Source organism: Vulpes vulpes, chromosome 1, assembly GCF_048418805.1.
Source record: "Vulpes vulpes isolate BD-2025 chromosome 1, VulVul3, whole genome shotgun sequence".
Lineage (NCBI taxonomy): Eukaryota > Metazoa > Chordata > Mammalia > Carnivora > Canidae > Vulpes > Vulpes vulpes.
The window spans coordinates 72,821,460-72,965,638 of NC_132780.1; the positions used below are offsets into that span (position 1 = coordinate 72,821,460).

The 144,179-nt window shown below is 41.4% G+C and overlaps 1 long non-coding RNA gene across 1 annotated transcript; it reads left to right on the forward strand.

Moving 5' to 3' along the window:
* Positions 1-8,235: 8,235 nt before the first annotated feature.
* On the forward strand, positions 8,236-83,307 carry LOC140599988 (uncharacterized). The gene is made up of 3 exons (XR_012003124.1): positions 8,236-20,837; positions 79,059-81,128; positions 81,658-83,307. It is a non-coding gene; the product is annotated as an uncharacterized lncRNA (long non-coding RNA).
* Positions 83,308-144,179: the final 60,872 nt, after the last annotated feature.

The window sequence follows — 144,179 nt, forward strand, 5'->3', positions numbered from 1 at the left end:
GAGTGCTCTCCTTTTCAAGTTTGTTCTTTCACTGGACATTCTCCTTCATCTCCTGGGTATTCATTAGAGTTCTCTTTATTCCTTGATAGTCAACCGCCTGTTATGGTTAATAATTCTTTATATTAAAGTCTCCCTGTTAAAATTATTGTGTGGTTTCTGTCTCCTAACTAGACCATGACTGATACAAGGTGATAGTAGCATAATCAATAGAAATACTGAGTTTGTTCCCTTATATATTTTACTCCCTTCTTATTTGAAGCCTAGAGTTGGAGGAGTCTATGTCTTGGTCCTGACAGGTGACAGGCCTCAGAAGCTGCAAGTTGCGTCCAGTGGCATTGGGTCCCAAGTTGCCGACATCCAGGCCCATTGAAGATTTCCATACTCAACAAAACGACTGGGCAGAATGGATGATGTAAGACTAGCCTCACATGTGGGTGAGGGGAATTTAGAGAAAACCAGATTGAGTTTCTGGCTTGTCCAGAAGGATGGAAACTCAGAATTGGAATGAAGTTGAAAGAAAGTAAAGAAAGATAAGACTCCCAGTGAACCTGCTATATGATAGTTATTTTTTTTTAAGATTTTATTTATTTATTCATCACACACACACACACACATGCAGAGTGGCAGAGACACAGGCAGAGGGAGAAGCAGGCTCTGTGCAGGGTGCCTGAGGTGGGACTTGATCCCGGGTCTCCAGGATCACACCCTGGGCTGAAGGCGGCGCTAAACCGCTGAACCACCCGGGGTGCCCGATAGTTATATTTTTATGTGAAATCATTGACAAATATATAAATATAAAAGGTGACCTGAATTTAGTAATGCTTTCATAAATTTGTATTTTATCCTTTATAAAGGCATTTACAAACACTTGAAAAAGTGGTACGCATATCAATCTATTTATTTATTATTTAATCTGTAGACACAAAGATTTCCTGTCTGGAGGTAATAACTCCACAGGCCTACTGGGATCAGAGGCTCAAAGGCTTGGAGCTAGTGTTAGATTATAAGAATGGAAATAAAACTGATAGCCAAGTGCTCATTAATGTATAACCAAGTGCTCTTTAATGTGTAACATTGAGATCATATCATCTTTTAAAAAGTCTTAGCCAAAGATGCAGAAATTTGGCTTTCATTTGCAAAGTCTCCATCTCCACTCTGTAGTTTTCTTTGTCCTTGCTTTGAAAGGATAAGCAATCATGGCTTAATTATTTGCACTTCCTGAGAGAAGATGTTACTCAGGATAAAATGCACTGGCCTTGCCTGGGCAGATCCGAGGATCCCAGGGAGGGATCAGTGGCTGCTTGCCAGCAGCTGGGTGATGCACGGAGAACAACATGCCCTGGAGCTTGTCCTTGTACCCAGCTGTCCACATCCTCATCCTCATCCTTATTTCCCTGATTTTTCTTCTGGAACTAGGGGAAGCCTCTGATATGTTTTTCTCTTTCTCTACCTTTCATATTTTAAAAATTAGGATGCTAATATTTATGAAGACATGAACTAATGTTTAACCTTTTCTGGCATCCAGTACACATGCTTATTTGGCTCCACAGCGCTGGTCTAGCACCACTACATTAATCTAGAGAATACCAATAAGAAAAAGAAAATGAAGAAAGCAAATGCAGCATTAGCTACAGAAACACTTCATTTAACAAAATCAGTAAGGAGAGCATATTTCCCTAAGTTTGATGTGATAAAATACGGTGATAATACTTTGGTTTCTTTAATTTCATTTCCTCTGCTCTGTTTTCCCTTTGACCATTAACAACACTCAGCTGTGTCCCTTTGTGACTCACTGGGTCTGTGCCTGAGAGCCTGGGGCCATTGAGAAGGGGACTCCTTGGTCTCTACCAATTTTCAACTTCTTTTCTTCAGTCACCACCAGCCCCTGAGACTCAGCCCTTCATCTTGTGAGTCTAATGTTTGGCTAAACTGGAGAAGGAACTTAATGATAGTATTGGAAAGACTTTCTTGACAAAAATCATTTTCTGGATATGGGAAATAAGGATTCAGGGCTTCATAAATGTGACTTATGGGGCAATTAGACAACTTGGCAGCTCTTTTGGATCTAGCACTGATGTCTGGAAATTATATGTCAACTCCCACCCTCGTGCTAGAGTCTGAAGTTTTCTGGCCTCCCCAAGGGGGGACATGGTGATTAAATAAATGATCACTAAGTGAAAGACAAGAATAAAGAAAACAAGTCATTTCATAAAATGGGAGAATAAAGGAAAAATGGAATATTTACATTTTGATACTTTTTCTCCCTTGGACTTTCACCAAAATCATAGTTTCTTTAGTGCCAAAGTCTTGATAATTCTATGTAATGACTTAAGAAAGTCACGCTACATGACTATGGTCTAGTTAAATGCAGACATCTACCCCACAGTCCCAGTAGTGGGCGTTAAGATGCTTGTGTCCACTCCTAGATGGAGAAATTGATCATTGAGGGTGCATTTAACAGGCATCAAGGATGTAATCTTTCCTCACTCATCTTTTATGATAATGAAAGCACAAATAACCTTAAACATAAGTTGAAATTGGTGATTGGTGGAAGGAGTTTCCTTTGCTCATGACCTTTGCATCTATCCACTGTCACCTTGGCATGGTCACCCTCCGGTTTTCAGTTTATTCTGTGCTCTTATGAATTAGCTCCTCCTCTCAACCCACCTCAAGTGCAGATTATTGCTTCATGTTGGTGCATGGAGAATGCCTGCTAAAGTTGATCTGAAAATATTTACAGGATTAAGTGGGGTTGGGTCAGATTGTAAATGTTCGAATGAAACCTATATGTTTGGCAAAAAAGAAAATGAAATGAGAAATATTGTTTTTGTTTCTAAAGGAAAACCACATAGAGTTTTGGAAGTTGTGAAATAGTTTTAGAAACTGACTCCAAACTCAAGTTCCTGCCTGTGTTCCTGAGCAACTCAGGGTACTCTTCCAACTTAGCCAACACCTGTCCAGTAACCTCTTGGGCTTTGGTTTCACCACCTGTGAGAAATAGCTGTGAAGCTCAAGGCTCACAATGAACAAATGGTGAAGCAGGCCAACTGTGTGCCTGCCCAGCTCCTGGGCCCCTCCTACCAGCTTTCTCTTCTGGCTTCCACACTTCCCATAGGAACTCAGGGCTTTTGACAAATGTATAATCAAAACATTGCAAGTGATTTTAGAGATTCAGTGTAAATGTTCCCCAAAGCATAGTTGAATTTGATCATGAGTTCTAGTTAAATATGGATATAGGCTTACAGTGGGTCCCATTGCCCTGAGATTCCCATTACCCAGGACACGAGCTCAGGTTTTTGCTGAGCCACGTTACCTATGGCGCTAGTGGTCAAGAATGGCTTATTGGGAGGATTCATATTTATAACAGGTAAGCCAATTTCTCAACTCAGATGTAACCAAGTGTTTCTGTGTTTTTAACTGTGGGCCACAGATATGATCAGAAATCCAAATGTGAACTTTTGTTAATATATTCTTAGAATGATAATTTGAGGGGATTTGAGCATTAGACGTGACTTGAACATGAGTGTGTTGTGTAGAGTCTGGTCACATCCTTTCTCTGATGTCAGTAACTCCTTCCTAAGCTTCATAGGTTGAGGTTTAGTGATTAAAATATGAAAAGCTCAAAATTATACCATTAAATGAAGATTCACCACGAACTTGCCAATACAAGCTTCATTGTAGTCACTCAATAGAAGAAGCTCGTGTGTCTATCTAGATTTCTTTTTTTTTAATTAATTTTTATTGGTGTTCAATTTACCAACATACAGAAAAACACCCAGTGCTCATCCCGTCAAGTGTCCACCTCAGTGCCCGTCACCCATTCCCCTCCAACACCCGCCCTCCTCCCCTTCCACCACCCCTAGTTCGTTTCTATTACTAAGTTCAGGAAGCAAATAACTCTGGATAGTGAGGGATAGTTATATTATATCATGTGTGCTACTTATTAAAAAACAAAACAAAACTCTGTGTAAATACTAATACTCTTTTTTGTAACACTCTTTTTTTGAGGGTAATATTTAGGTTGCCTGAATGTTATCTGTCCTTATGCAATGGTTTTCAAACTTTTTACTCATTAGATTTTTCTTTAAGTGAAATATTACTCTAAATAAGCTAATACTAAGACAGATGAAATAGAAGTACCTTAGTTGAAAACTGGGTTGGCAGTTGAGCCTTCACTCTTGGTTTTTCATCCTTGAGGCAGCATATAAGCACTTCTGCAGAACTGCCAGCCTCTTAAAGAATGGTTGGGAGGCTGTTCATTGAAAAGAGTGACTTTTTGGAATCTATCCAGTCATGTGAATTTGACTTCTAGTGTACTAACCAAGTATCCCTGAAACCTAGTGGACCCCCAGAACTCTCCTGCCTATAATATGGTAAAAATAATATGACATTTGGCCATAAAAAATACTGTGCCGATTTTGACACATGAAAGACTCACTCAACGTAGGTAGATGTTCAGTGCAAACCACTTTTTTAAGCCAACATATGGAGAAAACAAAATTTTACCCTAATTGTCTTTTCTGTTTCGAATGGAAGACAGTGGGAAGGTAGGCTGGTGCCTCTGAGATGCATTGTTCAGGACGAATGAAACTTTGGAATCTTGTGTCCTGATTTACTCACTGGTGTATGAGCTTGAGTGGTGGATAATACATATTTTCCTCTTTTCGTAAAAGGTTGGGCCAGATGACACTTGGAAGCTGACCTCAGAAGGCTCTGTTTGGAAGGCTTATGCATATCACATGATGAAAGTTGTGGGGATGGTCACCAGGCCAGTTGTTCACTGTGCCAAGCTGGGTCTCCATAGCTTCAAAGTCATTCCAGTGTAATTGAAAACATGTGCTAAAATATGCATTTTCTTAAGGTTCAAAATTTCCTTGTGATGTACTTTCCATACCATTTTGATTTAAAAGCAGAGAATGACAATACTGTGGCCAAAAACTTGTATGTCAGTATATAAGTGTTTTAAAACAAATCTTTTAAGAGTAAAAATCCTGACGAATGAACAGAAGACTGAATCACAGTTCTGAGAATGGAGGCAGGTGAGGAGCCTAAAGGAAAAGGCTTAGAGGAGTGTTTCTCAATGCAAAGTCATTATAGTTCATAATTTGGCACAAATGTTTTATGCTCTTGCTTTTTTGAAAATGACTCTTCTATCTGGACATTATGTTTGTGACTTCCACAAAGAGGAGAAAAAGCATCTGTCCATGTTTATCTTGCAGCAGTTCCCATCTGTGGCAATATCAAATACCTATGTGGACCAAGCAGTAATTCACATTATGGGAGTGAAGCCAGAAGGTGGAGGCTGTGTCCACCTGGACACAAGTGCTCATTTGAACAGAGCTGTCATTGAGAAAGGCCAATGCAGTGTCGCTACAGCTTCTGATTTTTCAAGATAGGCTGGGAATTAATATTTTTAATGTAAAAATCTCCAGATTTTTAAAGTTGGAAATGAAAGATGTAAATATAGTGTGTGGTCCAATAAATATCTCTGAAGGCGAGGCTGGGCCCAGGGCAACATCTGGTCCGCAGAGTGATGCTGGTCTGAAAAGTTAGCAGGCAGTAGAATCTTACAGAAACAGTAGTCTCCTGTTGGGGTAGATTGGGGTGGGAGAATAGGGTTTATTCCATCTCTATTTACCCTAATTGAAATGGGGAAAGGAGTGTGGGACCCCACTTCAAGATGGAGTCAAAGACTGCAGGGCACAGGGAAAAATTCAGTTTTGCCCTCTATGTGTTGCTTTCCTGCATGGCTCCTTTACCACCCACGCAGCACACCTCACTTCAGACATTTTTGGTTATCAAGTGTGTCAAGGCTTTTCCCCACACCAACCAATTATCTGTGACACTGGCTGGATATCCTATAGTTTTTTTTTTTTTAATTTTTTTTTTTTATTTTATTTATGATAGTCACAGAGAGAGAGAGAGAGAGGGGCAGAGACACAGGCAGAGGGAGAAGCAGGCTCCATGCACCGGGAGCCCGATGTGGGATTCGATCCCGGGTCTCCAGGATCGCGCCCTGGGCCAAAGGCAGGCGCCAAACCGCTGCGCCACCCAGGGATCCCCTGGATATCCTATAGTTTAACTCAGTTCTGACACTATTAGCCTGGAGAAAACATCAGATTCTATAAGTGAAGGCTCAGCTGCACAAGGTGGTCCCTTACTTCAGGTGCCAAATGCAAGTACTAGGCCCTCAGGTTATCCAAAACTTCTGTCCAGTTTGGCTACAAATTGGGGGTTCAGTTTCTATTGGTTTGCTAGAGCAGTTCACACGACTCAGAAAAACACTTATTTCCCTTTACCAGTTTATTAAAGGATGTGATAAAGGACGCAGATGAGTAGCTAGATGAAGAGCTACATAGGGCAAGGTCTGGGAGAGTCCTGAGTACAGAAGCTTCTATTCCCATGGAGTTGGGGGGGCATCAGCCTTCTGTTATGGATGTGTTCAAAACCTGGAAGCTCCCTGAATCCTTTACTATTGGGATTTTAGGGAGGCTTCCTCAAGTAGGCATGATCAATTATTAACTACATTTTTAGCCTTTCTTTCCTCTTTGAAGGATGAAAAGTAGGACTGGAGATTCCATTGGCTTGGTCTTTGTGGTGAACAGTCCCCATCCAGAAGCCCACTTGAGTCACTTCACTGGAACAAAAAATGCTGTTTGTGCTCTTATCACTTAAGAATTTAAAAGGATTTTAGGAGATCTATGTCAGGGAGGGTGTCAAAGACAAATATTAGAACAAGAGGTACTCTAGTGTTCTCATCACTTAAGAAATACCAAAAGTTTTGGGAATTCTGTGCCAGGAATTGGTGGAAGAGATCAATATATATATTTTCTATGACATAGTAGCAATCCAGATATTGGTAGAAGTAGGTGAGGTGGAAAGTGAGCTTCAGTGAGAGAAAGAAGGTCTGGAGTCATGGTCTCAAGAGTGCTGTATTCCAACTGCTGATGAACGGTTGGTGAGAGGTCCAGGTCAAGGGCTGCCTAATGGCAGCATCCATAGAGTATTTACTTCTGGAGGGTACTTTAAGCTTCCTCAGTATTGAAAGATAAATGTTTGTGGTTATTAACTCATTGTCTTCAGGGGCACTTTGGTCCCTATCTCTTCCTCACTAGCCTCCCTACCTCACTAAACTCTGCTTCCTTTCTCATGTTGTTCTGAACCAGTTACTCATTTACACTTGGCTCTGCTCACAGCTGAACTTCTCTTCTGATTTTCAGCCAGCTTCAAACAAGAGGGACCCCACCCTATTCCCACCCTTGGGTCCTGCCCAATTAGGCACTCCACCATCATTGTTTGGAAGAATAGGACCAAACAGTGAAGTGAGAGGGATTTGTTCAGATGAGGACCCAGAAGTGAACAGGATAGAGGTTGGGTGGGGTTCATAGGTCAGATGTTCTAATTATGGCAGGGGAATCTCTCTACTTATGGAGTGATACAAGGCCCACAAGCCAACAGATGCAAAGGTTTACGAGGCTGGGAAGAGCCTGAGGGGTCTTCTTGCCTTTATAGTATCCCACATATCCTACATATTCTAGGGATGGGCAATGCCAATTTGTCTCTTAGGATCAGAGTCTAAGAAAGGAAAAAAAGGAAAGGAATCTGGAGGAGAAGATTTCTAATTCTGGCCAACTTGGAGTAACAAGGACCAGATTTATTCTTGAGCTTGAAATGAACAAACAAACAAACACCAGGGGTGCCTGAGTGGCTCAGTTGGTTAAGTGGCTTTTGGTTTTGGCTCAGGTCATGATCTCATGGATCATGAAATAGAGCTTTATATTGGACTCCACATCCAGTGGGGAGTGTGCTTGAAGATTCTCTCCCTCTTCCTCTTTCTCTCTCTCAAATAAATAAATAAATAAATAAATAAATAAATAAATAAATATTTATAATTATTTATTTATTTATTTTAAAGATTTTATTTATTCATTCATGAGAGACACAGAGAGAGGCAGAGACATAGGCAGAGGGGGAAGCAGGCTCCTTGTAGGGAGCCCGAAGCAGGACTCAATCCTGGGACCCCAGGATCATACCCTGAGCCAAAGGCAGATGCTTAACCACTGAGCCACTGAGGTGTCCCAATAGATAAATCTTTAAAAAAAGAAAATCAGACAAAATATGTGAAACAATGGTTTTCCAAACACTAAGCATTGGATAGTGAAGTAATTCATGAGATATGGAAAACAAAGATGGAGTCTTGTGATTACCCTGGTTTACTGCTTTAACAGTTTCTAGGCTGCAGCAAAGAGAGAGGAACCCATGTGGAGCCCAGGTTGAGGGGAGAGAACCAAACTGCCTAGAGTTCATAGGACTGAGTTCTGGAGAGGAGAGAACTACACAGAGAGAGAACTCTGGAGATTTGCGGAGGGCACCTCTTGAGTATTCATCAGAGTGCTGTTCAGCACAAGCATGAGAAGAGTACTTGAGACCAGGAAGGCACTCTCTGAAAGGATTAGAGGGAATAGCACCCAGTGTCCATACAAGGCCAGCAATAATGCCTGTTCTCATCAGTCAGACCGAAAAGTCCCATAACTCATGCAAAATCAGGTAGAGTACACTGAAGGGTCTGGTCACTGTATTGGGATATAATTAGTTCTAGACAAAACAGTTTTAGTTTTGCCTAACAAGACTTAAAAGCAAGACCTAAAAGGATCAAATTGGTTCTAAAAAACTTTACATCTCCAAGACAAAGTTCGAGAATATTAATGGGTATACAGAAATACCTAATACCTAATAAATGAAAATTCAAAATATCTGAAACATGATAAAAAATTGCCAGGCATGCAAAGAAACAAGAAAACGTGGTTCATAATGAGGAGAAAAGCCAAAATTTAAGCCAACCCAGAGCTGACAAATATTAAAATTAGCAGGCAAAGACATTAAAAGATTAAAACTATGTCCTATATGCTTGAAAGTCAAGTAGAGAAATGGAAGTTATAAAAGACCCCAATATAGCTTCTATGGATGAAAACTACAGTGTCTCAGATAAACATACAATGGATGGAATTGAAAGCAGATAAGACATTACACAAGAAAAAAAAATTAATGAAAAAATTGAAGACAGAGAAATAGAAATCAAGCAAAATTAAACCAATATAGAAACAAGAATAAAAAAATAGCAATAAAAAAAATAGCAATAGTAAAACTATAATGACAAAACAGAGTCCTAGTGATCTGTGGGACAACTATAAAGCAGTATGATATATATGGAATTGGAGTGCCCTGAGAAAGGGTCAGAAAAAATTATTTGATGAAATAATGACTGATAGTTACTCAATATGATGCCAACTACACACTCATAGATCCAAGGAGCAAAATGAACCCCAAAGAGAAGAAACACATACAAAAAGCTATAAAAAGCACATCTCAAGTTACTCAAAATCAGTGATAAGGAGAAAATGCCAAAAGCAGCCAGTGGGGAAAATATACGTTTGTAACAGAGGAACAATGTTAAGGATGATGGCAGATGTCTACAGAAACAATGTGGGCAAGAGCATTGTGGAGCAGCATCTTTAAAGCACTACTGACTGAAAAAAAAAATCCCAACAACAACAAAACCTTTGCAAACCTAGAATTATATACTTAGGAAAAATATCTTTCAAAAATGAAGATGAAATAAAGACTTTATAGACCCACAGAAGCTGAAAGAATTCACCAGACCTACATTATAAGAAAAATTTTAAAAGATTTTATTTATTCATTCATGAGCGACACAGAGAGAGAGATAAAGAGGCAGAGACACAGGCAAGGGGAGAAGCAGGCTCCACGCAGGGAGCCCAATGCAGGACTCGATCCCGGGACTCCAGGATCACACCCCAAGTGGAAGGCAGGCGCTAAACCACTGAGCCACCCAGGGATCCCCATTATAAGAAATTTTAAAGAAAGTCTTCCAGACAGAAGAAGAATGATATCAGAGGAAAATATGGCTCTAAACCAAAGAATGAGGAGCACTAGAAATGGTAACTATGTGGATAGCGTAAAAGCATTTTTTTCTTACTATTTAGATTCCCTCAAAATATAATTAAACAAATAAACAAAAACAATGTGGCATGGGGTTTGAATCGTTTGTAAAAGTACAGCATAATGTATAAGCTTGTCAAATCACTAAATTGTACACCTGAAACTAATATAACATTGTGTGTCAACTATACTAAAAAAAAGTAAAATGTGTGACAAAAACTGCAAAAGCAGTGGTGGAGAAATGAGTAATCTTGTAAAGTTCTCACTTAATATGTGGAGTGCAATAATATTGCCTGAAGTTAAATTGTGATAAATTAAAGGTTTATACTATAAGCTCTAAGATACCATGAAAATAACAAAATGCTATAACTAGTAAGTCAACAAGTGATGACAATGGAACCATGAAAAAATATTGGATTACTCCAAAGCAATAGGAGAAAAAGAACAAAGAACATGTGGGACACATAGAAAATAAGATAATGGTCTTAAATCTAATTGTATCAATAACCACATTAAGTGTAAATGGTCTAAACACCTTGTTATAGGTTGAATCGTGTCTTCCTGGAAGAGATATGTTAGAGTCCTAACCCCCAGTTCCTTAGAATATGACCTTTCTGGGGATAGGGTCTTTATAGAGGCAGTCAATTTAAAATACGTTCGTTAGAGTAGACTCTAATCAAATATGATTGGTGTCTTTATAGAAAGGGCAAATTTGGGTGCAGAGAGAGATATGCATAGAGACAAGACACTGTGAAGTCATAAGAAGATAGCCATCTACCAGTGGAAGAGAGAAGCCTGGAACAGATCTTAATCTCATAGTCTTTAGAAAGAACCAACCTCACCTGACACCTTGATTTTGGGACTTCTAGCTTCTAGAATTGTGAGATGGTGGATTTCTGTTACATAAGCCTAGTTTGTGGTACTTTGTTACAGCAGCCCTAGAAAATCAATATATCAATTAAGTGGAAGAGGTTGGATTGGATAAAAAGTGAGGCCCAACTTTATGCTGTCTGCAAGAAACATATTTTAAGTGTAAAGATACAAGTAAAGTATAGGAAAAGTATAAAGATAAAGTAAAACTATAGAAAAAGATATACCATGCTAACACTAATCAAAAGAAAGCTGGGGTAGCTTCATTAATATTGGGCAAAGTAGATGTCAGAACAAAATAAGTTAATAGAAATAAAGAATGTCAATTTATAATGATAAAGGGGTCAGCTCATCAGGAGGTCATAACAATCAAAAATTTTTATTCACCTAGTAACAGAGCTTAAAAATACATAATGCAAAAACTGGTAGAACTACAAGGAGAAATAGCCAAGCCATAATCATGTCAGATTTTTCAGTATCTCTCTTTCAATAATGAATAAAATAAGTAGACAGAAAAATTGACAAAGATATAGAAATCCTGAACAACACCACTAACCAACTTGACCTAATTGACATTTACAGAACACTACAATTAATAATAGCAGTACACACCTTCTTTTCAAGTGCACATAGAACATTTACTAAGATAGACCATCTATTGGGCCATAAAAGAAGTCTTAATACATTGAAGAGAATTCTAGTCATACAATACATGCTATCTGATCATAATGGAATTAAATGAGATCTCAATAACCTAAAGATTTCTGGAAACTTCCCATATCTTTTTTTTTTTTTTTTACTTCCCATATCTTTGACAATTAAACAACAAACTTCTAAAAAATTCATGGATCAAAGAAGAATCCAAAAGATAAAACGTGTATTGAACTGAATTAAAATGAAAATACAATATGTAAAAGTTTGTGACAGGACACCATATTGGTATTTAGTGGGAAATTTAGGGTACTAAATGCCTATATTAGAAAAGAAGAAAGGTCTCAATCAATGATTTCAGCTTACTAATTAGGAAACCAACAATAAGAAAAGAGCAAACTAAATTCAAAATAAACAGAAAAAAGAAATAATAACAAACTTAATGGACTATAAATGAAAAACAATAGAGAACATTAACAAGCCAAAAACTGCTTTTTTAAAAAAGAAAGTCAATAAAACTGATAAGCCTTAGCCATACTGATCAGGAAGAAAGAGACACAACATAAAAATGAGAGACATGATGTCATTACAGATCCTACAGATATTAAGGGATAATAAGGGACTATTCTGAACAAATTTTATTCTAATAAATTTGACAACTTCGATGAAATGGACACATTCCTTGAAAGACAGAAGCTACTAAAACTCATTCAAAAAGAGGTAGAAGACCTAAGTAGTCCTATTAAAGACCCTGAATTTATAGTTTTAAATCTTCCCACAAAGAACATTTCTGGCACAAATGCCTTTATTGATGAATCATACCAAACATGTAAGGAAAAACTTATATCAATTTATCTAAATTCTTGTGGACAATTGAAGAAAAGGGGATACTTTGTAAGTCATTTTTTGAGGCTAACATTACCTCTTAATAAATGGTAAATGGACAAAACAAACAAACAAACAAAGACATTATAAGGAAAGAAAATTCCAGACTAATGTCACCATGGGAATAGTTGTAAAAATTCTTAACAAACTTATATAGCAAATTGTATACAACAATATATAGGCAGAATAATATATCGTGGCCAGTAATAGAATATATTTATCCCAGGAATGCAAAATTGCTTTAAAATTTGAAAATTAGCATATGTAATTGCCCATGTTAACAAACTAAAACACATAGCACACATGCACACCAAAAACTAAACCATATTGTCAAGAGCATTTGCCAAATTCAATATCCCTTTATGATAAGCTCTCTCAGTTAAGTAGGAACAGGAGGAAACTTCCTCAATTTGATAAAGAAGTTTATACAAAATTCTCTGTTCCCATTTGCCTTGGAGTCAAGTACACTCAGAGTGACGGATATTACAGAAATAGCACAAGCTGCTGGGTCAGAACATTTGAATTGGAACCACAGCCTTCCCACTGCTGTGATTATGTACACGTTAAAGAGCCCATCTGAGCCTGCATGCTCTCATTCGTAACACAGAGATAATGCACAAAGCTACACTTTGTTACTGCACAACATTGCTTGCGCACGTTAAAATTAGTACCTTCTCCATTTTCTTCACCTGGTTCTTAGAAGGGTGAGATTGGTCCAGGGTGGCAGGTTTCAGCACACTTATTAGCCACAAATATTTACTCCAGGTCTGCTCTGGGTAAGGCATCATCAGTAGGCTTGATCTGGTCATTTACTCCTTTTGGGAAGGACCTGGTGGAGTAGAGTGGAATGGAGAAGAGGCTAGGAGGTGATCAGAAAAGATGAGGGGCACCTGGGTGGCTCAGTTGGTTGAGTCTGATTCTTGGTTTTAGCTCAGGTCATGATCCTACGTCCTGGGATTGAGCCCTGCATTGGGCTCTGTGCTCAGTGTGGAGTCTGCTTGTCCCTCTTCCTCTCCCTCTGCTACTCACCCTGCACCCGCTCTTGCACACGCTTTCTCTCAAATAAATGAATCTTTTTTTTTTTTTTGAAAGAAGATGAGCCATCCCCAAATTTTCAAATGGGCTCTCTCTGGAAAACTCGACCGATGTTTTGGCAATAGAGTCTCATTCTGGGCTTGCGGAGTGATGGATATTCAAGCTCAGGTTTCTAGCTATGGTTACATTTTAGGGTGGAACACATGGGACCTTAATCTGCTGAGATAAGTGTTTTTAGAACTCAACAGTGAGGACAACTTCCATGCTCTAAAGTGTTCAAGATAGAAGGCACCACCTGTACTTCAGGGCTCAGCTGCACAAAGACACAGTTACACCAAGACCTGTTAGTCATTTATATGCCTTCACATTCATCCCTTGCCGGTATTATACTGGCTGTTATACTGCACTTAGTGACAGGGGACGATTTGGAGTTAGTTTTGCCAGGACTGGTATTTAACCTATTGTTTGTCTTCATTTGTGGCCTTTCATGATTCTGGAGGTGATATAAGAAAGACTTCCAAAGAGGTTTGTTAGCCAGATTAAAGAAGAGAGAACTGGATGAACAAGCCCAGTAGTGCCCCTGCCAAGTGTGAGATTTCATGATGTGCATCAAACACTAAAAACTCTGAAAACACACACACATACACTCACACTCATATACAGAAACACACACTCATACACACACATGCCTGAGATGCCACTAGGGAGAAAGTGAGGAGAAAAGGGGTTGAGGAAGGATTTGTAAAGAGATGATTATAATGTGAAACAGACTAAGTTTTTTTTTTTCAGACTAAGATTTATACCAGGAAAGATAGAGCTACTTTATTTGTTAAATTCGAGTGTACAATATCAAGGGTGAGTGGGATTCAAAGCCAGGTGAGATCTGCTATAAGAAAGAAAAGAAATAACATTTCAAACATCCGTGTAAATTTGAACCCTATTACTACAGCAAAGAACCTAAAAATCATGTTGGACGTATTTATCATTAGAGCCCATTCAGCCACCAGTGGTGGGGGTTTCTCACTGCTATGCTCCATGCTGGCTTGCCTCAACCCCTTCACCAGCTCCTGTCTTCCTCCCTTCTTCATTGTTTCTCCTTTCTTGGATAGGAGCAAAGCACTGCTGATCCCTCCCATGTTGAAGCAACATACCAGGGTACTTTCCTCCCTAAGAAGAATTCTGGCTCCATTTCTTCAACAAATAAAAATTTTTCTTTTATGACACTAAAATTCTCTCTTCTTAGATGTGTGGGTTAGACAGACAACATCTGACCAATGCCATCAGCCTCTGTGGTGTACTGTTTTACAGGTGTAGGAACTCGGATGACTAGAATATAGGCATACACACACACTTGACAAATCTTTGGAGCTATACGAAACAGTTATATTCACTATTGTCTTAGTATTCCCATCCTCGAAATGGGGATGGTAATGGTTATAGATGGTAATGGTTAAAGAATTACGTTACTGGAGTGCCTCAGTGGCTCAGTCGGTTAAGCCTCTGCCTTTGGCTCAGGTCATGATCCCAGGGTCCTAGGATCGAGCCCTGCATCAGGGACCCCACTTAGCAGGGAGTCTACTTCTCCCTCTTCTTCCTCTGCTTGTGCTTTCTCTCTCTCAAATAAATAAATAAAATAAAATAAAAAGAATTACATTACTCTATATATTGACATGACTTGAAGACTCTGCAAAAGCTAAGGTCATCACTCATTTGCATGTCTATATGGGATTGTTCATCAGTTTTTGTTCTTGTTCTTGGGATGACCAATGTTTTCCTAGAAAAAATTGTTAGCCCAAATATTGGGACACTCAGTTATACTACCTGTTTTCTTTTCTTAAATAGAAATTCGCTGATACCCATCAGAGGGTACTTTTGGGTATGGGTCTCAGGACTTGGGGAAGGACATATGGAGGGGCAGTGAAGATGTGGGCCAAGGTGAAGAATCTGGAACCACAGTGGAAAACAATACAACAACCGGGCAATATCCAAAGCAAATGGGAGTAGCTACTATTGTTTGTTATTGAATGTTCTGATGCTATCATTCAAATGCAAGTTGTCAACTCGTTTTTCTGACTGATGCATGTGAAAGTGGTGTGTGTGTGTGTCTTTTAGGGTGCCAATCATGCTGGAAGGGGAACTTATCAGAGGTGGTTTGCTAACCGTGGGCTCCTCTTAAGCCAGAGAGACATCTCTCACCCTTCCAGCCTCTCAGGGACTGAGCACCCTTTGTAAATTTGATTCTTTCATACCATTATGTAAATAGCATGAGGGAAATATTAATCCTATAGGTATACTTTGCAACTGGAAGTGAAAGTGTTATTTCTCTCTTAGCCAGGCATGGTCCCAGGCCTGTCATTCTATTCTAGGTAGATGATGACCTTCACAACAAGAAGGGATAAAAGGGCTTAAAAACTGGAGGGGGGAGAGACTTCTCTATTTGCAAAGACGAGGGGAAAAGCTAATGCCATAGCAATATATCCACGGCTAGGGAGGAAAGCATGGCTCTCGTACAAGATGTATGATATTCTGCATAAAGGAGAGAAACCCATAATGTCAAGGAGGCAAACTTAAATCTATTTCCTGGTATGATTGCATTCCGCTTAGGTGTGAATTAATGGTAACTTCTACAGTCGTTACACTTAGTCAATGGAACCTTGCTCAGTTAATCTTCAGCAATAGGTGGGTCACCTTTGCCTTGGTTTTCCTGTGGTCCCAGAGGTGGGGGTGTGGGTGGCTTGAGGGCAGAGGAGAGCTCTAGGAGCAGAGCATTTGCCAGAATGTTTTCTGCAAACGATTTCAGAGCTAGAAACAGATGTTCCAGGTGGCTTGTTAGTCAATGGCATAATGTAAAAAACACTGAAATACATATTCTCCCAAGTCTGCTTAGCTTTACTGCTCAGTTCTCAGCAGCTGCCTGCACCCCTTACAGGGGGAGAGGAAAGCAGCGCTTTCCTGGTGCACATCTCGGGGGCTGTCTTGGGCTTCAGCGACTTCTGGGCCTGGCCTCACAGCCTGTCTTGTCCTGTTCGGTCCCCTTTCTGTGGGGAGCAGCCATGCGAACCTGTGGGAACGGGGCACAGTGCCTTTGGCAGCCCACGTGGAGAAACCCTGAGCAACGTCCTGGGGACTGGAAGGATCAAGTCACTGCCCAGCTGCCTCCCGACTGCTGTTTTCCAAAGGGGGGTGGGTCCCCCTGGATGCCAGCCCTGGAAGTAACAGTGGCTGCTGCCTCCCACTCCAGGATTTACTGGGGGATCTTGTAGGGTGGAAGACTTGGAATCTCACTGGGATGGGTTCACAGGTTTAAAGAACAAAAATCATGCTGGTGGGGAATTGAGTGGCCACGTGCCCTCCCTGCCCCCTTTCTAATTACAGACGGAGAGCCCGCAGTCTGGGACTTAGAGACAGAATTCACACCAGGGTGATTTCAGACCCCGGCCACCATCCACCTAACCTCGCTGGTTCTTGGAGGACAACCCGAGGAGGTGAGATGTTAGACGAGTCTCCCACGATCAGCGAAAGCCAACGGCTGCGCCCGCCCCCCGCCCACCTGCGGTGTCCCCCGGAGCTGCACCTGCCCCCACCCCTGCACCTGCGCAGAGGAGATGCACGCACCAGGCCTTCCCAGGGGCTCAGGAGCTTCCTCCCGCCCAAGGACAAAGCAGGGTGTGGGGGCGGGACAGTCTGGGTTTGTGACCTCGAGGACCCGAACAGCGCGAGGTCAGGAGCAGCCGCTCTGCACACCGGGTCGCGTGGGCTTCCCGGGGGAGCGGAGCGTGTGGCCTTGGACCTTCCACCGGCAGCGCCTCACGCCCTTCCTCCGTCCCCTCTCCTCCCCTGCTGGCCCTTGGGCCCCTGCACAGGAAGCGAGTTTCTAGAATTTACTAACATCTCTCTTTCCAGTGTAGCCTCCGAGTGGTAAGAGTGGTAGTGGAAGACAATTGCCCGAGGAGTGGTGCCAGCTCCAGGCCTGCCTCCGGCCAGGCTTTTCCCGCTCTGCTCTGTGTGAGACGCGCCCGCCACTTTGGGAGGGTGGTGGGTGCCTTTGTCCAGGATCAGCTCTGTATGGGGCACTGTTCCTCAGCCCTCCAAACTGCTTTTCCTCTTTTTGATTGAGGTGCCAAGCCTTTCTTTTATGCTAGAAACAGGACTTTATGATTGATTCCTGGGTTTTGTTTTAACCATTTTGAAGAAGAGGGATCCTCCCCCTGCCCCCAAATTTGACTTGGATGTGGAGAGGGCTGATGCCACACTCACACCAAGAGGGTATATGAGAAGTGGATCACACAGATATGGAGAGAAGAAAGGAGGGCCTGGCTTGGGGGCTCAGGACGGTTAAGGGGACCGCTGGGGTGAGGGTTCCCAAGCCCAGGGAGAGGCTGGGGTGTTGGACTCTCCCATGCGGGTGGAGGAGGGAGCCCTGGGGCTTTCTCAGCTTGCTCAGGTGTGGATGGAGGCGGAGCGGAAGGCTGAGGCTTAAAGGCTGTCGGGGACCATCAAAAAGGGGAGCCATACTTTTTATTATAAGTTTATTTTGGCTTTAAGCACAATTGTTCAAAATACAGAAACATTTTGTCACCTCAGACAAGATTTACCTGTCCTTAACTGATAATGAGTCCAGCGTTTGGAAGTCCACGGGCAACAAAGCCAGCAGCACAGCCCGCCTCACTTCCTCAGAGGCCCCACGTGAACTAAGGCGCCAGCAGATGACATCCCGGCACTCCTGTCATCGTGAAGCCTCAAGTTGTGACTCTCTGGAAATGTAAGAAATAATCAAACAGTCTTTATCAATTATTTCAAAATGATTTCCTGTTCAAAGTCTCAATGGCCCTATTAGGAAATTCAATTTCATATGAGGATCCATACGGTGCTTATTCCCGGATTTACATGTCCAGTGGTGACCTGGGTGACCTGAGGCCTGGCACATCTGGCCCCATTATCTCTGACCTCATCCCTTACCTCTTCCTCTGCTGTTATTTTCAGCTCCAGCAGCCTGTTTGCTTCTGGAATCTCACTTGCTAACGTGGGGTCTCTTTACTTGCTGGTCCTGTGACCCCAAAGGAATCAGCTGGAGTCACTAACCCCACCCTGCATATTACCCTGTTTCATTTTGTTCAGGGCACCTGTCCCCATGTGACCGTTCTGTGCTAGTTCATTGTTGGTCCTCGCCCCTCTAGGGGGAGCTCGTGAGATGTCAGCCTTGTCTGTGCAGGGCTCTGTCTCCAGCGTCCAGAACAGCGCCCTGCACTCCCAGAGCAGGCGTTTCCTGCGTGTTTGGTGAATGGATGTATGATCCGAGACAATGTTTAGAGAAGGGTTTTGCTTTTATAATGGACACCAGTAAATGAAACAAAACTTTATATTTACCGAATTTATTGACATTTTCTTAAGTATGCATACATAAGTGCAATTCATGCTTTTCTTCAACCAATCTCCCTTGTTTCTTAATTCAGAAAAAGCAGTCAAACCTCACTGGGGGGAGGCCCAGAGACATCTCACCACACCTGGTGTCTAGGCAAATACCTGCTCTGACACGAAACAAGAGTGTCTTGGTCTAAGAGAGGCTCATTTCACCCTTTCCAAGGGCCATGCCATGCTGGCAACAAAGGTAAATACTGCTCGGTCAAAAAAATGTGACCAAGTGTTAACAGTCAGTACTTGTAGGTGAAGGGTATAAAGGTTCTCAGTGCATCATTCTGTCATTTGACTCTAAGCTTGAACATTTTCAAAATAAAGAGTTGGAAAAAATTAGCCAAAAAATATACTGTATGATTTAAAATTGCCTTTAGAAAAAAATTCTGTTTTAAGACTACAGGCAGGTTTGGAGTAGAGAATTGACTGTGGACTATTTGGTTAATTCATGAATATGATGCATTTCTGGGCCCATGTGTATATTTTATATATTTTTAAGGTGAGTCAGAGGTCTTTGCAACAAACCAGGGCAAAATTTGCATGTCACAGTTGTCTTTTTCCTGCTGCGGAAAACTCAAAGTATAGTTAAAATCCATGAGTGAATGGTACTTGTCTCCAAAGGGACCTCAGCCCTCAGAGTCTCTCAAGGAGGACCTAGCTCTGGGGAGCTTTAGGTGTATATCTAGGTACTCCTCCTGGAGCTGAGTCAGGTGATCCCAGACTCAAGAATCAGGACTCTGTCTCACTTTTAGGAAGCTACAGGGTCTCCTGTTCTCCTGTCTGGACAGCTGAAACATAAATTCTAGAATTCTCTCAGGTATGATGAAAAGAAATTAACATTTTTTTGGAGATATTAAATTGCATAAAAATTAAGGAATCCACCAATAGTCGGATGAGATGAAAGAAATTGCTCAGAAAGATGTATCCTCATTTTCTCAAGGACTCTGTTCCAAATATGATAGTTGGCTTTTTGTCTTGGTAGGATACACAAAAGGAGAGGCACAAAAATGGGAAAATTCTCAAAGTTACTTCAACAGTGACAGATCGAGTTGAGATTTAATATTATCATATGGGCTTTACACATTAAATTGCTTGATGATATATGAAGAGAACTTAATTTTACCCATCATCTCTTAACTGGTAGATGTTTATTTCTTACAAAGCACAGGATATGGCCAGCTGGGTAGAAAGAGTCACTGTTCTGGTTGTCCCTGGAGTGACCAGAACCCATTTATGTTGTGTATTGAAAGGACAGCTTGACCCTCCACTATTTTTGCCTGACTGTCCTGTAGTGTCCTGTAATTTCTCGAAGAGAGAAATTAAACTTGGGTTATGATGTCTCTCTGTGTCACATAGCATCAACATTTCTGTCCTTGGAGGAATGGGACTAGGAATTCTGCTATAATATGGTGGAGTATAAAAGTTTATTTTAAAAATTGATCCTTCTGGGGCTCTGGGTGGCTCAGTCAGTTAAGCATCTGCTTTTTGGCTCAGGTCATGATCCCAGGGTCCTGGGAGTGGGCCTGCTTTGGGCTGGCTGCTCAGGGGGGAGTCTGCTCCTCCCTCTCCCTCTGCCCCTTCCGCCCCTGCTGGTGCTCTCTCTTTTCTTCTCTCTCTCTCTTAAATAAATAAAATAAAATAATCATAAAAAAAATGATCCTTCTTTCCAAAATGTAATAATGCCTTGAGATCTCATAAATTGTTGTCCTTCTGTGTTAGAAAATGTTTGCCTCCAGAAAGCCAGTGTTAAAGGGCAGGTGGGTTTGCTAGAACTCCAGAAACCCCTGGACACTTGAACCAAAAAAGTGAGAGTGAGGTCATCATTTCACCAACTGTATTTCTCTGACCCTGGAAGCTACCAGTGAACTTGTCAAAACTCCAGCTCCTTTCAGAGTATCACCCAGCTGCTTGGAATCTTCAAGGGTGACTTATGTTTGCGCAGGAATAACCGTCTGCATCTTCACTGGTCAATGTGGATGCTGTAGGCAAATCCATTGCCTGAGGATCTCTCTTTACAGGACTGGGTGAGTTAATGCTGGACCACCAGCTCCTCCGGAAACCTTCCTATCTAGCAGGTTCCTCATTCTCTCTGGGAAAGAGTCTGGGCTGACTTGCTTCTGGTTTTGCAGACACACTTGATCAGGTCTGACTCATGGTGAATGTAGCTTAACATAGGTAGGACCTCTGCTCATAAAGGATTAGCAGGAGTTTTACAGACTAGTTTAGAATGTGACTGTAATATAACTTTGGGTGGTGAGTGTAGAGAAAGTTCTGCAAGATGGGGAGATGTCTAGAGATGTCTAGGGAGGGCAGATCCTTGTGGGATGCCAATAGGGCTGGCTTCATCGACCAGAGACTTGTGTTGTCACATGGGGCCCGGCCCTTAGAGATCCTTGTCCTGTGGTTGCCATCTTGAAATTCTTTTTTTTTTTTTTGAAGATTTTATTTATTTATTTATGAGAGACACACAGAGACAGGCAGAGACACAACCAGAGGGAGAGACACAACCAGAGGGATTGAGTCCCGCATTGGACTCCCCAATGCAGGACTCGATCCCGGGACCCCAGGATCACAACCTGAGCCAACGGCAGAAGCTCAACCACTGAGGCACTCAGGTGTCCCTCCATCTTGAAATTCTTAATGGTTTTATCTGAGTTTATGTTTTGTAAGTGAAGTCCAGGAGGATGATGCAGCATGGTCAGGAGCCTCCCACTGCCTCCCTGGGACACGTTTGCAGTAGCCTGTACTCTGACTCTTGGAACCTGGATCCTGCCCAGGGCTCTCTCCCCATCCTTGCTTCAAACCCATGTTACTCTCTATCCTGGGGCATTGGTTGGGGAGGTCCAGGTTCTGCTGCTGCCCTCCACAGCTTCAGCCTCTCAGATTGGGCAAGGCAGTGGCTGTCCTTCCCTGGGCTGGCCATGCTCAACTTGAGTGGGGTCCTTGCTACTTGGTCCAGGGACCCAGTGCATTCTTGCATAAAGGTTGCAATCCTTTGGAGTCACCCATTCCCTGGGATTGGGGCCAGGAGCCCAAGGGAAGGGGGAGGCCCGCTTACCCTCTCCACTGGTATTCTGATTTTCATCTGGCATTGGGTTCTGCAAATTCTGTAGCTGGCCTTGCATGCTGGGAACCTAGGGCAGTTAAGCAGAGAGGAGAGGAAGTAGGGCAGCAGATCAATTCTTCTTATGTATTAATTCCATCACTAGTTGGCCCTGATCTCAGGTAATGAAACTTACCTTTAAGAAACTTTATTGACACTGTTCAGATTTCTTGACTTTATTCACATCATTTTGTCTGTCTTGGAATGTCTTCTACTGGACTTTCTGATTTTCCAACTTCTCTCTTTTTTTAGGGCTCATATCAAGACTCATCTGTCTCATAAGACTTTTGACCCCTCTAGGCAAAATTGCTGACATTCTGCTCTGAACTCAAGCCTGTATCTTTCCCAGCTCTATTTGCAAATTAAACAGATTTCTTAATGCACCTCCAGTATTCAATGTTTGGCATTGTTGCTAACATTTTCATGTGCTTATGTTTTGTTTACATTACTCCATTCTTGGCTCAGTCGCCTAAGTAAAGTAGATGCATGCAAAAATGTTTGTTGATTGAATGACACGTTGGGTGTGTTGTAGCATTTTTGGAAAATAAGGGCATTAAGGCCATTATTCCTTTGGAAATAACTGATTGGTTGCAATCAAACTTTCAACTTGCATGATTTTGGGAAGAAGTAATGATAAACTAAAAATTGACAACTGAGTATTTCAGCCAGAAGATATGGTTTCTACAAAAGTGGGTTCATTTGATTTGAACCCTGTTTTTAGTAATCATGAGGTCATTATAGCTCTGAATGATTAAACATAATTCTCACTGTGATATGAGCATATGTATCCTTCCAGACTCACAAATTGTTTTGTGCCCCCAATCACGAGGGTGAGTGAGATTCTGGGAACTCTGGCAATCCTTCTTCAGTCATTGCTTGGCGCCTGAAAGCCCACCCAGCCTGGTGCCAATTTATTTGGGCAGTACTTCACCTTCCTTTCTCCTGGACTTTCCTCCTGACTTTGGTGACTGAATCTCTGGAGTCATGGCAGCTCCCACTGCAGAATCCACCACATGAGGGCCCCCCAGTGTGTGAAGCCACTAGAACCCAAAGGGTTGAATTTCATCAAAAGATGCTCCTTTTTGGTCTTCCAATGACAAAGGTAAACACATAGGCCATTAGCTTCATTTTCTGAGGATTTTTGAGATCATGCTTTAAAAATCATGAATGAACTTAACATCTCTATTTTATGTGGGGGTGTGTGTCTCACATGTGGAAATCTTGTTTTTCTTGTTTGAGTGGAAGAGAGCTGAGGAGATGCTTTCCTCCTGGGAGCTCCTGAGGAGCTTAAAAACAGGCTCTGGGTTTTATGAAAAGGTCTCTATTCTTTCTTAAAATATTCACAGGATCTCAAGCCAGAAAACAAAACAAGATTGCTCCATTAGTCACCCAACAATGAAAGGAGAAAGACACCCACTTCTCCAATGCTTCCTTTCAAAGTAACCTCAAAGACCCTGATGGTTTCATGGAATTAATTAGAAACAATAGTAATGACACAGTGGGATGGGTAATTTTGTCTCTAGATGACATTTTAGATGCCCTGAGGATCCTTTACTCCCGCAGCCCCACCTCACTACCCTGCTTGATGCAGACCCTTGAAGGTGGCTCAGTGGTCCCTTCCCCCATGTTGCTACTGTCAACCTGGGCCTTCCCAGATGTAATTTTCAGGCTCCAAGCACTCCAGGGACATTTAAAAATAGCTAGTCACTTGGTGCCTGAGTGGCACAGTTGGTTAAGCCTCTGGCTTTTGGTTTCGGCTCAGGTAATGATCTCAGGGTCCTGGGATTGAGCCCCGAGTTGGTCTCCACGCTTGGCAGGGAGCCTGCTTAAAGTTTCTCTCTCTCCCTCTGCCTGCCTCTCTAAAATAAATAATACTTAAAAAAAAAAAAAGCTGGATGCCTGGGTGGCTCAGTGGTTGAACATCTGCCTTAGGCTCAGGGCATGATCCTGTAGTCCTGGGATTGAGTCTGGCATTGGGCTCCCCACAGGGAACCTACTTCTCCCTCTGCCTCTGCCTCTGTCTCTCATGAATAAATAAATAAAATCTTTAAAGAACACAAAAAGCTACTTACATATTTGACCATAAGGGAAATCTCAACAAAACCAAAGTTTTGGCATCATCAATAATAAAAAAACTGACCAAAATATAACAAAGTTTGAGAGTAACAACTCAAAAGATATCCAAAATGTGTGGTATAAGTATTTAAAAAATTAAACAAATACTTCTAAATGATTCATAGGTCAAAGAAAATATCATAATGGAGTATTTAAATATTTTGAACTGAATAACAATAAAACCACTACCAAAAATTGTGGAATGTAGCTGAAGCAATCTGTATACAGGGAAATTTTTGGCTTTAAATGTACACATAAAAAAAGTTTCATAGGGGATCCCTGGGTGGCGCAGCGGTTTGGCGCCTGCCTTTGGACCCGGGATCGAGTCCCATATCGGGCTCCTGGTGCATGGAGCCTGCTTCTCCCTCTGCCTATGTCTCTGCCTCTCTCTCTCTCTGTGTGACTATCATAAATAAATAATAATAAAAAAAATAAAAAAAAAAGTTTCATAGATCAATGAGCTGAGTTTCAACTTAAGAAGGAAAGGAACAATAGAGTAAATCCCAAAAAAGATAAAGACAATTAATAAAGGTAAGACTAGGAATAATAAAATAGCATTTTAAAAACCCACAGGGGAGTAGAATGAAACTAAGCTTTCTCCCCTGAAGAAAGGAAGTGCTAAAATCAACTTGAAAGTGAAGTTGTGAAGGTCACATGTCATACTTTGTACAAAAGCACTTTGTAAATGACAGAGAACTATTCATATGAACTTCTGTCCTTCTTTCATTTTTCCAGCACATACTAACTACCTATCTGCCCAGTGCCAGACAGCTTGCCTGGGTATGGGGGGCATGCCTACTGGGAGCTTACTCTCCATAGCCCTAGTGGAAATCATAATATCTACCCAATATGACCCAAATCAATGTGAGTGGCAAAGGAGACATGTACCATGTAATAGAGCCTATGAGGGAGAGTATAGGTTACATGTTGGGGTGGAAGTTTTCTCTTCTTCCCTTCCAGGTTCTTCAACTGGTCTAGTGATTAAATTTATGCAAGACAGATTAACAGATTAAGGAGAAGAACAAAAGTTTAGTAACATGTGTATGTAAGGACCAAGGTCAGGTTGCCCCAAAATATGCCCCTCTTGGCACATTGATTATTTAATTTTTTTTGATTATTTTAAATAAAGTTACTTAAGAAACAGCTAGTTGCACTCAGACCCTCCTCTGTCCCCCTGAAAGCAAGAAACAAATTTCTCATATGAAAAATACCCTCCCTATACTAAGAAGGGAAAAGATATCCCAAGAGAGCTGTAGAAATAAATCTCATTTCTTTTTAATCTATTACTTTAGCCTAAATCTGCTTAGAATTCCCTACTAATTAAAGCTCCCAAATACCTCTTTTCTTTATTCTGTTAATTATTCACAAATTTATTGTTTCTGTTCAAAATGTATAAAAACTACCTGCCTTGGTCATTTCTTTAGATCTCAATTTCATTGGGCCTTCATGTGCATGTAATAAAACTTTGTTTTTTTCCCCTCTTATTAGCACATCTCATGTAAAATTTAATTTTTAGGTCAGTTGGAAGACTTTGAAGAGTAGAGGAAGAGAAAAACTCTGCAAAATGGCCAAAGCCATCACTTTAAATATTACCTTCAGACAAAAGATGTGTGTGTGTGTGTGTGTGTGTGTGTGTGTGTGTATTGGGCGTGGGGTAGGAGTTGTTAGGGGAGGTGACTAGGTGCCCAGGAAAAGCACAGTAAACAAAGGTAAGGTTGTTATGCAGATTTAAGTTGCTGTCTTCTCCATGGATAAGAGTTTCTAGGGGCTTAGAGTCATCTCCCTGTTCCTGGTACAGGAGGGAGATTCCCCTTAGACACATAAATGTCCCTTATAAAAGGGTAATTTTGACTTGGTTTTCACAGCTTCTCTTGTGTTTACAATTTCTTAAAAACAATCAGCTTAAAATAATTCTTATGCCAAAGATACCTATCTGGGGGTAGCATATTTTGATCCCCTACACTTACTCAAAGATGTTAGGCAGGCGCTGCCAGCAAATGAGGTTGAAGCAGAGGTCAGGAGGTGGGATGGAGGGAGAACTGTGCCAGGTGCAGAGAAGAGAATGTGGGACAGAAAGGACCAGTGTGGCTGGAGCCCAGTGGACTGGGTAGGGGGACGGGGCCACAGGTAGGAAGGAGCCACGTGGGTGCTGATAGGCCATGTTTAGAGTTTTGCTTTGTAAGAGCAATGGGAAAGAGCAGCAGTATTTTAATTAGGGGCACGGAATGGGTGGGAAGAAGGCAGAATGAATATAGGGGGACTATTTGGAAGGCCTACCTGAGGTCTAGGTGAGACGTGAGCTGATGGCTGCTGGGATGAAGATGGCAGGGGGAAGAGATGGGGAGAAGAGGTGTGTTGGAGTGATTTTGATAAAATCTAGAGATGAGGGATATAGGTCCAGACACCTACTGGCCCCCATTGAAAGGGATGATCTGAGGGCTGCCTCCCTGGCATACAGTCTTTGCATGTACATCTACCAGCTTATCTCCCAGACAGGGGCCCTGAAATGCTGTCCTTATGCACCTGGGGTCAGAAGACAACAAGGCTGTTCACCTGCTGGCTGTGACATAAGTCTACGCCTTTGGTCTACCTTCTCTGATGAGGATAGTCCTATTGCATTTTCTTGGAAAAGTTGGCTGCTTGAACTACTGCTCTGGTGATCTAATTTTCTTCCTTTTTATAGTGATGTAATATAGCCAAAGGCCCACTGTACATTATTAAACTTTTAATAAGTCCCAAATATAATAATCTACTTGTTGAAAAAATTTATTATTTAGGATTTTCATTACATTAATTTTATAAATTCAAGATTTACCTTGAGGTTGACAACAATGATGAAACTTATAAAACATATGTGCTCTGTTAAAGTCCAAATCTGAGTAATTATATGCTGATTTTGGAGGTCTGGGTAATTAATACAGTTTGGGGCAGTGAATCTTAGCAATTACCTTCATGAATAGGGCTTTTTGGGAGGATGTACCAGATGCTCACAAACCTTGAACTTGGGTGCAGTTAGACTACATTTCTCCCGGGTGCACAGTCAGACTAAATTCCAAATCTCTCTTGCAGTTAGGTAAGGCCACATGACTGAGTTATAGCAATGGAATGTGGATGGAATTAATGTGGATAATTACCAGGACTGGTCCAGAAAACCTTCCCATGCAGGAGCCTGATCTTTCCTCCTTCCTGCTGACTGGATGTTGTGTCCTCAAAAGCCCTGGGGAACCAGCTGTCGAAGATGACAGAGACTTTCAGCTCAGACCCTAAACATCTACTTGAACCAGACCTCACTTCCAGTTGGATTTCATATACACGAGGAATAAGCTTCTGTAATACATAAATATTTTTTAGATTTTTAAAATTTATTCATGAGGGAGACAGAGAGAGAGACAGAGACAGAGACACAGCAGAGGGAGAAGCAGGCTCCATGCAGGGAGCCTGATGTGGGACTTGATCCTGGGACTCCAGGATCACACCCCAGGCCGAAGGCAGACATTAAACCACTGACCCACCCAGGGATCCCCAGCTTCTATAATATTAAGGCACTGAAAGTTGGGAGTTCGTTTTCTAGCAGGTAGCTGCAGTACTCTGCTGTGCACTGAACTGTGGTTCCCCCATTCATCTATGAAGCCCTAATACCTGTGGAATGGTATTTGGAGATGAGGCCCTTTGGCGTAATTAGGATTAGGTTTGAGGTCATAAGGTTGGGGCTCTCATGATGGCATTAGCAGTTTATAAGAAAAGGAGAGAAAGATTTCTCTGTCTGCCACGTGAGCACACAGTGAGAAGGCAACTGTCTGCAAGATAGCAAGACAGCTTTCACCGGGGCTGAATTGGCTGGCACCTTGATTTTTGCTTCCCAGCCTCTAGAACTTTGGGAAATAAATGTTTGTTCTTTTTTATTTTATTTTATTCTTATTTATTTATTCATGAGAGGAGAGAGAGAGAGAGAGAGAGAGAGAGAGAGAGAGAGAGAGAGAGAAGGCGCTAAACTGCTGAGCCACCTGGGCTGTCCTAAATGTTTGTTCTTTAAGCTTCCCAGTCTGTTATTTTGTTAAAGCAGCCCAAGCAACACATCAATCTGACCAGCTGAGTACAATTGAACCAGGTAGTCACATTCTGAGAATTCCTTTTAAAGATTTTTTTAATAATTTAAATTCAATTTAGTTAACATATATTGTATTATTAGTGTCAAGGGTAGAATTTAGTGATTCATCAGTTGCATATAACACCCAGTGCTCATTACATCATATGCCCTCCTTACTTCCCATCATCCAGTTGCCCATCCCCCCACTTATCTCCCCTCCAGAAGCCCTCAGTTTGTTCCCTAGAGTTGAGTCTCTTGTGGTTTGTTTCCTTCTCTGTTTTTATTTTATTTTTCTCTTCCTTCCCTTATGGTCATCTGTTTTGTTTCTTAAATTCCACATAGGAGTGAAATCATATGGTATTTGTCTTTCTCTGACTGACTTGTTTTGCTTAGCATAATACTCTCTAGTTCTATCCATCGTTGCAAATGCAAGATTTCATTCTTTTTGATGAATGAAAAATATCCCACTATATATATGTATATATATGTATATATATATGTATATCACATCTACATCATCCATTCATCTGTCAATGGACATCTGGACTCCTTCCATAGTTTAGCTATTGTGGACATTGCTGCTATCACTATTTTTGTATACTTTGGATAAATACCTTCTAGTGCAATTGGTGGGTTGTAGGGTAGTTCTATTTTTAACTTTTTGAGAAAACTTCATACTGTTTTCCAGAGTGGCTGCAACAGTTTGCATTCCCACTGACAGTGTAAAAGGGGTTCTCTTTCTCCACATCCTTGCCATCATCTGTTGTTTCCTGAGTTGTTAATTTTAGCCATTCTGGCAGGTGTGAGGTGATACCTCATTGCAGTTTTGATCTGCATTTCCCTGATGATGAGTGATGTTGAGCATCTTTTCATGTGTCTGTTGGCCATCTGGATTTCTTCTCTGGAGAAATGTCTATTCATGTCTTCTGCCCATCTCGTGACTGGATTTTTTTGGTTTTTGGGTGTTGAGTTTGATAAGATCTTTATAGATTTTGGATACTAGACCTTTATCTGATATGTCATCTGCAAATATTTTCTCCCATTCTGTAGGTTGCCTTTTAATTTTGTTGATTGTTTCCTTTGCTGTGCAAAAGCTTTATCCTGATGAAGTCCTAATAATTCATTTCTGCTTGCCTTTGGAGACAGGTCTAGCAAGAAGTTGCTGTGGCTGAGGTCAAAGAGGTTGCTGCCTATGTTGTCCTCTAGGACTTTGATGGATTCCTGTCTCATGTTTAGGTCTCTCATCCATTTTGAGTTTATTTTTGTGTATGATGTAAGAAAGCGGCGCAGTTTCATTCTTCTATACGTGGCTGTACAATTTGTCCAACACCATTTGTTGAAGAGATTGTCTTTTTTTCCATTGGATATTCTTTCCTGCTTTGTCAAAACATGGTTGACCATAGAGTTGACAGCCCATTTCTGGGTTCTCTCTTCTGTTCCATTGATCTAGGTGTCTGTTTTTGTGCCGGTACCATACTGTCTTGATAATTACAGCTTTGTAATATAGCTTGAAGTCTGAAATTATGATGCCTCCAGCTTTGGTTTTCTTTTCCAACATTACCTTGGCTATTTGGAGTCTTTTCTGATTTCATACAAATTTTAGGATTGTTTGTTCTAGCTTTTTTAAAAAAATGCTGGTGGTATTTTCACAGGTATTGCACTGAATGTATAGATTACTTTGAGTAGCATAGACATTTTAACAATATTTGTTCTTCAGATGCATGAACATGGAATATTTTTCTATTTCTTTATGTCTTCCTCAGTTTCTTTCATAAGGTTCTATAGTTTTCAGAACACAGATATTTTATTTATTTATTTTTTTTGTTAGGTATATTCCTAGGTATCTTATGGTTTTTGGTGCAATTGTAAATGGGATTGATTCCTTGATTTCTCTTTCTTCTGCTTCATGTTAGTATAAAGAAATGCAGCAGAATTCTGTGCCTTGATTTTTATATCCTGCAACTTTGCTGAATTCCTGTATCAGTTCGAGCAATTTTTTTGTGGAGTCTTGTGGATTTTCTACATAGAGTATCATGCCATTGGCAAAGAGAGAAAGTTTGATTTCTTCTTTGCCGGTTTGTATGACTTTTATTTCTTTTTGTTGTCTGATTGCTGAGGCTAGGACTTCTAGTACTATGTTGAACAACAGTGGTTAGAGTGGACATCCCTGTTGTGTTTCTGAGGATGATATTAGCTGTGTGTTAAAGACCTTTGTTTTTCAAGCATTTGTCTCAGTGTATCTGACCATTCTCACTTCCCTGTTCTTCCAGGTTTCATTGGCTCCATTTTCTCAACTGTTCCCAGAAAAACACTATCAACTGTAGAGAGAGAACAGTTTGTACTACTGGAATGCTTGGGGGCTTCCTGATGCTGCTTGGACTTGCATTTGAAGTCATTATTTGTCTGAGCGTTCATGCTGGGACTCTGGGAAGACCCCCATGAACAGAGAGCTCCCGACCTTCTGTTGCCATTGCAGTCTCCCTGCCCTTCTTCTGAGGCAAATGACTATTAGTGGGGAATAGTCACTAGTGTGCCTGAGTTACCTGGCCCTAAGGAGGCCAAGGGGCAACTGAATGAGTGGGTTGAGTCTTTCCTGCCTTTGACCCTGGACATGGAGGCTTTGGCCTCAGCAGAGACTGAGCACCTTTGTATTTGTGACCTGGACCACACAGGTGAGAGTACAGCTGCCATCAGGGCACATGAAACCAGGAGCCAACAATGAAAAATAATATCTCCTCTCAGGGACTTGCTTTAATTTTTTTTTTTAAATTTTTTATTTATTTATGATAGTCACACAGAGAGAGAGAGAGGCAGAGACACAGGCAGAGGGAGAAGCAGGCTCCATGCACCAAGAGCCTGATGTGGGATTCGATCCCGGGTCTCCAGGATCGCGCCCTGGGCCAAAGGCAGGCGCCAAACCGCTGCGCCACCCAGGGATCCCAGGGACTTGCTTTAGAGAGAGGAAGACACAACAAAACAAACAGCTGTTGCAAGGCAACTTGAATTTTTAAAAAACTTGCATATTGAAGGAGATTTAAATATAGCACAAAAAGACTTTCTGAAGCTAAAAATCATAAATTCCTAACCAAATACAATTCAAGAGATTAACTAAGGGAGAGGAAGATCACCAGGCGATCTGAATTAGCATCCTAGGAAAATTGAAGGCAAGAAATATCTTGACATAGAGCAAAGATAAGAAGAGATAGAACACAAGTGGGAAAGGATAAGAAGCTTGGAAGATAGATCCTAAAACTGTGGACTGTGAGTAGTGGGAGCAGAAAGAGGGAAAGGAGCAACAGAGGAGGGACAACTATTATACTAACAATAACAGGAGACTTCTCTGAACTGAAGCAAACTTGGGCCTGTTTCTTTCTTTTTAAAAATTTTAATAGATTTTATTTTTTGGAATAGTTTTAGGTTTACAGCAAAATTGAACAGATGGCACAGAGAGTTCCCAGAGACTCATTCCCTACCACCCCAGAACTTCCCTGACCATCAACATGCCCCATTAAGTGTTCGAACCTACACTGATCTTATCATCAACCAAAGTCCATAGTTCACATTGGGCTTCACTTGTGCTGTGCATTCCGTGAGTTTGGACAAATGCACAATGACTCATATCCATCATTACAGTATCATATAGAGTAGCTTCATTGCCCTACAAATCCCCTGTATTCCATCTTTTCATCCTCTACCAACTCCTGGTACTTTTTACTGCCTCGATAGTTTTGCCTTCTCCAAAATATCATATAGTTGGAATTATATAGTCTGTAGCTTTTTCAGATTGTTTTTTTTTTCACTTAGTAACATGCATTTAAGGTTCTTCTATGTTTTTTCATGGCTCAGTGTCTCCTGTCTTTTAATTCCTGAATAATATTCCATTGCCTGGACATACCATGTTTGTATATCTCTTCACCTACCTGAGCAACATCTTAGTTGTTTCCAAGTTTTGACAATTATGAACAAACTTACATAGATATCTGAATGTGGGTTTTTTAAATGAGGAGATAAGTTTTCAGTTCACTTGGGTAGATATTAAGGAGTGCAATTGCTAGATTGTATGTATGATAAGAGTATGCTTAGTTTTGGAAGAAATTGCCAAAGGGTCTTCCAAAGTGGTTGCACTGTGTTGCATGCTCACCAGCAGTGAATGAGAGTTTCTGTTGCTCCATATCCTCGTCAGCATTTATTGTTGTCAGTGTTCCAGATTTTGACCATTCTAGTAGGTGTGTAGTGGTATCTCATCATTGTTTTAAGTTGTATCTCTCTAATGACATGCAATGTGGAGCATTTTTTCATATGCATGTTTGCCACTTTTTTTTTTTAAAAGATTTATTTACTTATTCATGAGAGACACACAGAGAGAGAGAGAGAGAGAGAAAGGCAGAGACATAGGCAGAGGGAGAAGCAGGTTCCCTGCAGGGAGCCCGAAACAGGACTCGATCCCAGGACCCTGGGATCCCACCCTGAGCCAAAGGCAGACACTCAGCCTCTGAGCCACCCAGGTGTCCCAGCTTGTTTGCCATTTGTATAATCTTCTTTGGTGAAATATCTTTTCAGATCTTTGGCCTATTTTATTTATTTATTTTTCACTTGACCTATTTTAAAATTGAGTTGTTTGTTTTCTTAGTGGTGAGTTTGAAATTTCTTTGTATATTTTTGATAACAGTCTTTTATCAGATATGTCTTTTGCAAATGTTTTCTCCCAGTCTGTGGCTTGTCTTCTCATTTTCTTGAAAGTCTGCCTTTTTAAAAGAGTTAGCCAGGTTTGAGGCCAATTTGTTGAGAAGAAGCACATGTCCAGGCATTTTCTAGTAACAATACAGAATTCTAAGAATAGAAGGAAAAATATTTTTCTAAGTGCCTCTAGGCAGAAAGAATTAGGAAAGAGTCAGCTCTGCTGTGGACTTCACATGTGACACAGCTGATCATCCATCCTCCTTGATATTCCTATCATGGTTCCTGCATGTCTGCCTGTTTAGTGTCCTTCCTTTATCATGGCTCTTTTCCCTTAACAAATCTTTGTATACTCTGGATATAAATATGTACATCCAGACCTGACAGTTGTACTTCTAGGAACTGAGTCTATAGAAATAAAAACACTGGGAAGTAATAACACATGTGTAAGGATGTCAATAGTGACAAAAAAAAAAAAAAAGGAAACAAAAAGAATACTTACTATCAGGGAAGTAGTCAAAAAGTTTATGGGATAGATTGAAGTATTATACAAGCATGAAAGAGAGTGAAGGGAAATGCAGTGGACCTGATAGTAATGAGTGAGAAAATGATGAATTAGAAATATCTTCACAGTATATGTACATAGTACATGTTTATAAGTGTTAAGTGTATGTAATTCAAGAATGTAAACTCAACTAGCACAGGAACTTTATTGTTTGCCACATAGTCTATAATGCTTAGGAGATCAGTATAAATTTGGAGAAAAAAATTAGAGAAGCAGATATTAGATCGAGAGATTACCAATATGTGTGGTTATTGGCTAAAAGGGGTCCAAGAAAAAAATGATTTATATATTACCATATTTATATATTTATGTTACAGTCTATAGATGTATGTTGGAGGAAAATTTTTTAAATTAAATTAAATCTCTACTGTTTGCTTTGTACTTGTTAGTTCAGATGATTGGAGTACTATTACTACTTCAGAATATAAATAAAATCTGTTCACCAGTAAAATACTTTTTACTGTCTTTACTGTTGATTTTTATCCTTCAATATCATTTTATAAGTGGGTAATCTAGTGAGTAAATGTGTTTTCTGAGTTCTGTGAGCCACTCTAGCAAATTAATTGAACAAAATTGGGGTTCATGGGAATTTATAGCCAGTTGTTCAGAAGCACACGCAACAAGCTGGGCTTGTGACTGGTGTCTCAAGTGGAGGGCAGCCTGGTAGGACTGGACACTTTACCTGTGGAATCTGATGCTGTCTCCAGGTACATAGTGGTAGATAGTGTCAAATTTGAGTTGAATGGTGGGACACCTAACTAGTGTCTTGGAGCATTGCTTAGTGGTAAAGGGAGAACTGCACCCCACATGTTGGAAGAGCCCTTAAAACCGTGGGTTCAGAGCCCTTAATTTCCTCATGCCATCTCATTTCCCTATCCTTAAAACTGACCTGCCTCTACTAACTATGGAAAGTCCCATAGAGCTTAAGCAGGAGACAGGGGACTTTTATTAACAGGAATGTGGGATGACTCCTTGCTCTCTCCTGCCAAACAGGACATCTAATTCCAGGGGAGCTTCTTACTCAAGGGAAATTATCTCAGAATAGCATGAGTGTGCTGGAGAGGTTCAGCCCTTTGTTTTTAATGAGAGAGTTATTAGGATAGGAAAAATGGGTAACAGTTAAAGCAGAAATTCTTTTTTTAATTTATTCATGGTAGACAGAGAGAGAGAGGCAGAGGGAGAAGCAGGCTCCATGCAGGGAGCCCGATGTGGGACTCAATCCCAGGACTCCAGGATTATGCCCTGGGCCAAAGGCAGACACTAAGCCACTGAGCCACCCAGGGATCCCCTAAATCAGAAATTTTTTTTTGAAAATTTTTTAAATTTATTTATGATAGTCACAGAGAGAGAAGAGGCAGAGACACAGGCAGAGGGAGAAGCAGGCTCCGTGCACCGGGAGCCTGACGTGGGATTCGATCCCAGGTCTCCAGGATCGCGCCCTGGGCCAAAGGCAGGCGCCAAACCGCTGTGCCACCCAGGGATCCCTAAATCAGAAATTCTTAAAGCATTTGAAACCCTCTTGCTTTGAGCTTCAATCCGGTTGCAATCTATGACAGCTGAGAGTCATTGCTCTAAAGGTCTGAATCTCATTGGCGGTTGGTCTATTTGTTTTCAAAGCCTACATCTTGACTGATCATGTAAGTCACTGGGTATAATCCTTTAGGGTATTCTCTAGTGAAGTGTATTTGTTGGAATGTTGTTTCACGTATAGACAGCAGAAAACCTGAACAAAATGGCTTAAACATTAAGATTTATCCCCTTTAATAACAAAATGCCATGGGGGAGCTGTTTGTGTTTCCTACTTAAATCCCACTCTTGCAGGCATGGCTTGGTGTCCTCCCACCTTGCCCATCCTAAGGATCTCATGTGTGCTGCTATCACCTGTCTGCTTCAAAATCATGTTTCCTTCTCCTGAGCTCCTTCTCAGAGCACATACAAAAGCCCTGAAACCTCCCTCATCCTAGAAACACAATTTCTCTCTCTCTCTTTTTTAAAGATTTTATTTGTTTATTCATGAGGGAGACAGACAGAGAGACAGAGACGCAGGCAGAGGGCAAAGTAGGCTCCCCGTGGGGAGCCCAGTGTAGGACTTGATCCCAGGACCCAGTGTAGGACTTGATCCCAGGATCCCAGGACCCCGGGATCACACCCTGAGCCAAAGGCAGACACTCAACCACTGAGCCACCCAGACGTCCTATTTCTCTTATTTCTGTACAGCAAAACTCCTTCAAATGGTTGTCCCTACTCATTGACTTCCTTCAAGTTTGTTTGGAATCTTCTCCAACCAGCCTCTCAAAAAAAAATGAGGTAAAATTAGCATATAGCATATTAGTTACAGGTGTACAACACAATGATTCAATATTTACATATACTGGGAAAGGATCACCACAATAAGTCTAGTTAGCATTCAGCACCACACGTACATACAATTTTTTTTCTTGTGATGAGAACTCTTAAGGTTTACTCTCCTAGCAACTTTCAAATATGCAATACGGTATTAACTATGGTTGCCTTGCTGTACATTTTATCTTTGTGACTTATTGATTGATTTGAGAGAGAGTGAGCGAGCAAGTGAGCACAAGTGTGAGGGGCAGAGGGAGAAGGAGAGAGAATCTGAAGCAGACTCTGCACTGAACACAGAGCTTGTCGTGTGGCCTGATCTCATGACCTTGAGTTAGACACTTGACTGAGCCACCCATGCACCCCTATTTATTTTATAATTGACGTTTGACTAACTTCACTCATTTTGTCCACTCCCTACTCCCTGCCTCTGGCAACCATCAATCTGTTCTCTGTTTCTGTGAGTTTTTTTTTTTTAACTTCACATATAAGTGAGATCATACAGTATTTATCTGTGTCTGACTTATTTCATTTAGCATAATGTTCTCAAGGTCTATCCATATCATAAAAAATGGCGGGATTTCCTTTTTTTATGGTTGGATAATATTCTATCGAATATAAATACCACATTTTCTTTATCCATGCATCTGATGATGGACATTGGGTTGCTTCCATCTCTTGGCTATTATAAACAATTCTGCAATGAACATGATGTATATATATCTTTTTGAGTTAATGTTTTCATTTTCTTTGAGTAAATAGCCAGAAGTAAAATTGATGGGTCATATGATAGTTCTATTTTTAATTTTTGGAGGAAACTTCATACTGTTTTTTTTTAAAATTTTATTTATTTATTCATGAGACACACACACACACACACACACACACACACACAGAGAGAGAGAGAGAGAGAGAGAGAGAGAGAGAGAAGCAGGCTCCATGCAGGGAGCCCAAGGCGGGACTCAATCCTGGGTCTCCAGGATTAGACCCTGCACCGAAGGCGGCGCCAAACCACCGAGCCACCCGGGCTGCCCCTTCATACTGTTTTTCATAGTGGCTGCACCAATCACATTCCCGCCAACAGTGTGCAATGGCTCATTTTTTCTCTTCATTCTCCTTAAAACTTATCTTTTGCCATTTTGATTCTAGCCATCCTAACCAGTATACGTGATGTCCCATTATGGTGCTGATGTGTGTTTCCCTGGTGAGTAGTGGTGTTGAGCATAATCAGGATTTCATGCCCTTTACTCTGAATCTACTCTCATGAAAGTCCCAGAAATGTTGACAGATTGAGCAAATAATGTTCTTTTCTTGACTCCTCAGCATTTGACATAACTGATCTCTCTTTTTTGCTTTGAAATACTTTTTACTTGGCTTTTGTTCCCTTTCTATAGCACTGATATTCTTCTTAGTCTCTTTTTGGGGTTCTTCTGGTTTTCTGGACCTCAAGCATTGACATAAACTGGATCAGTCCTCAGATCTTTCTTCTCTACCCATGTTCTCTCTCTTGGTGATCTCATTCTATCTCCTAGCTCTAAATGTCACTTATGTGCTAATGACTTCCAAGTTTAGATCTCCAACTTGGGACTCTCCACCAAACTCTAGACTCATAAATCCACAAATCCATCCCACTTGGGTATGGAATGTCCAGTTGGCAACTTAAACTTAAAGCATCAAAACCAAGTCCTGATTTCTTCTTTGCCTCAAAGCACTCTTCCTCCAGTTGTCCCATCTCTGTGAATGGCAACTCCTCCATTCTTTCATTTCTTCTGCCCTCAAACCTGGGAGTTCTTCTTGACTCTTTCTCCAACATCTCCCCAAGCACCCACAAATCTTCAAATTATATCCAGACCCTGAGAGCTTCTGACCAGCCCAGTTCAAGCCATTACCTGTTCTCACCTGGGATGTGGCTGTGACCTCCTACCTAGCTTCTGTGATTCTACTCTTGCTCTTCTTCAGCAGTGAGATTGTTAAAATGTAAAGGCAGTGTGTGCTTTTTTCCCTCTCAAAGCCCTCCAGTGGCTTCTGGCCTTGCTCAGATCCACAGCCAGAGTCCTTACAGCAGACTGGAGGCCCTACCACATTCCCATCTGCCTCTAACCACAGCCCTTACTTCATTCCCTCCACTTACTTCTTTCAGGCTGTGTCCACCTCCTTGCTATTGCCCAGTCATCCCTCTTCCCTCACCACCCTCCTCTGCCCCCAAGATCTTGGTACTTGCTTTTCTCTCGGCTTCCGATGCTTATCCCAGATATTCACATAGCTCACTCCTCGCTTCCCTCTTGCATCTGCTCAAAGTTAGTGCTGACCACCCTCCTCACCATCACTCTCCATCCATATGCTTTGTTTACCTTTCTTTATTGTCCTTACATGGATAACTTTATAGGGTTTCATTTCTAATTTTAAAAATTGATTGCATATTGAAAGGATAATATTTTGAATATGTTGGGTTAAGTAAAACCTATTATAATAGTTTCATTTATCTTTTTCACTGTGCCTACTAGAAAATTTAAAATTACATGTGTAGCTTGCATTTGTGGCTCACATTCAGTTTCTCTTGCACAGTGCTGGCTTAGACCAATAATGTTTTTCTTGACGCATGGCAGGGAAGGGGTGCTCATTCATATAAAATTGGGGTACTGCAAATATTGACTAATTGGGGAATGGCAGTTAGAAGACAATCAACAGTGTTTGCAGGTGTTCGGAATGTGGGGTTTGAGCTAGACAGGCCTTGCATTCTAGTCCCACTAATCAGTGGGTAACATCTCTGAGCCTTAGTTTCTCATCAGTGAAATGGGGGTAACAGTATTTAGCATGTAAGGCCACTGTGAGAACTAATGAGATGATATTTACACAATTCTTAACACAGGAGCTGGCACATTGTGGGCACAAATCAATGGTAGTTATTATCCTCATTTCTCAAGTTGCCTGGCCCCACCACTGGTTAGACTGTCCTTGGCTGGCATTCCCAGGTGCTGTTGGCAATGTTCTGAAGCTCCAGTTTTCTAAACCTAGTGTTGGAAGCACATCATCTCCATGGAAACTTGTTTCCGACTTATTGAAACATTAGCTTGGGTAGATGTGAGGTATATTATTCCCAGGATTCAGAATTTACCAAAATCACAGGCGTATGGGGGTGATGTCATTTTAGCAAAAGGATTCTTTGCACCACAAAAGGATATCCCAGTGTGTTTGGAGAGTTCATTCAACAGATAAATTTGCCAGATGCTAAATGTTGTTGGTCTCTGAGCCTGTTAGCTGTCAATCCTACTCCCACCTGCCCTCAGGGGTTTTCAGAGCCTGTCCAGTCTCTCAGGTTGAAGGACCCTTAGGACTAAAGCTCCTTGTCAAAGCTCTGTGAACTGTTACAGGAGGTGAAGCATGTCTCTGAATCCTGCCAACTCACACTGAAGCTTATGGTTTACCTCCATGAAAGGAAGCTTTCTGTACATTAAGGAGATGAGATGGGCTCAACACAGGCCTGCCAGGCTGTCTACATGGGCCACACCCACAACAGACAGGACTCAGTGGGTGCTACTAAAGATATTTTTGGAGAAGCAATGCTGGTTTAATAATACTTGCTTTTGCTTTACTCGCTGGCCCAGTAGAGGCTGGTGGGGAGATCACATACAGCTGATTGCCAGGTTGAGTGGGGCAGACTGTTGCTCTGAGACAGTCATGGTAGTCAATACTAAAATAGGACCTGAATCATGGATTGTCACAGAGATTCTCAGAAACACACCTCTTGTATGAAGTAGTGATTTCCAGTGTTTTGAGAAGTGGAAGTTGTTACTTTGTGTGATTTGCCATAATCATTCTCCACCCTTAATTCACTGAAATACACCTTTCAGTTTAGTTTGGGAATTATAAATATTATAACTAATATTTTGAAAAAGTGGTTGACACTTAACAGTGGTTTTCAGTTTTAAAATCAACACAGTTTTTTAGAATTTTGTGACTCCACTTGTTCTCCTCCCCCCCTTTTTTAAGACTTTATTTATGAGAGAGACACAGAGAGAGGCAGAGACACAGGCAGAGGGAGAAGCAGGCTCCATGGAGGGAGACTGATGTGGGACTCCATCCCAGGTCTCCAGGATCACGCCCTGGGCTGAAGGCGGTGCTAAACCACTGAGCCACCTGGGTTGCCCTCCACTTGTTCTTCCAACTGACTGTCCCTCCCTTGAAGAAAATGGGAAACCCCTTAAGGTATAAAATAAGATCCAACTCTCTTCCTGTGTTCTTTCTGCTCTTAGATATGTTTCCTAGTAATTTTGTCCTGACATCTCAAGTTCTGGCATATTGTTAAGTAAATAAATGAGAACAGGAACCTAAGCAGGTGTCCTAGGTCTGGACACTTCCTTGGGAAGAATATCACTGTCTTCCACTTTTGGTACCTGCTTAAATGTGATTATTTTTAAATTATTGCCTGGCAAATGTTATTTAATTTTTCATTTGTATGTCTCATCCCTCAATTAAATAGTATGCCTCTGGAGGGCAGGGATATTAGCTTATTTGGGTGCCAAGTGATAGTAATTCAAATCCATGTAGCTTAAGCAAGAGCTGAGATTTACTGACTACTGTACTTGGGAAAGAGAGGGCTGCACTGAAGGAATCAAATGATGTTGTCAGGGCTTGTTCTCACTCCCCATCTCTCATCTCATCTTCTCTCTTTGTGTTGGTTTTTATTATAACCAACTCTTATTACAAGGCTTTTCCTCTATGTGGTAGGTGATGGGGGTGGGCAGAAGGAATGAATGGGGAGGAGGAAACCTAGTAGCAGACAGACTTTTATCATTCCAGCTGTTATATGCTGAATTTGGCTGGCCTTTGTCCATGGTTCCTGAAAGAAAGCCTCTAACCTCTTGGAATTTCCCAAGTGATAGGAGTGTCTTTGTAATTAAATGTGGGTTTCTAGGACCACACCTGAGTTTATATTAGTGAGATGACTCATGGTCATCCCCTAAATAGTTTCAGGACAGGCGCTGGCTATGCCAGAAAGGCCAACCATGGGGTTAAAGGGTTGGGGCTGTGATCCAGGCAGTATCAGCCTGACTTCCTGCGGAAGAAAGGTGGATGGAGACGGTTCAGTCACAAGGCCAATGACCCCATCAATCAATCATACCTACAGGATGAAACCCCAGTAAATACTCTGGTAATTATAGTACATCAGTGTTCTGGGAGAGTGACACAACCTGAGGACATGGGGGTTTTGTATTTGGAACCCTTTCAGATATTGTCTTGTGTGTCTATTTGGCTGGTATTGATTGGTATTTTTGTACTATAATAAAGCTGTATAGTGTTTTCCCAAGTTCTATGAATCATTCTATGAATTATCAAACCTGAAGAGATGGTGGGAATCCTTGAATTTGTAGCAGTCAAGAACTCCAACTTGCAGCTGACTTCTGAGCTGAGGGTGATGGTTACAAGACTGTGCTCTTAACCTAGAAACTTTGACCTGACTCTGAGTAGTTAGAATTGCACTATACCACCTTGGCAAAGGACAAGTGCCTGGGTTCCTTTCCCATCTCTTTTCTTTCTTTGCTACTATGCCCTTGACAGCCACATGTTCTCGATGGCATACCACAAGATGGAGAAGGCCACTTTTTCGTGTTGGTCTTTACTGTGTTAAACCAATGAGACTTGGGAGAGTAGTAGGTGGACTAATGGCCCTCCCCCAAGATATTAGGTTCTAATCTCTGGAACCTGTAATTGGAAAAAAGGGTCTTTGCAGGTGTGATTAAATTTAGAACCTTGAGATAAGGAGATTTTTCTGGATTGTCTGGGTGAGTTCCAACTACCATCATAAGTGTCCTGATAGGTGAGAAGCAGAGGAAGTTTAGACATACATCCAGAGGAAAAGGTGCTGTGAATATGGGGGCAAAGATTGGAGTGATATGGCCACAAGTCAAGGAAATGTATTTTCTCACAGCTCTGAAAGCCAGAAGTCTGAAATTTTCTGAAATCCAAAATGAAGATATCTATAGGGCCACATTTCCTTTTAGCTCTGGGGGGAAGCTTTTCCTTGCCTCTTTTAGCTTCTCATGGCTCCAAGCATTCCTCAACTTGTGGCTGCATGACTCCAAACTGCATGTTAGACTTCTTGTGAGCTTCTTTTCCTGTGTCTTCTTTTCTCATAAAGACACATAATTGGAGTTAGGCCCCATCCAGATAATCCAGGATTATCTTTTCATCTTGAGAACCTGAATTCAATCACATCTGCAAAGACTCTTTTTTTTTTTTTTTCCCAAATAAGGTCACATACACAGATTCTGGGTAGACATAGTTTTGGGGGGCCAATATTCAACCAACTAGAGATGCTAACATCTCAAAAAGCAAGGCTGGGACAGGTTGGGTCTCCAAAACAATTCAGTGGAAGATTTTATTCAATGAGCAGTTTGCCCTTATCTAAAGAACATATTCTTTAAGAAATATGAAAACTGTTAGTAGAGGTGTTGACCAATCATTGCTTTATGCAAAACACACATGATCAAGTACTGCCTGTATATTGTTTGAGAATGTTCTACATTATATGAACATATGTCCTATCTAGTAATTGCTTTCTTGGCTTTGTGTTATTGGCCTAGAATGTCATCAGTATATCTGACATACCAATCCCATCTTTACCATGATGATTTGATTGATTCCTGTTATGAGGATGACGTACTGGGTGAATAGTTTATGACTATAAATTCCAGGCTCCAAATACATCAAAGGAGATGACAAACATGACATGTTTACTTATGATGCTAAACTCAAACCAGAAATTGACTTGAAATACCATTTTAAATATCTCAAAGTCTGCAACCCTTTGGTTCAGTTGAATAAGATTAGGTTAGGCATTCTTCAAAATTTGATAGCTTATATTGTAAAATGGTATATTATTTGATCCAAAGAAGTTGAAAAATTTAGAAAGGTACCCAGAGATTTAAGTTATTTTGGGGTATCTCCATCTAAAATGAAAATATTTGAAATCAAGCTCAACCAAAAACTAGAGTCTGGGCATTAACCATGTTGAGGTAGAAAGGTTCCTGTACCTTCTAGAGACCCTGCACCATTCCTGGCTCTGTAGCTTGATTGTTATGTGAACTTGCAGAAGTTATTTAACTTCTCTAGGCCTCATCTTTTCATCAATAAAGGGAGATTATTGGAATAGTTGGTATCTAATCTTCTTTCTACTATACAATCCTATGTTTCTCTCATAGGAGCCCTATTTTATAACAGACCACCCAGGTGAAAAGTTAACTCTCTAGAGTATACCTCATTGCTTGACCTAAGAGAACATGCCGCAAGTAGGTCATTGCAACACAATCATGAGCAAGGGCAGCCCCTGAAGCAAAACAACTGAAACAAAAACTTGGAACTGATGTTGATTTATCTCTAAGATGTGTTTTTCCATCTTCTCTGGCAAGTTTGCTCTCAAATAGATTCAGCTGAAAAAGTACGAGCTGGCAGGATGCACACAGGCCTGGATACTTGGGAAAGGTTTCAGAGTCCTGGGCTCCCAAGAACACCTCATGTTTATCTTCACCATCAGCTTCTGAGGGATGCCAGTGTAGGCTGTAGACCTTCCTGCATCAAGCTTCACTGGGGCTCGGGTCGTCTGATATCTTTTTGCTCCGTCAAGAGGTGCATTGCCCCCACTTCCCCCAACCCCCCCAGAAGGAGAATGTGTCTGCAGAAAACATCCAGGGCTGGGGGAGGATGTTTAGGGGATGGCGTGCTTATGATGAACTGGATGAGGGGAGGCGTTGGATAGTTTCCTAAGGGTGAGAGCATACAGCTAGCTGCTTTTTGCCAAAACAATATTCCATAGCTCAAGGAATGACACGGCCTTCTAAGCCAGGCGCCTAACATGCTCAGGCCCAGATGACTTCATGTGGACAGTGACAACTGGCTCTGTCATAATAAATAGCTCTTAGCAGAAGGCCTGGCAAACTCAGTATTTTCTCTGCTTTATAGGTTGGAGGTATGGAAACAAGAACTGGGAGGCTTTCCTTTGAGAAATGTGTGTTTCAAACTTGAGAAGCTTGGGGGAATTTAAAGTTATTTTTTCTTAGATTTTTCCTTATGATATTTGATACTCATTGGAGGGAAAAAAATAAATGATCCTTACCTTGTGATCTCCCCACTTTGAAAATCTCATGGGAAGATTGATGGGTCTGTCCCTGTGAGTATTGTGGTAAAGTGATGACAGATCTTCCAAGTGGAGTGTGGTGTGGGTAGAAGCTTAGGTACCTTCAGGAGTTTCCAAGATCACATACTTTTGGGACCATGACCCTTGAGTGTCCAGGATACAATAAAAAAAAATCACTCATCACACCAGGAAACAGGAAAATCTTGACTTGAACGAGAAAAGAAAATCAATACCAATTTGACATAGGTGTTGAAACTGTCTTAGGCCAAGGGCAATGAGTGACCTGCACCTCGATTCTGCACAGACCAGTCTGGAGATGTGGGAAGCATCACCACTGTGAGGAGCAAGTGACATGGGGCCAAGACAGTGTTCAGGGATGGTGCAGACTGGGCAGATGCCTGCAGAGGAGAGTTCAGTGAGGGATGAGGAGAGGTCAGGAACACAACCCACACCTATGAGGTGACTCTAAGCACAGGATAAATTGTGACAGTGAGGTATTTTGAGTGGTTTTTCTATGAGCTAGAATACAAAATCTTTGACATCAGGAAGTTAGGGAGATCTAACCTGGTTGTGTGTGTGTGTGTGTGTGTGTGTGTGTGTGTATTCACATTTTATAGTACATTACATGAAATGTCAAAAATCGTCATTCCTTGTGCCAGAATGACTATATTTGGCTCCACAGACTTCTTTGTTTTGCTTCCAGGGCCTTTAGCATATACTACAAAAGTTATAAAATCTGTCTGCACCACCAGTTGGTCAACAGAGGGATCTTAACTCTACCATAGTTGTTTTTTGTTTCTTCCCTTCCCCCTCAACTTCATTCTGATTCTGGAAAACTCTAAGGCTGACACTGCCACTGCTCAGAAACCATTCCTCATGGCACTTATTTCCAAAACTGAACTATTCTCCTGAATTATGCTTGTAGTTAGGATGATCACACAATTAAAGTCCTTCCAACATCTGTGTCATCGTAGTGTTGGTGTCTGTTGATTATCTTTCCTCTCTCGAGTAGAGATTTCTCTGGTTCTTGGTATGGCAAGTGACTTTTGATTGTGTTCTAGACACTTGGAGTAGTATGTTGTGAGAGTCTGGATCTCATTTAATCTTCTGCTTTTGCAGGCGGTCACCCTCTTAGAGTATGCAGGTCCAGAAGGGAATGGATTTTCAGGTCCCCCTGGGCTCACTGACATCACTCCAACAAAAGTGGAGTGCCAGAGGGTCCTGCCTTGCTCGATTCACCCTGCTTTGTAGCTGACGCGTAGACATGGAAGTTCAGTGCTGTACTGAACTTCAGGGGTGTAGTGGAGGAAGAGTAGGCAGAGGAAGGTGTTGTGTATTAAATAATTTGGCCTTTGTCCTTGGTTCCTGGGAAGAAGTTCTAAAACCTTGGAAATTCCTCAGTAAAAGGAGCATCTGTTCATCATGAGCCCCTGGGATCACACCTGAATTTATCCTAGAAGCTGAGGTGACTCAAGATGGTGGCTATTCACCAGAAAGACAATCTTGTGATTATGAGTGTGGGGCTTTGAGCCAGCTCAACCTCTGGGAATGGAGAGCTGCTGGAGATTGAGTTGAGTCATGGGGCCAATGATTCAATCAATCCTGAATAGGCAACCCCAATAAAAACTCTGGACACCACAGTTCAGTGGAGATTTCTGTTTGGTGACCACACTGACATGCTGGAGGGTGACATGCCCTGACTCCATGGAGGGAGGGCATAGAAGCTCTGAGTTTGAGGTTCTTTCAGAGCTTGCCCTATGTATCTCTTCATTTGGGTCATCCTAATTTTTATCCTTTATAATAAAACTAGTCATAATTATGGTGTTTTCCTCAGTTCTGTGAGTCATTGTAGTGAATTATCAAACTGAGAGGGGTTGTGGGACCCCTAATATTTGTTGGTAATAAGGGTGGATGGCCTGGGGATTGCTGAAGTTGGCAGTTGGCATCTGGAGTGAGGGTAGTCTTGTTGAGGACCATGCACTTTAACTTACAGGGTCTCTACTAACTCTGAGTGGTTAGCACCAGAACAAAATTGCAGGACACCAGTTGGTATTGAGGTGGGTGATTTCTCTGCATTGCTTCATTCGATCTTGTTCCTGTTGTGTGATGGTGAAAGTTCCCCTGTGGGGCCTGCTGACAACCCTGTGGGCACTACTGACACCCCTGTGTGCCCTGCAAAAACAGAGCACCAACTTATACCCTTACTCTGGTTTGCTGCCACATGTGGATAGAATTTCAGTTCCCTGCTCAACCCCGTTGACCTTTGGTTAGGAGTGGTAGGTAGCTTTTCCTTTGGTGTTTGGGTGGGTGGGTATTACCAAAAAGATTTCTAGGATGTCTGGGTGGCTCAACAGTTGGATGCCTGCCTTCAGGTCAGCTCGTGATCCTGGGATCCGGGATCCCTGCGAGGAGCCTGCTTCTCCTACTGCCTATGTTTCTGCCTCTCTCTCTCTCTCTCTCTCAGTCTATGTCTCTCATGAATAAATAAATCTTAAAAAAAAAAAGATTTCTATTATGCCTCTTTCCTTGTCCTTTGGCTAGAGGGTAAGCTTCTGTGCCCCTTTTGGGAAATTTGAATTGCAGCCTCCTCTAGCACCCATCCAAGATATATAGGAAGCTAAAAGAAACCTAGATATTTGTAGTTCCTAGTCAGTTCTCTTTCTTCTTTCTACTTTCAGTCCTTCTATGTTTGTTTGTTGTATTATGTCCAGGGGTTTTGAGTTGTAAGAGGGAAGACTAGCAAGGAATGAGGCTACTACATCTTGACTAGAAATGTAAATCTGATGGTACAATTTGACAGCCAAACTGGGACACTTGAGAGTGAAAGAGGATGCTATTGGGATACCTGAGCAACCGGCACAAAAACAGAACCTATGGTCTGTAGCTTTATTTCCTTGTTCCTGGATAATCTCAAATAGGAGTCACTTTGTTATTTTTACTCAAGTCTGACCCAAAATTTCAGGGGCCTAATTCTACCAGATGGTGTTAAGGGTCAATTTCTTCTCTTGGCCTCTACTGTGTAATCTCTGTGCTTGTCCTTTTCCCATCTGGTGATAGCACCCAAGCAGGGCCAGAGAAGATGACATTGGAAGCAGGGACTGGGGGCACCTGGGTGGCTCAGTGGTTGAGCATCTGCCTTCGGCTCAGGTCATGATCCCAGGGTCTTGGGATCAAGTCCTGTATCAGGCTCCCTGCAGGGAGCCTGCTTCCCTCTCTGCTTATGTCTCTGCCTCTCTCTGTCTCTCATGAATAAATAAATAAAATCTTAAAAAAAAAAAAAGGAAGCAGGGGCTGATCTTCCCCAGCCTAAGCTCCTTTCCTCACTTTTGAGGGATGGTTAGTTGACCTCCTGCAAAAGCCTGTAGCTCCTGTTAGGATTTAGTGCATCAGTGTCTCCAAGATTCTCTGCTGTTGGTTCTCACTTGGTTCTCACAAGATTCTCACTTTTAGAAGCAGATGATGCTTCTGACCACACGTCTCTTATCTCTCCAAGGCTTAGAATTTACCCTTAAAGTCACTTGGTGCTTATCACAGAACTTGCTCCTTCCTTTAAAAATCTCCAAGTCAGATGTTTTAAGGGCTGAATAAGGATGAATCCTGCCTAACAATTACCTATCAGACCCTCCAAGCCTGCTAAGTCTTGATCAATATGCCTTTATTTGATGGCAATTATTTATACTTTGGAATAAATACCATAGAGAAGGACCCCCTGACTTTTCCAGATACAATCTTGGCTTTGATATGTAGAGAAATGCCCTCCATGGATATAATAGGAACCAGACCAACTATGCTCTAGAATAACTTGAGATTAACATTTACCTTCCTTAGCTTGGCTGATATATCCTAACAACATTTAAAACCATTGCTGATACATTTGGAGAAAGGGCAGACCTTCTATGGTTACCTGATATTAAGAGCCATCTGAATGGAGTATATATTTAAAGCAAAGTTTAAAATTTAAAGCACTAAACTTAAATCTAGACGGAGGCTAGCCAGTGAGTACATTGGCAGGAGGAACTTTTGGACTGGGATATCTGGATGATAAATTATACTTCTTCTTTGGATGAGTTTTTGTGTCCTCAATGTTTAGGAAATAATCAGTCAAAAAGGTTATTTGTGTTATTTCTTCCTTTTATTTTATTTTATTTTTTTTAAAATTTTTTAAAATTTTTATTTATTTATGATAGTCACAGAGAGATAGAGAGAGGCAGAGACACAGGCAGAGGGAGAAGCAGGCTCCATGCACCGGGAGCCCGATGTGGGATTCGATCCTGGATCTCCAGGATCGCGCCCTGGGCCAAAGGCAGGCGCCAAACTGCTGCGCCACCCAGGGATCCCTATTTCTTCCTTTTAAAAAAGATTTATTTATTTCTTTGACAGAGAGAGTGGGGGGAGGGGCAGAGGGTGAGAAACTCAAGCAGACTCTGCACTGAGAGGGGAGCCTGACGCAGGGCTCAATCCCACCATCCTGAGATCATGACCTGAGCCTAAATCAAGAGTCAGATGCTTAACCAACTGAGATACTCAGGTGCTTCCAAAAAGGTTATTTGTGTTACTTCTAAGAGGCCAATTTACAGCTAATTTTGACAGGGGGAGTATAATATAGTGGTTAGACTCTGGACTCTGGAGCTAGAACACCTGAATTTTATTCTCAGCTCAGCTACTTGTGTCTCAGGTCTCTTTGTGTCTCAGATCCCTCATCTGTAAAAAAAAAAAAAAAAAAAATAATAGCACCTACTTGATTGAGTTGTGAAGATTTAGATATATGCATATGTAGTGCTAAGAATGAGAGCTGGCATGAGGTATTTGATATACTTACAGGTTAGCTTTAATTATTCCTTTGAATGAGAGTGCATTGTATATATCAGTTTATTAGCATTTATCAGGTTGAGAAATTGTTTCAGCAGAGTACTTCCAATCTGGAAATGAAGAAACTAATGACATCTAAAAGCATGAGAGACTGTGGTAACAATCAACTTGCAAGGAAAGTCTTGTCAGACTGAGGACTGAGTTCATGAGCCCGAGACATTGCCTTTTGAGGACTGCAATATAGCGTCCTCTTTTGATAGTAGGATTAGAAATTGGCACAAGTCTTTGAAGGGCATTTTGGTGATGTTTACCAGTTCTATTCCTTTTTTTTTTTTTTTTAATGCTATATCCTTTGGCCTGGCAACTTTACTTCTAGGAATGCATCCAAATGAAATACCAAGGATGCAAGGATATTTATTCACAAGGTGGTCATTGAAGCATTCATTACCTATAATAGCCAGAAATAAGAAACAGTGAGAATATCTAACAATAAGGACTTGTTTGGTAACAAATTAAATATACACATAGATGGGTTATTAGGTGGCCACTGAAAGTAATGTTGAAGATTACTTAATGATGGGAAAATGTCTGCAATATATTTCAAGTGGAAACAAGCTTACAACACTCTATTTAGTATGATTTTTGTAGAATCCACTACCCCCTTGCCCACTTGCCTTTCCAGGGGTCCTTAGCACACAAGCCACAGGACATGGAGGCATCCCTGCCTCCAGCACTGTCACCACACCCTCCCTGGGTTCACTCTACCATGAACAGCAGGAGGGCACAGTTGCGGGGGCGGGGGCGGGGATAGGGGTGCGGGTGAGGCTTTTACACTGCTGATTTCAGTAAATGCTCATGACCATAGTGTGACAGTAAATGAACGTGTGGACTGTTTTAATAGGAAGTGAAACAATTTTGTTTTGTTTTGTTTTGCGTTTGTTCATTCTTTGATGTGCTAGAAGGATGGAACATAAATATTTCTCTTTACTTCCTAGGGGATTTTAAAAATTAAATTCTCTTTGCCCTTGAGGATAAAGCAACTTGTTTTTTTTTGGGGGGTAGTAATGGTTTAGAATCTGGATTTATTTATTTATTTTACACGAAGCTCCATGCCCAGCAAGGAGCCCAATGTGGAGCTTGAACTCACGACCTACAGATCAAGACCTGATCCAAAATCAAGAGTCGGTCGCTCAACCGACTAAGCCCACCCAGACGCCCCAAGAATCTGGATTTAATAGGCTGTTATTATCCACCAGGGCAAGAACAAGAGAGAAGAAAAGGCTTTGAGGAAAGAATCAATTTACTTTGGAGAAACAGGAGTAGATGTTGCCCTGTAATGAAAGCAGGGGCAGATCTTTGAGTTTCTGACAATGCCCAAGGAAGATGGCAGGACCTTGGAAAGGCATGGTCTTAGAGTATAACTGGACAGGTGTCCTGAGCTTTGTTAAAAATTACTGTGTCCCAGATGTGACACTTAAGAGCAGAGGGGCCATATGTAGAGAGGATGCAGATGTCTTAGTGACAGCTGGTGTGGAACAGAGGACCCCTTCAACTTCCCACACCCCCTTGGAATTGCATAGATTTGTGTTCATTTTTAGGATTTGAAACTGTCTAGAAGTGCTCTCATTGAAAGCACTGCCCAGGGGACAAGACAGACCTGGATACTCTGTCCGATTGTTCAATCAGCACAGTTTATAAATGGTCTCTATTTCCTCCACTACTTCCAACTGCCATATAATCACTTAAAACACACTTCTCTATTCAGCTTGAATGTGCATTCCAGTAGAGGTAGTTTATATTTCAGTTGGGTGAACATCGTGTCTTATAGTAGAACAATTTAATAAGGGGAAACTACAATAGAAAAAGTAAAAAAAAAAACCAAAAACCCTGCCTAATTGTGATGGAGACTAGGATATGGACAAGTTTTATCTTGCTTGGGAGCTGCCTCCAGCTGATACATCAACTCACCAAGATTCTTTGTTTACTTTGTTCATTGTAAATATTCAAGTTTCTTTTCAATAAAGACTAAGTCATTTTACATCCCAACATCTGAATTAAAGCACGTTTAGGTCCTGGTGATTTGCTTCCACGTTTCACTTAAAGCTAGTGTTCACCGTGGCATGATGGAAATAACAAGGCACAAGCTTTGCAGGCCTTCCTGTCCCCAGAAGACCGTGGCTGTAGCTAATCCTGCCTGTTGGGGGGTGAAGAGACTGTCAGGCTCTACCACAGGGCCTCATTCCACTCACACCAGGGTTTTTACCCGCCAGTCTGGCTTTTTGCCTGTTTGTCCAGCAGGGCAAGAAACTGATAGCAACTGTGGCCCATTTCTGAGAATCCACGGTGACATGGGGTGAAGCAGTGGTCAATTTTCCAGAAGTGCCCAGTGGACTTAGGATTTAGATCTCATTTTTGATCTTAAAGAAATTCCACTGTTTTGCCATTAAAAGTGAGCATTCCGTTGGTTTTGTTTTAGATACTCTTCAGCAGAATAAGGAAGTACTCTGTTCCAAGTTTGCTGGGAGATATTTTTAAATCATGAAAGAATGTTGATTATTGTCAGAAGGTTTTTGTACATTTATTAAGATAAATGTATGATTTTCTTCTTTAAGCTGCCGATGTGGCCAGTTACATTAATTGATATGCTAATGTTAAATCAACCATGAATTTCTAGAATAAACCTAGTTAGATCATTGTATTATTTATACAATCTTTTCCTTCTGCTATTTTTTTTTGTTTGGGTTATTTGTATCCATTTTCATGACTAGGATTGACTTGTAATTTTCTTTCTTCATATTATAGTCCTTGGCAGACTTCATATCAATAAGCTAGTAATAATTCACAACAACAGCAGCAGCAGCATATATGGTTGGATGCTTGTTTTTCTAAGTCCTTGTGACAACACGTTTAATCCCCTCACAATCCTCAATCCAATGTACGTTGGTCACAACTACTTATTTTACACATAAAATTGGCTCGTAATTGACCAAACCTAAGAATCCAACTCAGTAGATTTAACTCCAGATCCCTTATTCCTCTTTTCAGTGTTTTAAAAAATTTGTGTATAGTTGACCCCAATGTTACACTAGTTTCAGGTGTATAACATAGTGATTCAACAGCTCCATATATTATGCTGTGCTCAGCACAAGGGTAGTTCCCATGTGGCACCACATGCTGCCATTACAATACCACTGACTATTCCCTGTGCTCTGCCTTCATTCCTGCCATTTACTCCATAACTAGAAGCTTGGATCTCCCTCCCCCCTTCATTCATTTTGCCCATCACCCGGTCTTCTGGCAAACACCAGTTTGTTCTCTGTATTTATAGCAGATCCTTTATTCTTAATCATATACTGTATAGTGCTTATCTCACTCTTTCTGCCCTCTCTTTCACTTGCCTATGTCCTACTGACCTCACAAAATGACTTCAGAGGCATTCCCTTATTTTCCACCTTCTAGAATAGTTTGTGCAAAGATGTAATTAGCTGTTCCTTGACTGAACTCCTGATTCCATTTTCTTCAATGCTCAATGGCCTATGAATTTCTTCCAGTTTTTCTTAATTTAGTTTTGGTAATAATATTCTAGAAGTTGGACTATTTCATTCACATTACAATTTTTATTTGTACAATTTTGTTTCTCAATATTGTTGCTAATCTGCTCTTATGTTTTTTAATATTGGCAGTCCTTGAAGCTATGTCCCTAATAGTGTTCATGATTTCTCTTTTTTCTTTATTGCTTTTACTCAGAGTTGGTCATTGTATTAGTCTTTACAAGGCACTCAATTTGTTGCTCTCTCTTGCACTCTTCTCTTTAGTTTCATAATGTTTTATTATATTCATTGTTTTCTTCTTTCTACCCAATATGAATTTCTTTTTTTTTTTCCAATATGAATTTCTTTTGGAGCTCTCTTCCTGCCTCCGGAGATGTGTACTTGCATTGTTCATTCTCGGTCTTCCTTTTTTACTTATTTATCTAAATGTGTAAGGCCATGAATTTCCAACTCAGCTCTTCTTCCACTGCATCCTGGAAACTTTGGTATATCATCATTAGAATTTTCATTATCATTCAGTTAATATATTTTCAACTTTTAGTTTTTTTAAAAAATGTATACATTATTGAAAAGGGTTTTTTTAATTCAAACAATATGGCAATTTCAGTAATGTCTTTGCTATTGATTTTTACTGGTAGCATTGTTATAAAATTTGTTCTGTATGATACCAGTTCTTTTAAATGTGTTGTCTTGCTGTATGACACACTATATGGTCAGTATTTATAAATAGTCCAGTAGCTATTGGGTACAATATTCTATCTGTTCATTAGGTAAAAAATTTTAATCATTTTGTTTTTTCAGTATGATAAATGTTTAATTAATTAATTAATTAATCTATTTATTTATAGTGTAGATGGGGAGGGGCAGAGCGAGAAGGAGAGAGAGAGTCTTAAGCAGGCTCCAGGCTCAGCACGGAGCCCAGTGTGGAGCACTGTCTCACGACCCTGAGAAAATGACCTGAGCCGAAATCAAGAGTTGGACACTTAACTGACTGAGCCACCCAGGCACCCCTGTACACTTTACTCCCCATCCTCTATTTCCTTCATCCTTCCCCCCACTTCCCCTCTGATAACCATTAGTTCATCCTCTATAGTAAAGAGTCTGTTTCTTGGTTTGTCTCTCTCTTTTTTCCTTTGCTCATTTGCTTTGTTTCTTAAATTCTACCTACAAAGTGAGATTATATGGTATTTGTCCTTCTCTGACTGACTTATTTCTTTCAGCATTATACTCTCTAGCTTAATCTCTGTGGTTGCAAATGGCAAAGTTCCACTCATTTTTTTTTTACAGCGCAGTAATATTCCATTGTATATATACCACATCTTTTTTTATCCATTCATTAGTTAATGGACACTTGGGCTGCTTTCATAGTTTGGCTATTATAAATAATGCTGCAATAATCATAGGATTGCATGTATCCCTTTGAATTAGTGTTTTTGTATTTTTTTTTTGTAAATATGTAAATACCCTATAGTGTGATTGCTGGATCATAGAGCAGTTTTATTTTTAACTTTCTGAGGAAACTCCATACTGTTTTCTACAGTGGCTGCACCAGTTTGCATTTCTACCGACAGCATAAGAGGGTTCCTTTTTTTCCACATTCTTGTCAACCTTTGTTGTTTCTTGTGTTGTTAATTTTAGCCATTCTGACAGGTGTGAGGTGATATCTCGTGTTGGTTTTGATTTGTGTTTCCCTGGTGATGAGTGATGTTGAGCATCTTTTCATGTGCCTGTTGGCCATCTGGATGTCTTCACTGGAGAAATGTCTGTTCATGTCTTCTGCCCATTTTTTAATTGCATTATTTGTTTTTTGGATATTGAGTTGTATCAGTTCTTTTATATATTTTGGATATTAACCTTTTATCAGATATGTCATTTGCAAATAACTTTTCCCATTCAATAGGTTGTCCTTTAGTTTTGTTGACTGTTTCCTTTGCTGTGCAGAAGCTTTTTATTTTGATGAAGTCCCCATACTTTATTCCATTTTTGCTTTTATTTCCTTTGCCTCCAGAGACATATCTAGGAAGATGTTGCTACAGCTGATGTCAGAGAGACTTTTGCCTGTGCTCTCTTCAAGGATTTTTATGGTTTCAGGCTTCACATTTAGGTCTTTAATCCATTTTGAGCTTACTTTTGTGTATGGTGTAAGAAAATGGTCTAAGTTCATTCTTTGGCATGTAGCTGTCCAGTTTTCCCAAAACCATTTGTTGGAAAGACTTTTTCCCATTGTTATTCTTGCCCCTTTGTTGAAGATTAATTAGCCATATAATCATGGGTTTATTTATGGGTTTTCTGTTCTATTCTATTTATCTATGTGTCTGTTTTTATGCCAGTTAGGTAAAACTTTTTAATTGTGTTGTTTTCAAATAACACAATGTCTTTGCTGATATTTTGAAAGTTTGGGCTCACAACTTATGAAAGCGTTATATGAAAATCTATCACAATGGTGGTATACTTACATGTTCTATTTTTGCTTTATCTATTTGGAAGCCTTGTAATTAGGGGCACAATAGTCTAAAATTATTTTAATTTTCTAGCAAATTAAACCTATCATTATGCAGTGATCCTCTTTACCTCAAGCAATTTTTTTTTGCTTTAAAGTTCAGTTTTTTTCTAAAATTACTATAAGTAATTGTAATAGTTTTTTTTTTTAAACTGGTAATGACCTGTATATATGTTTTTATCCTTTTATTTAATGTTGATTTCCTGTATCTATATATTTTTAATGTATTTCTTTTTAAAATGTCTCTTAATCATTGTCTTTTAACTGGGGAAATTAATGTTTATTTATTGTAATTAATGAAGTGTTTATATTTCCCATATTATTATATTATATTATTTTGTGATTTCTGCTTGTTCTACCATTTCCATATTCCTTTTCCTGTCTTTTCTTATCTTCATTTGGATTGATTGGTTAGTTTTTCTCATGTCACTTCTTTTCTATAGTAGTTTAAAAATAATACATTTTAGGGATGCCTGGGTGGCTCAGCAGTTGAGTGTCTACCTTTGGCTTAGGGCGTGATCCTAGGGTCCTGGGATTGAGTCCCACGTCGGGCTCCCTGCATGGAGCCTGCTTCTCCCTCTGCCTGTGGCTCTGCCTCTCTGTGTCCCTCATGAATAAGTAAATAAAATCTTTAAAAAAAATAAAAATAATACATTTTATTCCTATTCTTTTCACAGCTACTACAAAACTATATATGCATAATTTATCAAACTAGAAAGTTAATTGGTACTAAACTCTCTTTCCAAATAACATGAAATCCTTAAAACACTTTTATTTCAATCACTGCTTCTAACCTAGTGCTATTGTTGCTGTATATTTTGATTCTATTTTTGAAATTACTCTCCAAGAATATTATTATCTCATTCTTCTCCTTCTTATTTTATGTATCAATGTTTTCCTAGATTTACCCACATATTTTCCCCTTTCTTTGTTTTAAATTTCTTTCTGTATCTCATTCATACCATCTGGGACAATATCCTTTTTTCCTGAAATAAATGCTTAAGGATTTCCTTTAGTGAGGGTCTGCTGCTAGCAAACGCTCAGGTTTTTAAAAAATCTTTATTTTATCCTGGTCCTTGAAAGACCTATTTAATGGATACAATCTTCTTTTCTTATGCCATTATTTGTTCTTCTGTTAGTTGTAGTGGCTTATAACAGATGAGTATTTAGAACACCCCTGTTAGTGTGGCTGTTGTCCTGTGGGACAAACCGCCCTTTTACCTAGATGATGGTTTAAAGAAAACTGAACAACCCTTCCCTTCCATTGAAAAAAAATAGGCCCTCTTGCCCAAGTGCTACAGAGTTGGAAATGCCCACATCCTGATTAAAACATGTGGCTCTACAAGTCTTGCATTAAAATGCAACTTCTTATTATTGGTGATTAAAAGAAAAATAAAAAAATTGCAACTTCTCTTCAGCATGAAGGATAAGTATTAGTCATTGTTCACTGTCAGCTTTATACGGTGAGTTAGTTCATGGAGTGCTTTCCACTGCAGGGATAGGTAATGATGTTGGCTTGGAATGGGAGTCACATAGGGATAAACAGGAAAATTAACTTTGATAGAAGGAAGGAGAAGGAAAGCTTCTGAGCAAGGAGCACTGCCCCAGGAAGTCTGTGCAGGCTGAGGAAACAAGGTAGGACAGTTAGGTAAGGGTTGCTGGCAGGGGGCACTGGTTCCTGGAGGTGGGTGGGGGAGTGCAGACCATGCCTTTCAGCATCCCTCAGCCTCCACTCTGAGCTCTTCAGCCCATGTCTTCCCACTTCTTCCTCAGCTGTGGCCTTGAGGGAAAAAAGTATCAGATGAAAACTTTCCCCACTAACTCACAACTTTGCTTCACAAACTGCCCCTCATTTTCTTCGTACCACTTGCTCTTTGGTTTTCTGCTTATAAACATGTTTGAGTCTCATGCATTAGAAACCCAAACCAAAATCCCTTTACTGTGACAAATACTGTAATACAGTTTCACTTTGCAGAATTTGGAATAAACACAAAATTATGAAGAAGAAAATAGAACCCACATATAAACTTACCATTAGAAGATAATCACCTTTAACATTTTTGTATATTATATTTTAGATTTTTTTCTATGTGTGTTCTCTCTTGCTCTCTCTTTATCTATCCACCTTCCCCCCCAACACACATACAATATTAGAATGGTGATGAAGTGATGAAGATCCATGTTCTAATTTGTTTCATCTTCCTGTTGCTATGTTTCTTCTGTCTTATTGCTGTGTTTTCTTCTTCTTCCTTTCTGTCTTTCTGTCTTCCTTTCTCTTATGAACATCACGAGGCTACACTTCTGCCTTCTCATTCAGTCCTCAAACTCTTGAAGACTATACTCTATGCTCCCTCAAGTCCCCTTTTCTCATCCCCCACCAGAAGCTGGCAGATGTTGTCAAAGCCCTTGGCAATGGCGAATCTGACAGACATTTTCTTTCCTCATTTTATTGAACTTGCAGTGACAGTGGTCACTGTTGGTTCCTGCTTCTGGAAGCTCTCTCTTTCCTCAATTTTCATGGACATTTCACCCTGATTTTCTTTTTCTTTTTCCTTCTTAGAATGTGTCTCCAGCTTCTCGGGATAGTCTCACTTGTTAAGTGCTAATGGTCTTTATGGATCTACCCTTGGTTATTTCTCATTCTCCAGCCTCCGGGCAATAGATCTCTGTGAATGATCCTACAGGCTTTTCTCATGAGCTTCTAACCCACAGATCTGGATGTGTCAATGGCACATGAGCATGACTGAAGCAGAACATTCACTGCATTAGGGAGGGTTTTATGGGCCAGCCCTGAAAATGGTGAACATCATTCTGCCAATCATCTTAATCTAGACCTCAGGCACATGGGTCCTCCAACAGGAAAGGAGACTGGGAAATGCCATAGGGGGGAGCACAGGAGGAAAAGAAACACAGCTGGGAGAATAACCAGCCAGTCTCCATCACAGCTACTTCTGAGGAATATTACATAGCAAAACTCACTGAAGGAGTGGCTTCTGCAGAGTCTACAGATAAACGATCAGAATGGAGTGCCCTGGAAATAGTCTTTGGTTTGGAACTGAAATTGCTCTGGAGATTATGCAAAGAGAAGTCAGAGAACAAGGATAGATATTAAAAGCAGCACATCCAACATGATTTGCTTATCCACGAAGTCATCTAAGATGAGCTCAGTGTAACAGTGTGAGGTCAGTGAGGGACGTCTCCAAAGCATCCAGATGGGGCTTTTCTCTTGGCATAGAGACTTCTAACACTCTTGCAAGGAGGACACCCAGGACAGCTTAGGCAATGCTTTGGGCATGCTTTCATTTATCGCTATCCTTTTTTCCATTTCAATTGAAAGTTTGAAAATGTTTTATGTTTTTAGATTTCTGGTCATTTTCAAAGATAGCTGAAGTATTTCAGTTCTGTTTTTTCTCTCGATCCCTCTCTTTAACTCTTCCAATCTTTATATTTTTTGACCTTTTATTGACAAGTGTCTTCTAGAACGCATGGCCTCTGAAGATGAAGCAGGCTCACAGCAAACACAACCCAGTGCCTGTCCTTTCTGTGCTCTCTTTGCTTGAGCCATTACTTATTTGGTTTCTGTGAGGCATTGGTCCCATCAGACCAAATAATGGGCTCGACAGATAGGAGGAAATTCTTAAAACATCTGTGAATATTTCCTTGCCTGCAAAATGTGGATGAAGATGAAAATGAGTCATCCTTACCAACCATCCTTCTATTTATAAAGATGTTTAATAAACGATGTTTTTGATCTACCTGGCAGGTAGATTTCTACAAATATTAAATTATACTAAAAATTTACATTTATTTGTTCTTTTGAAAAATTTAAATCTAGTATGGATTTAACATATGGTATAGTTAACATATTTTATTAGTTTCAGGTGTATAATATAGCGTGATTCAACAAATATGTAAATTACTCAGTGCTCATCATGATAAGTGCGCTCCTAATCCCCTTCACCTATTTCACTCATCCTCCCATTCACCTCCCCTCTGTAACTATCAGTTTGTTCTCTATAGTTAAGAGTCTTTTCTTGGTTTGCTTCTCTTTTTCTCCTTTACTCATTTGTTTTATTTCTTAAATTCCACATATGAGTGAAATTCCTATGGTATTTGTCTTTCTCTGATTTATTTCACTTAACATTATACTCTCTAGCTCCATTCATGTAATTGCACATGGCAAGATGTCATCCCTTAGTATGGCTGAGTGATATTCATTGTATAGATATACCACATCTTCTCTATCCATTGACATCCATTGATGGACACTTGGGCTGCTTCCATATCTTGACTATAATAAATAATGCTGTAATAAACATGGGAGTGCATGTATCTTTTTAAATTAGTGTTTTCATTTTCTTTGGGTAAATACCCATAACGAGTCATAGGTTAATTCTATTTATAATATTTTGAGGACCCTCCATACTGTTTCCCACAGCGGCTGCACATTTATTTACTCTCCATCAGACTTTCTTTCCCTTCCTTTTCATTCTCACTGCATCATTTCTTAATGGCTCTGCCTGCTTTCTTGTGTCTCGGGAGGTACCATTTGTGAGGTGATCCAGAGCTTTGTGTCTCAGGCCAGACTGGCAGCAAATCCAGCTCTGCCGCTGACCAGCTATGTGATCATGGGATGTTCTTTACTATTTCTTCATCCCACTGTCCTCATCTATAAAATGAAGAAAATGATAGGACCTGCCCTAAGGGTGGGTGTGAGAATTAAATGAGTTAATTTTTTTTTTAGGTTGAGGTGTAATTGGCATATGTCACATTAGTTTCAGGTATGCAACAGAATGATTTGACAATTGTTTACATTGTGAGATGATCACCACAGTAAGTCTAGTTACTATCTGTCCCCACACAGAGTTACAATTTTTTTTCTCGTGATGAGAAACTTAAAGATCTTCCATCTTAGCAACTTTCGAATATGTAATACAGTATTATCAACTATAGTCACCATCTGTACATTACATCTGTATGTACATCACTTATAAGTAAGTACATAGCTTACTCATAACTGGAAGTGTGTACCTTTCGACCCTCTTCACCCACTTCTTTCACCTCCCACCCCCTTCCTCTGGCAACCACCAATCTGTTTTCTCTATGAGCTCTTTCTTTTTTTAAATGAGTTAATTCTTGTAAAGCACTCAGGGAAGTGCCTTATCAAGTGTTTAGTGTCATCGTCATCATCATCATGCCCATTTTAATCCATTTGGAAAGCCAGGGCCAGAGTGTTGAAGCTATCAGTTTTTCTACTAACAATCTTCAGCAACTGAATTGCTAAGTCTATAAGGCATAAAGTCATTCAAGGTCCCTTAGGATCTAGCCAGGATGCTCCCTTCCAGAATATCCTTTTACTCATCAGAATCAACCATGAGCTCATTCTCTAGACTCATCTGTTTCTTTCCTGTCTCTGCAACTCAGTACATGACATCCTCTTCACCTAGAAATTTTTCTAGTAGAACTTTTACTTCTGGCATGGTGCTTTCCTCTTACCCTGAGCAGATTATGACTTAATGAATGATTGTTTACTTGGGGTTTCTAGACAGCTCTTTGCACACCCGTGTGACTATCTGGGGAGGGGGCAGACATGCACTGGTGAGTTGGTGGTCAAATGAGAAGAGCAGGAAGGTATTTGTTCCAGTTCAGGCATTCAAGTGTGCTCAAGGTTAATCTTTACACTGCCATGAAATGCAAGCCTTGCATCTATAAAGTGATCAAACATGACATTCTCTGCCCCATCACAGAGTTACAAAGAAGTCTACATGACACCAACAATGTGAAGGTTTTGTGGGAAGAATAATTAACTTTGCAGATATACAAAAAGTTCATCATTATTATAATAGACAGGGTCAAATGGAAAGAGTATGCCCAAGGCTTCAATTCATTACCAGACATAATCAGTACCAGCTTAAATGTCTGGTATGTACTATGCATGCTGTCATTTCATTTTTACAACTACCATCTGAGTCGAAGTTCAGAGAGGTGTAGGGACTTTCCCAACTTCCCATGGTTGGTTGTCAATGAACTCAAAGACCAAGGATATGAATTGAGTCTAGATCCACCTGGCTCCAGAACCTAGATTTTTCACAGATTCACAGGAATCTGCCTCCAGATTCCATGAGTGATGTTAGTAACAAGAGTGCATAGAATTTGGAGTAGAATCTCCAGGCCAGGGGCTTTTAACCATGTGCAGCTTCTGACACATCTGAAGAAGCTTCTCCAGAATACAATTGTCCAAATGCAGCCTGAGAGTTTGGATCCTTTAGGTCTTGGGAAGGGCCAAGAATTCTGCATTTTGAAAAATCTCTCCAGATGATTCAACAGTTTATCCTGTTTTAAAACTCCTACTCTTATATATTAATTTGTTGAGCAAAAACAACGTGCCAGTCTTTGTGTTAGGTACTGGTGTACTGATGTGAATAAATCTGTTTGTCCTGTTGTGGAGACCCAGGGCTAGATTAGATTAGTTGTGTCAGGTCAATCAATACCCTATGGCATTCCAGCCAAATATGAACTATTTTCCCAAAAATTTCATATATTTGCTCATGAGACATACTGATTTTTAATACAGACATTGGAGGACTACTATCAGATAATGACCCACGTGGCCTATGAGCTGTGAGATTAGATCACTCCACCTTTGCTCTCTCATCATCCACACCCCTGGTTCTCTTGTCCCTGGTCCTTCTGCCTTATCCCAGGTGATTGAACATCTTGGCGAAAGTACTGAACCAGGGTTTCTTGGTTCCAATTGCTGATATTCTGAGCTTTGTAAATTTATCTTTATCTGACCCATTAGCATATTTCTCAGTATGCTTATTCTAAATTGCTTTTGCCTGCCAAATCCCTACTCACTCACTCTTGGCAAATGACCTTGCTTCCCACTTTCTAGAGGAAATTGATATGGGCATCTGAACCCTTTTGCTCCTCTCCATCTCCACCTTCTCTTCATCCTTACTTTGGTTCTGGATCCCATGCATCTCAGAAACAGAATTGTGCCCCACCTCCAGGGACAATGTTTCCATTTGGTCTACCCTCCCTCACTTCCTCAGGTGCTCCTCAGTCATATCGTCAACAGTTGGTTCTCTCTGCTGACTCTTATGGATTCCTCCTCCCACCTTCCTCATGCTTCACACATGCTTAACTTTTCCCAACATTATACCACCTGCTTCTCTGACATTGGCCCTGTCATGCTGGCCCCTCATCTTTCCCCTGCCTTCCTCATTAAACTTCTGATATAGATACCACTGTCTTCTGGTTTAGATAGCAATGTACTTCTGGTATATTTTTACCAACCCGTCTTCATTCTGGGGCCCACCAATGCTATTTATGTATATGCATCTCATTAGAGTTAGCGTGCTCTTTCTTTCATTGCTATTTATATATGTTTTTCAATCAGTCTTTTATGGTTTCTGTCTGTTGCGTCTTTTCTTGAAAATTTTCCATCATTAGATGACAAACTTCTTAAGCTTAGATGCTACATCTGACTCATCTTGGTGTCTTGCAGTATCTACTGCACTGAAGTATAGTCTTGCTTTAGATGTCACTTTCTCATAAGGTCTACACTGATCCCTACTTAAAACTCCAGCTGTGTCCTCTAGCATTCCACAATTCCCTTTATCCGCCACCTTTTGAAAATATTTTATTTATTTATTTGAGAGAGAGAGAGAGAGAATGAGAGAGCACAAGCAGGGGGAGTGGCAGAGGGAGACGGAGAAGCAGACTTCCCACTGAGCAGGGAGCCCAACATGGGGTTCATAGGATCATGACCTGAGTCAAAGGCAAATATTTAACTGGCTGAGCCCCCCGGGTGCCCAACCCCACCCCTAATTAACTGAAATATGTTTAGTTGCCAATGAGATTGCCTTCTAAGAATGGTTTCCCAATAATTTATAATGTGTACCGAGAGATTTGGGGTCACATAGTCTGAACAAGGTAACTCAAGGATATGGCGGCACTAAAGTTGTGATTAATAAAGAACGCCATCAATTGTGTTGTATTTTATATATGAGATGATTTGAATAGAGTCTGAGAGGGAAGCCTGTAGAGCAAGAATTATTGAGAGATCTTCCATTATTGGGGGACAGGGAGAGCATGTTGGCCTGGTGCCATATACATTTTGCTGGACTAGCCTGGTCCTATAGGGAAGATGGTGTGGTTGCTTCAGGATGACTCAGACCTTGATGACAGGCTACCAGATACTGAGAGGCTGGCCACCAGCTCAGACTGAGCCTTTTGTGGCAGGTGATGAGGGTTATCTTCTACCTGAAGTCTGGGTCTCAACACAATCCCAGGGATGATCACCTAAGGGGAGCTGACTCTTCATTACTGCAATCTCAAGGGACCTTAGAAACCAGGTAGTTAAAATTTCAATTTACAGTGAGAAACAGTGTGGCCGTTTTTCTCCTATGGGAAAATATGCAGGAGAAACCTGCATGGTAAACAGAGGGGTGCTGGATGCCTTCCTCTTCCTTTACTGTGGCCACTGAGGACGATGCGGTCTTAGATAACTCCAAAGCAAGTGCACTGTTTGCTGCACTCACATGTCAGAAATAACATCAAAGCTAAATTCACATGTACATACTTAACTATAGGCAGCTTCCACCACAGCATGACTGGCAGGGAATGATCCTTGCAAAAGACTATGGAATTGTTTTCTCTCTTTCAGTCCATCTGTACCAGGATGTTTGCTTTCCTTTTATGCTTTATTTAATTTAGTATCAAAAATCAGCATACACACTAAGAGGACATACTAGCTTGATAGAAGGGATGAATAATAAATGAAGATGTCATAGGGATGGAGGGAAGGAGAAGCTAACCATGGCTACTACCTCCCAGAGTTCGACTATGTGCAGGCAAATTACCAATGCACAACCTCATGATACAGAGATGTCTCTTTGTTTACCATGGCAAGGCCTGAGAGCCAGCTTTCCCAGCATTGATAAAACCCTGCTGAAACCCACCAACTTAGACTAGTGGGAGGCCTCAAGTCATCTCAATAAATAGTAATGTAAACAATGCTTTACTGCAGCAGAGTGTTTTCATCCCAATGGAAGATGTCTTGGAGCACATGGTTCCCAGGGCAGAAGATCAGAGAGAGTGCTATAAATTGCCCAGCAAAAAGAATGATAATTTCCTTGGGCTGTTTCTAATTGACAGAGCAGATGTCGATCCACACTTCATCTATCTGGGATTTCACAATTTGGTGTCACCATGTGAAACCAGCACCCAGGGACACAATCAGCCCTCCATGGATACACCCTGGGGGGATGGAGGGGTTTGTGTGTGTCCTGCAAACATTCATAGCAAGAAGACCCCTTCCTGGACCCTTCTGTGTATTGGTCACACTGAGCAGACTATTAAAACCTGAAAATCTTGGTGAATCACAGATTCACCCTCTGAGTTTCTACCACCCACCTTGCTTCTTGGCATAGAAGGATAATAGAAGTACAAAATAGTAGCTAAAGGCTTATCATAAATTTGCCTGCTCAGAATGAAACCAATTTAATCAATTCTCCTTACATCAAACTATATGGAATATTAGTTCCACTAATGGAACATTTACTTTACAGATCATATAAGTAGAGAAATGTGTGAATCATATACCAAATTGAAGACAAAGACATTTTTGAAATTTTAGGCCTCTTACCTTGGGCTGTCCCACTGTTCACTTTTGTCTTCCTGAAATACTGAAAAAGAACAAAATCTACTCACTGAGAGGTTGTGATGTAAATAAGACATATGTGAAAATGCCTGGCTCTACCCCTGTGTTCAGAGGATACTCCATAAATATGTGTTGAGTTGAAATGAATTTGAAAATAGAATTTCTACTTCACAAATTGTGGCACTGTCTCTAAGTACATTTTTCACCCAAGAATTCAGCAAATTTATTTTGGGAGTCCTTGAATCTAACTCACCCAGGATCAGCGGATACGAAAATGTGTCTTATGGCAAGAAACACAGTGGTAGCTGGGTGAGAATCCTAGTAAGAAAACCCATTTATCAAATTCATTTCCAGAGCAGAGACCACATTTCTTCAGCTCAACTGTAAGATGTTCCTTGTGTGAGTTGTTTCCCTGTAACTGTGGCCACAGGCCATTTCCCTGTAGCTTCTAGACTTGAGGTGACTTCCAGGAGCCAGGCCCACACCTTTCCCCTCTGGGGGACACATGAATTGTTAGCAGGGAGGCTTTGACTCATGAGAAGGTGAAGGGAAAACTCTTTGACATGAGTCATTATGAGCATTTGGATTTCTAAAGGAAGTTTTAGATGAGGCTCTGTTGAGTATCCAAAGAGCTGGAAAAAGAGAGGAAGGAATGGAAAGGCAGCTTTATGCCAAGTCTATGGAAATACTGTGTGAAAAGCAACTCAAGGCAGATGGCCTGGTCTGGAAAGGGAATGGACGCTCCAGAGGGTGCTTGGTTTTGTTTAATGAAATAAAAACAAACAAGTAAAAAGTTCAAGATGGCTTTGTGGCCATCAAGGAAAGGGACTAGTAGAGTTAGAAAGCTACCTGCAGGCTGAGGGCACAGTGGATGTGGGCTGGGGATCTGAATTCTGATCTGTGTTGACCAGGGGCATGAGTCTGGGAGAGTAGTTCATGTTCCTGGGTCTCTGTTTTCTCCTGTAGTAGAGGGGGCCTTGGGCCATATGATTCCCAATATTATCCTAGTCCCTGGATTCTGGGAGGCCTGTTGATGAAGAACAGCGTGTACTGTTTGCTTACTATGTCCCAGGCACTGTGCTAGGAGATGACATATGTTTTCTCATTTTCTCTTTGCAAACATCCCTATGGGATAAGTAAAACTCTTTATATTTCAGAGGTGGAAATGGAGTTTTGAAGGGGTATAGTGAGTGACTTGGTGGGCTCACAAGCGTAGAAGTTTCTGGAGGCAGCATTAACTCTGAACTGGCATCTCTGAGGAGGGCTGAGTGAGTGATTCAGGAGCTATGCTTCTGTTCCCTGGCATCCAGAGAGGGGGAGAGGCCAGCCTGGTCCCAAATCTATCCTAGTGCAGTGGCAGAGAGCTGTCATGGGGGTCCTCTCACTGAGCTGGAAGATTTTTTCTTTTCCCACATCCAATGGCCAGGACTTGAGAACTAAGGTGAGGTAGAGCAAGGAGGGCTTCCTTGGGCCAGTGAGGAATTCTCTAGGGCCCCAACTCAGGGAAACCCCAGCTCTGCAGAAAAGTGACCCTTGGAATCATAGAATCTTAGGACTTTGAAGATAAAAGAGATTTCTGCATTCAGCGGCTCTAATATATGAGTCCATCTGAAACCAGTAGACTAAAGCCAGATTCAGAAACTGCAGGAGATTCTGGGCTCTGGAGCTCCCCAGGGGCAGGCCAATAGGGGAGCTCTGAGTGTCACATGCAGAGCTCCTCCTGGATGGAGACTCTAGCTTGGTCACATCTTCCATGCTCTGGGGATGCCTGGCAGTGACCCCATTCTGAGGTGGGATTGTGCTGTGAAAGCGGGCGGGGCCTGGGGACTATCAGGGAGGCATCCGGGAAGTGTGATTTGGATTCATATCGAGCCTCAGGACCACAGGTAACTAGAAGTCTGGATGCCTTTTTCCCCCTGATGTAAAGATGTTTGAGTGAAAGCCTTCTTGGTATCTCAGAGTTCCAGTTCACTGCCTTGACTGAAGGTTTGGGAGAGTAAGTCACTTGGAAATAGAGAAGGAAGATAATTATAGCCCATTCTTTATTTTTCAGTGTTAAATTCTTCTGCTAGTGGGTGATCCAGGTCTTTGCCTTTTCTATTCTCTTATATTACCTTTATGTTTGTACAGTTTGGACATTGCCCTTATGCTATTTGATAGTGGAGAGAAGAACAACAGAGAAGGCCCAACCAAGGAATCCTGGTCCAATGGCGGTAGGAAGAGATTTGTATCAAGTGTTAGGAGTTTTATTAATGTGATGGGATCTAAGGGCCACAAGGAGCCATTAACCAAATAGAGCAATATCCTTAGTGAGAGCTCCTTGCTCAGATGAGCCAGGCACAGATAAGGGTAGTGGGAATGGGGCCCAGTGTGATGTTCTATTTAAAGTTGTCAGAATGTTTTTTTGTAGACAATATGCCATGATGTATAATTGTCTATCTCCACATCTGTTTTCAAGTTACACTGTGAAGTTTGCCACATTTTTGAGGTGGTCATCAAAGACACAGATTGCTTGTTGTTTAACCAAGTGTCCTAAAGCATGTACCTGAGGTTATATCATTTTTTATTCTAAAAAGCTATGCAGCTTATATTCTGAAAATTATTAAATATATACCACTGTTAAAAAAAAAAGGCAAGCCAGGGGAAAAGTCACAGAGGGTGTTCTGGGCAATTAGGAGGGAGCTGGGGTCCTCAGAACCCATTCAGAAGGAGGTAAACACTGTAAAGGGAGGCGAGGCATCAACCACCACCATTGGTCCCTGGGTTCGCCTGGCCAATGGCTCGAGAAAGGCCACACGGGCTGTGCTGTATTTTTTAGGAAAGCAGTATGGTGAGCTGATGGGATCTGAGAGAACAGGGCTCCAGCCCAAACCCTATCAAGTGTTTGCATGACCTATGTGCACTACGGAACCCCTTTGAGACTCAATTTTTGCATCTGTATAAATGAGCGAGTTGAATTGGATGGGCCTTGGGATTTCTTTCAGCTCTGAATTAGGATAATTGCAACTATTGGACTTAGAAAGCATTATGATCCATGTGCTGCATGGGAGGCCCTTCTTGAGAGCCTGCAGCCCCTGACAGACCATGTATATTCTGGGTGTGAAAAGCCAGAGTGAGCCCTGTTTGAGCAGAGTGTACCATTGTCACACAGCACCTTACATCGGCTCCAAGGATTGCATGTCCTATTTACACATCTTAGCTGATACAAATGATACAAACCCTGAACGTCACAACACAGACACCAAAGCAAACTAGGGGCAGGGTTGACGTGCAAAGCTGATCTGGAATGTCCACCAGCCCAGATGTTGTTTCATGTCCTCAACACTTAAAAAAACCTGGGTGATGGGTGTATGGGTGCTTGTTACAGTATTCTTTCTACTTTTCTGTAGGTTTGAAATACTTCATGATGAAAGTGATCTTTATTTACTTGTTGAGGAAGAATGTGGGGAGCAAGTACCCTGGTGTAGTTAATGGTTGAGAGTTTTGGAGTCTGGCAGGCAGCCTGAGCCGAGTTAAGAGCTGTTGGAGCCTCAGGACTCACGGCAGCACCGTCTGCCCACTTGAAATGAAGACAGCCCTCACCTTCATTCCTTCCTCCTGGCCATGCCAGTGAGCTGTAGTGCCGGCTGGTGAGAAGAAAGGATGAGCACTGGGTGCTGCCCCATCTGGATCCCATCTCCATGCCTCGAATTGGGATGACCTGAATTTTCCCCAGTTTACCAGGGACAGGCTCACTTATGGACTTCCCGCAGTCCTATAGCTTCTCAGATGGTAGGGAAATGGAGGTGATAATGGGAACAGGAGGAGAGAAAATGCGGAGAGTCCCCTTGCCTCCTAAGGAGGCTGTAAGCGATCACTTTCCCAGTGCGCAGACACTTAGGGCAGACACAGTAGCGTGAGGACAGTAAGCATTCCAAGCCACATACGGAAATGGAATTTATGTATTTTCTGTGTCTGTTGAAGGCCTTGGGGGTTACGGGGCGGAGGCTGGGAGACTACCACTCTCAGACAACACAGAAGCCCTTTGCGCTCACTAACGGATCTTCAAGTCTCCTCTCCTGGAACTTGGCACCCGTGCTGAAAGCCAAAGATGAAAAATGTGTTTAAAAAAGATAAGCAATGACTTTAACTACTAAGAATAAATCTACAGTTACTCCTGCCTGTGGACCGCCCAGTTTTACATAAATCAACTTTTTGACAATTTTGCTCCATTTTCCACATAAGTAATAAGAATCTTTGAGATGTTCACCTAGGTTAACCCTCCTTTCATTTCCTTCAAACAAAGAAGGCAATATGAGAAAGCAAGTTTCCTTTCCTTTCCCTTACGTGTTGGTATTAGAGAACGTTGGCAATTCTAGAGACTGAAGTATGCATGGAAGCAGATGTAGCTAAGGCCCTGCTGGCATTATAAGTATTAAGTGGGGACTTTATTAAGTTGCCAAATTTTACTTTATATTTTAAACTTACAAAATGTTTCCTTCCATTATTCATACTATTACTTAACTTCTTAGATGTATTATTCCTGCCTAAAATTCAGCACAGCTAAACTTTGGACTCCATGTGTTAAGCTCTATTTTTGACCTCAATGAAACACTTAATTCTTTTAAGATGAAATTAGGATTTAAATGTTTCTTTCTTAGGTTGGTCCTGAAAATTGGCATGCTACCCTCTTAAGGAGCCTTGGGTAAAAAAAAAAAAATTCCCCCCAAACCAACTCTCTATTCTTTCCAACTTAAACCAAATACTTCCCTTACTGCCTTAATTCCATAGATCCAGAGAAAAAGAAATTGAATTGTATTTCTGGGTAGCTATTAAATATTGACAATTTCTAATGTATTTATTAGAGATGCACTATTCTGGGCTGTAGTGGAAGGATGGGCTTTGAGATCATACAAGCCTGGATTCAGATGCCAACGGTAGTATAGTCTATGATCTTAGAAGAGTTTCACATCCATTCAAAGTCTCAGTTTTCTCAGCTATAAAATGAGAATACTGGTACACACCACTCTGATTAGCTGTGGGTTACGAGAAAATGTACTATGGGGGAAAAAAAAGGTACTATGTACAGATACTAAATGCTCAATGAGAGTGAGATCTTCCTATTTCTTTGACACAGTGTAGCTCACACAACCAGATTTAAGGAGGTTCCAAATGTACAGAGGTGAAGAGCTAGGCTGGGAAGTTCTCTGAGAAGGGGAAAACGGGGAGAGAGAGGAGGAAGAGGGAGACACTAGAAGTGGAGATGAGAGCCACCCAGCTCCACCCGAGCTCACCTGTCCTTGCACACATTGACCCTGAGTGGAGACTTTAGGAGGATGGGAAGAACATATAAGTTACGGATCCATAGGCCCTGCTCTTAGAGAGAGATGACAGGGATTTCTTAGGAGGCTTTGAAGGATGCCAGGCCTCGAGACAGACACTCTGTTTAGGAGTAAAGTTTGTCTAATTGGTTAGAGTTTTCTTATTTCTGGAATATGGGGAAGGAGTCAGGGCTGTGATGCGTTTTCAGGCACCCTAACAACTACATGGTATTCTAAAAATATTTTTTACATGGATAATCAAATGTTGGCATGAGTAATCTGGAGGCACCAGGTTGACTCAAAAGTTGGTTGGCTGGTGCCTGAGGGGTTTGATAAGTGTGAAAAATCATACAACATAGAGTTTTTATTTTTTGTGGGGTTTTTTTGGTGTGTTTTTGTTTTTGTTTTTGTTTTTTTTGTGTGTTTTTGTTTTTAAAGATTTTGTTTATTTATTTGAGAGAGAGAGACAGTGAGCAAGAGAGAGAAGGAGCAGGGAGAGTGGCAGGCAGAGGGAGAGGGAGAAGCAGACTCCCCACTGAGCAGAGAACCCAGCGCAGAGGCTTGATTCCAGGGCCCCAAGATCATGACCTGAGCGGAAAGTAAATGCCTAACTGACTGAGCCACCAGGCTTCCTTACTTTTTGTTTTTTGAAAAAGAAATTAGGGGCTTTGTTGCAGTTTATAAGTGGGTCAAAAGTGTTTTGGACAAAAATACTTGACTCGTGATTCCCGGTAACCCAAGTATGTTTCTGAGGGTCGTGAGCCCCCAAACCCTGTGAAGGACTTCCCCAACCTCATGTGAGTGTGAGTGGGAACCTACTGGTCAAATCACAACTTGACCATGCCTGACAGAGCTGCTAAACTGTGCTTGACCTCAAATTGGCATATGCTGTGCACACAAAGATTTCTTAGCTCTGTGTTCAAGGTCTTGGCTAGGGTTTGGTTATTGTTCATACTCTTTTAAAGAAGAAGAGAATAACTCTCACTATTTTCTATAAAAAGTTGATTTGGAATCAAGCCTAACGACTGCTTTTTATGATATATTTCAGAGACAGAGTTTTCTGCTGTGAGTCTGACCATTTCCGTGCCATCAATCCATTGGCACAGGGCATATGTGAAGAGGGTCCCAAGAAAAGTGTGGGAGGAGTCTGGGGGAGACATTGTCTGACTTCCTGTTCACATGAAGGAGCAGGAAGGATCGTATTTCCATACTCTGAATGGCAAGAGCAAGTCAAAAGCAGTGTAGAAGAGATTTGCAAAGGAGATGGGGTAAGTAGGTGCTTTAAAGGCCAATAAAGAAATGAGAGTTAATTGAAATACAGCCAGACACAGGCAGCCAGTGGCAGGCACTGAGAAGGAATTATGTGACAGCCATAATGTCCCACATCTGTGTCCATGGTGTTTACCTGATAACCATATGGCAGGATGCTGACGCTGCCCCATCTAGTTATATTTCTTTGATCCCATCCATGGGATTTCCTCAAGAAAATCGATATGTGAAATTGCCACTTTTAAAATGTGGCAACTGTAGGCTGTATCCTTTTATGGGGGCTGGAGTCCAAAGACATGTTCATGGGCCATGCTTTGTCATTTTCCTTGAGAGTGTCCATGATTCTGATGTTAAGACAAGCAAGGTATGGCTGCATCAGCCATGGCAATATCTTTTTTACTACTTATTTCTGGGATGTTCATCACAATTTACTTTCTACAAAGCAGCATCAGCCTTTTCTGTCTAAGAATAGAAATAACAACGAGGGGGTGCCTGGGTGGCTCAGTCAATTGAACATCTGACTCTTGATTTCAGCTCAGGTCATGATCTTGGGGTTGTGAGATTAAGACCCATGTCAGGCCCTGCACTCAGCAAGGCATCTGCTTGGAATTCTCTCCTCTACCCCTCTCTCTGCATGTGCTCTCTCTCTCTCTTTCTTTCTCTCTCAAATAAATAAACAAACAAATATTTTAAAAAAAAGGAATAGCAATGAGGCTGGTAAGGTGATAACAAATTTATTTTGTAAAGAGAGAAATGGATGCACTAGGCAATTTGCACAACAAGCCTTACGCACCTGGCACATCTGAATGTTCAGTATGCTGAATATTTCATTGCTGAATTTCCCTGTAGAGAAGATTTATTCCTGCACCGGATATACCATGGAAAGTTTCTTATTTATTTATTTATTTATTTATTGGAAAGTTGCATTTTTAGAGGAACACAAAATTCTAAGTGCATGCCAAGTAATATGGACCTATTTAAAACATGAAAGCAGTTCCATAATAAATAGGAAGTTCTGTCTTTTTGAGAGAAGAGTATTCTGTTTTAGATATATTGGTTGGGAAACCTACATTTCCAATTGGGTCTTTGGCTCATGATAGCAAAGTACTGAATGAAAGTCCAGGGGCTATGATAAGATTAGAGATGATGGCTCCCAGCACAGGGCTCTTTAAACAGCTTCATACTTGTTTAAAAGATGACGGGCCTGTAGCCTGTGGGAGACTGCACATTTTGAGGGAATGCTCTGCAGAGAATGAGCGTGTGGCACAGTAGAAGTTGTATGGAGTGAGATGTGTAACCACCACCCTCATTCAAGCTCCCAGAACCCCAGGTAGGGTGACTCTTATTGAGCTGGATGTGATGTTTGGTCCATGAATGGGTGGCATTTTTTTTCTGGAGATGATGGGTCTCATCTGCTGCCCATAAGCCAGGGTCAGTACTGAAGCCATGGCAGGTATTTTGGATTTTGTCTCTGCTGATACTTGGCTGGATCAGCAATAAATACTATACAAACATGACCCACCAATGCTTTCTTCAAACATCTTTTCTGTGTCTCCCTGAGGCAGTTACAACAAATATGTGCAGGCCTGGTACCACAGATCAATGTCTCTGTAAAATTTCGTTTCTTTGCCTCTTCTGCAGCCCTATTTTCTCTATGTCTGCCCTGAGAGGTTTTGCCTCACTTCCTTCTTTTTGAGCTAATCACAAGAGGACTTTGTTATTTTAATTGTTGTCATCCATTTCCGTTCATCAGAGAAATTTACCATGGCTCTTGCAGCCTCCTCTGTGTGGCAGCCTGAATTCTTTGGAGTGGGCCAATTAGAACAAACTATCTTCAGAGGGAAGCAAAATTCCGACAGACTTGGCCATAGGGTGTATGATGAGTATGAACCACTGATCAGGCTAATAAGTGGTTGGTTCTGATCTCTTTCAGAAAAGATCAGGAACAGAACCACAAAATGGTGAGGTGATTGTTCAGTTACTATTGTTCAGGTAGCTGAAGCGAATTGCCCAGAGGTCTTTCTTTAACTTATTGGCTAGTCCTTATGACAGAGAAAACCACTGGCATAGTCAATATTGTACCGTTAGAAAGTGCTGGGCTATAGTCAAGTTTAAGGCCATTTGGTTTCCATGCATTCAGTATCATTTTATCTCCATAATGCACCATTCAGGCTGCTCTTCTTTTTAAAAACCAAACATGAACTTGGTTTATCTAATCCCTTCTTTTCTACCTATCATAATGTGTGTCTTACCTTTTCTTCAAGCAAAAGTGGAGGGGCTTCCTAAAGGTTGATGAACCAAGTGTCAGGATTCAGAGAGAGCCGGAGGAGAGGGTGGGACATGTGCCAGATTTCACCATTGACACCAAAAATCGCTTCTTCAGGGCCAACAGTCCCCAGGCTCACTTTTCAAGTGATTGAAATGGAGAGGAGGTAGTGGGAAGGATCTTTGAGAGAGGACACAGAGTTTTTAAAAACATCGAACTTAAAAAAAAAAAACCCATCAAACTTTTAGGTACAAGATATATGAATTCTGGGGTTCTAAGAGACAGCATGGTGACTATAGTTAGTAATACTGTACTATTCACTCGATAGTAAAGAGAGTGGGTTTTTTTTTAAAGGTGTTTACTTTTTTCTTTTTTTTTTAAGATTTTATTTATTTATTCGTGAGAGACACAGAGACAGAGACAGAGACAGAGACAGAGAGAGGCAGAGACACAGGCAGAGGGAGAAGCAGGCTCCATGCAGGGAGCCCGATGTGGGACTCCATCCAGGATCTCCAGGATCACTCCCTAGGCTGAAGGTGGCGCTAAACCGCTGAGCCACCAGGGCTGCCCAAGAGAGTGGGTTTTAAGTATTCTTGCACACATAAAATGGTAACTATGTGAGATGATGTGTGTGTGTTAACTTGATTGTGGTAAGCATTGCACAAAATGTATTTATATTAAATCAAGTTGCATACCTTAAATATATAGAAGTGATTTGCTCAATAAAGCTGGGGGGAAAAAAGCATCAAGCTCTAGAGTCAAGTTACTTGGGTTCAAACTTTGGTTTAACTTCTTATTAGGGAAATCACCACATACTACTCCCTGAGGATCAGCTTCCTTATCTATAAAATGGGAATCCCAAGAGAACTTGCTTATTGTGGGGAGCATTAGATTATCAATGTCAGGGGCACAGAGTAAGCACCCAACACACACAAACTGTTAGTGTTGTAAGAGCGTTGGGTGATGCCTTCCAGGAGCCTCCAGGCTTCCATTCCCATCTTTCAGACTTTGTTATGAGGAGTTTTACTTCTATTGGAGTTTTGGAGACTCTTTGCACATTTAATTCCAGTTCCAGATCATCCTTGTTTGATGATTTATTCCTCTTTGTCTGGCAGACTAGACTGTCTGCCCAGCCATTTTCATCTTGAGTCTTGCATTGATTTATAATCACCCATACAATCTGTCAAGTGCCCTCTGAAGGTAATATGCTGCAGCTATTATTATAGCTCTTATGATAAACATATAAAAAGAATTATTTTCTGACGACGCATGGTCCTCACCAGCCTGTGTGCAGCCCTATGCTACGTGAGTTCTGATCCTGAGAAGAACTGATGGGTGCTCTGTATGTCCATGGCTTAGCCCACCTGTGCCCTCAGGCTCTGTGCTTCCTCTGAATATCCCTGAAACCTCTGGCCCACTTGGGGTCATAGTCCCGACCATGCCTCAGTCAGTCATACCACTCTAGGCAACCTCCAGTGACCTTCAATCAACTCCCTCGACCCATGGGAGGCCGGTCCTGCATTGCCATGGGTGAGAATGTGTCAGGGAGGTCATGACTTCAGGTCATAGTGCTGATGAGGCAGGTGCCTTGGGGAAGATTTAGAGCTGATATAGCAGGTCACTGACTCCCTGTCTTTCTCTCTTCTGGCCTTGATCTTGTTTTCACTGTTTCTTTGGTAACGAAGCTGTGCATGGTAATTTTTGTGTGTTTTCCAGAAGTGATTCTCCTCTCTCTCTTCCCCAGAAATATTCAGAGGACTCCCCTGTTGGCTGCCCCCCAGCTTTCTCAAGGCTGGAAGCACAAACATAGCACCCAGCTATCCTCGGATAGAGCAGAGAGGGGTACACCAACATAGTCGCAAACATGCAAGCTTTATAGTAAAGCCTCCTAAAGACGAGTGTCTAAATCAGTGTGGGACATGGCCAGCCCTTAGCTCTGAATTTGTGGTTTCCAGATGTATGTCGCCTGTGTCCCTACAGCAGGTGGTTTCCCTCTACAGTGTTGGAACTTTGCCATGAGGGTGGGCAGCAGCCCTCTGGGCCCCCTTCTTGCATTCTGAGCTGCAAGATACATGCCTGTTCCAAATTCACATACCTGTGAATTTCCCAAACCACACATAAAATGAAAACTATATTTAATGAACCCAAGCATTAAAGAGTAGAGTAGATAATCTTGTGGAGTAAGCTTTTAAAAGAGATAAACCCCTAACTCTATTAGCTTTTATGAGACTCTCATGAAAAAAACAATAATTATCTAGAACAACCAAATCCAAAACTGGTCTAACATTTGATGTCAGAGCAAAATTCTGTTGGTCTTAGTCTATAGATCTAGAGTCTATCTCATGTATACTATACCTATATTTATAGTCTATTGATCTACTGGGACCTACAAGTACCAGGGACTCCTGCCCTCCAACTTAAGTATAGGAGATTTATTCCCTATGCCTAGATTATTCAAACTAATCTTAATTAGCATCTTTAACACCACAGGTCACCTATAAGGTCCAGCCCATTTTTCTCATCTCTGTCTCTCCTATGTTCTTTGGGGGCAAATGAAAAGGAAGAAATGAGCTGGTCATTAGCTACTTCTTTATGCTAAGCTCCTGTCTTACTCTCGGAAATAGGAAAGAAGTGGTTTTCCACTTTATTCTTAGGTTGAAGGGAGCATATCACATTGGTGTTTCTCTAATAGCTACTGGTGGGCTGAGTGGCAGGGAGTCCTTGAGTCCTCTGAAGCAGGACCCCACATTCCAACTGTAGATAGGAAATGTGCATTTTCTTGGAAAGACAGTCCAGAACTTTCATGAGAATTTTACAGGCATCTATAACCTCCTTTGCCCTCCAAAAGTTAAGTTTCTGGGAAGTGCAGCTGGTGGCACATGTGTAAACCATTGTCATCAGTTGCTAGCATCCGATAGAGCTCATTTGCAAGCTTTATAAACTTGCACACTCTTCCAGAAATTATTTCCGAAGGTAACTTGAACCTCTTCCTAGAGATTATTTTGAATACTGTTTAGGGAATTTTTAAACAGAATTATGTAGCTTAATAGTACCACAAAGGCCAGCTGATTCTCTAAACAAAAATTTTATTTTATTATTTTTTAAAAAGATTTTATTTATTTACTTGACAGAGAGAGAGAATGCACAAGGAGGAGGAGAAGGGCAGACTCCTTGGTAAGCAAAGAGACCAGCATGGGGCTCAATCCTAGGACGCCAAGATCATGATCCAAGCCAAAGTCAGATACTTACCCAGCTGAGCCATTCAGGCACCCTTCTAAATAAAAATTTTAAATAGAACATTTCCTTTTTAAGTTTTGTTAGAAAAATAATATGTGAGGGCACGTGGGTGGCTCAGTTGGTTAAGCATCCAACTCTTGGTTTCTGCTCAGGTTATGATCTTGGGGTTCTGGGATTGAGTCCCATGAGCTCCAAGTCAGGCTCTGAGCTCAGCAGGGAGCTGTTTCCCTCACTTTCTCCCTCTGCCCTTCCCCTCCCCGCCATGCACTCTCTCTCTAATATAAATAAATACATCTTTTAAAAAGTAACATGTGTTAATTGTAGATAAATGAGAAAATACAGAAAAACATAAAGGGGAAAATTTCGCTTGTTACTTAGTACCACCCATAAGCAACCTATGAAGAAATTTTGTTGTATGGCTTTCAGATAGATTTACAAATTTATGTATCCCAAGATATGCTGGGATTGTATCAGAAAGTGCAGACAAATATATCGTGAACTTTTCACTTTTTGAATCTTTTACTTTAGCAGTCAAATAGTTATTATGGTATGTATGTAATATACCAGACACCTTCAAGATTAGACTTGCAAACAACTATTGTCTATTAAGACTATATTTTAGTTATTATGCTAAACATAGGACCTATATTATTTTGATTATTTCTGAATACAATTTGTGATTTGGTACTATTTGCCCATTTAATGGATCTGAAAGATCCATTAGGCTCAGAGATATCCAATGTCACAGAGTGTTAACAAAGGAGTGGAAATCAGAATTGGGGCTTTGCATAAAGTCCTGCAAATGGAATGCTTGGGTCAAGAATATGAATATTTTTAAGCCTTTGGAAACATATTTCCAAATTGCTCTCCAGATGTGAATTTACACCAGCAGTAAAACAAGTGCCTTTATTTTTAACAGCTTTCAGGAAGGGAGGTTCTACAACATCTCATAGTTTGTTTTAGATTTTGATAATACTTTGCAGGCAGCAGACTCTGCTTTGTAGATCATTTGAGCTCCACCTGGCTGCTGGCCTCATCAATTCCTTTCAAAAGTATAAAAAATAGTGAAAGGGAATAAAGGGGAAAGGAGAGAAAATGAGTGGGAAGTATCAGTGAGGATGACGGAACATGAGAGACTCCTAACTCTGGGAAACCGAAAGGGGTAGTAGAACGGGAGGTAGGCGGGGGGTTGTGGTGACTGGGTGATGGGCACTGAGGGGGGCACTTGACAGGATGAGCACTGGGTGTTATGCTATTTGTTGGCAAATCGAACTCCAATAAAAAAATATACCAAAAAAAAAAAAAAAAAAGAATCAGAGGCAGGGTCAGCCTGGGTACTCCTGAGGGTAAACCAGGGCGGGTGTCCAGCAGAGATTGCCCATGATCTCAGCTAATGCATGCTTAGTGTTGTAGTCACAGCTTTCATGGTACTCCTAGGCCGGAAGAAATTCACAACACTTCTGTTTATTAACTAGTTAGGTCCAAAGTATTATAAGTATGTGCACCCTAACAATTTAGGAACCATTTGAAAAAAAGAGTACACATAAATGGAAAGAAGCCATATTTAATTTCATTATTAACTACAGTCTTGTATAGAGAAATAAATGCCCCCGTTGGACTCTGCACAGCTTCTTCAACCTCAACATCGGATTGGACACTGCCACCCTTTGTATCTGTTCCACCTTGATTTTGATGCAGTACTTGGTTTTAATCACATCAACTGTCAAAACCAACTTTGCAAAAATATGTTATTAAAGGGGAAAAAAAAACAGAAAAAAAAACAAAAAACAAAACAAAACAAAACCCCCAAAAGTGGAGAACAAGTCAGGATCCTTAATACTTAATACTTAATAGTTAGTGCTCTTTGAACACTGTAAAAGAGTATTTTAAGACATTACATTCATTTATTGATGTATTTACATCAGACATTTTTCTTAAAAATTTGTGGGATAGTCATAATAGCTTTCAACCCTTTTTGTCCTTCCATTCTTTATCTTTCCTAGGTAGGGTATAGTTTCCATGTCCTTTCATTATTTTCCTCTTTCCTGACTCTTGTTAGCTCAGTTTTTTAAAAATGCAAAGATCTAAGTTAGGTCTAATGCTGTAGGAATTATGAGACCAAAACAGATGGCAATAGAAACAAGATTCTCGGGATCCCTGGGTGGCGCAGCGGTTGGCGCCTGCCTTTGGCCCAGGGCGCGATCCTGGAGACCCAGGATCAAATCCCACGTCGGGCTCCCGGTGCATGGAGCCTGCTTCTCCCTCTGCTTGTGTCTCTGCCTCTCTCTCTCTCTCTCTCTCTCTCTGTGTGACTATCATAAATAAAAAAAAAAAAAAAAAAAGAAACAAGATTCTCTGGCCTTTGAAAGCAATCAATTTTTCATAGTTGCATTTCTTGATGCAGAGCTATACCTGTTGAGTCCTTTTCCTTGGTGCAAAGATGGTGCTATTTTTTTTAAACATAATTCCCCATGAACTTTATCTTTTTCTTTTTCCCTTTGAAACATTCATCTAACTCATCCAAGTGACTGAATTCTGCATCTCTCTTCCAAGACGTTAGCTCCCCTGCCTCGCTCGACAACATACACCAAACTACATGGGTGTATCCTTCAATCCTTCTTCCAGGTCAATGACAAAGAAATGAAACCATGCTATTTGTGGGGCTGGCCCCTGGCAGGCACCACTGACCATGTTCTCTGGGGAGTGATAACTCAACTTTGGATACAGAGGTATATGGTTACTAGCCAACTGCAGCCCCATGGAACCCGCCATCAGCAAATCAGATGCTTATTTTCAGAAGCATGAGAACCAGAGCTGGAACAGTAGTTCTGTCCTGGAGGAAAAAGACCTCTCACTGAAGAAATAGTGAGTATCTTAGTGCTTTTGGACAGCCTAGATCCTTACTGTGCCTCAGCCTTGTCCACCAATTAAAGAAGTTAGATGGCTTTACACTAAAGCTCTACATGGTACTAAAACTCCCCAGTTCCCATTGAAAACTGACCTATTTTGCCAAAGAAGGCAGATGATGGCCAACAGGCACATGGAAATTTGCTCAACATCAGTAATCATCAGGAAATGCAGATCAAAGCCCCAATGAGATATCATGTCGTAATAGCATTCCAGCCCATCTGAAGGGTTAACCTGTTCAAGGTAACACACTCCTTGGTTGCTGACAATGCCTTGATCTGTAACAGAACTAATTTACTTTCTTTGAGATTTGGGGAATGAAGGACCAGAATGTCCCCAGGCCACAGAGGTCAGCAAGTCTATTGGAAGCCGTCACAGCTTTCTGATCAGCCCAGCAATCTGTTAGCAAAAATGTTTTTCTTTTTTAAGGTCACAACAAATGACTCTATTGACCTCCCTTTGTGCATCTCTAGACCTTGCCCTCCTTTGCAGGAAAAACAGAGGACTCTTGCATAACCTCCCGTACCAAGGAACTAGACCTCCTTGCACAACTCCCCACTCCCCTGAGCACCAAGGAACTAGGACTTCTTGCACAACCTCCAAACACCAAGATAACTCTGTAGTTGGCATCATCAGTCAACATGGTCATCAAGAAATGTCACAGACCACTGCACTCCCTTAACCCATTAAGCCCCTTTAAAAATTCCTGGGCCAGGCAGAAACCTTGGAGTTGGCTTTTGGACAGGAGTCCGCTTTCTCTCCAGATGCCCGGCCTCCCAAATAAAGTTCATATTCCTTTCAGTAGAAACTCATCTCCTGAGTATTGGCCTTCCGAGCGACTGGCAACCAAACTTGGGTTCAGTAACAGTCTCGCTCCTGCCAGGATGGCTATTATTTGAAAAACAAAAGTTAAATGTTGACCAGGACATGGAAAAATTGGAACTCTTGCACACTGCTGGTGGGAATGTAAGTTGGTACAGCCATTATGGCAATAGTATGGAGGTTCTTCAAAAATTAAAAACAGAACCCTGTCCGATCTAGTAATCCTGCCTGGGGGCTGCTTATCCAAAGGAATTGATCAGGATCTCGAAGAGACACCTACCCTCCCAATGTTCACTGCAGTGGTGTTCCCAGTAGCCAAGATATGGAAACGACCCAAATGTCCATTGACAGATGCATGGGTAAAGAGGTGGGAGATATTCAGTCTGAGAAAAGATGGGGATCTTGCTATTGGTGACAACCTGGATAGACCTGGAGGACATGATGCTAAGTGAAATAAGCCAGATATAGAAAGACAAGAACTGTAGGATCTTACTTTCATGTGGAATCAGAAAAGACCAAACTTAGAGAAGCAGAGAGTAGAGTGGTGGTGACCCAGACTGGGGTGAGGGCAAAGTGGGAGATGTTGTCAAGGGATACAGAGTTTCAGATCTGCAGCAGGACCACCTCCTGGAAATGTAAGGTGCAGTGTGGTGACTGTAGGTTACGTAGCACTCTGTGTACTTGAAGATTGCTGAGACCGTGGACCCTAAGTGTTCTCCCAGTGCATGCACACACACGGGCACACCCACACATGGGCACACATGGGCACACATGGTAACTATGTGTGGTGTTGGATGTGTTAATTGGGTTGGTTGTAGTGTTTACTTCACTGTGTATACATAAGTTAAATAAAATTGTATATGTTAAATTTATTCAAAAGAACAAAGAAAAAGTAAATGGACCTAGGCTACAAACATCACTGTCTCCTCAGAAGCCTCTGTCTTCCGTCTTCGCCCTCTTGCCCAGGTGTGTATCCTCCCTGGCTTCTCACCGCATCCCTCAGGTGTAGACGCGCTCCCACCTCTGTGGAAAGGGAACCCAAACTGTCTCCCTGGCACAATCTCTAGCTACCACTCTCCCTCTCTCTCCTTTCTTGGCCTGGTCCAGTGTGCTCCCTGCTGCTGTCCGAATGCTCATGTCCATCCCCACCTCCTCATTCATGGGTTGAAACCTAAGCTCCCTTTTGAGGGTGTTAAGAGGGGGGCCCGTGGGAGGTACTTAGGCAGAGCCTCAGGATTGGGATTAGCATTCTTATAAAAGAGGCCCCAGAGTCCCCTCCTGCTTCTGCCCTGTGGGGTCACGAGAGAAGTGGGCCACCTACAGTCTGGAAGTGGACTTTCTGCAGACACTGGACCTGCCCCAGGCTTGATCTTGGACTTGCAGCCTCCAGAGCTGGGAGGGGGGGAAATTTCTGTTGTTGATATTTTGTTGGTATTTTGTTACAGCCGCCCGAATGGACCAAGACACTCACTGCTTCTTCTTCATTACCTTTTAGACATTGGAAAAGCCAGAACCATTTTTCTTCCATCTGAATCAAGAGCGTGGAAGTGTTCCAGCTGAGCTAACCTGTGACTTTCCACTTGCAAAATCCAATGAATAGTTTCCATTCCTTGTCTTGCAGGACAGACTTCCTTTGTACCCTGGTGATCTTCCCAAGCCTCCTGGGCCATTTCCTCCTGTCTCTGTCACCCCCTCTTCTGCTCCTTCTTCAAACGTTGGTGTGTCACTGGCTTTTGTCTGCCGCTTATCTCTAGTCTCCTGCTGCTTTTCCTCCCTAGATGATCTATTTACCATAATCACTTTATTATTATTATTTTTAATAATAAATTTATTTTTTGTTGGTGTTCAATTTACCAACATACAGAATAACACCCAGTGCTCATCCCGTCAAGTGCCCCCTTCAGTGCCCGTCACCCATTCACCCCCACCCCCCGCCCTCCTCCCCTTCCACCACCCCTAGTTCGTTTCCCAGAGTTAGGAGTCTTTATGTTCTGTCTCCCTTTCTGATATTTCCCACACATTTCTTCTCCTTTCCCTTATATTCCCTTTCACTCTTATTTATATTCCCCAAATGAATGAGAACATATAATGTTTGTCCTTCTCCGATTGACTTACCATAATCACTTTAACCGGTACCTAAATTAATGTTAATGGTATTTTCTGACTATGTCCCTGATCACCCTCCAAGCGTTGGATGCATTTCAAACAGTCTCAAAGCATATTTCCCCACAGGAAACTGAAGCACAAAGTATCTAAAGCTGCATCACCTTGTCTTCAAAATGGTTTCTCCTCCTGCTGTAATCCAGCTTCATTTGATGACCCTGTCCTATGCCTTGCCAAGGCTGGAAATCCAGGGATCGTGCCAGATTCTTTTCTGTCCCCCACACCCCATAGCCAGTCAGTTTCTAAACTCTTCTACATAGCCCCCCAAATCTCATGCAATTCCATTCCTGCTCTTCATTCCTACAGGCTCTGTGTGGCCAGGCGCTTGCCCTCCCATGCCTGGAGCCCCTTCTTACCCTTCCTGCCAGTCTTCTGCCTCCAGCCAGCCTCCACTGGGGGCTGTTCTCCACCCTGTCACTAGAGAGGTCTGAAACACATGATCAGGTTCTACTTGTTCTTAAAAATCTTTCCATGGTTTCCCATCCTTTTCCACAGTTGATTTAAAAATATTTGGGAGTTACATATGTCTTTGAAATGTTTATTAAAAATATACACAGTCATTTGAAGTCAATCACAAGGTTTCTGGAACTCTTTCTGGACCACTGGCTAGAGGTTCTTTCTGTCTCTTTTAATAAAGAGCCACAGTGATGAGATCAGCTTCCTTTGGAGTTGTCAGCAGTGGGGCCAGGTAAAAGGAGATTTTGCATTTTCATGTCTTCTGATCTTTCCTTAGTTGGGCTGCACTTGCTTTGCTGTATTATTCATGATAAGTCACTGAGGTAGAAACTTGGGTGCATTTATGAATGCTGGGAGAGGAGCCCTCAAAAGGGTGATGCCAAGCATTTGTTTGCAAGCAACTTACTAGCCTAGATGATTTTGTTTCAACATTATTCGTAGCAATGAACAAGAAAGGTTAATAAAGAACATGTAATCATAATTATTCTCCTGCCAACTCGCCTCTTTATTCAAATCACTATAAAAGTTGGTGCCACATGCTGTCTTGACACATGCTGCAGTCCAGAGGTGGCACTGTGGGACCATCCAGTCATAGCATGGTTGGCAATAGATGCTGTCAAAGACAGTAGACACATTTAGAAATACACCGGATTCTTTTATGATAGAATGAGAATAAAAGGCAGTAAAAAAAATATCCAAGGGTGAAAGAGTCACAGAAGTAAATAAAAAAAAACATTACTAGGAAGACAGAAGATAATGGGATATTTTGATTAAAACTACTAAACCAAGTGTAGAATTTTCAGAATCTGTCTCTGGGCAAATTAGCCATGACATTAGGTAATAGATTCCTGAGTGTTTGGGAAATAGAAATCTGTTAAGACTGCAAGATAGCAGAGGTATTTTAATTCCTGCTTTATACTGGTAGAAGAGTGACCTTGAACTTTTTACCAAACATCCTCAGGCCTTCGTGTCATCATCTGTAAAATGGGTGAGTTGTATTGAGTGATCTCAAATATTCTAACTTGGAAATTCTGTGATTCCTGACTCTCTAGTTAGAGTTGTGTAGCCCCAGGCAGGCAGTCTGAAAATAAATGATTAAATGAGATTAAAACAAGACAAGCTAACAAAATTAGAAGAATCTCAGATGACTACAGATGGGGTTGACCTTTAGCTAATCAAAAATTTGCTTTATTTTTATTTTATTTGATCTCCACTTTTTTTTTTTTTTTTTATAGAGCCTTTCCACCCTGAGCATCCCTACCAGACTCTCATGCTGCTCCTGACTTTGACTCCTAGGACCCTATGAGCCATCTAACAGGGGGCCAGAAATCTCCTTGGGGGCAATGGAATGTCTGGAGCTGTGTCCTTTAAGACATTTCTTCTAGATGGTGTGTGGCCCTGCTGCAGCAACCCACAAAAGCAGTGGCCAAATGAATGCTGAGGTCTATACAGCATTTAGAGTGGAGGTCATTTTTTCATTCACTCACCACTTTATTCCATAAGCTGGTCTGGAGCCCTGGGGCGTATCTAAGATGCCTCATGAGGATTCTAGGGCTCAAAGGCCAGTGACACAAACTGGAAACATGGTTTCTCCCATACAGAGGATTACAGGTGAAGTCGGATCTTGTGCCCCGTGATTCCCTGAGTCCATCTCTAGGATGAGACACCTGGCACACTGCCCTGCCCCTGTGATCCACAGGCGTGTTCTACTACTGGACTGTGAGGGTCTCATTACAGCACTGTGGGTGGGGGGTGTGAGCTCTGCAATCAGCATTCCTGAATCAAATCTAGCCTCCCAATGCTTGGTAGCAGTGTGACATTGGTCATGTTACTAAAGTGCTCTCTGCCTTCATTTGCTCTTCTGTGAAACAGAAACATTAATATCTCCTTTCTGGGATAATTGTAAGGAGTAAGTAAATTAAGATAAGTCAAGCAGGAGCAGGAATTTGCTCCATCTTATCTAGGTATCCCCAAGTACATAGCAGAGCGACTGGTACATAGTAGTAGGTGCTCAGCACGAGTCTGTTGGCAAGATGAGGGAGTGAGGAGATGGAGCACAGATGGAGAGAAGTTAACACGCCCGCAGAAGGAGACGATGGCCTGTGAGAGAGAGGATCAGACCTGGTGCAGTTCTTGTTCAGGAGTGCCTCTGGCAGCCTGATCTCAAAGCCAGGCCTGGGCAGTAAACCAACAGGGTTTCTGGTGATTAAAACAGGGAAAGGAAGGGAAGGACTGAGTTTGTAAATACAACTGCAAACACACAGTTGGTAACTAAGCAATTTGGCAAATATCCCTACCCGAGAGAGAGAATTTTCCTTTTGAAAACAAGAATAATAGCAATGATTTCATACAGGGCTTTAGGGTGTGTGTCTTAGAGTGGCCATCTTCACACTGATGTCTACAGGGCCCTGAGGGTCAGGTGAGGTGTCAGTGCAGGGTCCCCAGTCCTCACTGGGTGCAGTGGGATGGGGTATTTTCACTCATCCTTCTGTGGCAATTGCTGTGTTTGTCCATGGGTTCCTGCCAACACGTTAGTCCTTGTACTTTCTGTAATGCTCACACTACAAGCTGATGTTTTCCTCAACTAAAGTTATAATTCAGTCATTTAAAACAATGTTTTTATCTTTTAAAGATTTTATTTTTTTATTTATTTGAGAAAGAGAGAGAGTGTGTGTAAAAGAGAAGGGAGGAGAGAGAGGGAGGGATAGAGAGGGAGAAAGAATCTCAGGTAGACTCTGTGCTGAGCACAGAGCCTGACACAGGAGCTTGATCCCACGAACCTGAGACAATGACCTGAGTCAAAATTGAGAATCAGAAGCCCAAAAGACTGAGCCACCCAGGTATGCCTATAACTCAATCATTTAAACAAGTTTATGTGCTTGTTCCTTTGCTCTTTTCCTGCATTGGAGGTTATTTGGATAAGAGGAAAAGTGGAATGAGGCAGAGGAACCATACTGGTGGTTGCACTGCCTCTCTTCTGGACCAGCAGCCTGCATTTCTTGACCTCCCAGGCCAATGGCAGGTGCCTCATATCGCCTATCCATTCCTGTAGACTAGGTGATAGGAAGCTGCTTTTCTTCCTCCTCTGGTCTTTAAAAGGTGCATGAGCAGGCATCATGGGGAAATAACAACTCTGCATCATGTCATCTTGTTCCCTTCCTCCCAAGGGAAATCACTTGTGTTTTTCTACTTCTTCAAATAACCATTGTCTTCTTCTCTTGTCATCACTGATCATAAATCGACTTCACAGAATTTGAATCACCCACCCTGGACTGGTTAGGATACCCAAATTCAAAAACAATCATATTCTTTTTTTTTTCTTTTTAGGATGAAGAAAATATCCTATTAGTTTGTCAATGGCTAGTTTATATTTCTTTCTGGAAAGTTGCATTTGAGATCATACTGGGCAGGGTTGACATTAGAACATTCGTCTTCTACTTAACCCCGTGACTGAGAAATTTATCAATTCCCAGAACAGCTCTATTTGTTTATAAAAATTGGTGAGGTTTGGGGCCAGGTTCTTTCAGAAAGAACCTTCCATTCTAAGAATTGAAGGTTCTAATGATTTTTGCATCATATTCTATGTAGATGGAGCCAGAGTCCTCCTGGGGTTGACAAGATTCCAATTCTTTCTTTCTTTCTTTCTTTCTTTCTTTCTTTCTTTCTTTCTTTCTTTCTTTCTTTCTTTCTTTCTTTCTTTCTTTCTTTCTTTCTTTCTTTCTTTCTTTCTTCCTTCCTTCCTTCCTTCCTTCCTTCCTTCCTTCCTTCCTCCCTCCCTCCCTCCCTCCCTTCCTTCCTTCCTTCCTTCGTTTCTTCTTTCTTTTCTCTTTTGTGAAATGTGAACCTGAGAATTTGAGGCCCAAGAGAAGGTGCTTGGTAGGCTGTCCTTTCTTTACACAGACCTAGTACAGAGTGTTGTTTTTGAATCTAAGGATTTCTGGTGCACACACACATGGACACACATGTAGACAGCCACTTTAACCCACAGATTACTGGGAAAATGACTGTTGTTTAAGGCTACAGTGACTTCATGGTGAGGGAACCCTCATGTATGAGGGAACCATGACCTCTGATTTAGTGTCTATTTTTCATTGCAGTGGCTAGGCCTAGCTGTCTGCAGGGGTGAGCTCTGACCTCCTGTTGGAGGAGATAATTGTGAGGACCTGTGAGTTGGACCCAGGCAGTTAGAAGCTCCTTATGCCATCTTCTACCTCTGGAATGTACTCACTGCCCACTGTTCCCACAGCTGGAGCCATTTTCAAGGACATAGCCTTGAAAGAGCATGTGTGTTGATGCCTATTGGCTGAAATGATCTTAAACATGTGCCTAATTTTACTTTAAGAAAGTATATAATATGGTGGAAGGAACCCTGCACAGGAAGGGAAGAGATAGTCTGGTCTTGGCTTGGCCTCTGAATAGCTATGTGATTGTAGGCAAATCCCAGTGCACACTGATCCTGGATCCCTTTCTGAAGGCAAGCTGCATCAGAATTACCTGGGTAATTATTAAAAAGGAGAATACCTAGACTCATCCAAGTCTACTGAATCAAAATTTCTCAGGGGAGAGCCCTGGCATCTCTATTTAAATTTTAAAAATGACAATATTTAAAAGTTACAGAAAAGATGCAAGAATCATATAAAGAATTCCCGAATAACCTCACCTAGATGAACTAAGTGTTTGCATTCTCTCAACACACACACACACACACACACACACACACACACACACTTATGTGTATTTAAGTTTTTTTCTGAACCACTTAAGAGAAAGTTACAGGCATGAGACATGATGTCCCTTACCCTTAAATATTTGTTTCCTAAACACTAAGGCTTATCTCATAATACACAATATAATAATCAAAACCAGAAAATTAACATAATGCAATGTTATTGTTTAATTTAAAAACTTTATTCAGATTTTGCCAATAGTCCAACAATATTCTTTATAGAAAAAGTAAATCCAAGACCTTGCATTCCATTGCCATATCTCATTTGCCTCTCTTACTCTGGAATAGTTCCTGAGGCTTTGTTTACTTTTCACAACATTAGTATTTTTAAAGAGTACAGGTCAGTGATTTTGCAACATGTCCCTTGGTTTGGGTGTGTCTGCTGATTCCTCATGACTGGATTCGGGTTATGCTCTCTGGGCCATCCGTCATACCCAGTGATGATGTGTCTTTCTTTATGCATCAAATCTGGAGGTCCCTGCAATCGATTAATTCCATTTTGGCAAATGGCAACACTGGTTATTGGTTAAGGTGGTCCCTGCCAGATTTCTCAACTGTAAAGTGATTTTACCCTCTGTAATTAATAAGTGCCTTGTAGAGAGAGACATTGACATAGTATTAGTTTCTGTAATCTTGACCACCATCACCCGCTAGCTTGGGCATTCATAGATACTCTCCACTTTTAATAAGGCTTCAGGATACCTGGCCTGGTTTGGGGACCAGTGCTTGAAAACCTCTGTGTTCATGGACATCAAGCTCTGTGAGTGTGGGGCTTTGTCCCCTGTGCCAGTCCCAGCATTTGGCCTCATGTCTGGTTCACAGTAGGAGTTCTATCAGTGGGGAAAAAGAAAGCCACAGGCAATTGCATGTCTTCTCTCTGGGGTTCAGTAAAATGAGGGAGATGACCAGTTATAACTATGGTACTCTTTTGATTATATAAGTCTCCACTTCCCCCAGTGAGATGGTAATTCCATTATACAATGCTTTCTTCAACATGGGAGACTGAGGTTGTGTGTGTCATGGAATAAAAAGAAACCAAGGGATGCCTGGGTGGCTCAGTGGTTGAACGTTTGCCTTTGGCCCAGGGCCTGATCCTGGAGACCCAGGATAGAGTCCCACATTGGGCTCCCTGCATGGAGCCTGCTTCTCCCTCTTCCTGTGTCTTTCCCCCTCTCTCTCTATCTCTCATGAATAAATAAATAAAATCTTAAAAAAAAACAAACAAGACATTTTCTACAGTTTGATACATACCACAGAAAATGAAGGTTGGAATTAGTTTATTTTTTTCAGGTTCATTCCATTTAACAAAGATTTATTGCACACCTTGCATGTACCAGGCACCACTACAGGCATTAGAAATACAGCAGCAACATACTATTGTTATGTTCTACAATGGGTATGTTGCTTTGCGATGCAAAGAACTTCTACTTTCTCTGTTCTAGTCGAGCAGTTTGAGATGGCACAGGGCAGACCTCTAGAAACAACACCTTCCTGCTCTAAGGTTAATCCTCAGGCAGCGAAGCCTGAGCAAGCCCCTGTTAGGAGACTCAGGCAGAGCTGCATAATGTATGAAAAGAAGGTCTCAGCTAGGAAGAAGCCGAAGTCATTCAGAGTTGCATGCAAAATTAGCCTGTAGCCTTCCTCATCTGAACTTCCTGTGTATTTGTGTGATGCAAAACTCACTTTGCATTGTTTTCAAAGGAATGACTCTGATTGGAGCCCAGTTTATTTCTCAAACCAGCCTGTATGATGAAAGCCAAGATACACTCCTTGATAATTCCTGATGCATAAGTAAGTCCAGCCAGTTATATACAGATGAGCTTTCCAAAATAAAATCAGTGAGGTCATGACAGTGATCTAATTACCACAGCACTGATGTGTACATTATAATTTAGATGAGTAAACTATTGTTATGTTCGACAATAAATATCTTATAACAAATACAATTTGTTAAACAAATAAAATAGCAAGGGAAAGCAATTCTCTATAACAAGTATGCAAAGCAAGCACTGCCTAGAGATTAGGGGTTATGTTCCAGAATAAATGCTAATAAGGCTTTTAGAATTTACAAACAGAACAGCACAGAATTTCCTGCAAACAAATCAGCCTAGACTCAGTTTGACACTATGCAGAGAAAGAATTTGTCAGACTGGTTAGCGTTTGCATCCAGGAGTGTCTTTGAGGTGTTTGACTTACAGATGTTCTTCACCTTCCGTGATAACTTTATAGTAAGATGAAGTAGCAAGGTCGGTCTTTGTATTCTCAACGTACTTGTGACAACAACTTTCTCACTCTCTCAAGGTCTGTTGAAATTTGTGGCCTTTGCTTTAGTCTATATTATTAGCCAAAGTTGAATACAAGAATGTGGAGTTCCACTGTTTTGCATCATGTTTATTGATACGTAGATACTCTGCTTCCTAAACCTGGACACTATGTTGCTTACTGGAGATTACCTATTAAACTACTCATTGTAATTCACACTAAGGTGATATGACTTAATATGGATAGCTTCTCTCAGGGGTCCTTGGCTTTTTCTACCCACTCCGCCTTGTTATTACTTTACTTCTCCCTGGTTCAATGTCTTCAACTACATTTCTCTTTGAAGACTTCCTCAGCCAGGTAGAAATTTCCAATCACTGTGGTCCTACAAGGACCACATTATGGGTTGATAGATTTGCCTCTCTGGCTACAATATTTATTCTACAGTAGCAAATATCCTATCTTACTCTTTTTTTAAAAAAATAATTTTATTTATTTATTTAATAGAGAGAGAGAGAGAGAGAAAGAGAGCACGAGCCAGCCAGAGAGCACAGGCAGGGGGAGCAGCAGAGGGAGAGGGAGAAGCAGACTCCCCACTGAGCCAGGAGCCTGATGTAGGGCTCATTCTCAGGATCCTGGGATCATGACCTGAGCTGAAGGGCAGACACTTAACAGACTTAGCCAGCCAGGCACCCCCTATCTTATTCATTTTTGTATCCATGATCTATAGCGCAATTCATAGCACATAGGATGTGCTTGGTAAATGTTAATTGAATAAATGAAGCAACCGGTGAATGAGGAAAAGGAGTTCCAGGGTAAAAAGCTTGTCTGAATCAGTGATGATGGAGTGAGGAATCAGGCAGGAATGAGTGGAAGGGGATGTCTTGCTGAGTGGCAGGGTTAATGGGCTCTGACTCCTGCAGCACCGCCTCCTGGCCCTAGAGGTAAGGCCTTCTTGACTATATCATCAGAGACTGGCATTTTCTGGAGCCATCGTGTCTTGCCTGGGAGTGCAGATGACTCCTGTCTTGCTTATGCAATATTTCCTGAAATCATTCTCACTTCCACCAGCAGAAAGTCCATGAAAATTTACACAATAATCAAACTTATACCATGGAATCAGAAACGAGGTATAGCACATCAATGTGATATTTACAATGTGATATTAAATACACTTAAATACAATGTGATATTTACTTAAATAGGCAGATGAGCTACATGAATGTACCTTTTTCCTACTGAACCCCTTGTAAAAGTATAGGAAAGACATATGAACTTTTAAGTACAAAGAATGCCAGGGTAGAGAAAACGGGGGCAGGAGACTTAAACACATCTTCAGGAAAAGTGGCTGAAGAGGGGGAGTGGTTTAGCAGAGGCGAGGAACTTTTTAAAAAGTATGCATGTATGTATGTATGTATTTAGAGTGCACATTAAGCATGGGGAGGGATAGATTGAGAGGGAGAATCTCAAGCAGACTCCATGCTAGTGCAGAGCCCCATATGGGGCTCAACCTCATGACCTGAGCTGAAATCAAGAACTGGACGGTTAATCAACTGAGCCACCCTGGTGCCCCCAGAGGAGAGGAATTTATAAAATAGCTTTCAGAGGGCAAGCTGGGGAAGAGCAGATCAGCTTTGGCAGGGCCATAGTTAACAGCACCAAAACGTCTAAAATATGTGCGAACTGTGAGCGCAGATAGTTTTTGTGCTCTAAGATAATGATCTCAAGTGAGTTTTTCTTTTTTGGGAAGCAAATTATCCAGTTACCCTAAACCTACCCTGTCTAGTTAAGATGACAATATATTGATAGCCTGAATTTACCGGCATTAGAGTTTCAAAGTTCTCTCCCACACACGATAATCTTCCCAAATCACTTCCTATGCAGTGCTTGCCTGGCCCTCCAGACATCACTCTGAGGTAGGCAGGCAGGTGGGGAAAGGTGCTCAGAAAGGTTAATCTGTCTGGTTAACCTGACCCAAGAGCTCTCATGTTCCACCTTTTGAAGGACGGGAAATATTGCCTCTCACCTCATCTGGATTCTTCAGATGTTCATCTTTGGCCTCTTCTGGTTGTTGTGGTGGGAATTTGCACCCAGAGCAGGCTCAGTGCTCATGGCAGGGCATTTCCAATCCTCAGTGAGACAGGAATCCTAAGTGATGTCCAACACAGTAAGACCTGTTCATGTCCAAAGAGCCACCACTCTGATGGAGGGTTCTCCAGGGCCACCAAGCAGAGCTTTCATCTGGGAGGGAGCCTATCTATCATGTTGGGGAGAAGGTGTGTTAGTCTGTCTAAGGCTGAGTGGGTAGCCTCAGTTAGGAGTGGAACCCCCACTCCCACCATCCGTTTGGATCGCTGGGAACAACCTCTGTCTGGATTTGTCTTTGCTCATTCAGTTGTCCACCTAGGGGTGGTCCTATAGATGAAGATGCTCCTTCTTGGGTGAGTGTCTTCAAAATGTTTGGATAGTGATGGCCTCCTAAATCCTGCTTACCTCTTGGGCCATATTCCAGCAACTTCATATTACTCATCATTCTTTGTGAGCACAGTGCAAAGGACATTATAATAACATGACCTAAGCTTATTTCTCCACACTTCTAGCTTGGTTTCCTGTTGGGCCTCTGTAGAACCCTTCTGTTGCAGCTCACAATGGGTACTAGAAGGGAGTGACATTCTCTGTCCTGCTTGGCCAGTGTTGAGAGTTCCAGGGCCAAGTGCTTGTTAGGAATAACCATGTCCTGGTCAGTGTTTTCTGGCCCTCTGATGCTGGGATTGACCTCATCTCTCTTCCCACCTACAGTGAGGACATTTCAGCTCCTCAGGGTCTGGGAGGGAAGCATTTCTGGTATTAGGTACCCAGGTGACAACAAGATAGAATTCTGGCTGGTGGCTACAAGGAGTGTCCAAAGTAATGTGTACAGGCAAGTGTGTTTCTGCATCATGAGCAGGTTCTTAAACTGGGTGTTGCATCCTCTCCTCCCAAATCCCCATGCACGTGGGGTTTGTGTGGCAGGCCACATCAGGGGACAAAGTTTTTTTCTCCAGAGGTAGCCAAGAGGGACACAAAAGAGTCCAGATATCAGCCTGGACTTCACCCCTTGCCCCTGGTCACCACCAGTTTGTCCTCTGTATTTATGAGTTTGTTTCTGGTTTTGCTGTTGCTGTTTATTTGTTTGCTTGTTTTGGCTTTTAGATTCCTGTGTGTGTGTGGGGGGCTTTTCTGATCCACCTGGGTTTCATGACAAACTCATTGAAGTCTTGGGCTCCAGGAAATATGATGATAACTATAATACCCAACATGTCAGGCACTTTGCAAAGGCTTCAAAGCATGTTATCTCTTTTAACTTGAAAAGCGAGGCTTTATTTTTTAGAGCATTTTTAGGTTTACAGAAAGATTAAGCATAAAGGACAGAGTTCCCCATATATCATCCCTCCTCAAGTTTCCTTGAGTTCAGATAACAACATTTTGATGTAGATTTCTTCAAGAGCACTTGAAATGTAAATATTTTCCAAACATACCCTTTTCTATCTTGTTGGTTTAAGAAAGTAGTTGTGATACTTAAATTTCATGTCAACTTAGCCAGACTATGGTGCCTGGTTGTTCTGTCAAACATCAGTCTAGATGTTGCTGTTAGGTATTTTATAGACATGATTCACATCTAGGGTAAATTGACATCAATCAAGTAAAGGAGATTATCCTCCATAATGTGGGTGGGCCTCATCCAATTAATTGCCCCAGTCTGCCCTGCAAATTTCAGGCTCATCACCCCCACAATCAATGAACCAATTCCTTAAAATAGGTCTCTTAACATATATATCCTCTTGGTTCTGTATCTCTAGAGAACTGTGACTGTGGCCAAATCTTTTAAAAACACAAGAATACAAGGCCAGAAGAAGGCATGCCAGTGGGGACAACGATACACTGACTCTGAGAAAATCTTTTCTATACCTGGGGCTTGGGTGTCACATTCTTACTGAGCAGCATGGCTGGTAGGCAAAAAAAACAGGTGTCTGGTAAATACTTAACAATTTTATAAATTTGTCTGCTACAGAGACCTAATTTCAGCAGTATCTAATGGCAAGGCTATTTCTAAAGATGATAGACCCAAGAAAATAATATCTTACAAAGTCTGAGTGGGGCTGTTTTTTTTTTGAAAAAATAAATATGTAATTTATTTTTATTCTATTTACTTATTTATATTTTATTTTAAGTGAAGTATATTTGGCACATAATGTTATATAGTTTCAGGTGTGAAACATAGTAATTGCACAATTACACACATTACACACTGCTTACCACAATAAGTGTCATTGCTATCACCAGTTATTATAGTATAATTACTTTATATTATGTTGCACTTTTCATCCCCGTGACTTGTTTACTTCATCCCTGTGACTTATTTACTTCATAACTTATTTTTTTCATAACTGGAGCTTTATACCTCTTCATCCTCTTCACCTATTTTGCCCAGTCCCTTGCCCCTGGTCACCACCAGTTTGTCCTCTGTATTTATGAGTTTGTTTCTGGTTTTGCTGTTGCTGTTTATTTGTTTGCTTGTTTTGGCTTTTAGATTCCTGTGTGTGTGTGGGGGGCTTTTCTGATCCACCTGGGTTTCATGACAAACTCATTGAAGTCTTGGGCTCCAGGAAATATGATGATAACTATAATACCCAACATGTCAGGCACTTTGCAAAGGCTTCAAAGCATGTTATCTCTTTTAACTTGAAAAGCGAGGCTTTATTTTTTAGAGCATTTTTAGGTTTACAGAAAGATTAAGCATAAAGGACAGAGTTCCCCATATATCATCCCTCCTCAAGTTTCCTTGTGTCATGGACATCTTGCATTAGTGTGGTACATTTGTTACAGCTGATGAGCCCTTACTGATACGTTATTACTAACTAAAGTCCAGAGTTTACACTAGGGTTCACTCTCTGTGTCCTAACATCCCATGGGTTTGAACAAAAGTATACCACAGTATCTTACAGAATAATTTCTCTGCTTTTAGAATCCCCTGTGCTACACCTGTTCATCCCTCTCCCTGTCTCACCTGCTTTTTAAATAATGTCATGAGTTTGGATTTCATAGGCCCTGGGAACTAGAGTCTTTGGCTCCTTCTCTATGGATAGAGAATAGTTAAGCCTACCACACGTGTGGCTCTAAGTCTTCAAGGGGTTAGTATGTGTAAAGACCTGAAAACAAAGCTATGATCTGAGTTTATGTGGATTTGATACAAACTCTGAATGATAAGACTTGTCTGTTTATGTAGCCAGAATAAGATTTTCCCCGCTTCAGATTCTGATTAGCTTTATCTCTTAGGGCATGGGGGAAATAGCCATGGTCCTGCAAGAAGCAGAAGATTTAGGATTAGTCTGTTAATAATGGCTAGACAGAGCAGAAAGAGGGCTTCAGGACAGGATGGCACCAGCAATTCCTTGTTTCCTCTAAGGACCCCACGACTCAGCGGCTGGGATGGAGTGTGGCCAACATGGAAAACAACCTGCCGGCAGTAGCAGTGGCTTTGGTGGCTGGTCCTGGTGGTGGTGGGTGGGGGCAGGTGAGCAGGGAGAGGCAGGTCGGAACTGGGTGAATCTTGAATCTTGGGACTCTAGCACCCTGGTGTGTGGGGTGTCATTGGGAGAGTGTGTCATTAAGGATGAAATCTAGTTTTACCTGTAGACTGCCAGGATGGTTCCTGACATCCTGTCTAGCTGGTACCTTTCTCCTAGGAGTGGGTCCTGAACCTCAGTAGCTTCCTGGGTCCCTCTACCAACCTGAAAGAAGCCTCATCACCTGCAGCAACTCTGGCCTCATGGCTCTACTTCCTTCCCCGTTGCCTCTAGACTGTACTAGGCCGGTGCCTTTTGGGGGCCCACAGCTGGGTGAAGTCCCATGCCCACATTTCTCATCTTCTCAGAAGCCTCATTATGTGTGAAGTGGTGCAGACAGGAGTCAAGAGAGGGCTTGAGGGTTCTCTGGGGGCAGGAGTGGTGTGTCTGTTCACACTCTGCAGCCTTGATACACCCCAGAGCAGAGGCCTTTCACCAGGAAGATGTCAAAGTTTCTAAAAGTCACCTGAGAGACTTCTGAAAATGTTGCATGGCTTTTCTTCTAGCCCACACCCCCAACAGAGATTAGGATATAATAGGTCAGGCAAGGAGTAGGGTGTTTGAACATCTTTATTATTAAAATGTTCCCTGGGGCACTCTAGTGCACCCAGGCTGGGGCTCACTGTTGTGACATCTCAGTATGACTGTCCTGCTGCTCTGGGGAGGGGCTATGATGTCCTCGAGGGGCCCACAAGGGAGGGGAGTGCCCTTGTCATGTGAAGTCTTTTCCCTTTTCCAGAAACTTTGCCTTTCCTTTCCAACCCTGCCACGCTTGATCAAGAGGCCTGGCCTGCGGTGTTTGGGGATGAGGTAATGGTCAAGGAGGGAGCTATGGGCATGGGGCTTGGGTTGCCTGGCCAGATTCGGGAGCGTGGAACAGGAGCTCACATTGGCTTAGTTATTCCAGGAGAGTCTGCTTTCCTAAAGGAAAAAGAATCACTCAAATGAGCCTGGCACCCTCCTGAAGGTCTTTAACAGGCTCCTTCTGACTGGGAGCATTGGCTCCCTGCCTTCTGCTCCATCCTGGGGCCAAGACGGCCCCCAAAGAGACAATTTGAGCCTGTGTAGGCAGCCTCATAAATGCACACTCAGGAGCTGCCTCACTGGCACTTCCTAGAACAGACCCTGAGCTGGGTTCAGTGGATCCAGACCTCCACACCTGCATATGATCTGTGATTCTGCCCACCTGGGCCATGGCAGGGCCCAGGAGATGCCCTCCCTTACAGGGCAGAAGTGCTTCAAGTCTTTGTTCCCTCAATTCACTTTTCATTCCCAGATTTCTGACTGGGCTTGTGGTTTCAGGGAGCTCATGCCCAGGTCTCAACACAGTAGGAAATTTAATCAGCTTGGTGTAAATTTTGGCTGGAACCCCTTTGCCCAAGGAATAATCTGGACTAGGAGATTCTCCAACAGGAGCATGAATTCAAGCTCCTTGAGGGGTATTTTTGTCCTAGTTCTCTCCAACATGTGCCCAGTGTCGACATGCTTGATGCTCACAGTCGGGCTTTCTGTGGTTTCTAGTCAAGGGCTTGGTCATGAGCTGTTGCCAATGCCTGTGAGGCAGGAGTCCCTTTGGAGTCTCAGCTGTCTTCACCCAGGAATCAGTGTTTGGCCAGATCTGGAGTCCAGCAAATCAAGCTCACTGATAGACCAGAAAAAGTCCTCAGCAAAGACTCATCTTCAGAGGAGTGATCGATTTGGTGATAATAAGTTCCTCTGGAGGGATGGGTGTGTTACTTACAGTGCCCTGTGATCTGACTGGGGGTCTGGGACTGAGGATGTACCCTGAGCTTGTAACCTGTTCCATGGTGGGCATAGAGGCAAGGCCATTGGGCCAGCAGCCAGGTAGCATGGCACCATGGGGACACTAGAGGAAATAGCAGTGCCCCTGGCTGGCATCAGTTGCTTCTTTTGCTGTGGAGAAAAGTGGAGAAAACACAGCAGTAAGTGTGGCACCTTATCTGGGGACTACACCCATCTGGGAGTTGCTATGAGTTGCTATGAGTTGCTCTTCCTTCAATCACCCCACCCAGTGGCTAGAAAGCACAGGACACACATGGTCGTGAACATGCAAGGGGCCTCCCTGGACTGCTCCCAGAGTACAGAGCTTTCTGTGCACCAGAGGCTCCAACATCCCTCCTGACCTATTAATGGTGTGTGGTCCATTTTGAGCAGGTCCAGTATTATGGTGGGCTATGTCTGTGGGAAAAATGTGCGATAGGTAGTAACCTGTGTGCTGTGATTTGAAGAGCCTGAGGAGATTTGGCTGGGAACTTTTCTGTCAGTAGAGCTGCCTTGCCTTCACAGCCTGCTTCTTTCAAAGAAGTGAATTCTCCTGATCATAGGCTTCCATAAATTGTTTGTTTTTCGCACATTTATGTCTTGTCTCCTCCAAGACAATTTGAACTCTCCTATTCCTGTGGATCATTGGTACAATGATCTTCTCTTTGTAGGTTCATTAAATTTTTGTTCTTTATACAAAAAGCTGTATTGTGTTAGGTGGGCATAGAGGGTCAATTAACATTTTCTGAGCTGATACTTACTATATACTAATACATGATATGCCTCCAATGCTAGTACCTGAAGTGCTGACTTCCAAGGCCAGATGTGCTGTCATCAGCAGGAATTATATCTTTTCTAAGATTGACCTTTGGATTTTCAACTCTAGTGCCATTTTTTTTTAATCTAGTGCCAGTTCTATGGCAGACAGTTCACACATTTTGCTGAATGATCATAATGCCCATACATAATAAATAAAATATGAAATCTCAAGGATCCAACTAGACAAATATTTAGCAAGTGGATGGGTTTTAACCATGGCCATAGGAAAGAGAGGAAGCAAGCACAGAAGAAATGTGAGAATTAGGGAATAATCATGCAGAAAGCCCTCAGCATGGAGGATATGGTTTTCCCTTTCTGAACCCAGTAGGGTCTGTAATCCCTCCAGCCACCTTGAGCTTAGCAAGCATCTTGCATTTTTCTGGTTGTGTTTGACTTAGAGACAAATATACCTCCGTCAAGCCTTGCAGTTGATGAATTTGTGAAGTAGAAAGAACTGGAGCAAAGGAAAGTTTATGAAGTCTTTGAAGTTGAAGCTAAGAGATTTTTGTGCACTAAAGACTAAATTGTGAGATTTTCAGATAAGGAAATCAATTCTCTCTGCAGTTAGGAGAGGTGCCCAGAGTTCCCATGATCTGAAGGTAGCAGACCAGCATGGAACAGATGTGACCATAGGACAGCAGAATCTGGATGTGGAGCTGATAGAAGATCCTAAACTTGAGCAAGACTGGGCCAGAGAGAACAGCATCCAAGCCATGGTGTGGACATATCTGAATGCTTTGTGAGATTTTGGGTGTTCATGTACATTTCATTCTTTTTTCAACCCTTGACATGTATCCTCTGAATATTAATGAGAAGCTAATACATACCTTGTCTATTAGTGAGCCATCAGGAGATTTGGTTTCTCTTTTTCAAAATAACTCTTAACTCTCAACTTCTTCTTTTTGGTTGGGAGCATGCACAGAAGCTTCCTACCTGAAGAGATGATTTGTTTATCCCTCACTGAGAGACTTGGAAAACACCCAAGTTTGATCATGGCAACAAGACAAGATTTTGGGAAAGACAATGACAATAATGACATAAAGGAATCCCTGTTGACACAGGTGACTGCTTTGTAACTTGCCTGAAGATACTGTGTGTGGTCACTTATTTAATAGGGAGCTGGGGAGTAGAGATTGTGTTTGTCAAGCTCATGAATTGAGAACAAAGCCTCAGAATTTTTTGTTGTTGCCTTTGGTTTTGTTTTACTTTCTCTTTTGAAATGATTTCTGATTTATAGAGAAGTTATAAGAATAGTACGAAGAATTCCACGGATGAACCAGATTTCCCAAATTAACACTTCACTGCATTTACTTTCTTGCTTTCCTTTCCCTCATCTCATCTCTGTAGCTCTGTGTCTTTCTATCTGTCTCCATCTCTCTCTCTCTCTCTATCTATACACATACACAGGTCCATGGCAAACAGTTCATTTTACCAAGGTTGTTTATTGACTGGGGGAGGTAGTATGATGAGGGACGGTAGATATTGAAGAAGACTGGAGGAAGTTATGGGAGGGAAGGATGCCCCTTGAAATATACTGCTTTGCCTCATTAATTACAAATATGTGTTCCTATTGAGGGAAATTACCTGATTTATTGTTTGCCATGAAGTTTAAGATTTCTCAGTTAAAGCATGTTTGTTTTCATTGGAATGGGAATACTGTGGCAGCTTTGGGATTGAAGGCTGTTGATTCTTTTGAATATATCTAAAAGGGAGGAATGTAGGGATTTCATTTTGGGTTTTACTTTAATAAGCTCAATCCTGTAGGTATGCATCTTTTTGGGTTTTTATGAGAAGTTTACAGATGCTCCTCTGAGAAGGAGGCTGAGCATGTGAGGAGGTAAGGAATGGAGATATGTACAATATGCAGTGATACCTCTTTTATGACAGGCCAGTCTTGATTATACAACCATAAAAATAAAGACAAAGTTGAGATATGACAGTTTTCTGAATACATTTTTGTACTGAGTGTAAAGCTTAATTACTTTTAGCTTGACACTTTAAGCCTTAACAAAGAGTACATGGAAAACATGATTATTATGATTTTAAACATGAAAAATCATCTTTCTAAGTGTATTTACTCTTCTGTGTGCTTTGGATATCTTCCCAGTTAGTGTCAGCATGATGAATCACTCATTTAACATTGTTTCTCAAAGTCTTCCTTAGTTCAATGCAAGTGGACCTTATATTTCTAGAAAAAGAAATTAAGCATCATTTGAATCCATATAGAAAAAGAATCACTTCTTTAAATCATGCATTTTTTAAAAAAAGATTTTATTTATTTATTTATTTATTTATTTATTTATTTATTTATTCATGAGAGACACAGGCAGAGGGAGAAGCAGGCTCCATGCGAGGAGCCTAATTCAGGACTCAATCCCAGGATCCTGGGATCACAACTTGAGCCAAAGGCAGACACTCAACAACTGAGCCACCCAGGTGTCCCTAAATCACAGTTTTTTAAAGATGGAAAACATGAAACAATGAGAATGGATTCAAGAGCCATTTATAGATGAATTGGTTTCATGGGGCAGGAGGAGCAGGGGAGAGCAGAAGGAGAGTGTTGAGGGTCCAGTGGTACAGAGAAGAAGTGGGGCCTAGGGGAGGGACATGATTTGCCTGGGAGAAGCTGAAAATTTCTTTTTTGCTAGACTTTTATCCAATATTGGACCACGGTTGCTTTTAGCTCTCAGGGGGGGCCACACTCTCATGGTATTCCAGATCAGCATGATTACCTGATACTGTAGTGCATAGCAAGGGTGGAAAGATGAGTAACATTGCTTGAAAGTGGCAAAAAGAGATTCTTTCTGTTGGTGATATGAGTGGGAAAATTCATACCAATCATTTCATTGAAAACAACCACTAGACAATTAAATGATATTTTAAAAACTTCTCAAAAGCATTAAAGGGCTAATGAGATAATGAGAAGTTAGTGGATTAAGATTCAGGAGAAGATGAAAATCCAGAGAAGATGTTGGTACTGGGACTGCTTTTGACCATGGGGCAGTTGAAAATCTGAAATATGGTTAAGAAAGTGAGAAGCACCTTCCCAGTCCTGTGAGGTGAGGGGACATGAAGTTGGAGCCCTGAGCCCACCAAGATATAACCTGCTATACTTTAGTCTCAGTCTCAGCAGAGATGTCCATCCTAGAGGTAAGGGTGAAACGGAAGTAAAATAGCCCTTGCATGAACTTTAGCCTAGTTCTGGGCATCTGAGTAAAAAAGAAATCTCATGTCCTGAAGTTGGAATTAAGAATAATGAATTGATAGTGTCTCAAGGCTTGATAGAACCAATAAAAATTAAATATAAAAAGTAACATCAGTTTAGACTTCAAAATATTTCTACCAGTAATTTTAAAAATACAACGTCAAGCACATAGCTAAAAAACTCCAACAAAACAAAAAACTGGATACATGAAGGTCCATACTCATCTGGGAAAGAACCAGTGAAAACAAGAAGCAACATATCCATAAGAATATCAGATGTGGGAATTATCAGTGAGAGACTATAGAACTATGCTTACTATTTTCAAGAAGAGAAAGGATAAGTTTGAAAAATTTGTCAGATTATTGGAAACCATAAAAAGTGCAAAGAGGGTTTAAATTAAAACAAAGTAAGCTCTAGAACTTAAAAATCTAATAACAATTAAAATGTATAGATTTAATGACATATAATTGAAGAGAAATTAGCAAACTGTAAGATTAGTTTGAGGAAAATATACAAAATAAAGCACATAAAGGCAAAATGTAATAAGAAAACATAATACAAGGAGAGGGTATAATTAAAAGGTCCAACACATGTCCATTTGGAGATTTGGAAGGAACAGTGTCATGAGCCTTGAGAATAAAATAATTGCTAAAATTTGTAATATTTATCAATAATAATTGATAAATTACTGACAATGTTCCTAAAAGACATTAATATATATGTATATATGTGTGTATATATGTATATGTATGTATCATACACACACACACACACACACACACACACACACACACACATAAAATCCCAAGAAATCTTAGGATAAATATAAAGGATATATTGAGGTGTCTCATAGAGAAGTCCTTAAAACTGCCAGAGAGAAAAAGATTACTTTTTTTCATTTTCTTTTTAATTTAAATTCAAGTTGCCAACATATAGTATAATACCCAACATATAGTATAATGCTTATCCCATTCAAGGGCCTCCTTAGTGCCCATCACCCAGTCACCTCATACCCCCCACTTCCTCCCCTTCTACAACCCTTTGTTTGTTTCCCAGAAAAGGGAGTCTCTCATGGTTTGACTTCTAATTTTTCTCCACTTAATTCCCCTTCTTTCCCTTATAGTCTCTTTCACTATTTCTTATATTCCACATATGAGTGAAACCAGATGATTGTCTTTCTCCGATTGACTTATTTCACTCAGCATAATACCCTTCAGTTCCATCCATGTCCATGTAGACAGTAGGTATCCATCCTTTCTGATGGCTGAGTAATATTCCATTGTGTATATATACCACACCTTCTTTATCCATTCATCTGTCGAAGGATATCATGGCTCCTTCCACAGTTTGGCTATTGTGGACATTGCTGCTATGAACATTGGTGTGCAGATGTCCTGTCATTTCACTACATCTGTACTGGGGAAAATACCCAGTGTTGTAATTGCTGAGTCATAGGGTAGCTCTATTTTTAACTTCTTGAGGAACCTCTACCCTGTTTTCCAGAGTGGCTGTACCAGTTTGCATTCCCACCAACAGCGCAAGAGAGTTCCCACTTCTCTACATCCTCTCCAACATTTGTTGTTTCCTGTCTTGTTAATTTTAGCCATTTTCACTGGTGTGAGGTGGTATCTCATTGCGGTTTTGATTTGCATTTCCCTGATGGCAAGTGATAGGGAGCATTTTTCTATATGCTGGTTGGTCGTGTGTAGGTGGTCTTTGGAGAAATGTCTGTTCATGTCTTCTGTCCATTTCATGATTGGATTGTTTATTTCTTGGGTGTTGAGAAAAGATTACTTTTTAAGGGCACAATAGATACCCTGATAGTTGAGTTATCAAGAACAATGATGGAAATCAGAAGATACTGGAATATCTTCAATATACCAAAAACACAAAAACAAAGAAGAAGCTGCCAGTAAAAGACTGTCAGTAAAAATGTCTTTCAAGTATGAAGGTGACATAAAGACATTTTCAGACAAAAACAGAGAGAGTTGTTAGCAGCAAACTGTCAGTGAAGGAAACATTCAAGACAGTTCTTTAGGCAGACAAAAAAGTAATCCTTAATGGAAGATTTCAGATGAAGGAGAAATCAAGAGCAAAAGAAGGTATAAATATATGAATAAATTCAAATGACATGGATTTTATAAAACAATGATAATTAATATTTATGGGATAAAATATATGTGTGTTATATTTTATCTATCATTTATTGATACACAGGACATAAAAATGTTTAAGTTTGGAAGAGAATAGAAGGATTCTAAGTGTTTTAAGGTCTTTATATTGACAAAGAGGAGGTAAATAATTGCCCTATTATCACAACACTTTGGTAAGTCCAGGATTCATGTTGTAATTTCCAAGGTAAACATTAAAAGAATAATAAAAAGTGTAAAACTTTTAAATAAAGAGACTGAGAAAATGGAATCATAAAAAATAGTCCAAAAGAAGGCAAGAAAAGAGAAAAGAAGCATGGAGTGAGTGGGACAAATAGAAAGCATATTGTAAGACAGTAGATTTAAAGTTAAATATAATATAATTATATTAAATATAAGTAGACTAAATACTTCAGTAAAAGGACAAAGATTTTCCGGCTTGATTACCAATCAAAGTCAAATTATATTCCGTTTTCAAGGCACAAATTAAAATATGAGAACAAAAAAAGTTTGAAAATAAAGGAGTGGAAAAAAATCTATAAACAATAGCCAAAGGAAAGCTGATAAATCGGTATTAACATCAAGCAAACTTGACTTTAAAGCAAATTTAAAAAGAAAGAAAGATAAAAAAATTACTGGAGGTTAAGAGTCACTTCTTACTGATTAGGGATTCAACCCATCAGGAATATAGAATCACTTAAAATTTATATGTTCTCAAAATATTTGAAGGAAGAAGTGACCAGAAGATGGAGCCCCAGGTAACTCCACAGTCATGCTGGGATTTTGTAACAGATCTCTCTTAGAATTGATAGATCAAGCAGGCAAAATATCTGTAAGGCTGTGAAAGTTTTAAAAAACATGATTAAAACCCTGACACACCAAGAAGTAACATGATAATACACCTAGTTTTCATGTATATATTGAATTACAAAAACTTAGCTTAAAGGAGGTCACAAAGCAAGTATTAATGCTTTCAAAGGGTTAGAATTACAGAGAATATAATGTGACCATAGTTCAAAAGCAAAAAGGTCACAGGAAGATCACCATATGTTTAAAAATTAAGAAAAAATATCTGATAACTCACAACTCACAGGTCAAAAGTAAACTTCAATACAAATATATTTTTTAAAAAACATGTTTTTAAAAACGTGGGATGTAGTGAAAGCAGTACTTAAAGAGAAATCTTCACCTGAGAGCATTGTACTAGGAAAAGATACAGTCTGAAAAAGACTCCGTGAACTATTTATCTCAAGAAATTAGAAAGAGAAAAGCCAAACACATGCCAAAAAAGTAGAAGACAGGAAACAATAAGGACAAAAGTAGAAAATACTGAAAAACCAAACAGAATAGACAAAGTAAAAAGTTAGGTTTTTTTTAAAAGGTGAATAAAATTGACAAACCATGGACAAGGTATATCGAAATGATATTGAAAAAAGGCACAAGCAGCCATTACTGGAGATGAGAAAGGGGGCAGGGAGGCCGAGGTTTAAAGAGTTGTGCTCCCAGCAGCTAGCACAGCCTGGACCAGTGGCAGGGGCTGAGGCCACAGCTGCTCACTGCCAGGAGCAGCTAGAGAGAGGCTGGCCTTCAGGAAGGTCAGGATGGGAGGCAGGAATGGCCAGGAGGGTCCAGACTGAGCAGGGTAAACTGGGCCTTATCTTGAGAGCTATAGGGGATTTTAAGGCAGGGGAGAAGTGAGGTCACAGATTTTCCCTATGGGGTGATGGCTGGCTGCAATCCGGGGCATGATTAGGAGATGGGATGGAACAGGGGGCCGGTGAGGAGGCACGTGCAGTCATCCAGGTGGGAAAGATGAAGATTTGGACCAATGGAGCAGGAGGGGCAAGCTCAGCTGCCTCTGAGGGGTGGAAACTGAGAACAGAGGAAACACAGGATATTTAAAGAGTGAAGGGATAATGATGAATCTGCAAGTGGGGTGGAGCAGAAGAGAAACAGCTGCCAAGGAAAGAGGGCATTTCACGTCATGTGCATTCTACTAGACATTAGGATATCACCAGTGACAAAAGGAGACTTCAAGGAGAAGTCTAGTTTCTATTGATTCTATGTAAGTGGAGCCCGGTGCCTGGAGCTGGTGAGAGCATGGCTGGTAGTTAGCTGAACCATGACGAGAAGGAGAGAGCACAGCCACTGAAGGCAATGTGAGCTCACAGTTTTTAAAAGATGGAAGATGTGGGTTTTCCTTCTTTCACTCCTTGCAGCCTCCACCTGAAAAATTAAAATCAGTGACTCACATTATATGACGAAGATTTTCCAGCTATCAATCCAGGTTTTCCCTTTCCTCCCTCTTCTTAAATATTAATGGGGAAATGGTTTTGAACCTGGCCCCACAATTATTCTTTGTTTGTATGCCTGCTTACTTTATTTACTGCATAAGAAGATGAGGAGACAAATGTTTTTAAAAATTGCAAAAGGCAAAGAGATAAATTTAAAGGATCTCCATAGCTGTTTCTGCCAAGGGAGTCCATGAAATGTTTAAGTCAGAAATGGCCAGTTTACATGTCAGACTGGTATTTCTAAATCCCATTTCCCCACCCCCCTGCCCCCCGTAACATATTGTAATTGAAAGATACCCAAACAGATGTTTTCTGTTATATGGATTCAGTTCCAAAGTTTTCTTCATATGCTGCTCACAGACAAATAATCCCTAAGGAGCTACAGGGGCCAATAATCTTCATTTTGTTATTGCATGTGAAAATATTTCAGGCTGCGTATGTTAAATTAATTTTTTTCTAAACAGCATTATTATTAAAAGTGGATCCTATCACCTTTCTGTGCACATTGTAACAATTAATTCTTTTGCCTTATCTTGTGATGAAAATTCTATTCATTCCTTTTTGGTCATCAATTCATTTATTCATTTGCTGTGGTTTTGAGATTCCCCCTTCCTCAATGAAATTACATCCCATTGACCTGTGGAGTCCTTCACTCAGATTGGGCAAGTGTGTGTTCAGGCACACCTATTAACACAACAAGTCTCATGTTTTCTTGTTGGACTGATGTTCTTAAAATGAAATATTTAGAATGGAAATAGTGGAAACATTATTTCCACAAAGGCGGCTAGGAAAACCACTGTCTAGTTAGACTCTATCAATATTGCTTTAAATCTTAAATCGCTATGTCTCAAAGTCATTCTGAGGTCATGGCTTGGCAAACAAGAATAACCCTCTCTGGGGGGGTCCTGCGCTCTGACTCAAAGGGTGGGAAGGAGATAGCACTGACCACATGAGAGGCACTGAGCAGGTCCTTTGCAATATAAACTTCCTGGGGTCTGGACCCCAGAGTGCTGTCCACTATGCCCTTTGTCACCATCACGAGTCTTTCTACTCATCAGTAAATGATGGTGGGAGAGATCAGGAGATGTCTGCCAAGGTGCCTTCTAGGGTTAACGGTGATGTTAGTTGTAGAACTCAGGGATCTAGTTAAGAAGTTGGAATTCCTTGTTCCAAAATACAGGTATTTTGTATTCCTGTATTTTTTGCTGCAGATGGAAGAGAGGGCCTGGTTTGCTGGCTAAGTTGATGGAGCTCACATAGCCACAAATACCAGGCATGGGTCTGGGAAGGAAAGGTCAGGCATGATGCCCAGAGGAGTGGTGTTTTCTGGGACATGTGGCACTGATGGGGCAGGGTATTGAAATCCAGGCTTTGTTATTTTCCCATTAATATGTTCATTTCCTCAGCAAATGATTATGAAATCCCTTCAGTGTGGTGACCATGTATTAGGCACGGGTAGTCTATGGTAGAAAATATAGAGAGTCTTTGGCCATTTAAAGCCTCCAATTCTATTGGGACAGACAGATGTTGGATAACTAAGCAGACAAGCTATATCATTGAATGTTGTCATAAATTCCATGAAGGACAAGCACAAAGTCCTATAGGACAGAATAGCAGGGGGACCATGGTAATGGCAGGGGCAGGTGTCAGAGGTCAGTGAAGGCTTCTCTAGACAGAGGCATTTGCCAGTTTGACAGGAGGAGAAAGAGGGGCCCCCAGACCAGCAGGGAGGGTTGCATGTGTGAGGCTGAGAATGGGGAAAGGCTGTGACAGGATGCATGAATCAAAGGAAGTTTAGGTGGTAGGTGAGGGAGAGAGGCTGGGGAAAGAGGAGGCTGGTGGTGATGGCTGGGGGCCCAGGAAGAAGCTCTTCTTCTTATTTTTTTTTCTTTAAGTAGGCTCCATGCTGGGCATGGAGCCCAACACAGGGCTGGAACTCACCACTCTGAGATCAAGACCTAAGCTGAGATCAAGAGTTGGATGCTATACTGACTGAGCCATGCAGAAACCCTAAAAGCTCTTCTTTTAAATCAAGTACAGTGGAAGGCAGAGGCTGATTTTAAGCAGAAAAGTGACATAATTCCACTTGCATTAAAAAATATAATTCTGGCAACTTGGAGAGAGGCTGGGGACTGGGTAAGACATAGAAGAATGTGGGGAGTACATGAAGCAGGACAGGGCAAGGGTGAGGCTACCCCTTTCAGGTGGTCAAAGACCATTACCCATAGAGGCCTTGGCTTTCCCTCTCCACTGCCTCCCTCCCTCCATAATGCCATTCAGCTTCTGAAGTGGCTTTCCTGAGAAAGGGGAGCACTTTGTGAAGTATAATAAATATTTTAGGCAAATGACTTCTCCAAGGACTGTTTTTCTTCACTCCCATGGTGGGTGAAGGAATGAACTCACTGAACAAATGTAAACAGAAAATATAAATTAGGGTCTTCTCATGACTCCAAAAATTAAATTGTGTTGGTTTCCTAGTTTGTGTTCCACCTGCATGTGAAGTGAGTCCTGAGCATAGCAGGGGCTGCAGGCCAAGGATGGTCCCATGTGCAGACAAGGACATACTGATCATCAGGGACTGCAGGGCACATGCTCTTGGACACAAACAAGACCCAATCTCAGAGACTTGTATTTGATGCCCTACATACACTCCTGACAGTCTCCAGAAATGAGTGATGGGGATTTGGACATCAAAGCCTCTTGGTCAGTAGAAAGAAGGAGTATCTCCCCTGTCAACAACATTCAACACTCCCAATGGCAAGGTGCAGAACGCCATGGGGTCAGGTTTCCCTGGGATGGAGGAAATCGTGTGTGTCTTAGAAGGGCCACGTGCCAGCCAGCCTGGGAGTCCATTTACCCTGCTTGTTTGAAAAGAAATGGGAAAACCATTTGATGACAACTCAATTTTCCTTTAAAAGAAAGCTGATCCAATATCCTTGACATGGGGAAGAAAGATAGATTGCTTGAGCCTGTGACTAGAGCAAGCTCTTTGTGAAGTGGAAATGGATCAGATCTTAGTGGTCTAATGGGACAGGAAACACCTAGATGTTCTTTGGCACCATTTACAAAGCACGTCAACATGAATGTCCCCTGTTAGCAATACAGCACTCAAGTTAAAATAATCTGTCATGTGCATAGTCAACGTACATGTGGGATCAGCAAGGTGAAGAGTCTTCTTTCAGTTTTATGTCCCAGAGCTGAAGCAAGTGATCCAAATGTTGAAGACCTTGAGGAGAGAATCTAAAAATACCAAGAAATAGCTTAAAGGGAATCTCATGATGTTTGTGGAAGTGTGTGTGGAAATCCTTCCTTTCAGTGAGTGAAGACGTGGTTTCGAGGATGCTGAGACCAGGAGGAGGCCCGCTATCCTCCCATGCCTGTGTCAGCTATCTGAAAGAGCTTCCTACCCCTAAGGCCCCTGTTTAGAGTATGTTACAGTAGGGAGGACTTTATTTGTTGAGGATTGGAGCTCATCTTTGGGGAGCCCATTGCTTTTGGCTGCCACCTCTTCCTTTTCTTTCTGAACTGCTTCCCCTCTGAGCACCTTTTTTGCAGGCTCCTCCTTCCCCCCTAAGGCCATGGGCTGGCACCATAGCTGTGACCCTGGTAGGACCCCTCCGACGTGGTCCCCTTTCCCTATCACAGCAGAAACTCACCAGCATTGCATCCCTCCCCTGCAGTGCTTACTCCATGTGAGGTGCCACCAGCTGGGCAGACCTCAAAGCCAGACTGCTGGGCACTGGTGCCAACAAGCATCTCGTTGAGGTCAGCGAAGAACAAAACTCTACTTGTTTTCAAAGCTGTCTTTATTTTAAGATTTGCCCTTAAAAAGCAACCAGATAGAACTCATTCTCTGAGCAGGCTTCCGTTCTAGAGCAGGCATGCCAAATGGTAAGCAGACACGGAGACAGTGGGATGCAAAGCCAAGACTGTTGCATAGACCTATCACTTCACTTTGGGTGAGTTGACAGGTTTGGCAGCAGGACTGCAGCTCAGTTCTTCCCAAGGATGGAGTCAGTGCAAGGATGAGGCTCTTCATCTGTATCTGTGTCCCGTCCATATCCTAGCTCCAGAGTCCTGTGATTTGTTTGTTTGTTTGTTTCTTTTTTAAAAAAATATTTTATTTATTTACTCATGAGAGACACACAGAGAGAAGCAGAGACACAGGCAGAGGGAGAAACAGGCTCCATGCAGGGAGCCCGATGTGGGACTCGATCCCAGGACCCCAGGATCACGGCCTGAGCCAAAGGCAGATGCTCAACCACTGAGCCACCCAGGTATCCCAGTCCTGTGGTTTCTTGTCAGTGTTCCGTGAAAGTGGTACAGACTCTGGGCCAACACCAAAATAAAGGAGGCAGCCACATTTAAACAGGAAATATTTGCTCTAACTCTTTCTCCATATTCTAAATCATACTCTTCCCTGAACACTGCACTTCCTCCATGAAGCTTCCCATGCACTCTGTCTGCTCCTTCCTCCCACCCCTGTCTTTTTCAACCCAGGAACTTTTTTTTTTTTTTTTTTTTTAAAGTAGGCTCCATGCCCAGAGTGGAGCCCAATGCAGGGCTTGAACTCACGACTCAGATCAAGATCTGAGCTGAGATCAAGAGTTGGACGCTTAACCAAGTGAGCCATCCAGACACCCCAAACCAGGAACTTTTTCATTTAGGAACTGTTCTGCATTGCCAACTGTGCTACATTGTTCTAGGCCAACTTGGTGAAGCTGGGAGCTATGGTTCCTTGAATCCCCTTTCCTGGGTTAGAGTTGACCAAAGGACATTTGTGTGAGATGTGGAAGGCAGGGGTGAAGTGGTGGCCAATATTCTCAGAAGTTCACTGTGGTCACTTCTGGCTCTTCTATGTGAAGATCCACCATCATTCCTCAGGGCTCTATGGCAGGAAGATGGCATGCAAGGTGATAATTGGGCCCATTTGCTTTTTCTCTTTTCACTCAGCTGAGCAGCTTTCAAAGGTTTTCCTTCTTCACACGAGAGACCAAGGAAGAGAGACTCTAGGGACACCAATATTTGATAGTACTCAAGGCTCTTGCTTCATAGATGGGTAGTCAGAAGCGTTGACTACCTATGAGGAAAACTAAGTAGGCTCCTGGAATTTCTACTAGTCCTCATGTCCATGGAATTGCAAGTCTTTCTAAAATGTAAGACCAGAGCTGGAAGTCTGATGGCCTCACAAATAAGGTATATGCAGTATTCACTCCCTGCCTCCCTCTTCTCTCCTTTCTGTCATAAACATGTTTTGAAGCCTTTCAATCTTCAAAGTTATATGCCAGGTACCATAAAATAGAGAGCAACCTGATGGTAATGCCAAAAGTCCTGTGAAAGAGTTGTTTTTAAAGTACTGTAGGGACACAGAAGAGCAATGTAGGAATGAAAACTTTACTTAGTGGGAGCCATGCAAAGTGGCCAGAAACCAGCTCTGCTGCCATGACCTACTCTGGGAAAGTAAGATTGTAGCATTCTCCACTATACAACTTCCCAGGAAAACTCTTCTCTGTGTCCCCCCCGCCCCCCACCAACCTGCCTTTTACTGTTTCATCCAATCTTTACTTGGGTGCTTTTGAAAGCCCATCCCCAAATCAACTGAATTCTAATCCTCAGCACAGGCCTAGTGACATAAAGTTCCTATGTGTCTTCACTTCTTGAGATGCTGTTGAGATCCTATTCTTAGCATCCTCCCTTGCTGGGCAACAATAGGCATGAACCCAGTTTGCTTGTTTGACATGTGTTTTCCTGGTTACCTTTGTGAGGCCTCACAATTTCTTCTTTACAACAGCTGTATTTTTTATTTTTTAAATATCTAAAACTTTTGTCTGGTCAGTTTTAATCATCTTTTGCTGCTTTTTCATTTTTGTGATTCTATATTTTATTCCTTTGAACATTTAATATGGGATTTATCTATGTGTGATGATTTATTTATGTATCTGAAGTCCTTGGGTGGGAGCCTGAATATGTTGGTCTTGCTTCTGTTAACTCCCATTCATGGTGATTTTTCCTTTGTGAATTTGGTTTTTAGTTATGAGCTTGAATTTGTTTGATCTTCATGTCAGGGAATCCCGAGAGCCCAAACTGGAGATATTCCTCTAGAGAAGATTTGCATTTGCTTCTGCCAGTATCCAGGGCAGTGTTGCATTTTCATTGCCAATCTTGTAGGAATCCCAAGTTCATCCTTCCCAAGTATCAGGTACTACTTGGGTTTTTATTACAGAGTTGTGTTTTCACTTGCTCTCATGTCAGCCCTGCCTGATGCCTTTGTTTGAAACTCATGGCTCTCTGTTTTCAGCTCAGACTTTAATAAAAAAAATTCTGTTCTTGGAGATTTCTCTTGATTCCTAGAGCCCAGGCATATTAAAAAAGATAGCATAAAGCTCATTTTATCTGGGATCCAGCTTTTAGAGGGAAGAATATTAGCACTATTGGTAGAACCCCATCTCTCCAGGGCTGTTTCCCTGGATAACTCAGTTTGATTCAGCCCACAGAGGAAGTTTACCGCCTTTGCTATATTTTCAGCATTAGCAATGAACTATAATTATATACTGATGATGTGTAAATGGATACTGTAGATTAAGAAAGACATTTTCAAAGCCTGTTTTGTTAGACATTCTTGAAACTGCTCTGTAAATGTCACAGAGTAAGACTTGGAGAGTTTTCAATGAGCTGAACCCAGGAATAGTATGCATTGCCTGGTTCATTCTTTGCCCACTTCCTTCTAGGGCAGACTTTAGACTGCCTTGAGGCCAATTTTTTTTTTAACTCTGAAGTATTCCATGTTGGAACTGACTATAGAAAGTCAACATTGAGAATTAGATTTCCAAACCACTAGTCTAGCAAGAGAAGTCTCATGTAAGTGTGAAAGCAGTGAGTGAGATGTGACCAGTGTACTCTTTAAAGACATTGCAATAAAAGTAGTTAATCTCCTTCTAAACCTTTTGTTTGACTCTCTGAAGTGTTAAGGACAGGGAAGGTGGCCAGATTATTAAAGCTGCAATGCCTGGTGTTAATAAAACCCAATGAAAAAGCAAAAGCCAAGCCAAGCCAAGCCAAGGTAACATGTGGAGGGGGATGTGATTTTTAGCATTACCATAGCATTTTTCTTGTTAGTAAAGGGTCTTCCAAGTTCTCAGCTTGAAAATTTGATAAACACAAGGCTCAGTTACACAAGCATTTGCCTGGAACACGGAGTGTCAAAGTTGCCGTCCTTAGATCTGGAAGGCTCTAAAGATAATTAGATAATATTGGTTTCAGTATTCTCATTGTGTAAATTATCTGATTTTCATTAGTCTTCCAAAATAAGAATTATTTTTCACCTTTATCCAACAAAAACTTTTGACTTTCTCTTTAGTAGACCATGCATCACAGTGCTGGTATATGCTTGCTTGGCTGTCCCCTCTTCTGTGGGACTCTGGCTCACTTCAGCAGGGGACAATGAGTCTGTCCTTACTTTATACTGAGGCCCAGGGCTGAACAGAATGGACCTCAGCAGCCACTGCCAGGGTGTTCATGTCCATTGAAGCCTCCTGTACACTGTCCATCATTGTCAGATGAATATTTCATCTGGTGACAAGCAACTCCCCCAGCTCGTGGTCAGCATTCCATCCAGATAACTTCCTGAGATGGCTGCTGATTAGGTTTTCAGGGTGAATGGTGAAAGGGGTGTGTCTGCTTTACTGCTTCTCAAAGATGCCTCAGATGCTAATGCTCTAATAACTGAGGAATATTTGCACTTAAATATTTTTCTGTGCAATAAAGTAAGTCTTCTATATTATACAGATGTATATACATTTATAGTCATCTATAAATAGACTCAAGATATTTTCATTTTGTAAAAAATGTGTAAATACTTTTGTTTTTCTGAATGGTATGCATACCCATCAAAAAAATGATCTCTTACTCTTGGTGGATACTGTTTCTGTGAGAATATCTTTGTTGTCATGTAGGATGGGGAATGCCAGCCCCACCTTCTTCAGATCCTTTCATAGTTGAGAACCAGCAGATCAGTTTTACACAGTTTTTTGAGCCATTTGGGGGTAAAGGTCAGCCCCAAATTATTAGCTTCTGACCTATAAGAAGGGTAGGGTTAGGGTATTAAGGGGCCTAGAATTAACCTTTCTGCCCTCATATGGTATCAGGTGTGGCTGTCATGAACTACGTGTATGTCCATCCACCCAACCATAGCATTCCCCGAGTGCCTATGATGTTATCTAGGTCTATAAGATTGAGTTTCTTTTTCAACTTCCTATTAAGACCTTAGAGTTACAGGACTCAGCATTTTATCATATTCCTCAAAGTAGATTCCATTCCATAGAACATTTGTGAATGATGTAAATTATTTTAACACAGGAAAGTTTCAGGTGTCATGTTAAAAAACATTGCCCAAACTAGAAATCTACGTGTGGTGGATTTTACTAAGACTTTTCTAGAAGATGAAAGAAAGCTTTAGTGTGTGGAATTCCACCACGCCATCAAAGCCCCATTGGACACTTGCTTCCTACTCCATTCCCAGTTTCTCTCTGGCTTCCCACAGCCTCATCTTCTTTTCAGTCCTGTCCTCTGTTTATGCAACCTAGCTGTGTTTGGTCTTTACTATCTCCTGGATTCTTCTCCTTGTTCTCTCCATGTTTCTCCCTTTTATGACTCAGAGCTACTGGAGTTTCTTGACTTCTTTGATCTTGAATCTTTATACTTACCACTCTGCTTGTGAAGAATCCTCCTTGGATCTGCCCTTGTTAGCAGGCAACAGGGGCATCAGCAACAGGCATTGTTCATATATGGAATGTTCCTGACAAAAGTGTAGGCACCCAGGCAGTGCCTAGTTGATGGTGGCCATCATTGTCATGACGATTTTCATGTGGCTTTCCTGGCTGGACCCTTGCATTCCAGCCTCCTTAACTGGCACCTGCAGTGGACGTGAGAATGCTCTGGGCAGATGTACTACTATAGAGAGCATAAGGGTTGAAGGCCCAGTTCCTGCATTTGGACTCCATTACCTCGGTTATTCCAAAGCCATATCTCCCTTAGGTGGCCACCAATGATTGAGTGAAGTAGGCATATCAAGGTAGATTTTTTTTTCCTGGGAGATGTGGACTCTATTATCACCTGGCTTTGACTCAAAGACTGCCTGATGACTTTGAAAAGTGTCCTTAGGCATCTTCATCCAAACTTTCTTGCTTCTTTTCTTCACATGGGGTCAGTTGTGGCTGTGATCTGGTGGCTTTCCAGACTTCCCTGCTTCCTCTTGTTTCTTTTCACACAGTCCCTTAGTAAAATTCTTGCAAGTTTAATTCCAATTCCATCTAGACCTATGCTTCTCAGAGAATCTGGACTAATACACCACCTAATACTGGGCTGGCTCTTTTCACTATTTTATCCCTGTGCCAGGTGAATATCTATTCTGGACAAGATACCCTTCTTAGATCCATAATGGCTCCTCAACATGAATGAGCCTGAGCATCTTTTTCTGTGAGGTGTAATGAATGCAGCCTGGACCAAACCCTGCATCCACTCCTATCTCTATTTTTCTTCTTTCTCTCCTATTTTCTCTCTCCTTTTGTGCTTCTATTACCTTTTATCCCTCTCATTTTGCGTCAGGCATAATCTAAGTTATGTAACATCCAGTAATAGAACATACATAAAAATAGATCATAACAGACTTCCAATTAAGGAGGTCTGAACAGGGATCCCTGGGTGGCGCAGCGGTTTGGCGCCTGCCTTTGGCCCAGGGCGCGATCCTGGAGACCCGGGATCGAATCCCACATTGGGCTCCCGGTGCATGGAGCCTGCTTCTCCCTCCGCCTGTGTCTCTGCCTCTCTCTCTCTCTCTGTGACTATCATAAATAAATAAAAATTAAAAAAAAAAGGAGGTCTGAACATTTTGCTCATCTTTTCTCTCTTCTGAAATCCCACCAAAATGATAGTAAAAGAATAGCAGACCATAAATCCACAAGAATTGAAGGAAAAGGGGGGAGATTTCTGTGTCTAGAAGTTAGCACTTTGGAAACTGGAAAGAACAGAGAAAAAATAAATGACTTGAATCCCAGAGAAGGCTACTACCTAAGTCTCTGGATGGAAAATGGAAAAAAGATATCTCATCACCGAATCCTGGAAAGACTCAGGAATTAGAGTATTAGGTTGGGATATAGGTGGGGCTGAAAACAGGAATAGTGATGGAAAGCCAAAGGAGTATTAGGGCTTCAGATGGTTTCATTCACCCTGTATAACAGGCAATCATGCTTTCCTTATCCAGGAAAAGGTGGGAAGTTTACTTTGTGGGGATATTGAGCTAGACAGCCTCTGGATTTGGGGACACTGAGGACAGCTAAGGGATAGGGGTATGAAATTATATATTTTTAGAAAAAGACATGAAGTGAAAATAAACATACTGAGTTTATGGAACCCCCACCCCCTTTTGCCCCCATAACTGATAGGCTTACACATCTGAGGCAGGAGGTTCAAGGATCCTCTATAAGGAGAATGGTTCAATATGAAATACAGTTGAACTTTGAACAGTATGGGTTTGAACTACATGTTTTTTCCCCCAAAAAAGCAGTACAGTACTGTAAATGAATTTTCCCTTTCTTATGATTTTCTTAAAAACATTTTCTTTTCTCTATCTCACTTTATTGTAGGACAGTATGTAATACATATAACAAACAACATAGTATTAATTGGCAGTTTGGTAAGGCTTTTCCACCAACAGAAGTAGTTCAGTTTTGGGGGATTCAAACTTATGTGCAGATTTCTGGCGGTGTGAGGGGTTGGCACCTGTAACCCTCATGTTGCTCAAGGGTTAACTGTATTTTAAATACTAGCATTTAGGGCCCTAGTGAAACAGCCAATCTTCTGTAATGAATCCATGTCTTTTAGGGTCTTAACGCTAATTATGAACAGATAGCAAATAATAACCAAGAATTTATATATATATAAAAAAACCTTTAAGTGACAGCAATTTAAACAGGAAGAAAGGACAATGTGGTACAGAACAGAACAAAACAAAACAAATATAACAAATAACCTCAGAGAGACACACATGCAGCAAGCATAAAATTCTATACAAAAGAATCCAACCAAATAAGGAAAGGAATTTAGACACTTAAATATATGGTAGCATAAAATAAAAAATTAGATGATGAAGCTGACAGATATTCAAAAAACAAAATAGAAAGACAAGGAGAGGAGAAGTGAGAAGCGAAAAACAGACAAAAAGAGAGGATCATGTCAGAAGATCCAAATGATGTGTATTTCAGAAAGAAGAAGATTAGATGGAAGGAAGAAGTAAATTAAATAAATTTTAAAAATCAAGAAAAAAAAAATGTCCAGAACTGAAGAACATTATTGTCCAGATTAAAGATGAATAATGAATGCCCAACATAAAAAAAGAAAAAAGACCCACACTCAGATGCATTTTTCTGAAGTCTCAGAACTGCAGGAAAACAGATAATCTTAGAGAGAGAGAGAGAGAGAGAGAGGGAAACTCAGTGGGAAACTGCCTTTGAAAGTTAGGAGGAGACAGATCTTGTACCACTTTTTAAAAAGAAGAGACAATGAAGGAAGCAGAACAAGAGGGAGGCTCACATTCACCATAGTGATGTAACAATATGGGTCTTGGGACCCAACAATGAGGCTGCCTCTCCACTTTGCCCCTCTGGAGACATGGTGAGGGGATTAGGCTGGACCTCAGCATCACCCCTCCCTGCTTCTCATTGGCTCCCCTCATGGGGACAGTGTCATAACATCAGGATTACTGCCACAGTTGGGCTCTCAGGTGATGCCAGGCTTTTTGCTCTAAGTACACAGTGGTATAAAGCTTCCCACATTGATTACTCTGAGTCATTTGGATGTTTGTGTTCTGTTCCTTTTTTGTTTTATTACCTTATAGTCATACTAGATAGTAAATCAGCTATCAGAGCTGGGTTCAGAACTGAACTCTCTTGATAGGAAGCTGAGGACTTCTGGGTGGAAACACAAAGGGACTCTGAAATAATCTCCACATATCTTGGGCACTTCATCAGCAATGGGAGATGGTAGCTGCTGGTCACCCAGGTGGCTGTGTGCACATGAACAAGAAGTGAACCTTTGCTTAAGCCATTGTTGGTCTTTAAGTCATTGAGGTCTTTTGTTACTGCAGTGTAGCAGGTAGTATTCAGGTTACCCCCCATCCTTCATAGTGCAGGAATTAAAATGTCTATACTTTGAAATTGATTGCTGGGAGGCCAAAGAACTGATTTAACTTATTTCTGCTTGAAGATTTCATTCTTTCTGTCAGGCATTCACATTTTCTCCAGAGGTCCTGGGGCTACTGATGGATAGTGAGATGGTATGCCATAGAATGATAGCATTTTATATAAACTTTTCTTTATTCTAAAAAAAAAAAAAAAAGACCCAGAGGGAAATCGTTGTTCCAGGAGCCCTCCCTCTTATATTTGTGATTATTAATATCAAGGGTCTTAAAGGAAAGATAGGTTCAAGGAAAATTTGTTAGATCACTACTTATAAATTTCTACAAAGCTTATCATCAGTCTAGATCACAGGGGAGGGATCCACAAATATTTGTATAGGTGGTTAGATAACACAAGCTACAGTCTAGCGAATGGTGGAGATTCTCTGGACTGGGACACAGTTTTGGCTCCTGTTGTCATGGCATCCCTCCAGGACTTTCTTCTGTTTCAGCCCTCCCTGGAGACCAGATGCTTCAGCTCCAGCCCAGGGCCTCCAGGGAACAGACCATGGTGCTTCCTGTGGAGTCACAGCTGCCCTTTCATTTGGGGAGAGTAGGACTTGCTGGTGAATTGGTAGCTGAATTGCTTAATTTCCTTTTTGGAAAGCCTGGATCAAGTCTCTTCTTTGGGTTAAGTTATAGCTCCCCTGAGTCTTCATGAATACCTTCGGCTTTCTGAAATGTTTTGTGGTTGAGTGCTGTTCTAGGAGCTACTGGCCTAGTGTTGAGGCTTTTATACCCATGATTACTACAAAAATGCTGCAGCCAACAAAGGTGTCACAGGAAAATGTTACTATGATGAGCACTCCAAAAGCTGGGAAGCTCTCTATTCTAGCATCATTTCTTGCAGGTCAGTCCCCTTGAATGCCGTTTGGATCTGCTTATTTCCATTGTCACAGCCATGGACAAGATCTCTGTCTCATCAAATGTGGACTATTTGTACAAGCTCTCTGGCCAGCCTTCCTGCTGTCATTGGGCTCTTCCAGTTCCTTCTCCAGGGGCTCAGATGGATTGTGCTAGATAGAACTCCTTTATCCTGGACAGAACACTGAAAGTGATGACTGCCTAAATTAGGAAGATGAGATGTCCAAAGCCTAAGGACAAGAAGATGGCTGGGTCTCAGGATTAACTGGAACCCAGAGACTTAGAAGCCATCAAGAACCTTTCTTCATCTTTCCTGCTCATCACGCAACATTGTCCTCTGCTCATCAAGCCAGAGCATTGGCAGCCACATCATAGAAACCACAGCTACCCAAGAGGGAGGCTCACATTCCCCATAGTGATCCAACAATATGGTGCAACATCAAAGAGCCACAACACTGGGGGAGGGGTGGGTCATGGAAAACATTATTGACTATGGAAACCACATGGATGGAAGTGGGGTGGTAGGAAATGGTTCCCAGAAGAAAGCAGGTGCTTGTGTGACAAACAATAGGTGCCTGTTACTCTAAGCAGCAAGAAGAATCTTCCTTCAGTACCTTCCACACCTGCTATATGAGTCACCAGCCTTCATGGAACCTGCTTATTTCTATCTGAATTTTATAGATATTGTTTGTCCACCATCTTGAAATATCCCTGACCTTTGGGAAGCAGTTTTCCTTTTCTTCCTACAGAATTCATCTTCTGCACAAATATTTTCAACCAGCCCTACTGTTGGTTGAAACAGAACCCTTCCAACTCTTGCTTATTGTGGAATTGGTTGAGTAATTAATTTGTCCTTATGACAAATATATATGTCAGCTATGGTGTCATGCCTCCTGGACATCTTGGAGATGACTGGAACCCCCAATTCTCTTGGTTCTGAAACTTGTTATGAATCTCTGAGGGTGACTCAGGTGTTTCTCACACAATCTCTGTTCCACAGAGTTGATCCTGGATAAGAACTACTGTCTTTGTGTTGTAAAAAGCAAAGCGAACAAAACCAATACATAAAAAGATGTGATATATATTTTATAATGGAATATTACTCAGCCATCAAAAAGAATGAAATCTTATCATTAACGACCTGGATGGACCTAGAGGGTATTAGCCTAAGTGAAATGAGTCAATCAGAGAAAGACAAATACCATATGATCTCACTCATGTGTGGAATTTAAGAAACAAACCAGATGAACACATGTGAAAGGAAGGAGAAATAAAATGAAAACAGAGAGGGAGGCAAATCATAAGAAACTCTATAGGGAACAAACTAAAGGAGGGGAGGAGGGTGGGAGGATCGAGTAATTGGGTGATAGGCATTAAGGAAGCACTTGAAGTAATGAGCACTGGGTGTTATATGCAACTGCTGAATCACTAAATTCTACCTCTGAAACTAGTAATATAGTATATGTTAATTAAATCAAGTTTAAATATAAAAAAATAAAAACCCAATATATAATCAGTTGCACAAAGTATATGTGGGCCTAGCAGACTTTACCAATGCTATCATTGTGAAGACCATCTCTCAGCAAAACACACAATTCAAAAGGCCAAAAAAGCTCAACTGTTAATCAGCCTCTGCTGTTCCACCATTGACCTTGGTTCTTCAAGGCCCAACCTCCTCTTGTTGACATTTTTCTTTTCTTTCTCTTTCTTCAATAATTATTTTTCATTTGAGTAGAGTTGACACACAATGTTAGGTTCGTTTTAGGCGTACAACAGTGATTCAACTTCTCTCTACATTATGCTATGTTCACCACTAGTGTAGCTCCCATTTGCCACAACACAACACTGTTACATCATTGACTATATCCCCTATATTGTGCCTTTTACTCCCATGACATTTATTCCATAACTGGGAGCCTGTATCTCCCACTCCCCTTCACCCATTTTGCCCACCTTCTGACCCTCCTTCTCTCTGGCAATCATCAGTATGTTCTCTCTATATATAGGTCTGATTTTACTTTTTGTTTATTTATTCGTTTTGTTTTTTAGAAACCACATATGAGTGAAATCTTATAATGTCTGTCTTTTTCTGTCTGACTTATTTCACTTAACATTATATCCTCTAGTTCCATCCATATTGTTGCAAATGGCAAGATTTCAGCTTTTTTATGACTATTTAATATTCCATCGTGTGTGTTTGTGTGTGAGAAAGAGGTGGGAAGAGGAGAGTACATACTACATCTTCCTTATCCATTCATCTATTGATAGATACTTAGGTTGCTTCCATATCTTGGCTATTGTAAATAATTATAAAATACACATAAAGGTCATATATCTTTTTGAATTAGTGTTTTTTCTTTGGGTAAATAACCAGTAGTAGAATTACTGGATCATATGGTAACTCTATATTTAATTTTTTTGAGGAAAAATCCACACTGCTTTCCATAGTGGCTGTACCAGTTGACCTTCCACCAACAGTGCATAAGGGTTCCTCTTTCTCCACATGCTCACCAATGCTTTGCGTTTTTGATTTTAGCCATTCTGACAGATATAAGATGACATCTCACTGTAGTTTTGATTTGCATTTTCCTGATCCTGATGAGTGATATTATCTTTTCATGTGCTGTTGTCACTTTTTCTATTTCTCTTCCCCTCTTGTCCTCTTCATTCATCCCCCTACCAACCAAAACTGACAGATTAGCCCCTCTTTCAGGTCATCTTGCTGTTCTCAGTGTAGAACCAAAATTATGGCAAAAAGCTGGATCCAAGCTAACTCAGAGGTGCTAGGCTGCCCATGTGCTAGCCTATGTGAGCTTCTTTCTGCTCAGGTATTAATTCCTGGTCTAATGAACTGTGAGTGGGGACCAGAGCTGCTTTATATAAAGAAGGTTGGTTGAGGCCACGTTCCCAGAACAGAGATGCTTCCTGGCAAGGGTGTGGACGCCTGCACTGTAGTAGGTGTGTGAGTCAGGGCAGGAGATGGGTGTGGTATTCACAGGGAATGTAAGGAAACAGCATGTGGATGGGCATGAGCATTAATTTTTGTTCCTTTTCTTACAGATGACTAGGAGGGGTATTCCTGAGCAAGATACAGGGTTTTTACCATGGAGCTAAATATAACTTTTGAGCAAGAAATATGGTGTCTTTGCCAGAGGAGGGATCCCAGGCTGAGCCAGATGGGCTGGGGATAGGACAGGCCAGGGATGGGAGGCTAGGAATGCTTCTCAGTGGACCTGAGACACAGATTGAGTTGAGAGGCTGTGGAACCAGCTTGCTAGAAGTGTTTCCAGTACAAACTCAGGAAGATATGGTAAGAAAAAAAAGGGGACTGGAATATCAGACTATGCTGATGGAAAGGGCAGTTTGGCTCAAGGAGGCTGAGAAAGTGGTGGAGGACTGCACCAGAAAAAAGCTTGTGTGAAACATTCTATGACAGAGCCCAAGTGACATTGTTTAAAGTGGCAAGTCGAATGACGGCCAAGGTCAGGGTTCTCCTGGAAGTTCAAGGTGTGGGAATGGGATGAAGCCAGACAGAAAAAGACCTTGCTTCTCAGAGGACTTCAAGACTGAGAGAAGATGCAGAACTGGAGGTAAGAAGAGGAAAAGAACAGGGGACAAGGAGCAGTGCTAAGAGGAAGACCTTCAAAAAGTGCTCCCCAAACATTCCTGCTAAGTAAGTGCCACGGGGCATAGATTATGTGGGTCTTGCTTGATATTCAGTAAAATGTCTGGCACATAATAAGTACTCAATACACATTTGTTGATAAAAGCACAAGAGTGCTCCAAGTAAATGCATCATATAATAGGTGTCATTGCCAAGTGTATTTGGGGCAAGCTCCAATAATGCTTTTCTCTTTAGGAAATGTCCAAATTGCATTAGCAAGTTTAAAACTCTGGGAAATCCTGATGGAAAGAAACTTGTCTAACTTTCCTTAACCCAATGTTTGCCATACTTATTTGGCCAGAACTTACCTCCACCCCAGTTGTCCTGATACCTGTTAACACTTGGAGGAGCACAGGTTCCTTGGGACATACAAAGAGAGAACCAGGAAGGAGCTGAAATCTGTGCCAAGACAAGGAGAGATCTGAGACTGTGGGTTCTTGGAGAATGAGGCGGGTGTGCAAGGGCATGGCAGGTAGGGTGAGTGTAGTAGAGTCGGAGGAGAGAAGGATATAAGGCTGGACCTAGGACATCTTGCCTCCCCTTGGGTGTGTTTGCCAAGAGAAATTGTGGCAGAGCCCACAACTAGGGAAACTCAGAGGGAGGATGGCCTAATAGAGTCAAATGTTCAGCTTGTTCAAGGTTGGGGTGGGCAGGGCCTACACAAAACCCCTCATACTCATATCTTACAGGTCCTTGTCAGACCTGGAGATGCTCTTCAGAGATGTATCACATCTTTGGGGATCCAAAAACAAAGGCATTTTATGTCAATTTCCAGATAATTTCTTCCTTCCTTCCTTCCGCCCCGTCCCTTCCCCCTTCTCCCCTCCCTTTCTTTCTTCTTTCCTCCCTCCCCTGCCCACCTCTTCCTCAAAAGGGGTATTTGTGTTTCTTTTCCTGGTAATGTGGAGACCAAGAAAAAATACCCTTCCTCCTGATCTTTGGACTCTGGATGTATCCTCATTCATTCATTTGGTCAGTATTTGAAGTGCCATTGATGGGGTGAGGGAATACAGCCCTCAAGTCTTAGATGACTAGCTCCAATGTAGCAGCAGATTAAATAGTAATAAAAAAGAACACCAAAACAATCTAACTAAATTCCAAAGTAGAAAGTTTACACCAGTGATTTTTAAAACCTGATCATTTAAGAATCACTAGGGGAAAAAAAAATATATCCTGTGTTCCATGCCTGAATCAGAATCCTGGATATTTAACTGTTACAGTTGTAAGCATTGCAGGACAGGATGTGCTTAGCACTGAACTGTGAATTAGTATCTGGAAAATACTGTAGATGATAGGCCATCCCTCTGACATCACGGATGGAGGAATATCTGACTGACCAGCCTGGTTATCATGCTTGTCCTGCTTGCTAATGAGGAAGGAACAGAGGAGGGAGCTGAGCCCCCATAACCAGACAGACAGCCATCTGCCACACAGAGATCTGCTCACATGCCCAGAAAGTCGAGAGCCACACTGCATTTCTGCTTCAAGTGTCTTGAAGTGGAAAAGGTGGGCTGTTGCAATTTTATTTGGTCCCATGGCTACCATGAAGCTTCAGTCTCCTACTCCACACTTGCCTGATAAAGGTCCCTCTGTTTCCCCTTCCACCAAGTTTATCTGTGTGGGCAATGATACTGAAGACCCTCCTGCAAGCTGTGATAGATCATTGAAAATTGGTGGAAAATAACTCCAAAATAATGATACCAATAATACTTCAGAGTCTGTGTTCCCTAAGCATTCTTTTTACCCCCAGACTGTTTTCAAAGCCTGTGTCATTGCTTTGGGGCAGGCTTTTACTGTTCGTATCCTCACAACTGGCACTTTGTCTGAGGTCCCATTTACTTTTTTATATGTTTAGTCATGCATGCAGATCCTCCAACCATGGCGACTCAACTCAAAATAACTCATTTGGGGGGAAATACACAGAGAGTCTTTATCAGCTGTTTTAATAACAACACAAAACCCACATTAAACAGCTCAGATGGCTCCTTAGATATTCCTTCTCAAATCATGTCATACACATTTTTGGAAACTATATTAAAATATGACATTTTCTCCGATCCCGCAAACCTTTCAGTCTTTATTTATTGCTTTGGTTCATTCCTGGATTTTCTCCTCAAGAGACAGCCATGGGTAAGATCATTTTTTGCTTCAAAGTGACAGAAATGTCTGATTTCTCTCTGTTTTCGGAAAAAATGAGTAGTTAGAGAAAATCTAAAGCAGAAAATCTACAACCTCTGAAAGGGAGATGCCTCCTTGCTCCCTTTCCCTCCCTCCTTCCTTCTCTGTCTTCCTCCAGTCCTTCCTTCCTTCCCTCCCTCTACATTTAATAAACATCTGTCATGTGCCAGCCATTGTTCTAGATTCTGAATGAGACACAAAGATGAGGGAAGTATAGTCACTGCTCTCAAGCGTCCCACAGTCTTCTGAATCTTTCTAAGAGGACAACCTGAGAAATAGATAAAAATGCTTTCATCGATATGAAATCATTCCGAGATGTCCCTGAATACTTTGGGGGACACCTTCCTGGCTCATAATTCCTTTTCCTGTAGACTCCTCTGTTCAGGGTACAGACCTAGAAAGGCGTGAGATCTAGGACTTTATTACTCACAGCAGCTGCTGTGAGACTATTAACCTTTTTTTGGTACTGGTTCTGAGCCCTACTTCCACAGGCAATGTGAAGAGGGCCAGAGGACCCACATGGGTGTGGTGGCTTCCTTACAGGAGAGGATTCCAGAATGTAGAGAACCCAAATCTTTTTTGATGGGCAGAATGCCTACTCTTTTCTTCAATAGCTTCTGAGACTGCTTGATATGCATGGAGAGTCTCCCCCGACACACCTTCTTCTTGCCTTCTGGAGATCCAAATAAAAATAAAGCAGCTGTCAAGCGTAAAGTGAGATATAAATGCCCCTCTCTGCCTGCTTCGTTAAGGCCCCAGATGTTGTCCCTGCCCTCCTGGCTGTCCTTCCCTACTTTTGCCTTCTCCTTCTTATCCTCATCCATATTCCACTCAGCTGGGAACACAGACCTGAGCAGTGACAGTCTAACTCCTGTTTGAGATCCATTTATCAAGAGCTGCAGTTGGCAAACCGCAGTCCCAGCCAAATCCAGATGATAGTCTGGTTTTGTGCATTGCTGGAGCGAGGGGTGGTACTTAGATTTTTTTAAAAGGGTGTGTATATGTATATGTAAAGAATATGAGACAGCCCCCAAACCTGAAATATTTACTATATCAATCTTTATAGGAGAAGTTTGCCAACCCCTATGGTAGAAAAAATTGTCATGTTATAGGGGAAAGGAGACCATATAAAAAAATAGCTGCTACATCATCCCCAGAATGGGTGGAGGCACTTGGGGCCCAGGGTAGCATGCTACCTTTTCATTCATTGAGGAGTCCTGCATACCTCCTTGGTAGAAAGCAGACTGTATGGACTTCCTTATGTCTTAGAAAGTGAAGATCTCTCAGGCTCTAAAATCATACTCTCTGTCTTTCTGTCTTACTGTTGTGAATTAAATCAGAAAAAGTGAAGAAAAGAATGTGAATTATTATTCCAATTATGATATGTGATTCAAACACGTGAGGGACCTTGGCTCATCTTCTCCCAGTTAAGTGCAGCTACAGCATCAATTAGAATTTAGATGATGTTCTCAGATCTGGGGAATGGATTGCCGAGTGCCAGGAAAATAATACTACAGTGTCTGTGCATGCACGGAGCTAGCTGGACAGCCGCTCAAACGGATTTCCTTAATACCGTCCACCATCTGAGCTCTGAAGAAATTCTCCCCTCTCAAAGTCATCTTGGATTCCCTGAGTCCTCAGATCCCTGCAGTACCTTATTTTTTTTAACCTCTCTGTTGACATAAAGATTTAAGATTTTTGCTTATACTTCATATACATTGAAACATGCTCTCAAAAAATATTGAAAATTGAAAATTGGAAACTATGCTCGAGAGTATTGATGCTTCCTCTAAAATAACTGTGGATACTTTCTTCTTCCAGGCTCTTTATGGGGTTGACTCCATCCAGCCTCTAATCTTGGCCTTGAAATGTGACAAGAAGTTTAGTAATGTGGAACACAGGAGACCTGACTTAGCTAAGTCTGATTTTGACAAGATCAAGAATGCTTTTAAAAAGAAGTGCAAATTTGAATGGTGGTGGTTTGTCACCTTGAAGAAAGTAGCAGTTTTAAATTGATATATTCTATCATCTTAGAAACAGTTGTTAATAAGATGTGACATTTGAAAAATGTTTCAGAAGAATAAGATAATAGTATTTTTCTAATGTTTATCTAATTCTTTCTAAGTGACTGTGGAGTACAGAAAGGCAAGTGGCACTGTTCTAAGGGCCACAAGTATATTAGCTTGCTTAATCATCACATCCCAAGAGGCAGATGTTGTGGTGCTCACCATGTGACAGGGGAGGAAACTTTGGCACAGGGAGGTAAATGGAATCACTCAGACGCGAAGTCTGATTATTTAGTTCCAGAGCTAGTAGCCTTTCCTGACCAACACTTCATGTTCTCAGCATGCCTAGTCATGTCCTGGAAGGGGGATTCTCAACACTGGTCATGAATTAGAATCACCTGGGAAATGTTAAAAAAGATAATGTGGCCTGGATTTCACTCAGCCTTTCTTATTGGGATTGCTGCCACATTTGAGAGTTTTTCCTGATATGTGATCGGGAGGGAAAATCACTCCTCTAAGGGATTTTATTAAGGTTCAAGAGCATGCAATCGATATTTGGATTTTGATTTCATTGGTTAGATATTGTAGCCCCATTGTTGATAATATTTAAAAACTCCTACATTATTCTCATGTTGAATGGTTGAATATGGCTCAGTATTGGAAGCTCATAATGACAATGCTCTTTGTAGGGCAGCATTGTATAGAAATAGCTAATTTTGCACTTCATCTAAAAATCCTTAAAGACCATTTAATCAGGTAGGTCTTAACATAAAGGAGTTTTACAGTATGGAGTTTCCTCAAAAAGTTAAAGATGAAACTGTCCTATAATCCAGCTATCACATGACTGGATATTTACCCAAAAAACACAAACAGACTAATTCAAAGGGCTGCATGCACCCCCATGTATATAGCAGCATTATTTACAGTAACCAAATTATGGAAGCAGCCCAAGTATCCACCGATAGATGAATGGATAAAGAAGATATTATATATATAATATATATATATTCCCAATGGAATATTATTCAGGTATAAAAAGAATGAAATCTTGCCATTTGCAATGACATGGATAGAGCTACTGAATATAACACTAAGTGGAATAAAGCAGTCAGAGAAAGTCAAATACCATAGGATTTCATTCATATGTGGATTTTAAGACTCAGAAATGAGCAAAGGGAAAAACAAAAAGAAAGAGAGAGACAAATCAAGAAATAGTCTCTTGATTATAGGGAACAAAGTGATGATTACCAGAAGGGAGGTGGGTAGGGGATGGGTGAAATAGGTGATGGGGATTAAGGAGTCCACTTGTCATGATGAGTACCAGGTGTTGAATGGAACTGCTGAATCATTATATTATATACCTGAAACTAACATAACACTGCATGTTGACTATAGTAGAATTAAAACAAAATAATATAAATGTTATATAATAAAATAAATTAAAATAAAAAAATAAGGTTTTCATGGTTCACACTAGTGTTTAAATCTATTGAAACCAAATATCCTTTTTAAAAGGAAATATTTTGTTTTATCATACTCACAGGTAATATCACTCACCTACGTAAGTTAATTTAAAAAATCAATATAATGCCCTGGGTGTTAAATAAAGGAGAAACAGCAAGAAGATAAATTTTTAAAAGATTTTATTTATTTATTCATGATAGACATAGAGAGAGAGAGAGGCAGAGACACAGGCAGAGGGAGAAGCGGGTGACATGCAGGGAGCCCGACACGGGACTTGATCCCAGGACTCCAGGATCAGGCCCTGGGCCAAAGGCAGGCACTAAAGCGCTGAGCCACCCAGGGATCCCCGAAGATAATTTATAGTAAAATAATAAAAGCTTTCATTTTCAACATGCAAGTGCTTAAGTCACAGCCTTGCTAGTGCTTGCACCAATGCCATCTTGAATATGGCCACCAGGAGTGCACACCAACACAGGAGTATTGGATTGGTGAGTGCCATACTATGAGCTGTGTTGCTGTTGCTGTTGTGATTTTTCAAAAATGATGAACAACTTTTGGTAAAATTTCAAATACAAAATGTGCAATTCTCTTGTTGACTCATATAATGATTGTATTCTTGGAAAATTCAATGTCTACTAAAACTGAAAAAATACTTTCTAGATATATGTAAAAGTGAAGTTGGGGGTTCAGGCTCAGAAAACTATAAACAAATGTTTTAACTACATAGCTGTCTGGTGGGACACTGAAAAGTTGTACAAAATTGTCTCATACCTTCCAGGCCTCCACCCACTGAGAATGCATTAACATTCAATCTTTACAATTATCAAAAAGTCCTACAAATTTCCAAAATGTTCCCTAGGGGGCGGTATCCCTCCATTGAGAACTATTTTAGATTTCTTTTTCCTTTCTTTTCTTTTCTTTTCTTTTCTTTTCTTTTCTTTCCTTTTCTTTTTTTTTATGACTTAGAAATGATATTTCTCCAAAATAAATCAACATGGGTAAGAGCTGTCACTAGCAAGCAAATGTCTGTAGTCCTACGTGTGTGAAGAAGCAAGTGTGCTATGGGGATGGGGCATGCTAGGGGAAGGTAGCCTTCCCCTGAACTCACAGAAGGCTGTCCCCACACAATGACACAGTAAGAGGAGACTTGAGATTTTGGGAGTCTGTGAGGTGGTGACTCAGTTATAAGGACACACACTGATATTTGACCTGAGTGTGCTAGAATCCAATAACTTAGAAGGACATCTGCCAGAAAACACACCAGATAGATTTTTGGAAGCTATGTTGGAAACTGTGATTGGCTGAGGTAGAGCGAGCCATGCTTTCCAACATCTCCTTCAAGCAGACTTCTCTGAAGCCTGTGTATGCTGGGACATTCTTAGACTTCTGCCCTCAGCCAAACTTTCCCACTTCCTTCCATTCTCTTGCTAAATGAGAAAATCGCTACGTCTGGGGATTAAATGCTTCCCAACTACTTGGAAATTGTGATGGTGACTTGTAGTTCATGAATCATGAGGGAGTACTATAGGGCCTCACAAAGACCCATAGATGTACACTAAAGATAGATACCAAAAAACACATCAGTAGAGTAGTGTTGAGAGAAGTATTTTATTTTCCAGTTTTGAACAGTCTGCGTTTTAAAGCCAGAAATAATGTCTCCTTTCCTTCTCAAATAATGTTCTTCTAGGGAGCCTTCCTATTATGGCACACATGTGCATTCGTATATTTGCTTTAAATGCCATTTGCTACTGAGGAGAGTTAGGCCTTAATTCTTGTTGTGCCCACACATCCTGGGGAGGGGTTGGTGGCATGGCTCCCATCTTGTGAAAGAGGTAACAGGTAATTACACACTAGCCTCAGGGAAGTTCTCATGTGTACATTAGGCTGCTTTCTTTGGCCGCAAGGGGAGGATTCTTGGGGAGTTCTGAACTGAGTTACAGCAACATTTTAGACTGCCACTGACTCCATATTCGGAGCCAAAGTTAGAGAAAACACGTTATGATGACTTTCACGATGTCAGAACTACCAATAATATTTAAAGATCTTTCATGAAAACAGTTGGTAAATATAATTGCTGGTATAAAATATTCTGGTTTAACCACCCACCATTAAAGGAAAAATTTGAACTGAAAATCCTGATGTCAGGAAACATAATATAAATTTCAAGATAGTGGTTTGCCCTGTTGGAAAACCCACAAGCTTCAGGATCCAGTAGGCTTGTGTTAAAATCTTGGCTCCTCTATTTACCAGTCAAGAGGCCTGAAAGCTACTTAACTCTCTGAGTCTCAGCTTCTTCTTCTTCTTCTTCTTCTTCTTCTTCTTCTTCTTCTTCTTCTTCTTTTTTAATGAGTCTCAGCTTCTTTATCTGAAAAATGTGGTTCAAAATACTTACTTTGTAAAGTGTGTTTTACACAAGGTTAACTGTGAGAGAGAAAGAGGGAGATATGGTTAAAGACCAGATGGAAAATTTTATCATCAGCAAGGAATAATAATTAGGAAATTAATTTATTACACTCTGCTTATGTTCCCAAACCAAGTGTTTATTTAGCTAGAACATGTGTCTTGATAATGGCAGCCATCAAAAGAGAAAGCATTAATGTAAAATATAATTAATTATCACAAATTTTGCATTGTACAGTCTGCAGTTAAGTTTGATTATCACCCATTTGAGTGGGTCAAAATCAATGGTAATTTGGGGGAACCATCCCTTTGAGAATCTTACAAGAGATCACCAACAGATGCACGTATCTTCATGTACCCACAAAAGTTTGTATACAGCTTTTAGCCCACTAACTCACAGACCACTAAATTCCATATAAAAATCTCTCAAGGGTCTGTAGACCTTGTATTTGAAATCCCAGAATACACACTTATTAAGAGGTAGCTTTTACATTTGGGGTTCTCAATTTTGATGATCACTGCCAGGATTTTATTTTACTTTAAGCTAACATATACAACAAATTGCTCATTAAAAGAGAGCAGAGATCATGGAAAAAAGAAATCTGCTCCGAAATTATGTATTGTCTGTGTTTGTTCTCTGTACATGCTTGTGAGGGAAGAGGGAAATATTTCAGAGAAGTGTTTATGACATTGGGCATTTGTAATGAGTTGTAGTTTGATTATCCCCTAGAGCAGTTCTCTTTGTCCTGCTGCTGGGAATGATTTTTTCCAGTGTCCAGCTACTTGAAAAAGAGAAGGAATGGGTCATGGACAGACTTGATCTATTAGGCAAGATAAATTCGAGGGACCTGGCTTCTTGGTGGCTTTGTTGTTGTTAGACAGTTGCTCTTGAGAAGGCTGGAAAGGAGAGAGTATATAGTCTGCTTGATGCCCAGAAAGAGATTCTCCTTCAACTGGAGATTCATGTGAAGCCTATACCCTAGAAGGGCGTTGCTTAGTCGTCATTCATACCTTTTATCAATTGCTTTGATTGGATCTAGTCTTCATGGGTTGGCCTCATTGTGGAAGGGTTTTATTTCAGCTAAGTTGGAGGGCTCCAAGGCCACTTATGGAAGCAAGGGCACCTTGGGGGAAAAAACAACTACCAGTGGCCTTGCATAAAGTCAGTTTCCCTCTCAGCCTTTTAGTGTTCTCATTGTGAAAATATCTGAAGCAAGACTGTCATCTCCACAGTTCACCCATTTAGTGATTTCATTCAATTCAACAAATATTTATTGAGAGCTCTTTGCCAGGAATGTTCTAGGCACTTGTAACAGATCAGCAAACTAAACAAACAAAAATCACTGTCCCCCTGGAGGGAATTGCTATGGGAGGCTGTTGGGGAGTATTGGGAATTATAATTGTTCATGGGATGGTCATTGAGAAGGAAATACTTGGGAAAGGACATGAAGAGGGAGCTCAGGCAAAGCTTTCCAGGCAGAGAGAACAGCCAGAGCAGAGTTCCTGAGACTGGAATGCAGTCCTCGGAGGGGCAGTGAGGGAGCCAGTGTTGCTAGATATGTGAGAGCAGGTGGGGAGGAGTAGCACATGAGGTCACAGACACAATGGGAGGCAGATACAGTTCAACAACATACCCTTGTTGGCCATTAGAGCTTGGGCTGGGTTTTGACCCCATACACCCCTTGGGCCATGACTGATGCCCTCAGCATTGAACAGTGTGCAAAATATGCTGGGCAGCCCTATGTCAACTCACGTAAGAAGAAAAGATGAAAACCATCTTTCTCTATGTGATGATGTTTAGTTTGATGAACTGCAAGGTCCTAAGCATTCATTAGTAAGCTTCTGAGACCACAGCACTTTGCTCTCCTTCTGTGAAATCCCATTCTATTGCATGAGGAGCTCCCAGAATCTTACATGGGCTCAAAAATTACCAGGTAAGTCCTTCCGGCTCACCTCAGTGTCCTTTTTCTTGGTCACTCCCAAGCTTACCAGTATCACATATAGCATGGCATTGACCAGGGGTGTTCTTGGCTTCATCACATAGGGTTCTAAGCCCATGCATCAGCTTCTGTCCTAGGGCTCTACTTGCTGATATAAGCCCTAGGCCCTCTCTAAATGGTTAGTGATCCTCTCAAACACTCTTAGCTGGCACCCTTGCTATAGAAGCCTCTGGAGTCGTACAATGGTTGGAGTTTAAAAAAAAAATAAAACAAAATCAACACATTCTACATTGACTCTGTTTTGCCATACACTTTTAGCTTTATGAGGAATTGGCTATATAAGTTGGGCTAGTCACCAAAGTTTAATGTGTGTGAAAAATAGGAATCATAATAGCATCTTGTCCTTGGTCATGGCACTTTTGTACAGAGTAAATGACAGTATGTATAAAGCACTTAGCACAGTGTCTGGAACTTAAGTACTCGATAAACATTTGAAAACCTTCCAAATTTTCTGAAGCAGTGTTAATGTAAAATTTCTCATAGTTGTCTTCAGAAACAAGTATTAAGTGTAAGTTGGTACAATGTCTCCATAAAAAAAGTTGGTGATGTTTATGGACAGATTTTAAAAGATTTTACCCTGTTATGCAGTATTTCTGCTTCATGGATATTCTATGGACATTTTCAGAAGTGTGAACAAAGATATATATGAATTTTTATCACAATTTTTAATAGTATTTTTAATAATAGCAAAATACTGGTGGCAATTTAAATGTTCAGTGATATGTGTAGTGGGTAAATATAATTAATGACATTTGGAAAGATAGACTACTATACAGCTATTAAAAATAAGATTTACACAGAATCTTCAGTGACATGAGAACATCCTTGTGACATAGCTCTAATTAGAAAATTCAGGATGAAAAATTATATATATTATACATATATAATCATATATGTTATGTATAATACAGTATTTACTCAACTGGATGACAAATTATCCTCTGTCAGAGGCAAAAAGTTAAGAGAAGTATGGATCAAAATGTTAATAGTGGTTATTTCTGGGTGATGGGATTGCAGATATTTTGTTTTTTCTTTGACCTTTCTTTAATCTCTAAAATTAACATGGATTTTTTTTTTTTAAGCAGGGGAAAAAAACAATGCACTTTATTTTTAAGTAGTGTGGGCAATGTGCACATACTTATCAGACCATGTGTCTGGAATTTTATTTGGAAAATATGGTTACAGTAAATATAGGTCAGCTACTTTCCAAGATTTTTTTAATTGGAAACTTTAAAAAAAAAAAAACTTCAGAATAAATTATTTCCTGGGCTGGATCCAAACGTGAAGGGAAAATACAATTTTAAAGTAGCTGGAGAAATGCCTTGAGCTTCCCCACATATTCTCCTCTTGGCCTTTGTCAGGGTGAGGTTTCTTCTGTTTCTTGTTTTGAGAAATAGCTCAGAGGTCTAGAGGGTCATCTGGGCTATAGGACAAACATTAGCCTTCAGAGAAAGTGACTATCCTCAATTTTATTGTTGTGATATTAGTGGTGAGGACATGAAATGCATACAGAAACTACTTCCTGGGGGAGGGGCAGACCTGGGGGTGGGGAGGGTGGAGGGGTACTGCATGGGGAAAGCAGGCACCCCGATCTCACTCTCTGCTGTTTTGCCCTCTGGTTTCAACGCTGGAACTTTGGCCCATCAGAATCCTAGAGAAGAACACAGGCAGCAACCTCTTTGACCTAGGCCATGGTAACAACATTTTTTAACTTGGACACAGCAGCTTCTTGTTAGACACATCTAATGAAGGCAAGAGAAACAAAAGCAAAAATGAACTATTGGGACTTCATCAGGATAAAAAACTTCTGCACAGCAAAGGAAACAGTGAACAAAATTAAAGGCAACTTACAGGATGGGAGAAGATATTTACAGATGTCTTATCACATAAAGTAGTATCCAAAATCTATAAAGAACTTGTAAAACTCAACACCCAAAAAACAAACAATCCAGTCAAGAAATAGGCAGAAGACATGAACAGTCATTTCCTCAAAGATGACATACAAATGGCCCACAGACACATGAAAAAATGCTCAACATCACTCTGCATCAGGGAAATACAAATCAAAACCACGAAATATCACCCCATACCAGTGAGAATGGTGAAAATAAACAAGACAGCAAACAACAAATGTTGGAGAGGATGTGGAGAAAGGGGAACCCTCTTACAGTGTCAGTGGAAATGAAAGCTGGTGCAGCCACTCTGGAAAACAGTATGGAGGCTCCTCAAAAAGTTAAAAATGAAACTATCCTATGACCTAAGAATTACACTACTAGGTATTTATCCAAAGGATATACAAAAATAGTGATTAGAAGGGGCACCTGTGCCCTAATGTTCATAGCAGCAATGTCCACAACAGCCAAACTGTGGAAAGAGCCCAGATGTCCATCTATAGATAAACGGAATGACCAGGATGGAACTAGAAGGTATGATGCCAAGCGAAATAAGTCCATCAGAGAAAGACTAACACCATATGATTTTACTCATATGTGGAATTTAAGAAATAAAACAGATAAACATAAGGGAAGGAAAGTAAAATAAGATGAAAATAGAGAGGGAAGCAAACCATAAGAGACTCTTAACTATAGGGAATAAACTGAGGATTGCTGGAGGAGAGAAGAGTGGGCGTATGGGGTAACTGGGTGATGGACATTAGGAAGGCACGTGATGTAATGAACACTGGATGTTGTATGCAACTGATGAATCACTAAATTCTATCCCTGAAACTAATAATTCAGTATATGTTAACTAAATTACATTTAAATAAAGAATAAAAAAATTGCTGGGACTTGAGAAATCAGAGGGAAAGAGCAACTTGAAGAAGTTGCTGGATTAGACATAGCAACATGGGGCCCAGTGTGGATCCTCATTCCAACATAGTAACTGTAAAAAGACATCTGCGAAACAATTGGGGGAATTTGAATATCAAGGGCGCACTAACTGGTTATAAAGAATCCTCGCTAATTTTGTTAGGTCTTATACTATTAGGTGGTCATGCAAAAAAAAAAATGCTACAGGTAGAGATGCCTTCTGAAGTATTTATAGCAAAATGACATGATATCTGAGATCTGATTTAATGTTGTGTGTATGTGTGTATGTGTGCGTGAGGGAGAGAGAGAGAGAGAAGTGTGGGAAAAGCAAAAGTAGATCAACAAAATAATGGGATAATTATTAAAACCAGATAATGGAGAAATGAGGGCTCTAACATATTTCCTTTATTGTCTATGTTCAAAATTTTCCATGACAAAAATGCACTTTCTCCCTTCTAAAAGTCTGTATTGGATTGATTACACAACAGCCTCAGCACCCTCAGCACCTCAGCTCGATGGCTCCCTTCCCCAGACAGAGTATCACACTTGGGAACCCTGAGCAGCACATTCTCCTTCCTTGACCTCCCAGAGCACCCTCCCACTGCAAACAGGTCTGAAATGCACAGTTCTGAGAGAAACTTCCATGGGCCCAAGTTATTCAGTCAGTCTGGGTAGATGGAGCCCTCTTCTTTCCACCGGGGATCTATCTCTTTCTGGGCCATTTACAAAATTTGAAAGATTAATGAATGGCTCAATTTGCCCACATTTTACATGCTGTGTGAATATTCACTGTTGGTGGCTCGGGGCCCTTGCCTATTGCAAGTCATAAGTGAGTCATAGACTTGCTCAGTGGGTGCAGATAGAGGGCAAGTGGCTGCCTGGGCAGAGAGCATCTCCAGTAGGGAGCCGCCTTCCTTCCCAGGGGGACAGCCTTGCCACTCAGGCAGGAGCCCCCTCAGGCCTTCTGGGTTTGGACTTCACATCCTCTGAGCCAGGAGAAAAAGCCACTTGGTTTTCTTCTGATCCTTAGAATTTATTCTTTAAGGTTGAAAAGTCTCCCTTTTATCTTTGCCTGCTTTGGAAACCATGGTCCCTTTCGTTCTCTTCAGGGTTTTACCTGAATTCCTGGCACCTCTGGTTGCAGAGCTCAGACCAGACAGGCCCCATTAACACGGAGACAAGTGGCTTCCGTTTCAGCGCCCAGCCATTTATTTCTAGGAGTGACGTATCTGGGAGTCCTTTGAAACACACGAGCCTCCAGACAAGTGTACAGCATTCACATCAACACTTGCTACAGAGCCCGGGTTCATGGCAAGGCATAAATGCATAGTTCATTCTTGTTTGTGGGCCGAGGAGTTTTGGCTGGGTAAATCATAGCACTGCCAGATTAGTAGGAATCTCAGGGAATATTTACTCATGGACTCTAGATAGTGCCCGAATCTATTCGTGCATCAAATAGAATCAGGTAGTTAAGTCATGAAGGGTTTCATGATTTGAACATCTTTTAGGGCTGAAAAGTGATGCTTCTCTGCAAGGAAGTGTGCTGGGCACAAGCAGATTCTGACTTCCATTAAAGTGGCAGGTGTAGGGGCCAAGTTGCCTAAATTTAGCTTAGACCACAGCATAAAGGGAAATGTTCAATATTTTCCCAATTATTTCTGCATCCAATGTATTTTCATGATCAACCACTGTATGTACAGAATGATTCAATTCTTCCTTATAACATTTACTTCATCATTTAACTACATAGGCAAGAGCCTTTAAAGTTCTGCTCTTTGTGTATAAAAAGGAGTAATGGCTTCTGTCACTTCTGGTTGAACAAATTAGAAACTTATACAAAATTCTTGGCAATAGCAATATAGTATGCTTAAAAACTGGTGGAAACAGATAGGTTTTTAAGCATATGTTTTAAAAACATTATAAAATTACTTATCTGGTAAGTTAATCCAGTAAAATAAACCACATTTTTCTTAAGTGTATTTTAGAATGTGAAGATGGCATAAATGTGTACAAGAACTAAATTATTCAATAGCCACCTTTAAATTTTTTTTTTCTTTTTTTTTTTTTGCTATTGGCTGAGAAACCCTTCAACTGTTTTGAAATAGACATTTATCTGAACAAGGACATCAGAACTGGCTGTTTAAAGCTTTACTTCACATTTATTTTTATATTAATTTTTCTTTGTATTTTTTGGCCTTGACTTTGTTTCTCATGCATTCTTTGGTAATAGGTATATGAAACTAAACCAGATATAACTGGAGCCAGCTAAATATTTTCCCTAAAGATTCATGTATGGACAAAGAAGCTAATATTCTAATTGGAGATGGACATTCGATCCAAAATGGATTAAGAAAATAGCACACTGTGGATTAGTAAATTGATATACACATACAGCTGTCTGGGTATAAGTTGAACCTTTGGGTCAAGTTTAAAGGAGTTGAAATTAATCTCTATCATTGTCCTTCTTATCACCAGATGGCAGTGAATGTTAAAGACATCCAATAAATCCTACCTATGTATTAGTTAACCAACGATATGACCCTCCAGATGGTTACCTTTTGTCAATTCAAGTGCACAAATCTGTAGGACAATGGCACCCAACTATTCTTTCCATTCTTTTAAATCATTATGTGTTTGTGGGTATAATCTGCACTTACAAGTTTCTATGCCTCTGCCTGAGTACAATGAAGCTGGGATTCTTTGCGCATGAAGAAAACAAGTGGGCAGAGAAAAGCAGTATGGTTTGTGATCTTAAATAGCTTGGATTGGAATCCCACCTCCACGTTGGGCAAGATATTTAAGCTCTCAGTCTCTCAACTGTAAAATTGAGAGAATGACACATAAATCTCAGTGGGTTGTGGAGATGAGTAGACATCTTGTCCGTCCAGAGTGTTGTATATCATGGGTAAATGACAAATGGTAGTTGTAATTATTATTATTATTTTTTTAGATTATATATTTATTTATTCATAAGAGACACCCAGAGAGAGGCAGAGACATAGGCAGAGGGAGAAGTAGGCTCCCCATGGGGAGCCTGATGTGGGACTCGATCCCAGGATCCCAGGGTCACCTGAGCCAAAGGCTGATGCTCACCACCAAAACACCCAGGTGCCCCCCCCGCCCCCAAAGATTATTAATTCACTAATGTGATTTGCTCAGGTGCTAGGGACTGGTGATAAAAAGATGAGTGAGATAAAATCATTGTACTCTAGAAGCTTCCAATTAAATTGGAGAAGAGAAACCACATTTTAATGCAATGCGGTAAGTGATCTTATAAAAGGCACACCCCTAAGGAATGTGAGAACTGGGACATCTGCAGTCATAAGACAAGAGCCAACCAAGGACAAGATGCCAATGACTATGGCTGTGCCAGCATCTCAGGGGAGAGAAGACTCAAGCTAGGATTGACCACCTGATACCATTACAGAGGGCCCAAAGCTCAAAGAAGAGGTGAAGTGTAAGACTGCAAGAGGGGAGCACCATACCCATCCTGGGAGGGAGGGTATTTTGCGATCAGGTTCTTTATAGGAGGGACTCCTTCCAGCGTACTAGTCCAAAGACCCCGTGAGAGAGGCAGGGATTGAGCTAAGGTTGAAGTGTGGATTTCATTTCAAGGGAAATCATGCCATTTAAAGTGGAACGGGCAAATTTGCAAGGATAGGAACAGGACAAAGAAGTTGATCAGAAAGATAAGTCAGCACAAGAATTTGAAGAGCATGGAATATGTGGCTCAGGTGTTTGGCTTTTATTCCATGGGTAAAAAACAGGAGTGGAAGCCACTGGGGGTGGCATGCCAGCTATAAAGCTCTGCGCAGAATAGTAGCACACCTGTGGGTGTTAATGCCAGAGACAGGATTGTGACAGAGGCATGGAGAGGAAGGGATAGAATAGGAGATATTTTGAAAAAAACGATCAAGAGGCCTGGTATCTGACTAGATGAGGAGGTTCAAGGGAGGTAGAGGGGAGGGGGAGTCTAAGATTTTTCGTTGGGTCGTTATTAAAAGGGGTGGTGCCTTCAGAAGAAAATAGCGACATTGTGGGGGTGGGGAGCTGAACTTGATGTTGATATATTGATGCGTTTGGCTTTAGCATTAAAGTCATGACAGGTTGTCCAATGAGCTATGGCCAAGAGTGTATTTGGAGGTGCAGGCATGGAGGTTAGGCTTGAGGTTCAGATCCTTGCAGAAGAGAAGGTGCCACCAAGGGCCATCTCATCTCTGCATGCATGATGTATGTGTGAACTCATTTACTCATTCACTCATTTATTTGCTCTTCATTTGCTCATTGATTCATTTGCTTTTTTTTTATCCATCCATTAGTTAATTCACTCATCATATCAGTACTGGAATCCCTACTTAGTGCTGGGTATCATAAAATGGATAATGGATAAAAAGGGCAAGACACATTGCTGTCCCCAAGAAGCTCACTACTAGAAATCCCAATTGTGGGTGTAAGTAGCTTCTCCCCTCGTTGATGCCTCAGTTTCTTTTTCTGTAGCCAACAACTGCCAATGCAAGATGCAGAATCAAAATGTTTCAGGTTTGTTTCCCATGGAACGGAACATGGAATTACATTCTAAACATTCTAGGACATTTCTTTCTTTTAAATTTAAAACAGATAGAAAGGACACTTGCCAGGGCAGAAAAAGGTAGTTTTCCAGACAGTGATCATATTTGAGTTGGACTTCCAAGTAAGTGGAACCCAAAGGTATTATCTTCCTGGAAGTTATCTGCTGAAGACACACTGTCTTTGGGACTGAATCCAACCACCACCATCCCCTACCCCCATAGGCAGGTGCGGTCCTGCTCTTCAGTGGGTTTTGGGGGAATGGGGCTTGGAAACTGGGCCCCACAGGATGGACGTGTCTGTGAAAGACTTTCTGGGTTTGGAATCCTAGCTTTGTCCCTGTGCTTGTTTTTGCACATGAATCTTCTCTTCATGCATCTGGTCAATAGTTTATTCCCAAGAATGTGAAGTCATTGTTGGCCAGAGCACTTCAGCCCTTGGAATTTGGTCTTTAACTCCTGAGTGAGTGTCTGGTTGTCTGGATTCCTCATGTCCTTGGTGTCCCCCGGGTTCATCTCTGAGCAGGGCAGGTGTCAGGAAACAGGATCATGGATGGGTAGACCAGGTGACACGAGGAGGGACTTGTCAAGTTTTCTGCTGTAGTGTCGCAACTCATAAATATGATCTTAATTTGTTTCATGTGCTGCCAGGGGCGCTTGCCGTGGTGCTTTTTCCTGCCTCTTTCAAGCGCTTATTTTCTCTCTTCCCCACAATTAGTCAGTCTTTGACACCTGCGAAGGGCCTGTGTACTTTCCACTGAGCTGTCAGAATTATTATTTGAGAGCTTTTGGAAGACCCCAGGCGCTTTGTGGCACTTGCTGTAGACAAAGTTTTCAAACTCCAGGGGATGCAAGTCACATTGTATTCCAGGTGAATTTTGCCCCCTCAGAGCGCACCCTGCCCAGAATGTGTAGTGATTAGCGCCTCCTGCTGTCATGTGATCACAAGTGGGAGACGACCTCGCTCCACAGGGCGGGGCTGCAGGACCTCCTTAAGCAGGGTCTCCACTTGTTAATATATAAAAAGGAGCCCCTGGTTGTGGAGGAGTGTCTTTCCAACCCATAGGATATTCCTTGGACGCTGCGACCCAGACTTTAACCCCCTCTCCAAGGACCCCTCACAGTACAGTGCTTAGTACATGAAAGACACATGTTGTGGGTTGAACCACAGACGTATATGAGTCCCTATGAGAGATGAGATGACAGAAATGGCTTAAATTATGCTCCAGTTACCTACTTCTCTGTAACAAAGCATCCCACAGCCTCATGGCATAAAACCAGAAGCATTTTATTATGCTTATGGATTCTGGGTGGCTGAAATTCAAATGTGGCATGCTACAGAGACTTGCCCCTGCTCCACAGTGTCAGAACCTCATCTGGGAAGACCAAAATGTCTGAGGGGACTCAAGTAACTGGTGCTGGGGTCATTTGGAGGCTTCTCCGTACAAATGTCTGGTGCCTGAGTTGGTGCTGGGATGCCAAGAAAATTAGGCTCCGGGGTTCCCCACCAGGTCGTCTTGAAGCACGGTGGCTCCAGGGTGCCTCGGACTTGTGACTTGGAGGTTCAGAGCTCTAAGCATGTGTGTTCCAGTAAATGAATCCTTTGACACTGAACCTGGGAGGCCACTTCCACCATTTCCACCATCTTCCACCATCTTCCACCAGGTAGTCACAGAGCTGCCACAGCCCCAGGGAGAGAGGCCTCATCTTCTGTAGAAAGATATCAAAGCATTTGAGGCCATGCATTACAACTGCCACAGATCCCACCTGAATAAAGAATCTGTCAGTATTGGAGACAAGGAAGGTACCTAGGTGGGAAAAAATGAGAAAGTCCTGTGGCAATAGAAGGCAAATAGAGATTTTTCTTAAAAAATGATTAACTTCTGGGGCACCAATCCTGAGTTCTGAGCTTCTTTGTCCCTTCCATTTCTAGGTACAGGAACAGTGAAGGCTGCGGGGAAGTTGGGGGGCTGCAGGGAAGTTGGGGGGCTGACCAGAGTCTGGGTTCAGGTACTTACATTGTCCTGTGAGCACAAGCTCAGACCTCCAGGCGCATCAGCCTGACAACTGTGAAGAACTTTCATTCAAACCTTCCTACAGAAGCTCCTTCTGGTTCCCAAAGGTCAATATTTCCAATGACTACTCTGATTTGGGGACATGACCTTCCTAGAGCTTCCCCTAGGGCCATGTTAGAGCAGACTCCATGCACGGCCACTCTCTGTAGGCTTCATTCCAATGCTCCTCCCTTTTTCCTGGGTATCAGAGTTGTGTGTGTGTGTGTGTGTGTGTGTGTTTGTGTGTGTGTGTGTGGTGGTTGGGGGGCTTGTCCTCAAAGTCCCACACCTGACCTATGGCCCTAAGATAAGCTTATATTTATTTGATCTTTTATCTGAAACACCATGGGAATTTTTAATTTCCAGTTTGGGATTGCATGCCTGCGAAGCGCATCATCAGCTGACTTCCCCTCCATGAGCACCACTCTAAAGGCATTATCATCCTTTCAGGATCATGGCTGTTAAAGAACTAAAGAAGAAAACACTGAAGCTATTTTGGGCAGCATCTTTTTCTTTTTTCCTTTTTTTTTTGACTCAAATAATTTATAGTTCCCTAAGATTGACCAACTTCATTTCACTGCCTGGTTGGATGTATTTGCCACTGGAAAAGCATTTTACCTTTAGAGGGTCGGGTCCAGGAACATCCTCAATGAGAGCAGCATGACTTAGAATGGAATGCTTATTACTCACACTTGCAACTTGACACTCCCAAGAGAGGCAGCTGACTTGGGGCTGGAAAATATCAGAGGGAGACTATTCTGAGCTATGCTCAAACTGCTTTCAGAGCTCGGGAGGCCCCTTATCAGCTTCTGGAACTTTAAGTAACTGGCCTATTGGGCACGAGGCTTCAAGTGTAATGCAGAAAAGCCTTCTGCTGTTATCCTAAAGAGAGTTCATTTATATCTTGGGGCACTTCCCATCTAAAGGGGTGTGGGGAGTGAAATTTAGAAGGTGAGCCAAGTGAAGGGAGGTAAGGGGAGACAGAGCAGCGACTGGGGGAAGACATGGGGATGGAGGGCACTCAGGCCGGTCGGACACCAGACAGTGCCAGCTCATCCTTTATTCCATTATGAACAAAATGCTTAATTCTGATCTATTGGGGGGAAAGGAACTACTGTCCAGGTATCTATTTCCATAACCAGCAGCCCGCACAGAAATCCTACTCAGAGCCCTAAAATAACTCACCTCTGCCTTTCCTTGTTCCCAGGCTCCCCTGCCCCAGGCACATCTGGCATTGGATAATTGGACCTGTGGGCCTTTGACAAAGCTGAATTCCTAATATAATGTATCCCAGCTACAAGTTACAAAGCGCTTTAGGAAAAACCATCAGCATCAGAGAAGATCTTCAAGCCCCAGTGGAGATGAGATCCCATCTTCACTCCTCCAGCCTAGTTTCCACACAACTGGAGGTGAAAATTATTTATTTATTGTATTTTTGGTTGCAGCACACAAATCAGCCCTTCATGCACCTCTAGACAGAGTGTAGTCATATCCCATAGACAGGGAAAACTTGAACCTCGGAGTATGATTTACCACCTATAAAAACCTCTGAGAGCACAGCATGTTCACACACATGAGAAAATAGTAGGTTCCCAAATTTAAAAGGAACTACACACTATGGTTGATATTGTGAACTTCTAGGTAGCTCTTCAGTTTCCACATAGAAGTTGGTATTTCTGTCTTGGGCTTGGTTGTGAGTTGTGCAAGAGCAATACATCTATATTTCTGCATTTCTGGGCTAGCCCTATGGTATGCTACACCTGGAGAGCACAAGGAAGGGCCTATCCCACAAGGAAGATGCTACCCAAAATAGCTTCAGTGTTTAGTTCTTTAACACCCAGATGGGGGTGTGCAGAGCCATCTTGGGAATAGGTGGCAGGGTTGGCCCTGACAGAGTAGCAGCTAGGCTGAGGAAGGCACAGGGTTTTCATGGACATGGTCTGTCCCAGAGACTGAGGGTTGCTGGGGGACCAGCTGCTCTGAACATCTTAGAGCAGGGATGGAGGATGAGGTGGGAGTTGTGGCCCTGTCAGCGTGGCTCACACCTCAGTGGCTGCCTTTAAGTTCAACAGAGTCAGGGCCCCGGGAGCTTTGCAATCCCTGGACGGGCTCCCACCACCTGCCGCTCTCGAGGCGGCCTGGATTCCGGCTGAGTTTCTTTGTGTTTGGGTTTTGGCATCTGCCATTGACCAACGGGACGCACCCTATGGTCTCCTGCCACTGCTGCTCATTTCTGTTGTCGGATGTTTCCAACTCGAAAGATGGAGGGGATTTTTTAAAAAATCATTTCACATTTAAAAAAATATGAATTTAATAGCTTCCC